The sequence below is a fragment of the Schistocerca piceifrons genome, chromosome X (assembly GCF_021461385.2).
Source record: "Schistocerca piceifrons isolate TAMUIC-IGC-003096 chromosome X, iqSchPice1.1, whole genome shotgun sequence".
Classification (NCBI taxonomy): domain Eukaryota; kingdom Metazoa; phylum Arthropoda; class Insecta; order Orthoptera; family Acrididae; genus Schistocerca; species Schistocerca piceifrons.
The window spans coordinates 325,102,066-325,246,244 of record NC_060149.1 but is presented as its reverse complement, the minus strand read 5'-3'; the positions used below and the strand labels follow the sequence as shown (position 1 = coordinate 325,246,244).

At 42.9% G+C, this 144,179-nt stretch overlaps 1 protein-coding gene and 1 pseudogene across 1 annotated transcript; one reads left to right on the top strand and one right to left on the bottom strand.

Moving 5' to 3' along the window:
- Positions 1 to 28,406: 28,406 nt before the first annotated feature.
- Positions 28,407 to 135,208, bottom strand: LOC124722339 (cadherin-like and PC-esterase domain-containing protein 1). Its single transcript, XM_047247513.1, has 6 exons — positions 135,059 to 135,208; positions 83,080 to 83,291; positions 75,583 to 75,684; positions 60,564 to 60,651; positions 38,923 to 39,069; positions 28,407 to 28,565 (listed from the first exon to the last, which is right to left on the bottom strand). Exons 1-6 carry the CDS (start codon positions 135,206 to 135,208, stop codon positions 28,467 to 28,469), a joined length of 798 nt encoding a protein of 265 aa, XP_047103469.1. The 3' UTR covers positions 28,407 to 28,466.
- On the top strand, positions 36,847 to 36,964 carry LOC124723983 (annotated as a pseudogene).
- Positions 135,209 to 144,179: the final 8,971 nt, after the last annotated feature.

Genomic DNA, 144,179 nt, shown 5'->3' with positions numbered 1-144,179 from the left:
CGACACTGGTGACGGCATGTGCGTCACATAATTGTCTGAAAATAAAAAATTAAAATTTTCAATCGGGGGAAGATTTGAACCAAGGACTTTTCTTTCCGCAGCTGCTCACGCTAACCACGAGACCACGGCGCTCCTGAACTGACGCTGTCCTCGATGTTGCCTATTTTGCACTTGGACTACTCAGTTTGTATATTTTGCTTATTTTTTTCATAGTTTCACACAACTTCTTCCTGTTTTCTCAATTGATCTGTGTTCAGTTTTCCAAGGCCTATCCACTGTGCAAACTTATAACTAAATCTGAGGGGGGTGCGATGGGGAGGTTCCCTTGTAAGTACAACTTTCTGCATTCTTTTGGTTAGATAGGACATGGTCCAGTGGTTGGCTATACCATGAATCCCATAAAACTTCAATTTATCTAGGAGTATACTATGATCCACACAATTCAATGCCTTGGATAGGTAACAGAAAATACCTACCGGTGCTATTTTGTTATTCAATGCTCGTAATATCCTGTGCTTGAACATATAAATGGCATTCTCAGTAGAACAACCCCTCTGAAACCATACTGTGATTTATGTAGAGTTTATTGTTTCAGATTTTAGAAAGTTTCAGCTTAAGTTACTTCCCTTAACACCAAATATGTCGCATTTTGCAGTTACTAGTCCCTTTTAGTGGATCTCATTTATTATTTATTTACTTCAGGCCTTATTTCTTTATCAGTGGTGCTCAGTGTTTACCGCCTGTTATTTTCACATCTAGAATTACTGCTGCAAATTACTTCTCATATTTTCTTGTGAGACGTCATTCAGGTATAGCCATTTTAGGGAATCATTCTTACTCACTAGGAAAACGTTACAAACTGATAGCTTATGCACAACATGAAGACATATATTCCTTGCTTACTATGGTAGGACAGAAGAAAGAATGAAGCTTGAAAGGGAAATAAATGATGACGTGGTGATAGTAACAGTGTGAGGTAAATCCCGGCACACTCGTTCCCCTTTGTATCTCTAAAATGATGCTGCGTTTGTTTCGCCACAATGTGTTAAAGACGGTAGTATTTGGATCTGTTCCAGTACCGGTTTGTTAAAGGGAGTGACTTGCGCTGCCTCCCAATCATGGGGCACATATCTCTTCTCATGGAATCTGTGGTAGATCATAATCAATAGCGCAGCTACCTGACTCGAAAATTATGCACAGAACTTTACAGGACCTCCGTAGGACTCTGGGGGTCTTACTAGGTTTCAGTAAATCTTACCAACCAAACTGGAAGCAAACCATGAATGGTAATAATGAGGTGTACGACTGTGTGACGTACACTCTTTGAAATAAAACGTGGTCGACCACCGGGCGCCGCAGATTCAAAGTACACACTAATTGAGACATAGGACAAATAAAATGACCGTAGTGAATCCGGCTATCTGCACCAATCTGCACAATCTGGCAGCAGTGTAGGCTGCGAAAGTTTCTGGAAGAAGTTTTACTATCTGTTCGAGGAGTTACACCACGTTTACGCCCGTTGTCACGCGGTAAACAGTACATCGTCTGAATGCACGTTTTGCGTTCGAAACCGCTCGTTTCCTAAATTTTTACAGCGCCGAGCTGAGGAGGAAGCGAGCAGAAAGGAAGTAGCCACTCTTGTACTGGCACTTCGCTAGTAAAGAACTGCAGGCCTGTACCTAAATGGTGAGACGTGGGTCCTTTGCTAGTGTGCCACTTAGAGACTGTGCCAGCCATCTTCTGAACCATCATGCTCACAACGAGTGAAGTGTGGGTGTACTTATTTGTCTTGAGTCGGCTGTCTAATCATTTGAAATATTCCGTCACACACAGTCGTGGCACGGAGTCAAATTGGTTTGGTAGAACAGCAGACAGGTCCATCGGCACAATGGAAACCACTGGGGTTTCAGAAGCTCATAGGAAAGCACCTGCCTTCCAAATTAATCGAACATGAGACGTGTACTTACATTTTTCGGGAACGCGCCATTAATAACAGATTGCCGCCGTCCACGACTTCAATCACTGAACACATTGTGATGTGCCACCTTGACCAGCAGGAGGGCAAAGTCACTGCTGCGGTGTAGGGCTCTAATATATGTTTCTCAGCACCCTGTTCTTTTGAACCGTATTTTTCTTTTTGAATAGTAGAGTATAGATGCTTGGTGGTAGCGTAGTTTTGTGCCATAACCCGGATTCACGTGTATGAAGTCAGATAAAGCGATTAGTGTCCTGGTTAGTGTCGTGTGTCGATCCCCAGGTGATCACTTTGTACACCATAGACCCCGTGTTAGTGAAAGCGTTTGTTAAATAAAAAAATGTTTCTGTAATGTTTCTTTCGTCCCTTTTGTTGTCTTGTAATGTTAAGAATGAATAAATCTAGTGTCATTTAGATCACAGCGTCTCCCTGAGTTCTGATTAACAGATCCTTCCCATTTTATTATTACAGTCTAGATTAGAAACAAAAGTAGGAACTTTTCATTTAACGTCTCCTGCCAGGGTCTCTTACTTTATTAACGATAGTCTTTCAAAGTTTGTTGTAAATAATCCACTACAGTTCAAAAGGAACAGTGAGGTACATGATTACAACACTAGAAGAAAAAATTACATTCAGTACTCAACATTAAGGTTGTATTTAGTGCAGAAACGGGTGCACAATGCTGCAACAAATTTTTTTTATCACTGACCCAGTGATACAAAATGTCTAATAGAAAGGTAAAATTTGAAAATAAATTGAAAAAGTTTCTCCCTGACAACTTCTTCTGTCCCATAGAAGAATTTCTCTGTCTGTCATGTGTAAAAGGTGGTGGGTAGGAATTTCTAACTCAATCCGTGTATCGTGTTTTCATTTCAGGAACAAAAATAATTATATGGTGATGTTTAGTGAGCAAATAGATGTACAAATTAATTTGCAATATGAATGTAAAATGACTCATTCCACATCATGACGATTTAATGGGCAAAATGATCCATGGAACATGAAAGTAACTAACTGACTAAGAATTTTGAGTAGGAAGTAAGGTTGTCCGAAGGTAAGGGAGAGTAATAAAATGGTGCCACTAGAGGCAAGTCAAAGCGTTTCGATATTAATTAAAGCAGATGTGTGGAAGTGGTGTGAGGATCACACCAAAAGTATATACAGGGTGAGTCACCTAACATTACCGCTGGATATATTTCGTAAACCACATCAAATACTGACGAACCGATTCCACAGACCGAACGTGAGGATAGGGGCTAGTGTAATTGTTTAATACAAACCATACAAAAATGCACGGAAGTATGTTTTTTAACACAAACCTGCGTTTTTTTAAATGGAACCACGTTAGTTTTGTTAGCACATCTGAACATATAAAATAATACGTAATCAGTGCCATTTGTTGCATTGTAAAATGTTAATTACATCCGGAGATATTGTAACCTAAAGTTGACGCTTGACACCTCCGACGTTCAGTTGCGTGTTGTAACAAACACGGGCCACGGTCGGCGAGCAGCATCTGCAGGGACATGTTTACGATGACGACCGTGTTTACGAGTGTGGCTGTAGTGCACTGTTGTGGTTTGGTCTAGATGTCGCAGTGTCCGCATGTAGCGCTTGCTGCTATTATTATTCTGCATTCGTCTCCGCACGCAGACCAACTGTAGTACACCGTGTTACCAGACGTCTGTGATAGTGTAGTGTTGTAGGAACTGTGACCATGGTGTATTCGAACTCTGAAAAGGCGGAGATGATACTCATCTATGGCAGCTGAAGCCTGCAGGGTGTATGCAGAACGGTACCCGGACCAGAGCATCCAACATGCCGCACATTGCAAAACATCTACCGCCAACTGTATGCAACAGGTATGGTCGTAGCACGCAAACGGGTCCGTAACAGGCCCGTCACAGGAGAAGCGGGTGCAGTTCGTGTGTTAGCTGCTGTTGCCACGAACCCACACGTGAGTACACGGGACATTGCGAGAGCCGGTGGACTGAGTCAAAGTAGTGTCATGCGCATACTGCATCGTCACCGCTTTCACCCGTTTCATGTGTCGCTACATCAACAATTATATGGTGATGACTTTAATCATTGAGTGCAATTCTGTCAATGGGCATTAACAGAGAATGCGTTGCAGTTCTACATAGTTACCGATGAGGCGGGTTTCACAAACCACGGGGCAGTGAATCTACGGAACATGCATTACTGGTCCGTGGGCAATCCTCGCAGGCACAGACAGGTAGAGCGACAGCGACCGTGGACTGTAAATGTATGGTGCGGAATCATTGGCGACCACCTCATTGGTCCTCACTTCATTGCAGGGGCCCAAACAGCTGCAACATACATCGCGTTTCTACAGAATGATCTGCCAACGTTGCTCGAAAATGTCCCACTGGAAACGCGTCGACGTATGTGGTATCAGCATGATGGTGCACCTGCACATTCCGCAATTAACATTAGGCTGACCCTTGACAGGATGTTCGACGGGCGTTTCATAGGACGTGGAGGACGCATAAATTGGCCAGCCCGTTCTCCTGATCTTACACCTCTGGACTTCTTTCTGTGGGGTACGTTAAAGGAGAATGTGTATCGTGATGTGCTTACAACCCCAGAGGATATGAAACAACGTATTGTGGCAGCTTGCGGCGACGTTACACCAGATGTACTGCGGCGTGTACGACATTCATTACGCCAGAGATTGCAATTGTGTACAGCAAATGATGGCCACCACATTGAACATCTTTTGGCCTGACATGTCGGGACACACTCTATTCCACTCCGTAATTGAAAACGGAAACCACGTGTGTACGTGTACCTCGCACCTCATGGTAATGTACATGTGCGTCAGTGAAAAAGACCAATAAAAAGGTGTTAGCATGTGGACGAAATGTGCCGTTCCAGTCTCTTCTGTACCTAAGGTCCATCACCGTTCCCTTTGGATGCCTACGTAATTCGGTGCTCTCCGATACACACGATCGAACAGCGGAGGAGTGGTACACAAGCGTCAACTTCAGGTTACAATATCTCCGGATGTAATTAACATTTTACAATGCCACAAACGGCACTGATTACGTATTTGTTTATATGTTCAGATGTACTAACAAAACCAACGGGGTTCCATTTAAAAAAAACGTAGGTTTGTGTTAAAAAACGTACTTCCGTGCATTTTTTAATGATTTGTATTAACCAATTACACTAGCCCCTCTGCCGGCCGCTGGTGGCCGAGCGGTTCTGGCGCTACAGTTTGGAACCACGCGACCGCTACGGTTAGGTGACTCACCCTGTATAAATAATGAGGTCAGTAGGCTGATGCAGATGAAAAGGAGACAGAAGCGTCGAAATAAAGGGGTGGATGTAAATAGAGATAAATAGGTGTAATGAAGTCAGTAGGCTGACATATATGGTACAACAGTGAACAATTGATGAGTAATTGTCATGTTTTAGATACGTGTAATCTTACTGAAGGCAGATAGTCAATTAACGGCTAAATACAGACAACAACACAGATAAACGAATTTAATAAGAAATGCAGATTGTAGAGTGCTGGTATGTTATAATAAAAACAACTTTTTAATTATGTGTGTGACAAATCAAAATATCTACTGTCGAATAAATGACAAGCATATCAATCCATACGATTAGTGAGACACATGAAGATAGAGCTTACAAATGTTAGTCAATTTTCTAAGTAAAGCAACATTTGAAGTAATAAAGTAGATCGCAAACTAGTCAAAAATGTGACTAAAGAAAAACCTATGTTGACTTTAATAGCGTAAACAAAATGTGTTGCAAAACGCCATAAAATACTTCCCCCCCTTGACCTCAAATGTTTTAGTGAAAGTGCTTCTTATGGACGCTCACAGAGGTGTCTATGATTGTAATTGAGTAAGTGAATACTGAGAAGTGAATCGTTTTGTGAGCTTCTCTTTCAGGTAAAGACTGATGAATCAAAATCACAAAAAGTATATCATGTTTCTATGTAATTTATGTACATGACTTGTAAAAATCCATTATATATATATATATATATATATATATATATATATATATATATATATATATACGTTAATTTTGTGGGTGTAGTGTTAGGGAAAAAAATTCTAAAATAAATTTCATTTAAGAGAGGTCATCTGTAATAACATCACTTGTTTCTAATATTTAATTTTATTAAAAAATCAATGTTTTTACGAAAATAAGTAGGGGGTGATGTGGCGAAGCAAATGCTGTTTCATTTGAGAGATACAGAGGCGAGCAAATGTGTTGGGAGTCATCACAGTTCACTGCTACCAGGGCCACGTCATCATAACTCGCCTGCACGAAGTATATAAAGTATTGTGCAATAATCTAAGGATGAAATTAAAAACTGTAGCAGCTTTTCCATAGTTTGACAATATATGAATCAGAATATTAATGTTAAAATTGTTAGATCTCAGAATGATCAGAAGAATATGTTTCACAAAATACATTCTTTTTGAAAAAAGCAAGTGGCGCTAAATTATAAAGCTAGAAAGCGAAAAATTGTTCAGAATGTGCAAATGTGCAAATGTATGTCACAATCAAGTGCTACATGTCTCATCTCAATGGGAGCAACATTTTAGACAAAATCAGCGTTTTTACGAAAAATTGAAGGCGCTAACTGTTAGATTCAGAAATATGAAAATTCGTATGAAGCTTCCGTTTGACAGAAAACCGTTACCTATACGACCCCATTAAGCTACCCCTAGAAGTTTCCGAGTAATTTACTAAAAACTAAATATGAAACAAAAGGGTCCTTATTTGTAGTACACGGAAGAGCCAAAGAAATGGTACACATGCCTAATATCGCGTAGGGGTCCCGCGAGCACGCGGAAGTGCCGCAACACGACGAGGCGTGCACTCGACTAATATCTAAGGTGGTGCTAGACTGGATTGAAACCATTGATACTGCATGGCTGTCCATAAATCTGTAAGAGTAAGAGTGGGTGGAGGTCTCTTCTGAACACCACGTTACAAAGAATCCCAGTTATGCTCAATAATGTTTATGCCTGGGGAGTTAGGTGACCAGCGGAAGTGTTTAAACTCAGAAGTGTGTTCCGGGAGCCACTCTGTAGCTGATCTGGATGTGTGGGGTGCCGCATTGTCCTTCTGGAATTGCCAAAGTCCGTCGGAATATGCAATGGACGTCAATGGATGACTTGATCAGACAGAATGCTTACGTACGTATCACATTTTAGGGTCGTATCTAGACGTATCAGGAGTCCCATGTCACTCCCACTGAACACGCCCCACACCGTCACAGAGCCTCCACCACCTCTGCTGACACGCAGAGTCCATGGATTCGTGAGGTAGTCTCCAAACCCGTACACATCCATTCGCTCGATACAAACTGAAACGAGACACTTCCGGCCAGGCAACGTGATTCCAGTCATCCCAGTTATGCTCAATAATGTTTATGCCTTGGGAGTTAGGTGACCAGCGGAAGTGTTTAAACTCAGAAGGCCCAGGCGAAGCGTAAAGCTTAGTGTGGTGCAGTCATCTAGAGTACACGAGTGGGCCTTCGGATCCGGAAGCCCATTCCGTTGATGTTTCGTTAAATGGTTGGCGCTGACACTTGTTGATGGGCCAGCACTGAAATCTGCAGCAATTTTGCGGAAGAGTTGGACTTCTGTCACGTTAAACGATTCTTTTCAGTTGTCGGTGGTCCCGTTCTTGTAGGATCTTTTTGCTGCCGGATTCGTGATATTCACGGTACATTCGTGAAATGGTCGTACTTCCACTTCATCGCTAACTCGGAAAGGTGTGTCCCATCGCTTGTGCACCGACTTTAACACCACGTTGAAACTTACTTACATATTGATAATCTGCCTTTGTAACAGCAGTAACCGAGCTAAGAACTGCGCCAGACATCTGTTTTCTTATACAACGTTGCCGATCGGCGGCCAGTATTCTGTCTGTTTACAGATCTCTACAGGGTGTTTCAAAAAGGTACGGCCAAACTTTCAGGAAACATTCCTCACACACAAAGAAAGAAAATATGTTAAGTGGACATGTTTCCGGAAACGCTTACTTTCCATGTTAGAGCTCATTTTATTACTTCTCTTCAAACCACATTAATCAAGGAATGGAAACACACAGCAACAGAACGTACCAGCGTGACTTCAAACACTTTGTTACAGGAAATATTCAAAATGTCCTCCGTTAGCGAGGATTCATGCATCCACCCTCCGTCGCATGGAATCCCTGATGCGCTGATGCACCCCTGGAGTATGGCGTATTGTATCACAGCCGTCCACAGTACGAGCACGAAGAGTCTCTACATTTGGTGCCGGGGTTGCGTAGACAAGAGCTCTCAAATGCCCCCATAAATGAAAGTCAAGAGGGTTGAGGTCAGGAGAGCGTGGAGCCATGGAATTGGTCCGCCTCTACCAATCCATCGGTCACTGAATCTGTTGTTGAGAAGCGTACGAATACTTCGACTGAAATGTGCAGGAGCTCCATCGTGCATGAACCACATGTTGTGTCGTACTTGTAAAGGCACGTGTTTAAACAGCACTGGAAGAGTATCCCGTATGAAATCATGATAACGTGCTCCATTGAGCGTAAGTGGAAGAACATGGGGCCCAATCAAGATATCATCAACAATGCCTGCCCTAACGTTCACAGAAAATCTGTGTTGATGACGTGATTGCACAATTGCGTGCGGATTATCGACAGGCCACACATGTTGATTGTGAAAATTTACAATTTGATCACGTTGGAATGAAACTTCATCCGCAAAGAGAACATTAGCACTGAAACGAGGATTGACACATTCTTGGATAAGTCCGTGTACCCGTGGAGGCCAATCAGCTGCTGATAGTGCCTCCAGACGCTGTACATGGTACGGAAACAACTGGTTCTCCTGTAGCACTCTCCATACAGTGACGTGGTCAACGTTACCTTGTACAGCAGCAACTTCTCTGACGCTGACATTAGGGTTATCGTCAACTGCACGACGAATTGCCTCTTCCATTGCAGGTGTGCTCGTCGTTCTAGGTCTTCCCCAGTCGCGAGTCATGGGCTAGAATGTTCCGTGCTCCCTAAGACGCCGATCAATTGCTTCGAACGTCTTCCTGTCGGGACACCTTCGTTCTGGAAATCTGTCTCGATACAAACGTACCGCGCCACGGCTATTGCCCCGTGCTAATCCATACATCAAATGGGCATCTGCCAACTCCGTATTTGTAAACAATGCACTGACTGCAAAACCACGTTCGTGATGAACACTAACCTGTTGATGCTACGTACTGATGTGCTTGATGCTAGTACTGTAGATCAATGAGTCGCATGTCAACACAAGCACCGAAGTCAACATTACCTTCCGTCAATTGGGCCAACTGGCGGTGAATCGAGGAAGTACAGTAGATACTGACGAAACTAAATTGAGCTCTAACATGGAAATTAAGCATTTCTGGACACATGTCCACATAACATCTTTTCTTTATTTGTGTGTGAGGAATGTTTCCTGAAAGTTTGACCGTACCTACTTGTAACATCCTGTATATTTGAATACGCATACCTATGCCAGTTTCTTTGGCACCTCAGTGTACATTAAGTACCATTTATATTAACGATAGAAAATTATGATTATAGCCCTTGATTACACAATAAAGCTATAGCATGTTTCAGGAGTAAAGAAAAATCAATACAAGGTCTCTTAAAGATGTAGTTCAGAGGTCATGTTTTACTGTCAGTTCCGTAACAAAAATTCTAGCTTTCAGAATTGTGATGGAGTCGAGCTGAAACTCTTTCAGTAACTAAAGGTAACTTAACCTTAATAATATAAAAACTACGAAGATTGTAAATTGATTCACAATAATAGTTATTTAGTAATACGTGTCTAAGAAAGTGGCCATGTAGATTCTGCCACCTGAATATCAAGCGGTTAACAGCAGACGTTCCGTTTGGCCGTCCGCTGCGCCCATATACAGACATCACAAAAAGTTTTGGATCACCCCAGTTCCCAGAACTCCTGAAGATAGACGTTGTATGTGGATGTTGTATCACAGACACAGTCCCTTTGACTGTTCAGAGATGTCACTAAACCCGCCCAAAGATGTAAACAACCATGCATGAGCAGCGCTTATTAGACGGAGGGGGTCCGACAGCTGATCACCAGGAAGGAGCTACATGGCTCGTAATGTCTGTAGCTCAACCACGCGTAGACGGTCAATACCGCGGTTCGATCGCGCCAACATTGTTACTTTGTGCCAGGAAGGACTCTCAACAAGAGAAGTGTCCAGGCATCTCGGAGTGAACCAAAACGATGTTGTTAGGATGGACGAGATACAGAGAGACAAGAACAGCCGATGACATGTCTATTTCAGGCCACCGAAGGGCTAGTACTGCATTGGATGACCACTACCTACAGATTATGGCTCGGAGGAACCCTGAAAGCAACGACAACATGTTGAATAATCCTTTTCGTACAGCCACAGGTCGTCGTATTCCGACTCAAACTGTGCGCAATAGACACCATGATGAGAAAATTCATTCCCGACGTCCATGGCGAGGTCCATCTTTGCAACAGCGACACCAGGCAGCGCGGTACAGATGGGCTGAACGACATGCCGAATAGACCGCTCAGGATTGGCATCACGTTCTCTTCACTGATGAGCCTTCAAGCAGACAATCGTCAGAGACGTGTCTGGAGGCAACCCGGTCAGGCTGAACTCCTTGGACACACTGTCCAGCGAGTGCAGAAAGGTGGAGATTCCCTGCTTTTTTTGGGCATTATGTGGGGCCGACGTACGCCGCTGGTGGTCATGGAAGTCGCCGTAACGGCTGTACGATACAAGAATGTCATTCTCCGACCGATCGTGCAACCATATCGGTAGCATATTGACGAGGCATTCGTCTTCATAGACGACAATTCGCGCTCACATCTTGCACATTTTGTGACTGACTTCCTTCGGGATAACGACATCGCTCAGCTAGAGTGGCCAGCATGTTCTCCAGACATGAACCCTATCGCTCATGCCTGGGATAGATTGAAAAGGGCTCTTTATGGACGACGTGACCCACCAACCACTCTGAGGGATCTACCCCGAATCGCCGTTAAGGATTGGGGCAATCTGGACCAACAGTACCTTGATGAATTTGTGGATAATATGCCACGACGAATAAAGGCATGCATCAATGCAAGAGGAAGTACTACTGGGTATTAGGGGTACCGGTGTGTATAGCAATCTGGACCACCACCTCTAAAGATCTCGCTCTATGGTGGTACAGCATGCAGTGTGTTGTTTTCAGGAGCAGTATAAAGGGCGGAAATGTTGTTAATGTTGCTCTCTATTCCAATTTTCTGGTCAGGTTCCGGAACTCTCGGAACCGAGATGATGCAAAACTTTTTTCGATGTGTGTATAAATACGGTAGGAGAGTCTGTATGACACATTTTGCACCGAGCTAACTCTGTACGCATCATCAAAAGCCACTTTATGTGCTGCCTCAGATGACGTCACAACTGGGCTGCTACTAAAAGCATGTTTTCGGTTCGGAGAGGAAGTGTACTGCCGAGGACTGTACACCAACCTGGAAGGCTTGGATTTTACTTGAGTAACTATTTGTGTGCCGCCTATAGTGTTGACAAAACCGTGTGGCAAGTGGTGAGATTATTTTCCACTTTTCTTGTATGCAGTTAACTTTGATGATTAGAAATCAGGGCTAAAAGACCGCTTAACTGGAACTTATCGCCGAGGTCGCCTCTGAAATGCTCATACTGCTGTTTATTTCAGATACATTATTGTTTTCAGGAAGATTACTACGTTTGTGTTTGTGAACTTTTACTGAATATATTAATCAGTTAGAACTCAAAATTTTTATTTATAATCGTAGTTCCTGATCCTGCTGAGTAAGTAGCTAGTAGGAACATTTTCTTTCAGTGAACCCAAGAATAATGTGGACTTGCAGACTGGGAATTATAGTCAGTATGTTCTCCATCGCTTTCTTGCTCACTGCAAATATAGTTTTCGGGCTCTTGTAAAAGACGGCGATGAATTTATATTCTATAATTATCATCCACCCACCGCCCCAAATTACACTCCTGGAAATGGAAAAAAGAACACATTGACACCGGTGTGTCAGACCCACCACACTTGCTCCGGACACTGCGAGAGGGCTGTACAAGCAATGATCACACGCACGGCACAGCGGACACACCAGGAACCGCGGTGTTGGCCGTCGAATGGCGCTAGCTGCGCAGCATTTGTGCACCGCCGCCGTCAATGTCAGCCAGTTTGCCGTGGCATACGGAGCTCCGTCGCAGTCTTTAACACTGGTAGCATGCCGCGACAGCGTGGACGTGAACCGTATGTGCAGTTGACGGACTTTGAGCGAGGGCGTACAGTGGGCATGCGGGAGGCCGGGTGGACGTACCGCCGAATTGCTCAACACGTGGGGCGTGAGGTCTCCACAGTACATCGATGTTGTCGCCAGTGGTCGGCGGAAGGTGCACGTGCCCGTCGACCTGGGACCGGACCGCAGCGACGCACGGATGCACGCCAAGACCGTAGGATCCTACGCAGTGCCGTAGGGGACCGCACCGCCACTTCCCAGCAAATTAGGGACACTGTTGCTCCTGGGGTATCGGCGAGGACCATTCGCAACCGTCTCCATGAAGCTGGGCTACGGTCCCACACACCGTTAGGCCGTCTTCCCCTCACGCCCCAACATCGTGCAGCCCGCCTCCAGTGGTGTCGCGACAGGCGTGAATGGAGGGACGAATGGAGACGTGTCGTCTTCAGCGATGAGAGTCGCTTCTGCCTTGGTGCCAATGATGGTCGTATGCGTGTTTGGCGCCGTGCAGGTGAGCGCCACAATCAGGACTGCATACGACCGAGGCACACAGGGCCAACACCCGGCATCATGGTGTGGGGAGCGATCTCCTACACTGGCCGTACACCACTGGTGATCGTCGAGGGGACACTGAATAGTGCACGGTACATCCAAACCGTCATCGAACCCATCGTTCTACCATTCCTAGACCGGCAAGGGAACTTGCTGTTCCAACAGGACAATGCACGTCCGCATGTATCCTGTGCCACCCAACGTGCTCTAGAAGGTGTAAGTCAACTACCCTGGCCAGCAAGATCTCCGGATCTGTCCCCCATTGAGCATGTTTGGGACTGGATGAAGCGTCGTCTCACGCGGTCTGCACGTCCAGCACGAACGCTGGTCCAACTGAGGCGCCAGGTGGAAATGGCATGGCAAGCCGTTCCACAGGACTACATCCAGCATCTCTACGATCGTCTCCATGGGAGAATAGCAGCCCGCATTGCTGCGAAAGGTGGATATACACTGTACTAGTGCCGACATTGTGCATGCTCTGTTGCCTGTGTCTATGTGCCTGTGGTTCCGTCAGTGTGATCATGTGATGTATCTGACCCCAGGAATGTGTCAATAAAGTTTCCCCTTCCTGGGACAATGAATTCACGGTGTTCTTATTTCAATTTCCAGGAGTGTATATGTAGGTAAAACAATACTGGCACATGTTCGGAGTTCAGTCATTGTAACCCACCTTGAACCAATGTGTCCACCCAAGTTAGTTTGTGTTATGAAAACAGCAATCTCAAAGCACACTCTTCACACGTGAGAGCCTCATTGCCTTGGACAGAGCCCATCAGATTGATTCGGTTTTGAAATGTACTTGTTTCTAGGGTTTTGTTTCAGTACCACACCGATATCGATACCACGTCTATGGGACGTATAACAAGTTTAGCGACTGGCTCGAAAATTTTCATGCAAGCAAGACGCAGCGCATTATCCTGGATGGTAAGTCATTTATAGACAGCTGAAGTGACACCAGTTGTGCCCTAGGATAGTGAAATTCTACAGTTACTGTTTATGTAATACATTAATGATTTAGCGAATAGTATGAGTGGCAAATTCAAGCTTTTTGCAGGGGCTGTACTTACCAGCGAGATAATTCCTTGCAGCAAAAATCCAGTTAGAGCTCGACAAAATATCAGCTTGTTGTGAAGCTTGAAACTTTCTCTTAATGCACACAGAACACTTTTACGGTCTATACCTGAACACATCTCATATGTAAGGGAACCATACCAGAACATAGATCCTATACGAAGGGGAGGAATTGCGGATGTCCCCAGACTTGCCTGACTGTCAAGAGAGTGCACGGAAATGTTTAAGAATCTTACCTGGCAGGCACATACAGAATAATATACGGTGGATCGATTGATGCTATTAAGAAAATTTCACTACTTGTCTGCCACAGCAGGAACTGCGAATGTTGTTCAGCCTCCTACGTATGTAGCCCGTGGAGGTTATGCCGATAAAATTAGGTAAATTCTTCCATTCTTTTCATGATCAAACGGGAAGAGACCCTAATACATCGCAGAATACGAAGTAAATCCTCTGGCACTCTTTCCACAGTGATTCGCTGAGTGTAGAGAGTGTAGTATTGAGAGTGTTGCAAACATTCAGAATATTTCCAGAGCGATACTAATCCCTTTGTTTATGTAAACCTCTAATTAATTTTAGCTAGCTATGGACTCAAAACATTTTGAAGGTAAGCAGTGATAGTCTGTGAGTAACTATTGACAGCTGAACAGTTTTTTAATACTATTTGGTGACGAATTCACTTTGCCCGGTGATAACATGAACAACCTTCGTATATCTCATCTGTGACCTATAGAGAATTCGCACGCTATTGACTTTCATTATCTCCCCACCGTATGTATGTGATACAGTGTGACTGATATTTAATAAGTTAGTGAGATCAGTTATCTTCCCGTATTGTTATGAATGAAATTGAGCTTTAACTATTTCTGAAGCAATTCCACTGCCTACACGTCAGAGCATATTGGTTTTCACCTCCAATGAAATGCACATTCTAGTAGCGAAGCCCCACGTTAACTAAACTGAGGATTCTTTAACGGTGGTCGAATCAACTTCTATCTTTCCTCAGAGGTGCAGTTTCTCCTGAAACAGTCTGTATATGTGCAAGTTTTATATAAGATGTGCAGTATAGCTTGACTGTTGTTTAATCACAATGCGAAGCCTTAAAAGCTCAAGAAAAAGGTGTCTTCTTCCGCGGCTTGGTGGAAGTACACATCAACCATAACGCAGAAAATCTTCGGAGGTGGATTCTGCAAATTTATTGTTTTGGCACAGGTAATGGAAAGACTAGTACCCAGATTAATTGTTTTTTTCTTTCTGTTTCATTTAATGCAAAGTAATTAAGGAACTTCTTATGAATAAATAATACTGCTCAGGTATACTTTTCAAAACGGTTTTTCTCAGTTTTCCGACTCTGAATTTCCCGAAGGTTATTCAGTCTTCCTAGGAGTAAAGAACTTCTCATCAATCAGTTTCTTCAGCCTGCATGACATTCTACTTGAGTCAGTAGTTTTGGTTGTCGCATCGACTAATTGATTCTGATGTAGCATTTCTTCTCACTCATATTTTATCAGCGGGGAAATAGTCTGAAAGCGCAAAGCAGCGTGATGGGGACTTGAAATCAGATATTGTAATGTTGCTCAGGAATTTTACACAACACTGCTGAAGTTTGAAATGTTCATTCTGAGGTACGTTAGTAGTATACTAAAAATTGATTTAATTACATTCAGGATTTACGCGTGTTTAAGGCATTCTGTACACTGGTTTCTGACTCAGATACTTCATAATTCATGCGGATATTCTAGTAGCTTGCAAACAGTTACAGATTCTTCCATAAGGTTTTTATGTGGAGTCTAGCACTTACTTATAACTGTTTCTGCACATGATAAGCACACGTGTGACACAGTATTAGCAGGCGGTTTTCCATGCAGAAGTTACTTGCAACAGCGAAGTATAGTAGGACAATAATGCAATTATCCGTCGGTGATTCCTCGGTTGCATTTGATCTTACATAACATATTTCGTATACTGACATTTACTTGCAGCTGTGACATCTGTAATTCTGTTCTATTTGTACATGTAGGGATATCATAAAATTATATAATGGAGTGGCTAACATATTCTCCTTCTAATGTAACTCATTTCTTTGGGCCCATAAATACAACAGGGTTTTTAACGATTCAAGGAAATTCGCAGTTTTCTCACAAATCCTTGGTGTTCACACTTTGTTACTAGGAATGGTCACAGTTATCAAATGATACCCTAAAGAACTATCCTTTTCCTATTAAGCAACTATTATAGTGATTTATGAAATGTCTATTACATATTGATATCGTCTATAGCAGATATCTTTTCGATAACGTGTTGTTGCTGGTCAAAACGAAAACAATTTGGTTTCATATGAAGGGTATGAAATAAAATATATGGTTATGTTTTGAGCAAATCTACTTCGAACATTCTGTACCTGATGTCCCAAACAGGCATGACGGAGGAAAATACTTTCCCTTTTTCCCTTTACGTGCAGTCGCTGATAAATAAGACACAGCCGAGGGACAACAGAGGTAAATGTATCTTTCGCTACATTTAACACAGTTATTAGCGTTTTAAATTTCAGGCGTAGACAGACAGAGTGAAAAATATGATAGCGGACACAAGGGAATTAGTAAAGAAAATATACAGTCGATTACAGATTAACATTTAAATGATAATTTCATCATTCTATGTCCTAGGAACGGTTTGAACGTTAAGTCTTTATGAATTTCATTGGAGCATTTATTCTTTAATAAAGCCAAGAGTCATTGTAGAAATTTACTTTGTTAACTTATAATCACTTTCGTCCATTACGAATCATCATCGAGCTATTATGTTTGAAAATTTCTTTATGAGTAACATTTTTCCACATCCAACACAGAAATTTATCAGCGTAATCAACATTATTGGAAAATAATTTAGTAGTGAATTTAAAATACACAAATCAAAAATAGTTACGCATCTTCGGTTCCGAGAGTTCCGGAACCTGTACAGAAAATTGGAATAGAGATCAACATAAACATCATTTCCGCCCATTATATTGCTCATTGAAACAACACATTGCGTGTTGTGCTATCATAGAGCGAGATCTTCAGAGGTTTTGGTCCAGATTGCTGTACACACCGGTACCTCTAATCTCCAGTAGCACGTCCTCTTGTATTGATGCATGCCTGTATTCATCGTGGCATACTATCCACAAGTTCATTAAGGCACTGTTGGTTCAGATTGTTCCATTGCTCAAGGGCGATTCGGCTTAGATCCCTCAGAGTGGTTGGTGGCTCACGTCGTCCGTAAACAGCCCTTTTCAATCTATCCCAGGCATGTTAAATAGACTTCATGTATGGAGAACATGCTGGCCACTCTAGTTGAGCGATGTCGTTATCCCGAAGGAAGCCATTCGCAAGACGTGAGCTATGGGGGCGCGGATTGTCGTTCACAAAGACGAATACATCGCCAATATGCTGCCGATATGGTTGCACTATCGGTCGGAAGATGGCATTCACGTATTATACAAACGTTACGGCGACTTCCACGGCCACCAGTGACGTACGTCGGCCTCACTTAATGCCACCCTGAAACAGTAGGGAACCTCCACCTTTCTGCAGTCGCTGGACATTGTGTCTAAGGTGTTCAGATTGACCAGGCTGCCTCCAAACTCGTCTCTGACGATTGTCTGATTGAAGGCATATGCGACACTCATTGGTGAAGACAACATGATGTCTATCCTGAGCGGTCCATTCGACATGTTGTTGGGCCTGTGTGTACCGCGCTGCCTGGTGTAGAGGTTGCAAAGATGGAGCTCGCCATGGACGTTGGGAGTGAATTTGCTCATCATGCAGCCTATTACTCACAGTCTGAGTCGGAGTACAACGTCCTGTGGCTGCACGAAAAGGATTATTCAACATGTTGGCGTTGTTGTCATGGTACCTCCGAGCCATAATTTGTAGGTAGTGGTCATGCACTGCAGTAGTAGCCCTTGGGTGGCCTGACCGATGTCATTCACTGTTCCTGTCTCTCTGTATCTCCTCCATGTCCCAATAACATATCTATGGTACACTCCGAGACGCCTGGACACTTACCTTGTTGAGAGACCTTCCTGGCACAAAGTAACAATGCGGATGCGATCGAACCGCGGTATTGACCGTCTAGGCATGGTTGAGCTACAAACAACACGAGCCGTATACCTCCTGCCTGGAGGAAAGACTGAAACTGATCGGTTGTTGAACCCCTCAATCTAATAGGCGCTGCTGATGCATGGTTGTTTACATCTTTGGGCGGGTTTAGTGACATCTCTGAACAGTCAAAGGGACTGTGTCTGTGATACAACATACATATACAACGTCTATCTTCAGGAGTTCTGGGAACTGGGGTGATGCAAATCTTTTTTTGATGTGTGTAATTTAATTTTTCAAATTGAAAACTTTGAAACCCATGACCTGCTTATCATATTCAGTCATGAATTTCTCATGTAGTCCTATATATATAAATTTTAATCTATTACAAGTTAAATGAGCAAATAGGTAATTAAATTCAACAACGAAAAACAGTGTGTGTGGATTTTCATGTTTTGTCACCATTGGATAAGCCAATGAAAACTGTTAGGAACTAGTCCTGATAGTGTACAATATTGCTTTACAAACATATGTGAGTGGAGAATCTAGGTTTTCAGTGAAACACCTGAATTCCCGGTTTACCTATCTCACATCCATATTCAGCTGTTTACACCAGCGCATAGCATCATTTTCTCCTTAAGACGATGAGGACGTCATTATGATTTTCCACTGTGAGCCTGGTATGTATTGGCAAGAGATTCTTCTTGAGAGATTTCAGTAAAAAGTATAATAAGGAAATGGAAATAACGAACACATTTATTGTGTATCTCCGAAATATACAACACATCACACACAAATATGCAATTTTCTTTTAATACATAACGTTTTACACAGGAAACATTTGAGCTAGTTGAAATGAAGTATAAGATTTATTGTCAGAGTTTCAAGTGCAAGCTGCCAGGAACATAACAGCTGCGAGCTTGTTAAGTACACTTAGTCTGAAACATGCACTGGAATAATATACGGTGGTAAACATCATTACTATTTTACAAATCTCACACCAATACTCAACTCTGCCTCCCTCTTTTTTCTAGATATTACAGTTTTACATTACAAACAATCATTCCTGCAGAAAGTAGTCTTATAATACACATCAAGACAATTATATACATAAATAATTTTTCATTGTTACATTTATATCGCAAATAATCTTTACAAATATAGCTTGCTCCATTATAAAAGATAAAATTCAGAATTTGAAGCTCTGTTTGAAAACTTCCTCTGATATAGTGTGCTAAATATTTCTTTGGGATATGCATTTTCTTGGATCATGTATCTGCCTTTGTGACAGATTACAGTACAGTGTTCTAACCCATTAAAAAGTTTAACAGAAGAAAGTGTCTATTAACTACTAATTACGCTAAAGTGAGACAACACGGAAGTAGCTGTACACTAAGCTAAATTTATAGGAATTAATCTATTCATCAGCAAAAGATTTCAGTATTATAACTTGCGCTAGTTTCGATGATACGCCTTCACTTTCTAAATTTGGAACTCAATATCTTGTAACTGAGAGTATCGTGTCATCAGTATAACTACAACATGCCGTAGTTAAACAGTGAATAAAAAATCTAACTACATATGTTTGAATTTGTGCTGGGTATAATTCTCTCAGTCTTTCGTATATTCCACATATGCTTATGATGATCTATATCGTGATGTTGTACAGCAAGCAATATGTGTGTGAAATCGGAGCATTCCATTGGGTGACTCACAAATGGACTTCCAAGTAAAAAGAATTGAATGTTACAAATCCACGAAAAATTACTTATTCTTGTGCGAGTTTTATGATAATGACACACCGGTCGATAATATAATATTCGTTGGTTGGTATGTAACAACAAACTTGGCACACTAACAAATATCTGAATTGTCATTCAGATATCACAGCGGTCTCAGATGAAGAGGTCCATTCATGAATAAGCAACTTTACTCCTATACAAAGCTAATACCAAAACAAAGTGATGAGATGAACGTTGTGACACTAGTAAATCATGACGACGCAAGTAAGTATCTTTCAGAGAGTGGACACTGCTGACTCTACAAATAAAACTTCGAAGAATGTGAAATACATTCATGTCATCTAGTCTCACCAGCGTATAGATATTAAAGATATGCAGTCCTTCCTGAGACTATAAAATTATTCTAACATCCTCTAGACCCTTCTAACACTGACCCTAGACAAAGGACGGGCAAATATTCTTTGGAATCAACAGCAACGTGGATCTGCAGGCGAAGTTGAACCCGTGCAGTTTCATTATTAGATGAACTTCCATTATGGCGTAGCTGTACGAGACGTTTCAGTAGCTTTTAGTTAATTTTACTACTTCATAGCCCTATTAAAGGTAATAAGTAGAGCGGAGAAATGTGTAGATCCCATAGATATATTTAGGCAAAACGCTGTAAAGCAGGAAATCACGTTAGAGAGCACACAAGGGGACCGCGCCTCCTTGTCGTCACCGATTTCGTCCAAATTTATGGTATATGCTAGGCTGGGCCAGAAATGAAAGTGACAGATCTGATAACTCCAAATGCCCAAGCGTTGGGAAAAAATAGCATTTTTGGTGCTTGTCTGACGAGGTAGGCGATATTTATGTTGGTGCAGTTACCCGGCACAGGTTGGCGCTACAGAAAGAGTACAGAACGGTAATTCATGGATCGTGGGTTTGATTTCCTGTGCAGGAACTTTTTTTTATTTTTTGTTTACAATTTTTACGTTACTTACACTGCACATAAACCAAAATAAAGGCCAATATACTGTCTTTATTAGTGTTTTCGTAAAAGACATGAAAATCAAAGGCAAAGAAAATTTGGGATTGAGAATAAATTTCCAGGAAGGGATTGTAAGGCTTACACGAGGATTTCGGATATAAAGTTAGATACTTTCATTATTTTCAGTTGATGGTTTATACGTGCTAAGGTGATACTCATCACAAAATCATTGGAAGCAGCACTTGACTCGGAATTTTGCACAAGATGTAAACACCGCATTTTTAAAATTAGGTGGTTGTTTCAAAGTGACCAGGGGAATACAAACTTATTTTACATTCATAAAAGTTTCTCTCCCTCGCCACACAGTTTGGCAGTAAATCACGTGTTACCCATCACTTCGTCAATTATTTGCGAGGGTAGCTAGTGATCTACAATTCTATGAGATTTAATACTGTCTTCTCGGGATGAAATTTCTTTTCCCCCTCAAAGAGCTGATTTTACTTACACCGGGAGCCAACTGTTCAAGAGCAGCTGCCTAGGACTGCTCAAAGGTCGAAATGAAACTAACGGAATACGAAGTCCTGTACGCTTTAATTACAGTCCTTTCTTGGAAAGTTATTGGGCAGAGTCGTCGTAGACGCTTTAAGTACAATGCTGTCTTCGAAATGTATTAACCTTCCTATATTTTCCTTTACCTTTTCTTTTCATGCCTTTTTGTAAAAATATTAACAGATATACTGTCCATTATTGCGGTTCTTTTGCGGTGTAAGCAGTGTAAAAACTGGAAATAAAAGATGTTCCGCAGAACGACTAGACTCGACTATCCACGGATTACCGTTCCCTGCTCTTTCCGCTGCGTCAGAAACTGCCTGGCAACTAGGCCAACATCAATGGCTCGTGACTCGTCCGACCGACGTCAAAAATTATGATTTTTCTAAACTCTTCGCCATCCGTAGCGCCCTCCTCTGTCACTTTCATTTCTGGTTAAGCACTGCATGCACTATAAATTTGAATAAAATCGGTGGTGACGAGTAGGCGGGGCCCTCATGTCAATACGGAGCCTGGGTGTCTCCGTTCTTCGACGAAGTACAATAAATGCAATGTTTCTTTACAGCAAATTCATGTTAATGTGGTCTTCTCAGTACACATTAAGAATTATTAATGTTGTATACGTAATGGTCAGAGGTAGGTTGTGTTTCAGACTTCCGTTGCAAAAATAATAAATGTCATAGATATGTTTGAGCTGTTGCTGAAGTAAAGACAGACTTACAGTATTTCTAAAGCGACTTTGAAGAAGAAACTACTTAAACCAAAAGGAATATTTCTCATTACAGAATGAACTTCTGCTGTGAAACATGATTACAGGAAACAGTCATGAGGCAAGCTAAGCTACTTATAAGGTATAGGTAACCGAAAGCATTATCTAAGAGGTCGGTAAGTCTTCTAAATGGAATAGAGCCACATGCTATTATTGACATAGCGTGGGAATGTTTTATACACCGACGTGTTCAAGTAGAAGGTCGTAATTTTGCAAAAAATAAAAAAATTAACATTGTCTACGTTAACAGGAGGACACTAATTTTGCCCTCCCGAAGTCAATTCCGTTTTGTCATTAATATCACAACGTCAGAAGCGAAACATGTTTGACTCAAGAATTCCAAAATTTGTTTTTACATTAAGGCGCATAAATGTTACGTACTTACTCAAGTATTTCTTAGAGTGCGTGTCCCTATAACCAGGCGAGACGACCTTTTAACCTGAACTACTCTCAAATATTCAGTAGAGTGGAATCGTCCAGCTGTCAGATTTCGTTAAACTGAATGGTTACCATCCTGAGGCAGTGATTATGACCTCCAGTAAAGCCTAAGGTCAGAGTCGATAAACAAACGGTGCATCAGAGAGCTCAAAAACATATGAACCCCCAAAAACTCTTCCTGTATGAGAGAATATTAAGATAGCAATAGTCAGCTGGAGAAGGATTTTAAAAAAAATGTCTGTTTCGCGCCATATCCATTACGGAGAGTTGGAGAAAAAGAGAATTTCGTAGCTGTGATATCTTGGGGACAGACGTAACTGTTTACTGAAAACACTTGTTCCAAAGCATGGAAGAGCGTATATTCGTAGTAGTGGATAAACTGTAGATAATGACATTTTATTAATGGACGTAGATACTGGATCTACATAAGAAATTGTTTGAACAATAATAGGTATTAATAATACGTTTTATATCTTGTGCTAGGAATATTTTCTCGGCCTCCGAACACATCTACAGAAGTAACTGAAGACTCAGAGACAATCTCATTCCACTAGAACATGTGTTCTCGAAGCAGTCGTTAATAGATGATCGATATGTTAACCAAAACACAACAGTTTTGGAAAAATCAAAAATTGTTAAATGGTGGACAAAAACATACTTCCTACGAAACTGTTACAAAACCTATATCCGAAAAAACATAGAACACTGAGTTTTTATATCAAACAATCGTGGAAATACGTTACACTAACTAGCAACATGCAGATCCAGTCTCTTTGAATGACAGTTTCCCGAAATTTCTTCACCAAAGAAGACGAAGCAAACATTCCGGAATTCTAATTAAGTACAGCCGCCATTATAAGTAACTCAGAAGCAGATATTCTTGGTGTAGTGTAGCAGCTTAGATGACTTAATAAAGGCAAGGCCTCCAGTCCAGATTGTATACCAGTCAGGTTTCTTTCAGAGTAGCTCCATATTTAGCAGTTATATACATCTGCTCACGTGACTAAAGATACATACCTAAAGACTGAAAAGTAGTGAAAGTCACACCAGTATCAAAGAAACAAAATAGGAGTGATCCGCTGAATTACAAACTCAAAGTGATAACGCCGATTTGCAGTAAGATTTTATAAAATATAATGTGTTAGAACATTACGAACCATCTCGAAGAAATTCGGTTTATTGACAAATAGCGAACACGAATTCAGAAAATATCATTCTTGTGAGGCAGAACTAGCTCTTTAATCTCACTAAGTAATAACTGCTGTCGACAGGAGATGTAAAACTGATTCCATATTTTTAGGTTTCCATAAGGATTTGGACACCGTTTCTCATAATCGACTTGTAAACAATTTGCGTGCCTATTGGAGTATCGACTCAGTTGTGCGACAGGATTCGTGATTTTCTGTCAGAAAAGTAACAGCTCGTAGTAGCTGACGGAAAGTCATCGAATAAAACAGAAGTAATACTTGTCTTTCCCCAAGGAAGTGTTATAGACCCTCTATTGTTCCTGATTTACGTAAACGATGTAGGAGACAATATGAGCAGTCCTCTTAGATTGCTTGCAGATGATGCTGTCACTTACGGTCATGTAATGTCATCAGATGATCACAACGTATTGCGAAATTATTTACACATGATATCTATGTTGTGCAAGAAGTGGGAATTGACTCTGAATCTTGAAAAGTGAGAAATCATCCACATGAGCACTAAAACAGTCAGCTAAATTTCTGTCACAAGGTAAATCTCACAGATCTGAAGGCTATAAACTCAATTAAATACTTAGGGATTACAATTATGAATAACTTAAATTGCTACGATCATATAGATAACGTTGTGGGGAAAGCAAACCAAAGACTGCGATTTATTGGCAATACACTTAGAATATGTAACAGATTTAATAAAGAGACTTCTTACACTACCCTTGTCCGCCCTTTCCTAAAGTACTGCTGTGTTGTGTGCGATAAGTATCAGATGGGATTGACGGAGGACATTGAAAGGTTCAAACAACGTCAGCTCATTTTGTATAATCACGAAATATGGGAGAGAGCGCCGTGGGTATGATACGCAAATGGGGATGGCAATCATTAAAACAAAGATGTTTATCGTTGCGACAGAATCTTCTCTCGAAATTTCATACACTAACCTTCTCTTCAGAGAGTGAAAATATTTTGTTGGCGCCTACCTAAATAGGGAGAAATGATCACTACGATAAAATAAGACATATCAGGGCTCACGCGGAAAGATTTAAGTGTTCGTTTTACTCGTGGTTGGATAAACGCTCTTCCGGCCACTTAACTGTGAAGTGGAGAATAATCACGTAGATCTATATGCAGATGAAGCTGTCGATGAGTATAAACAAGCGGGGTGGAGCACTGGTAAGGCACTGGATTCGTATTCGAGAGGGTGGCAGTCCAGCACGGCCATCCAGACTTAGGTTTTCCGTGGTAAGTCGCTTAAGGCGAGTGCTGGGATGGTTCCATTTAAACGGCAAGACCGATTTCCCTCCCCATCAGTCCTGAGTCAGAACTTGTGTCATCCCTCTTAATCCGCTTCAATTTTAAGTATGTTCACGAGGACACCGAAATCAGTGACAATGAATTTCTGATTAGAAAATTGGTCACAAAAGTGAAAAAATGGTTAAACAGAATAGTATAGTTACTCTTTAAGATTAATACGGAATAGATCATAAGTGTACCAGAGAGCAACAAGAATCATTTCATTCAGATACAGAACACATAAAGCACTGTGGTTCAAGTTCCAATGGAAAGTCTATCAAACTCAGTAAATGTGTGTACGTAACAGAATAATTAGTGACGATGGTGACCCCATTCCCTGGGACACAGATAATGTCAGGAAACTTTTCAAGAAAGAGCGGGTGTTGCACAATAGCTGCCAGCCAAAGCATGAACCCGAAGATACTAAGAAAAACGCTCTTGGATACTGGGACCCTATGTAAACTTGTAACATACACTGCTGTAATATATTATCGTAGGTTCCCTCCGCAAGCATAAAAAATCTGATCATATTATAAAAATATCAGAAGGAGAAAAATTACTGACGACGTAGAAAAAGAAAATAAGAAAACGAAGGCCGAAATAGTTTTCTCTTTCCAAAAATTCCTTCGTGTATCAAATTCAACGAATGTTTCCATCCGTCAATAGCAGTACAGCTGTAAGAATAAATGGCGCATTTGTTCGTATTTGTGGTACTTAAAAAAAAAGCAGCGGTTGATGAAATGAAAGAAACTCAAAGTCTCCGGTGCTTTTCCTAGGATGTCCATTATGAATTTCTCAAGACGATTTGCTCTGCTGTTGATCATAATGCCCCTAAGACATCTCGAGAGGAGATCCATTCCTAGCGGCTGACGATGGTGTAAGTCGTATCCATCTACAAATAAGGCAGCATAGCTTATCCACACAGCTACCATCCTACATTATTCATTTCTTTTTCTGAAGAGTTAGAAGACATATTCAGAACTGCAACATAATGTCTCATGAATAAAATTACTTTTTCGACGGAAATCGGAATGGATTTCGAAGAGATGGTCGTATAAAACTCAACCTGCGCTATTAACACTACATACCAAAGTTCTGTGACAACCGGTTGGGTTTAGAATTCACAAAATTTTGTTAATCTGTTGATATAAAAGTGATATCTTCTGAGTCCAAGGAGAACGCAATAGGCAATTGTCGATGTTATAGGCTAAAGACTTTGTAGATATTATTAGCTATGATCTCAGACTTTTATGAAATGCTGCAGTTACTTATGCAGAAGTTTTATGCGGTTAAGCATTGTATCTGTATCCAGTTATATCTCAAAAAGTAGTATCCTAGTGGGTAGGCTCGTAACTAACTAGTTCCCAATGTAGAAAATTAAAACAGACGGTCCGCACGGGAAGTAGAAATCTGATATTCTTACTAGGTTACAACTTCAGTCAATCGCATCAAGAAAATACTCGCATGATACAATATGTTGACATATAAATTGGAGCGATGACCTGAACCGCAGTGTCGGTAAAGGAAGTTAAATTTTAGGCTTCGGTTTATTAGCAAGATACTAGGAAATTGTAGTTTATCTACAAAAGGGATCACTTACAGAACTCTACTGCGCCAACTGTTGGAATATTTCTTAATTATGTACGAACATGGCAGACTAAAAAATAAAATATTTCGTACTTAATAAAGAGCGGCTGTATAGGTCATAGACTTTTCTCACTGGCATAAAAATGTAAGAGATATACAAAAATAATCTTAACTGGCGAGTAGTCGAGGGAAAACTCTGTGGATCTTTCGGAAAACACTCTGAGAATTTTCCAAGTACTCGCTTTCTGGACGGAAATTACGAGGATTCTTCAGCAGTGTACGTATAGATTCTTTTGAGACCGTGAAGTTAAGACTTAACTCCTGACATCTCACCCAGAAGTGTAGAAGGAATGATTCGTCCTTTGCTTCTTTGTGAATGAAACGGAACGATACCTTAAGATATATACAACAGAAGGCAACCATCGATACACACTGTAGTAGTAATTAGTAATCTCAAGATGTAGACGGGCGCTTAATGCTCGAGTAGGTGAATTAGTAACACGCTATTCCAAATGAGATTTCTCATCCGTGGCTATAGACTTAAATGGAATTAACATACAAACATGCCTCAAATTGACTGAAACAGTTTCATTTCTTGTTGTAGTTTAGGATTTCGTTTCAGTCTCATTAATATTTATTTCCGCTCAACACTCGCTTATTTGTCGATAAGATGTTTTATTTCGACAAGATGGCACAATGTCATTTGACTGGGAAAGCTGCCGTAATTGTTAACACACTGGTTCACAATCGGGGGGAGCGTGACTAAATCTCTGGTCGACTACCTGGGATTAGAGTTTTCCACGGTTCATGTACATCGATTAAGGTGAATAATGGAATGGTTGCTTTCACGGGGACACAACAGATTTTCTTCCACACTCTTCTCCAATCCAAGGGTATGGCCCGTTTGTAATGACCTCATCGGAGACTGACTCTTAAAACCTAATCTTCCACCCGTTTTTTTTTTTTAATCTGGTTATACTTAAGTCATAAATATCAATATAGGGATAACTGGTACTAAGAATGTGAAGCTCACAAAGAAAATCTCCTGATGTTACTGACTTACTGATGTACCTGCTCCAGTTTCTGCCGATGTGAATAGCACGGTTTTGGAATACAATGCGGCAGCACGGAAGTGGCTGCAATGAGTCGTGCTTCTTTTTGCGCAGTTACACTGCAATTGGCTCACAGATTTCCATGGAACTGTCTCTAAGAATTTTTTCAGTCTCTGGAATAGAATATATGGACAGACTTTCAAAAATACTGACGTCTTAAAATTCTAGCAAGTGTTATTTGCTGACGGTGTTAGCTATGAATCTAAACCATTCCTGCAATTACGTATTATTTATCATTATAAAGTTTTTCAAGTTTCTGTGTTACGTTTTTCACTGTACCAGTTATTTGGACCCTCCACAGTTTGATGAATACGTACTTTGCCCTAGAGAAGTTGGAAAAGACTGAAATCAGGACACCAGGAAAAGTGCTTAAAATTATTCGGCTAATAAGCAGGAGATATTTTGTATCGTGTGAGAGTAACCGCAAAATTTGACAGTTTCCTGTAAGATATTATTTGGCATAGGCTTAGATTGTGATAGATGGATTCTCATTTGAGTTCGGAATTTGACTTTGAGCTTTACTGGAAACTTTCGATAAGTATCTTAATATCCGTGTAATGGTAGCTACAGGAATTGACTGAGCAAGAGTCATTTTAGCTCGCGCGTACTTTTCAGCGTTACACGAGAAAGCAATTTATAATGGATACTTTCTTCACCTGTACAAACGAAAACTCGTACAGACGAATCGAAGTCGTAGAGTTTCTTGGGTGTAGACAAAGGTCAATGTGCATGTACGTAGCGACGTCTGAAGCGTTGGGAAGATGTGAAAGCAGTGCGACAGCGGTGTAGTGAAGTATCGCGGACAGCGGGGTGTAGTGTCAGGGGGCATGGCGGCAGATGCGACTCAGGAGGATCTCGGAGTAGAGTGCGTTGATGTGCCCCGTCACGTGGTATCCGCCACCACCTGCCGGCTCCACCTGAAACGCAGTTGGGCGAGGTTTAGCAGTAACTATGCAAACACGACAGTCAAAGATTTCACAGTTTCCTAACATGTGTCTTTTAGGAGAGATACATGGGCTGAATACTACAGTAGTGTCGTAAGCTGAGGGCCTCTCTTAGTTAAGATTGCTTTCTTTCAGGTAAATATAGGGTGCAACGAGTCTAAGTTGAGATATTTCTATTCGCGACTGATGACGGTGTCCCAAACCACAGTACATCAGTATATACTTCATTTGTAGCCTAATAATTAGAGCTATTATAAATCGTATGTTTCTAAGTTGAATAGTGCCTCAAGTACATGTGGCAAGAGCAAGCCATTAATGCTTATTTTCCCCTGGACAATACGTCGGATTTTAAAGTGTGGACTAGTGGATGCAAAATGCTTAGTCTATCCTGAGAGGCACAGTCCACTTAGTGGTGCAGAAAACATCAGGTCGTAAAGTTTGTGACATGTTACTGAGAAGACTGTTCGACGCAGTGGAAAAATAACTCACACACTGATGTATAAATATATTAAAATACCATATATAAAAAAATCTGCAATTATATTCGTTAGACCCTGTATATTATTATTGTTGTTACAGAATGTATTTTAACTCTACAGCAGAATGTGTGCACATTTGAAACTGGGTGCAGGTTAAAACTGTGTGTCGGGCCGGGACTAGAACCTGCGACATTTCACGGGCAAGTCATCCACCTACAGAGCTAGGCAAGCACGTTTCACGACACATTCGTACAGCTTACCAGTACCACTTCCTCTACCTTCCACATCCTAGATTTGAGTCCCGATCTGACACACTGTTTCATCTACTGCGAAGTTTCATTAATATTAGGCTATTATTATTAACGTTTATTGAGGCAGTAAATTTATTTGACATGCTCTCTGATTGCCTATAACGATTCGTCTAAACAAATCTTACGTAACATGACAAGGCTAGTTTATAGAAATATAAGATCTTTTTTTAGCTTGATGCAATAATATAATTAAAAAGCTGTCATCAGACCGAAGGTTGGCTTGAATTTCATAATGATTTACTAGGCAGGGTACCATTTGAGCTAGTGTGTTGTTGCCCTCCTCCATCCTTTGAAATGATTTACCCATTCAGATGCAGGGCGACCTACAGTATAACTTCGCTTGTGAACCACACTGCTACTCAGCATTTTACATATTAGCAAATATTGTCAGACGTAAAAGAAGTGAAAGGCGAGAGATATAAACAGAAGTAGAAACGATAAGAATAATGATAGTGTAAAAAACGAAAAAAAGAAAAAATATAAAAATGTGAAAGTAATGTTTAAAAATAAACAGCGTTCTCTAGTTCTCAAATAAATTCTAAGCTTACACACCTCTACGCAAGGTTCTGCGTCAGACATGGTACAACTAGAGGCTTTTGGGAATCGTCAGCACTCGAGCGTCCCTTCCCATGAGATTGACACTTGGTAAGTTTTATGATCTCGCACTACGAAAGAAAACTATGTAACGAACGTTAATTACTGCTTACCTTCTGAGTCTGCCTGTTCTAACAGTGAATATCATATCAGTTCAAATTACAAACAGTAGTACCAAATATAAATGGGCACTAGAAACAACAGTAAAATGTATGTGATGAGTACATTGGGTACCAACAACTGTTTTTAATGATGTTCAAAAATGTAAATGAGGTCACCTGAGAAGTGCTTAAAGCTTCAGAAAGTTGTATCTGTTTGTGCTTTGACACTTAGCAATTCATGTGGGTTATCCAATTTGCAATATTATTTGTAGTTTCCAAGGCATCAGGGTTTCTTAATTCATAGCTATGTTTATCATCTACATCTTTGTTGTCCCTAGCATTGTAGTTTAGAGGTCACTGTATTAAGACATGATCAGATGCACTTTACGCTTGACATTCACATCTGTCAGTGTTTTACGTATTTTATGTAGATAGTTTCCACGTTCTGTTACGAAACTGATCGTGTCTCTACTTGGGTAGTTTCCTTCTTTCGCGAATGTCTGGAAACAGTATGCAATCACGGCGATGGTTGTCCTTATTATTAGATCGCCTTTTCTACGCACTAGCTCTCCAGGAATTTAATCGCACTATGTTCGTAATTTTGTCGGCAGTGATGTGCCTCACGATCTGAATGTTCCCTTCCGCAGGTAACAGCATGCAGATCTGTACCTCACAATTACAGTGGCAGGATAAAACCCCAAAATTAATAAAAATACTTCTACTGATTTTGTATCAAATGCTCCATTATATCTTAGAAAGACATCTCGCTCCATACACCTAAGATGTGTTTTGGCACGTTACTTGCACAACTGCGAATCCAACAATGATAATAAAGATGTCACTATGGTACCACCTCCTTGCTGCCAAAGGAAATTTATAAGCCACAACCCAAGCTAGCTTTTGTATGGTTGTCCAGGATTTACAGTGACCTTACTGACATATATCGTAACTTTTTTTGTGTGTAAATAAAACTCTGCATACATGCGTATCTGACTATTGCGAGTAGAAATTCCTGCTAATTCGAGTGCAGGATTTTTTGTGTAATGGACAGTTATGGTGTTGTTGTTTACACATCTTTGCTTCACCAGCGATAGAACACTTGTTTTTCTTGTTACCAAATTTCAACTACAGTTCCTTGTCCACGCGACAACTATAAAGGCATTTCGTAGTTTGGAAACACCGAAGTTCGTGAAATACACTTGTGATGACCACTGTTATAGTAACTTCATATTTCCTAGAGGATCCGTTTATCACTTGCATAGCCCTATTAATAGTGTCAGCAATATTTACACTTTCTAAATCCATAATGAATCTGTTTCAGTACGTGGAGCTCACTGTGGGACAGCAAATGTTCACATAGGAGCTTCTCGACAGTATTCGCAGCATTCGTGATGTGTGCGGTCCGTAAAACTTCGGTTCTGACTCGTAAATGCTGCTCTCTCTGGTTTCCAGGTATTCCGTATACGACGTAGTTTGAGTAATTCAGTAATGATTGATGACAGGATAGCCACTGTCGGTGGAATTGCATGTCACAAGATCTCTGAATAAATGTTGTCAGGAACTGGAACAGGACTGAAGTTACCTCTTACTCTATAAAAGAAACTTCAGCATTGCTGTTAAGATAGTTAGTATGCAATTGATTTCGAAGGCGAGTATGATTATCACTTTCTTAAGCAACGACGACACCTGGAACAAGAGACAGTAGAAGTTTTCCTGCTGTCTTTCTATTGGTGCACTTTTAGTCTCTTCGTTGGGTTTAAATGACCAGGGTGATTTGACTTTTTCAGACGGCGGTTTGTGTGGCTTTGCCCAGGTGATGAACTGTATGGCTCTGAGCACTATGGGACTCAACTGCTGTGGTCATAAGTCCCCTAGAAGCTAGAACTACTTAAACCTAACTAACCTAAGGACATCACACACATCCATGCCCGAAGCAGGATTCGAACCAGCGACCGTAGCGGTCGTGCGGTGCCAGACTGTAGCGCCTTTAACCGCTCGGCCACTCCGGCCGGCGATGAACTGTAATATACCTGATGTTTTCAGTATTCTTGGTTAAAGATTCATAATTCTTTCTTTGCACTCTGTGGTAATTTTATAAACTTTACTGACGTCCTCGTCTCCGTAGTCATCATTGGTAAATTCGCCACGTACTACGTACCGTTCTTCTTAAAGTGGACAGCTCTTCATTCCATGGCGTTTCTTACTTATTTGATGACCACTTACGAGGTGCTGCTTTAATTTGTGTGTATTGTAACACTGCTGTGAAGGTAAGTGCTGTGTAATCGACACTGCTTTCAACGTAGCCAAGATATCCTAATCAGCAAGTGCAAAGTCTAAATAAGTTACTGCGGAAGTTTGTTCAGTTCAGACAGCATGCAGAATTTCTAATTACAATGTGATGACGTTGTGGTAACTCATTGTGACATTCTGGTTTACTTCCAAAAATGAATTATCTTGATGGTCGATCTGATCGATGGCATTAAGTCAAGTTTGGTATCTGCTTCTACTTTGTTCTAATGAGCATGTCGTTGATATATATCTACGAACGACAAATACGTTTAGTTCTTCTATGACGTCTTGTAACAGCATACCGCGTCCATCGTCGTTTCGCACTAGCATCAGCACCAATTACATGGGAAGTACAAGGGTTCAATAAACGCATGAAAACACCACGAAAGATGAATGCTTGAACATAACTGCAGATGCTAGCCAAGCTTGGGGGTTGCGCCGGTTTATTTGAAGACAGACATCACCTACGCAATGTACTCAGTTCGTTGAAAATGTCAGTCGTGGTCAGAACAGTTTTCTGTGCAGCTGTGAGTGCATTTCGTCGGATGTAAGTGAGTTCGAACTTGGGCAAATATTGATGGTCCTCGCATGTTGGATGCATCGATAACTAAGGTAGCCGAAGTGTTTGGCGTTTCAAGATTCACCGCATCGAAGATTTATACATCTACAGGAAAAGTGGGAAAACATCACCTGCTAAGTCACAAGCCTGTCAGCACGAAAACAAGATGAAGGGAGCTATATAAGCTGGGAACTGGAGCGTGTTGCCTGAAGTATGGCAGAAATTTTCGTAATGAGAGCACAGTGTGGTTGATGTAATATCACTTAAATGTGGTCGGTAACAAATGAGTACGTCCAGCTATAAATTAAGTCAGATCACGATTTTAAAATATCAGCATGAGTAATAATTTATGATTAGGCTCTATATTGAAAACTTTGTTAACACACATTACGGTTGGCTAGTACCACATAATTGTTATAATTATGCAAATCAATAGGTATATGTATTCCCGTGTTTTGTCCTTTGCAATAAGCCATAATTTGTTCTCACGAAATGGATGCACAACTAAAATGATTATAAGGCATGGCAATCCTAATTTTGTCACACATGGAAAAATATGTTTAATAATTCAATGCTGTAAGATGTTGTCTGTGTTACTACTGTCTTACTGTCGCTTGTCTTAAGTTAATGACAAGAAGAACAGTATTTATTGTTTTTCGGATGATTCAAAATATGAAAATGTGCAAATGGTAGCCAACAGTACACGCGACATAATTCTTTTTACTTGAGTGACAATTGTATATTTTGCAACTATTATTTATTATATTGACTGGAATGATTAATAAAGGCGTCTTCATGTTTTAATATTTAAAATGCGACGAGCCCACTGGCTGCGGACACGCGCTTGAATGCTAGGCGTAACACTAGCGTAATCCAACATTTCCTGAAACTTCTGTTGCCTATGTCTGCCTTCAATTTCATTTTGACTTTATAGTGAGGATATAAATATTGTGACATTTATCTACTATGAAAGGCACGTATTGCTAGTTTTAGACGGTTGTCATTAAAAGCAGGCACTTTCAGTGCCAGGTATGTCTTCATCAAAGCGTTCACTACCGTACATCTATTTTTGTATTGTTGTCTCAGTAGGTCAGTCTTGAGAATGAACCAGTCGGTTTGAAACTGGTCCCCAAAATGTATGCACGGGAACTGTGACTCATTTGTTATGCACTAATCATGAAATAAAATGGATGTCGGTCCTATATCAACAGATTTTTGAAATTGGATAAAACTCATAGCATTATCATCTTCAAAAATTAAATTTCTGTGGTGTTGCCATGGATTCAAGCTAATTCTTCATAATCATTTAATTTTTATTGATGATCCTGAATTAGTGTTTTTTCTTATTCTATTCACACTGAAGAGCCACAGAAACTCGTTCACCTGCCGAATGTTGTGTAGGGCCCCCGCGAACACGCAGAAGTGCAGCAACACAACGTCGTATGAACTCGACTAAGTCTTAAGCAGTGCTGGAGGGACTGGAATCATATGTCTGGAGTGTTTGGTGGCCAGCGGAATTGTTCAAACTGAGAAGAGTGCTCCTGGAGCCACTCTGCAGCAATTCTGGACGTATGGTGTCTTGCATTGTCCTGCTGGAATTACCAAGTTCGTCGGCATACACAATTGACGTGAATGGATGTAGGTGATCAGACAGGATGCTTACGTATATGTCAGCTGTCAGAGTCGTATCTAGACCTATCACGGGTCCTATATCACCCCAGCTGCACACGCCCCACACCATTAGAGAGCCTCCACCAGCTTGAACAGTCCCATGCTGACATGCAAGTTCCATGCAAGCATGAGGTTGTCTCCATATCAGTACACGTCCATCCGCTAGACGCAATTTGAAACGAGACTCTTCTGACCAAGCAACATGTTTCCAGTCATCAACAGACGAATGTCGGTGTTGACGGACGTAGGCGAGGCGAAAAGCTTTGTGTCGTGCAGACATCAAGGGTACACGAGTGGCTCTTCGGCTCCGAAAGCCCGTATCGATGATGTTTCGTTGAATAGATCGCACGCTGACACTTGTTGATGGCCCAGCATTAAAATCTGCAGCAATTAGCGGAAGGGTTGCACTTCTGTCACGTTGAATGATTCTCTTCAGGCGTCGGTGGTCCCGTTGTTGCAGGATATTTTTCCAGCAGCAGCGATGGAAGTGATTTGATATTTTACTGGATGCCTGATATACACGGTACACTCGTCAAGTGGTCGTACGGGAAAATCCCCACTTCATCGCTACCTCGGAGATGCTGTGTCCCATCGCTCGTTCGCCGACTACAACACTACGTAAAAACTCACTTAAATTTTGATAACCTACCATTGTAGCAGCGGTAACCGATCTAACAACTGCGCTAGACACTTGTTGTCTTATATAGGCGTTGCCAACCGCAGCGCCGTATTCTGCCTGTTTACATAGCTCTGTATTTGAATACGCATGCCTATAGTAGTTTCTTTGGCACTTCATTTTATCTACACTGACGGAAAATAGTCGTAACATCAGAAAATAATTAATCTGTAGTATTGAAATTTCGGTAATACATTTGCGTAGGTAACATATTTATGTGATTAACACTGCGTGATTACTGGTTAATATAAGTGTGGGACAAGCCGTTCCAAATGTGAAATACTTTTACATTAATAACGGGATTAACGGCCATAATGTTGAATGCAAGTAAACTAACTTGCATGCATTGTGTTGTACATGTGCCGGATGTCAGTTTGTCTGATTGGTTCCATGTATGTTATACTTGTTGGGTCAATACAGGAACGGTTAATGCTGTTTGTGGATGAAGCTGGAGTTATCACCCGATGATGTCCCGTATGCGGTCGACTGGAGGCAGATCTCGTGATCGAGCAGGCCAAGACGACATGACAACACTCCACAAAGCAAGCTGGTTTACGACGGTGGTATGTGGACGAGCGTTATCCTGTTTGAGAACACCCCCTAGAATGCTGTTCATGAATGGCAGCACAATAAGTCGAATCACCATATTGAGTACAAATTTACACTCAAGATGCGTGGGATAACTACGATAGTTCTGTTGTCATACGAAATCGCACTCCAGACCATAACTCCAGGCGATGATTAACGTGTCTAGCATGCAGACAGGTTGGCTGCAGGCCCTCAGCTGGCCTCCTCCCAGCCAACACACGGCCATCACTGGCACCGAGGCAGAATTAGGTTTCATCAGGAAACAAAACAGACCTCCATCCCGTCCTACAATGAGCTCTCACCTTACACCACTGAAGTCACAAACGGCTGTGGTTTCCGATCAGTGGAATACACGTTGTTGGATGTAATCGATTTGTAACAGTTTGTTGTATCACTGTGATGTCAACTGCTGCTTAAATTGGTGTTACAAATACAATACTATGTGCCAGAGCCATACACCGAACAGGATGGTCTTCCCTATCGGTAGAACCAAGTGGCGGTCCAGAGCCTGGCCTTCTTGCGACCGAACATTCTGGTGACTATCGCTGCCAGCAATGTACAGTGGTTACATTCTTCCCAAGTCCTTCTGCAGTATCGCAGAAGGAACATCCAGCTTCTCGTAGCATTACAGGACCTCTTTCAGATTGAGGTGTTGATAAAGGCGTCTTTGTGACATTAAAGGCATTCTTGACTAATATCATCTCATCAAGTTCTATCTCACGCCCATTGCATCGTGTATTTAAAGCTAACCTGATTTGCATCCTCATAATGACGTTCCTAGAGCCACTCTCACGCGTCTGCGAAATTTGAATAGACATCATCTTTCAGGTGTAGAAACACTCCTATCAGCTTTCGTTTATGTCGCACAACTCGTTTTTGGTGTTGTGATTTTTTATTGCATTAGTGTATATGTGATTTAAATATTATTTTTACATCAATACATTTATTTTGCGAGCAGATTTTAACTTGTTTTACTTATTACTGTTGGCAACGGCCTTGTCGCAGTGGATACAGCGGTTCCCGTCAGATCACCGAAGTTAAGCGCTGCCGGGCGTGGTCGGCACTTGGATGGGTGACCATCCAGGCCGCCATGCGCTGTTGCCATTTTTCGAGGTGCAATCAGCCTCGTGATGCCAATTGAGGAGCTACTCGACCGAATAGTAGCGGCTTCGGTCTAGAACACCATCATAGCGACCGGGAGAGCGGTGTGCTGACCGCACGCCCCTCCTATCAGCATCCTCCACTAAGGATGACACGGTGGTCAGATGGTCTCGGTAGGCCACTCGTGGCCGGAAGACGGAGTGCTTTTTTTCTTTTACTTATTACCGTTAATGCATTTTATCAACCTTTTTAGTAATTTATTCAATTATTACAGATTCTGTTTCGAATACTGTAAGCTTCAAAAGGAAACAAAGTCCAAAAGAGCCTTCTCAACTATTGGGCCTTTCTCAAGGCCGCAAGGAAGTTCTTTTTCTAGCTGTTACTATGATTGTTTAATCAATTCAGAGCTGGAAGTAAACAGTAACTCGTCGTATTCAGAGATACTTGTCTGAATTTGCTGCCAGTTTGATCTGCATTTAGAAGTGGCCAATCAAGACGTTGCTAATATTGGTCCAAAAGGATTTTAACGCATCTAGAGAATAAAATGTGAGCGAAAGTTCTTCAACAAGCATTAAAATGTTAGGAGAATGAAAGAAACCATTAATATATTTATAGCGATACTTTTTTAACCTATCACTGTCACAATTTAATCGCATTTCATCAAATGATTCATAAAAATGATATAAGTTGTAGGTGTACCTATAGCAATACAAAACTTGTGCACATCTACCGCTTTCTATTCAGGTCTTTTGTGGTTATAAGGTGTGTTATTAGTGCAACGTATCTAACGTATCTTACTGGTATCAAATCAGTCTAGTATACACAAAGCTATTATAAGATATTTGAAAGCACCTGACACTGGTAAAAGATGAGTGACCCTTTGTCAGATTAAAACTAATTGTAGATATTTAAATTCCAAATTAGTCTGGAACGATAGGATGATTTCCAGTGGTGATAACAGAACATGAAAGCCCATTAAATATTAGTTACTCTAAACCATTGGATCATCTTAAAGATATCAAAATGAGGAAAAAATAAGTAAATATCATGTAGGTAATTAAGCGCTTAAAATTTCATGGGGGTGGGGTTAAAATTTATTGACATTCAAACCGAGTTTGTATTATAACAAGAACGTTTGTTCTTATTTAAATTTAACTGTCACTTCTTTATTTGCTTTGCGTTGTTTTATTAAATGTTATTTTACATTTTGTGAAAGTGTTTTGTGGAGTAAATAATGAATTTTACATATGGTTATTCTCTTTTTAGTTTAATGAATACTTTCATATGAACTTCGTGTTTTATTCTATCAAATCCTAACTCAAGTAGTGTAAAACTTTTGTTCTGTGCAGGAGTTTATTTGTGAGTTGTTCTGTGCAAAAAATTTTACATCAAAGGAAATTTTAAAGTTTTAATTGTTTTGCTGAAGCAAAAATGCCACACACACAAGATTTCTGCAAATAATTTCCGGTTTTCAGCTTGATGACCAAAGCTGCAGGTAAGTGCTCAGGGTCCGAGTGGCGTTTTGGTAACTCGGATAGGGGAAGTAAGAGTAAAGAGACTCACTAGAAGGAAGGCCTATATCAGTTTACCGTACTACTGACGATCATCTCCGCTTGCCCGCGATCGTAGTTACTGCTCTGACGCCTCCTACATGCACCAAGGAATTTATAACGTTACTCTACGAAGAATGCAATAAAATCCAACTCACCATCATTCAGGATTTGAATATGTATATTGCTAGAAGAACTTAATTTCACCAACCATTCTACGTGCATTATGGAATGTGGTAGAAAGATCTGTCTCCAATACCTTTCTCACATTGTCCCGAATCACAGGTTATTTTTGCTCTATTTCGTTATTCCCTACCTCTCTCCATAGTGCAGGTGTTTATCAAATAAACATTAAATGAACAATATGTAGCTCGTGGAGCGTTGTGTGTGAAGTGGGTATGCATGAGGTACCTTATGGAAGTGGCAGGCGCATTTGCCCTGTAGGAAATCGTTGTAGCGCGCCGCCGTCATGTTGAACGTGTCGACCACCTCCATTTGGTGGTGGCTCGCGAATGCCGCCAGTCCCTGTGAGTGCTTCAGCAGCTTCTGCTGCTGTTCCTGCAAGAATAAACGACAGTGAACAACACATTAAAGTAAGCAGCGAAAACTCAGGTCCTAGACATGAAAAACTAGTCTGGCAGTTAGAAATCAGATCAACTGGCTATAGCGTATATACAGACTACTTTCATGACTGCACAGTAGAATCCACTACCTCATACACGATATCTTCACATACACATGGAGTATGAAGAGAGCTACTCAAATGCCTTTCACCTGTGAAATAATTTTTGTTTGCTCTTATCAAAATGATCTGCAACGAAGCTTCCAGTGAATGTCGGACGACTCATTACTACAGTATAAAGCAAGAGCGATGTAGACGCTTGTATACAAATGTTAAGTATCCAGACTCATTTCGCATATCAGGGATGACCACACCAAACTAGCCATGCTCCTGTGTGATATTGTTTCGTGGGCAGGCGACTCTAGGCTTCGGCGTTTCCGTGAGGTTTTTCGTGGCAGCGCCAGCGACGGTGCCCCTCTAAACGAGGCTCGGGTTTGAGCGGTGCTGCCACAGAATCCCCCCTAAAAAGTTCCTTTCTTCCTTTGTATTCAGCATTGTTTTTTCCAACCGCTTACTCGCTCTGTAGCTAGCAGCTTCTCGTGGAGCTGTCGGCCTGTTCCGCAATGTTGATGCAGACTTTTGCGTGAAATATTGTAACCCAGATAGACACGCCTTAGGCCACTTCTTTAATTTTCCTTGACGAGAAGAAATGATTACATATAACTCAATTCCAGATACGTACTAGAACAATTGAAAACTGAAATGATCCAATATCCTTATTTCAAAATTCTCTTTGCCAAGATGTTGCTATTTCGTCTGTATCTTCATGGTAAGTATGCTGTGGACTCTCCTGTCTTCCAAGATGACGACTGCTATGTTCACTGGACGTAATACACTGAGGTGACAAAAGTCATATGATATCGATAGGCACATATACAAATGATGGTAGCATCGCGTACACAAGGTATAAAAGGGCAGTGCACTGGCGGAGCTGTCATTTGTACTCAGGTCACTCAGGTGAAATGGTTTCTGGCATGATCACGGACCCACCGCGGGAAATAACAGACTTTGAAAGTGGAATGGCAGTTGGCGCTAGCGCACGGGGCATTCGTTTTCGGGAATCATTAGGAAATTCATTATTTCGAGATCCACAGTGTCAAAAGTGTACCGAGAATACCAAATTTCAGGCATTACCTCTCACCACGGACAACGCAGTGGCCGACGGCCTTCACGTAACTACCGGGAGCAGCAGCGTTTGCGTAGGATTCTCAGTGCTAACAGACGAGCAATACCGTGTGAAATAACCGCAAATAATCAGTATGGGACGTACATCGAACGTATCCGTTAGGGCAGTGCGGTGAAACTTTGCGTTAATGGGCTATGGCGGAAGACGTCCGACGCGAGTGCCTTTGCCAACAGCACGACGTCGCCTGCAGCGCCTCTCCTTGGCTCGCGACCATATCGGCTGGCCCCTAGATGGCTGGAAAACTGTGGCCTGGTCAGACGAGTTCCAATTTCAGTTTGTATCTCACAGGAGCTTGGCTAGTTTGGGGTGGTCATCCCTGACATGCGAAATAAATCTGGATACTTAACATTTGTATACAAGCGTCTACATCGCTCCATAATGGTGAGGGCTGTATTTACATGCAATGGACTGAATCCCCTTGTCCAGTTCAACCAGCCACTGACTGTAAATGGCTATTTTTGGCAACTTGGAGTCCTTATGGAGTCATTCATGGGCTCCATGTTTTCAAACAACGACGTCCTGTAACCGGGCACAGTTGTTCGCGTTTGGTTTGTTGAACATTCTGGACAATTGGATTGTTTTTTGGTCACCCTTATCGCCGGATCTGAATCCCATCGAAAATTTATGGGACATGATTGAGAGGTACGTTCGTGAACAACATCATGTACCGGCAGTACTTTCGGAATTATAGATATCTATAGAGGCGGTATAGCTCTATATTTGTGCAGGGCACTTCCGACGACTTGTTGAATATGTCTCACGTCGAGTTGTTGCACTACTCCTGGAAAAACGAGGTCCGACACGATGTTAGGTGATATCCCATAACTTCTGGCACTTGAGTGTACTAGTCGCCCCTTTAAAAGAGCACTCTGGTCGCTCTGGAACTCTGTAGATGTTGTATAACTGGAACCAGGTGGAAATTTAATCCTTCACTGTATACGTATGTCGAGGTAGGGAATTGCTGTTCACGAGTTTGTCGGTTATATGGAATGAGCCCAGTAAGATGGGTCAATGTGTAGATGTATCAAAATGGAAGGAAGGAACAACCTTACTCGACAGTTTTCAAGAGCAAACCTTTGATGAAGTTGGCTGATTTATTGGTGTGTCATCGTGGACCCTTCAGCATGTTTACATGGGAGGCTGTGCCACCCGTTGTCGCGTAACATAACGTATAAACGGTGGTCGCAAAAACACCGTAACCAACAGGTACTGGAGACGAGTGCCACGCTTTGCCAGTAACAAAAGTTTGAAACCCGTCAGAAATTTCTACTCTCAGTGAATGTGGATCCATCTCAAAGAGGTTCCGAGCAAACATTTCGTAGAGAACTGCATGTAATAACGTTGAGCGATCAGTGTACCGAGATCAACACTCACATGCAAAATTGTAACTCCCTACGTAACACCTAGACCACAGAATCTATCAACTTCGACAATGTTCTTTGTTTCAATACGTGTTACCACCTCTCACCATATGAGGGTACGTTAGCATTGTCTAGTATGACCGTTTTGGTGGTCCGTGTGTTATGGTGTCTAGAGGCAGTCTCAAGGCTATTATGACACTTTACTCTTTCCACATGTGCGTCTCTTCAGGGTTGCATTGGGACCTGACTAACGTCTTACGGATGACAATGCGTGACCACGACGAACAGCGCACGTGGAGGAGCTCTTACAAGGAGAGAATAATCGGCGAAAGGACTGGCCTGCCTGTTCCCCAGACTTAAATCCCACCGAACGCGTGTGGGATGCATTGGGTAGACGTATTGTAGCACATCCACGTGTACCAAAGACCACCCAGCAGTTGTCAGCGGCATTGGTGGAGGAATGGAACGCCCTACCTTAAAATACCTCAACAGTCTCGTAACCAGCACCGGACCACGTTGCACAGCATGCATTGCGTCCATGGTGATCACATCTCCCCATTAAGAGCCATTTCCGCCTTCCGAAATGTCTAGGAGATGATCATTAATCGCGCTGACTTCAATGTATTTATTATCTTTGAATAAAAGTGTAATTTCTGTTCGTACTGTTTCCACTTATTTTCTGTGCTATACTGCAGCAATTTTTTCTTTATATGGTCCAAGTTTGATCGATCTATGTTACCTCACAGTGACGAATCATGCGAAAGCTACTTCCATTCTTAAGTTTTTCACAGCAGTGTAGTTGCCCGTCTTCAATGGCCCAGACAACACGAAAACTTGATTTCGGTTGACAAGGAAATGGTGAATTCCAGCATGTCGAAACATGCCCTGAAAAAAAGACGCTGTCTAAATTTTAGATGCTAAGACGCATTGCAAGTATTTTTAAAAAATATTGAAAATTACCAAATTCGTAGTTCACTATGCGGCTGGAGAACTGGACACTCCTACCGGAGCTATAGCGGGTCGCACATGTGCACATGGCAGGTGCGGATCCTTGGTTAACAGCACATCGGTGAACAGATAACAAGACTCGGCGCGACCGCCATTTGTAAAGTGATTTTCAGTTTTCATTGATAGTTTCCCCAAAAACAACTGTCCACAGTTGCTGTTCCCTCAAATTCGTAACTCCGTAAATATCCATAATAATTAACAGTTGCTTTTGCGGTAGTGTGTTAACAATGGAAATAAAACTGAATTGTGGTGAGTGCTAATGTTACGCAGTGTGTGAACTCGCTTTTTCTTCGTAAAATCTGATCGTGAACTGTGTGAATGAAAGAAAGACTTACATGATGTAATAAATATGCATCAAAATGAAACTCGCCAAACTGCGGTTCAAATGGCTCTGAGCACTATGGGACTAAACTTCTGAGGTCTTCAGTCCCCTAGAACTTAGAACTACTTAAACCTAACTAACCTAAGGACATCAAACACATCCATGCCCGAGGCAGGATTCGAATCTGCGACCGTAGCGGTCGCGCGGTTCCAGACTGTAGCGCCTAGAACTGCTCGGCCACCTCGGCCGGCGCCAAACTGTGAATAGAAAAACTATCCGAAAGATATACTGTACAGGATGGCCACAACGTCCCATTAGCCCCATTAATAATCATCATAAACATCTAAATTTAAACAAGTAACTTGAACAAGAGTTCATTAGAGGAGCTTTTTTGGTATGAACCACATAGGGCTGCTTGTGATGTTCAGTGCACCATTACGGATAGAGATCTATTACACTGGGCTTTCAGAATTGCAACTGAGACGAACATTCGATCGGTTTAATCAGATTCAAGAAATCATACAGTATGAGTAGTCGAGAAACGACGAAGTTTACTTCAAGTGAAAGTGTAGAGGAGAAGCCATTAATTCATAGTTGACTTGAAGACGAAACTGGCCGTTATCCCCACATCTGCTGTGTCTAACGCCGATCACTCAGGTTTCATGAAAGAACTGCGAGCAAAGCTGCACTTCGTCATTTCGAGGCGTAAAAAGACAGAATCTTCTCTGCAGTTGATTAATGCTATGAAATATTCGTATACAACAATGACAGTGATAGGTATGAGTGTATTACTGTTTTTGCAACTTTATGTCTGTTTTCAGGGACCTGAAAGCAAATTAGGACAAAAAATAACAAAAATACTGTTTACTGGGAAAAATCTTATAGCCGACTTATCTAAATTTGGAGCAATAGGAAAGAACAATTCTCAGCATTTCATTTGACACTGCTTCCAATTAGTTGCAGAAATTTATTCATCGCATTTGTTGGACTCTTGTCCTGTACATAACGATCCCTCTGGCTTTCAAGAGGACGACGAAAAAACTTGTTGATATAACTCAGATTCCTCACGAAATAACCGATTTTGGTCTTAATAAAGAATTTTTCCGACTATGGAAAAAATTGTTAAGGAAATTGTCCGACAATACAAATTCCGAAAGCTCCGCACCGTTTGAGATTTATCAGGAGTACAGTATTTTTAAATTTTAGTCATTTGTGCTTAACAGGATATTTCGGTAAGTTTTACGACTTGCTTTAAGTATGCCCGGTATGCAGCACAAGAAGCAGAGCAACGGATAGGACCATTTCCTGCTCCACCGCACTTCTGTTCAAATAAAACTGTTAATTATTGTGAAGTGCTGATAAAATCTTCTCGGGTTGATAGCCGAGTCAATGTGTTGTTTTCCAGCAACGTTCCAGCAAGTTTCTTACTGGCCATCTTCAGGCCATCTTCGCCTGAAGATGGCAAGTAAGAAACTTGCTGAAACGTTGCTGGAAAACAACACATTGACTCGGCTGTCAACCAGAGAAGATTTTATCATCGAGATTCGCCGAGAAAGCCTGCATTCTCATATTGTGATGTACTATTTTTCTTTAGTCATGCGTTCTTTTCGTCATTCAAATGACACTTCTCTTTATTGCGGCGACTATGTGGAATAAACAAGGAACTCATTATTACTAAAATATACGTTATTCAAAAATTGTCATAAGAACTGTGTTACGGGAGTGTTATAAAATGATGTATGTGTAAGAAATATTTCATTTCGATAAGTTAAAGTTACGACTGATGGAAGTCAGCTGTAATGTAACATCAATCATTGATCGATTTATTTCCTTTGCCAGTCTCCTTTGTAAAATTACATGCGCAGCATTATATGAACTGTCTATTATTCAAAGCATTAATAACACGAGACGTGTTTTGTATGGTTCAGATGCTTCAACTTCGCCTGTGGTACTGGCACTACGCAGCCCTACACTCTTGTCACGGCGGATCGCACGCTAGGCCGGAAGGGCTATACGAACGGCTGTCATGAGCGGTTCCTCGTGCGACAAAGACGACTAACTTCAACCATTTTTTAAAAATACTTGCAGTGCGTTTTAGAATTTTGACAACGTATTGTAGTTTTCCTGCACAAAAAATGTCACATTGGTCCATTCCCTTGCATGTTTACCCGTGTATTGTTGTCCGATGAGTTACGGTTTTGTCTCTTTCCAAATGATACAAAGCATTCAGTGTTTCGATGATGCACTGATCCGTGGATTGCGCATTTTGTTAAGGCCAGAGGTGGTTATGTGTTATTTAGAGGGTGACTTCCTACCGCGAGTCTCGTTCACTCAGTCTCGTTTGCGTGAACATGAGCCAGAATATTTCTTTCAACATTTTCTGTGCTCAGATGTTGTCCTTTCCCGTGTACCTACGTGATGAATATCCTGTGTACTCTCCCATCTTCCAAGATAATAACTACCGTGTTCGTAGTGCAGCGCCCATTGTTTCCAATATTAATGTACAGTTAGGCATATTATCGCAGCCGGCCGCGGTGGTCTAGCGGTTCTAGGCGCTCAGTCCGGAACCGCGCGACTGCTACGGTCGCAGGTTCGAATGCTGCCTCGGGCATGGATGTGTGTGATGTCCTTAGGTTAGTTAGGTTTAAGTAGTTCTAAGTTCTAGGGGACTGATGACCACAGATGTTAAGTCCCATAGTGCTCAAAGCCATATTATCGCAACTGGTCTCGCCTGCTAAACCAGTCGATCTTAATCTCATAGAAAATGACTTTGGCCATTTCAAACATCGGCTGAAACTTTGCGGTTACCATCCTGGCAATATGGTAGCTCGACAGGATGCAATCATAAATGAATGGCTTCAGCTGAGTATGGCATACCTAAAGAGACCTGTGGGCGCTCTTCCTCGCCGAAGTGATACCGTTATGAAGACGAAGGCACTGTTACACGACATTAGCGTGATGTCCCTCGATGGAGAGTAATTTTTTGTCTTATTTACACGTTTGTGCTTATTTGTACGTTTTGGGTTATATACTGTCGTTTCTTTTCATGCGCAAAATGTAACAAATACCAGGCATTTATAACATATCATCCCATTATAACGCGATACTACGAAATCGCTACGACACTTTGTAAACTTTGTTGCTTTGTTTCTTTTTGTCCTTGCAGGTCGGGCTAGTCGCGTGTCACAGAAAACCCCTTTAAGCGTCAGATGCAATCTACGTGCACATTAGGTGCTCCAGTGGGGATTTATCATTGGACGTTGACCGTAGACGTCTTCTGAGTGATCTAGGGTGGTCCATTGTACTTCGTGACTGTTTTATTCTTTTGGGTTTGTGTATGGCTTTTGGGGAAAAACTAATTAGCGGATATAAATTATTGGTACTGTTGTTTTCTTATTCAGTGGAGTTTTCTGACGTCCTATGGCTCTGATATTACCTTTCCTATGCAACATCTTGATTCGCTGTAACATCGACGTGAAAGTACGAGCATGGAAACATAAGAACATGGAGGGAGTTTCTCTACTTTTAACGTGGGCAGCATCTTCTGTCTATACGTGGTAACAAACCGAAAGAGTCGTTTGCTCCCAAGAATATTCTAATTTTATAAGGCTAGCACATATATGTTTATCCTGAAAATTACCCTGGTAATTTACATAGTGACTTAGAATTTTTTTTGTAGTCCCGTACACGCGATCCCTACGTACATACACCGCTGGTTGCAGAGCACTACTCCGCAACTTCTGTAAGTTAATGACACGACTGGGACACTAATTCCGACATAACATTGGTGCCCTGGTGAATAATGAATGCTTTTGACGTTCCGTAATTAAGTACCCATTCCGTCTCCATCTCGTGTACCACAAGCTGAGCTGGGATAGTTATCATCGTTAAACGGCGGCAGAAATGATCTATAATAATCAGAACGTGACAGTTACACACTAGTGTTTGGCAAATGGACCATAATCATCCTACTCTGTCATCTGGAATGACCGACTGGCTTCCGGCAGGCTAAGCATCATTGCTTGTAGACGACTAAGTTCCGCTCGTTTTGCCATGTTGCACAGTTTCTGACATATTGCGCTGCATCTGGTTTACAGTGCTTCCTACGCAGTCAGCAGCTGCTCTATGGTGTGCGCCTCATCAAGCGACGTAATCAGATAGTGACGACCGACAGGCTTTTCTCTGCACCTCCATAGGGAAGCCTTATGTTGCCTGCTTCCACTCGTTTTCCTGCACAGGAATCCTGTTCACTTTCACTTTTCCGTATTTTTTTTTTCATTGAAATGCCGTCACACTCTAACGCGTCTGTTTTACGGCTGTGTATTGCCTCATAATCCATTTGATGCACCTTTCAAGACAAATAGCCATTTGGATGTAGCATGTTGGTAATCACTCTAAAACCCACCTGAAAAGTTATTTAGAAGTAATTGTCCTATAGCTGTTTTCCATGTCTTCCTGTTGATATTGAGAATCGACCAATACTTTTTTTGGTCTATTTTATAAGTCTCCGTCATAAAAATCTCTGTTTACCGAATCACTTTTTCTCTTTCACCGAAGTGAGAATTACATTAATAAAGTGGTTTGCTTCGTGTTAGTCTAAATTAATAAAACAAACAAAGTAAGTATGTTTCTTTGGAAAAAGATACAGATTTTTGTTTATTGTATATCGTTTTAATGTAACACTTGAAATAATATTTCTGATTTACAACACATGGAAATATTGACACAACAGTATATATTGTTATTCTTGAAGAACGACGCGATCAAATATGTTCAGAGCCACCGTGGCGTGGATGTTATAGGCTGACGGAGGAACAAGGGGTATCTTCTCGGTTCTGAAACCAATGGGCACTCTGATCATATTCTACAACTCATGAACTTAGACCCACTTCACATTTCCAAACAACAAGCGAATACGTGTTGCGTCCTACTATGTCAAAATATTTGCAGACATGACAGAGTGTCTACTTGAATATCCGTCCCAACAAAAAAATAAATCTTTACGGAGACACTAACATAACTTACAAAATATGGAAAACCAAGAGGATAACTATTCTGATCTCTGAAGTCATTCCTACCCAAAGTGAGCCAGAGATAAGTTTAGCTGAAATTTTTACAAAGGAGCTAATGGTGTTCAGAAAGGATACAGTAAATAAAGTTCGCGGTAGAATGTTTATTGGTGTCAGAAGTAACTAGGTAGTTCCTCTGAGTTAGTACGGGTAGAGATTAAACTCGACAACCGGAATAAATTAATAACTGGTTCCTTTTTCCGACATCCCGACTCAGATGATACAGTTCCAAACAGTTCAAAGAAAACTTGAGACTTATTTCAAATAGGTATCCTACTTATACAGATATTATAGTTCATGGCGACTTCAATCTACCCTTGACATTTTGGCAAAATACATGTTTAAGGTCAATGATAGGCACAAGACGTCGTCCGAATTCGTACTGAACGCTATCTCTAAAAATTATTTTGAACAATTTGTTCAGGAGCCCAGTCAAAGCGTAAATGGTTGCGAAAATATACTTAAACTCTTAGCAACAAATAGACCTGAGCAAACAGGAAGCATCACGACGGGTACAGGAATTAGTTACCACAAGCTCGTTGAATAAAGACGGAATACGGTAATGTCCAAACCAACCAAAAGACGCAAGTTATATCTATTTAAGAAATCCGATAAAAATTCACTTGACATCTTCCTAAGGAAATGACTCAAACTATGTAAACGTAGAACATACGTGCCGTAAATTAAAACGAATAGTGTCGACAGCACTGATAGATGTATACGAGATAAATTAATGAGAGACAGAATGATTCCCCATGGTATACAAAACAGCTCAGAAAATTGTTACAGAAGCAACGAAAAAAGCCTGCCAAATTGAAAGGAGCGAAAAATCCTCAAGATTGTCGATGTTTTACTGAAGGTCGAAACTTAGCGCACACTTCAACGCGAGATGCTTCTAATGGTTTCCACAACGAATTTCAGTATCGAAATCTGGCAGCAAGTCCTAAGAGATTCTACCCGTATACATACTACATCAGCAGCAAAACACAACCAACACCTTCAAGGAGCAATAGCAATGGTAAAGTTACTGTTGATAGTGCCGCTGAAGCAGCATTACTAAACACGATTTTCCGAAATTCTTTCATCATAGACGACGAAGTAAATATTCTGGAATTCGAATGAAGAACAACTGCCAATATCTGTAACTTAGAAGAAGTGGATCTCCTAGTTGTATCGAAGCAGTTCAATGACGCAGTAATATCAAGGCGTCTAGTCCAGAGTGCATATTAGCTAGGTTCCTTTCAGAGTATGCCGGTACGATAGCTCCCTACTAAGCAACTATATGCAAATACTCGCTCGACGGGAGACAGGTTCCTAAAGACTTGAAAGTACCGTAAGTCACACCAGTATCCGAACAGGATATGTGAGTGATCCTCTGAATTACAGACCCATATCACTAACGTCGATCTGCAGTAGGATTTCTGAACCAATAATGTGTTCGACAAATACGAATTACTTCGAAGAAAACGATTTATTGACAAATAGGCAACCCGGATTCAGAAAATATCGTTCTTGTGAAACAAAACTAGTTCTTTAATCACACGAAGTAATGAGTGCTACCGACAGGGGATACCAAACTGATCCCATACTTTTGATTTCCAGAAGACTTTTGACATCGTCTCTCACAAGCGACTTAAAATCAAATTGCGTGCCTACGGAGTATCGTGTCATTTGAGCGGCTGGATGTGGGGTTTCCAGTCAGAAAGGTCACAGGTCGTAGTAACCGACGGCTAGCGATCCAGTAAAACAAAAGTGATATCCGGCGCTCCCCAAGGAAGTATTACAGGTCTTGTGCTGTTCCTGATGTACATAAACGATGTAGGAGACAATCTAAGCTGCTCTCATAGATTGTTTTCAGCTGATGCTGCCATTTACCGTCTCGTTAAATCATCAAATTATCAAAAACATTGCAAAATGATTTAGACAAATCTGTGCCGAGCGAAAAGTGGGAGTTGACTCTGAATAATAACAAGTCTGAAGTCATCCACATGAGTACTAAACAGATTCCACTAAATTTCTGTAACACGATAAATCTCACAAATATAAAGTCTGTGAATTCAACTAAATACTTAATGACTTTAATTACGAAGAACTTTAATTGAGACGACCACATACATAATATCGTGGGGAAAGGAAACCAAAGTCTGCATTTTATTGACAGAACACTTAGGTTATGTAACATTTCTACTAAAGAGACTGCCTACGCTACGCTTGTCCGTCGTCTTCTCGATTATTGCTACACGGTGTGGGATCCGCCTCAGACTGAATTGACGGAAGATGTCGAAAAAGTTCAAAGAAGGACAGCTAGTTTTGTGTAACCGTGAAACAGAGGAGAGAATGCCATGGATATGATACGCGCATTGATGTGGCAATCATTAAGACAAAGGCGTCTTTTTTGTGATAGGATTTCTGTCACTAACTTCATCCTACGAATGTGAAAATAATTTTTAAGCGCCACCTACATCGGGAGAAATAAACATTGTTATATAATAAGAGAAATCAGACCTCCCAAGGAAAGATATAAGTGTTCGTTTCTTCCGCGTCCGAGAGTGTAACGGTAGAGAAATAGCTTGAATGAAGGTGGTTCGCTGAACCCTATGCAAGGCACTTAATTGTGAATTGCAAAGTAGTGGTGCGGATGCAGATGCGTACTGCAGAATGTTGTGTAGAAAAACCACGCCACGCATAAGTTGGTATATTTCTTGTTTTTCATATATGGAGTAATTGCCATCATTTTATATGAGAGTTATTCATAATTATGTTGTAGCTCCTTACTTCATTTATCGAAACGGCAATAACACAGAGAGTAGTCTGTTACTTTGTACTTCGACCCTACCACAGCTCGACTGTCAGCAGTGACGTGTATCTGAAGATGTGACTACGTGGGTTGCTCAACTGCACGAGAAATTCAGACCGAGGCGAACATTGTCAGCAGGAACAGTCTTCCTACTGTTAGAGTTGTTCATATATTGTAACATTGTTAAAAAACTTGTAAATCCTGTGAACTCCCACTTACTCTTGATATTGTCGCGTTATTTTTATCGGATATTCTAAATAGTACAAGTGACCTTTTCTTTGAATTTCTAGGAATGTCATTACCTTTCACGGTCTGTATCATTTGCCAGGTGGCTGTCCCTCACTAGTTGTGTGGCACAGAACTCGTCGTAGGAAGGGAATATCGTTTTGTAGGTGTTGTTCTAAAATATCGAAATTCTGCGAGAAATGGGTCCTTGAAGACAAAGGCTGATGCTAGCCGAAATCAGGTGATCGCACTGTTGTAATTGACCACGAACGGTACCAGTGCAATATCCTCAATAATTTGCAAGTGGCAGTCGTCGGCAGAACAGGGTTCTGTGTAATTGTAAGAGCATTATGTCGGAACCAAATGAATTCGAACGTGGGTAAATTGTTGGTGTTCCTATGGTGCATAGATCCCTAACCAAGGTAGGCGAAGTGTTATGGTGTTTGCAGAGGCACCGTAAAGAAGGCACATGCGAGGAAAGAGGTAAAACATCGCACTGTGTAAGATAGTCTGCGTTGAGTGATCGTGATAGACCGTCAATGAAGAGGATTGTGATGAAAAATAAGAGGACGACGGCTGTAAGAGTCACTGCAGAAGTGAACGTCGCACTCGCGAATACTGTCAGCACTAAAACTACACGAAGGCTGCACCATAAGCAGTGAGCTGTAGGGCGAGCTGGAATCCGAAAGCCGACCGGAATGGCCGAGCGGTTAAAGGCGCTACAGTCTGGAACCGCACGACCGCTACGGTCGCAGGTTCGAATCCTGCCTCGGGCATGGATGTGTGTGATGTCCTTAGTTAGGTTTAAGCAGTTCTAAGTTCTAGGGGACTTATGACCACAGCAGTTGAGTCCCATAGTGCTCAGAGCCACTTGAACCATTTTTTTTTTGGAATCCGAAAAACACTTATCACAGATGCAAATGACCTAACAGGGTAACAGGGATCGAAAAGTCATAAAACTTGGACTGTTGAGCAACGGAAGAATTTTATTTGGTCGGATGAGTCTCGTTTCACACTGTTTGAAACTTCTGGTCGCGTTAATGACCCAAGAATGGAACATGGTAATGTTTCGGTGCTGATTTGGGGAACCATATCGTGGCATTTCATGGGCTCCATTGTTACTCTGCAAGATCACATTATTACCAATGTTTATGTGTCCATTTTGGCTCATCAGGTCGATCCCACGGTACAATGTTTGTTCTCCAGCGCTGATGCTATGTTCCAAGACGACAGGGCCGCTGTTCATACAGCTTGCATCATTTTGGTTTTGTGAGCACGAGGGTGAATTTTCGCATCTGCTCTGGCATCACAGTCACCAGATTCAATGTAACTGAGCCTTTGTTGTCTGCATTGGACATAAGGGTGCTTGATCGCTATCTACTTCCATCATCTTTATCTGAACTTGCCACTATTTTGCAGGAAGAATGGTATAAGATTCCCTTGAAAAACAAACAAGACTTGTATGTATCCATTCCGAGACGATTGGAAGCCATTTTGAATACCAACGGTTTCTCTACACCGCATTAGGCATAGTAATGTGTTGTGTTTTTGGCCTTTGCATATTTTTGTCCACCTCCTGTAGCTCCTTGTTCTGACATCACTAGAAAAAATAGTATAATTTCACAATCTGCGACATGGTTGCGAATAGAAACTGACCCAGAAAGTGTAGACTATTTCTTTTTATTTCCGTCTATGATCTTAAACTCGTTACGTCCTCAGACTGCCGGTCTCGGTCAGCAATGACCATCGTCAGATCTGCAGCAAAACATGGGAAAAACACAAATACAACTTGTGGATTGTCTACAACTTAAAACATAAAGTAGGCCACAATGGAAAGTACTACTGACATACATGCGAAAATCATGCACTTCAAATATGACGAGGCATACCTATTTTAAAAGCATGTCCTAAAATAATGGAGCCATAGTGGTATCGTCAGAAGATAAACATAAAATCAGTTCAGCATCGTTGTACATATATAAAATATGGTATATACTAGGTCACAATGTCGCCGGACTCATCTTGTTGACAGCGCTACCGTTCACAACAAACTGCTGTATAGTGGCCACAAAATGTTTTTGACGTAAGTTCGATAGATGTCGCTACTGTAGGGGTATATATGTTCTCCATTTATGTAGTTGTACGATATGGAATAAAAATGTATGTCATATTTTTATCTAAAATTTTCCACAAGAGCGTATCAGAATTATTGCCACTTAACTATTTCCTTTTTAACAATCTAACTTTGATCATGGTTTTAATTTATTTCTTTTTAATGCTGTAACGACTTATACAACTGATAAACCAGCTAGTGACTTTACCGATTGTATTCTTCTTTTTATTCCACATTGTACAATTATATAATTGAAATTTTTTCTAAAACAGTATAAGTTATTGTATCATTTTTCGGAGCACATGTAAACAACCTGAAGAATCTTCAGTAGGGAAATCACAAGAAACCTCTGCGTTAATACTGCGGCAGATTTGGAGACTGAATAATCAACTTTTGATCGTCAACACTGTGCTGGGCTGTGATGAAATTCATTCATTTCTAGGTTATTTCTACCATTATAATTTACAACAGAAGTCCCAAATGGATGGCTAATAGTAGAAATTGCTGCCATGCTGCGAGTGAATTACTAGATTACCTACAATTCTTCAGCCGGATGTGACACTCCTTGATAGTCAACGTACCCTCGCATCTAGTTTTGAAAATTAGCAGCACATTAACGTGTATGATGGATGTTTGTCAGGAACTATTGTAGAGGGCATAATAGGTAATGACTTTTAGAGCTATAAGAATGTGTCAGTAATGGAAAAAATAAAAAGAAAGAAAAAGAGAAAAGACCAACAAATCTGACATTTTCTAAATAAAAAGTATGGAATTTCAATTGTAGCGAACATTTACCTGTTAAGTTGATGCCGGTCGGTGTGGCCGAGCGGTTCTAAGCGCTACCGTCTGGAACAGCGTGACCGCTACGGTCGGAGGTTCGAATCCTGCCTCGGGCATGGATGTGTGTGATGTCCTTAGGTTAGTTAGGTTTAAGTAGTTCTAAGTTCTAGGGGACTGATGACCTAAGATGTTGAGTCATATAGTGCTCAGAGCCATTTGAACCATTTGTTCCTGTGGTCAACAACCTAAGTAGGGAGCAGCACAGACTGTCCCTTCGGCGTTTTGGCTCGAGGGGCAGAGAAGCCTCCCTCGTGCTTAGGCTGGACATTCTGTGAGTGACCAGGAGAACGACTCCAACCAGATAAACGCTTCCTTTCACTCTGGCGTGTCTCTGGCTGCGATTTGAATGCAACGGCTCCGTCTTTGCTGATTTACACTATCTTCGGGCTTTCTTAAATTAATTGTTCTGTAGATACTAAAACTAATTTGGCACAACATACGACTGTCCTGCATATAGGCAACATATTTATGAGTCCAGAAGGCCAAGGATAATTGATAATATAATATAAGATTGCCTATTAAGTTTTCCGACTCGTTAAATATTGACACAATTGGTCTCTGATTATTGTCATTGTATTTGCAGTTTAGCGTTCAGTATGAATACATGATCGAAAATGTTATTTTTCAGTTAAGTATTCTTTCTTCGTGAGAGAATGGATGAGACAGCAGCTTAGGTGTCTCCACGTTTGGCAGATGCATTGCGGTAAAGTCTCAGGTTTACATGGACAGTGCTCTACAGGACTGCATTTGTGGCCGTGGTTTCTCTCTTCAAACTTTTGTGCTTTTAAGTATATAGTTCAGCATGAGTGTAGTGTTCCTTTCACGGTACTCATGATGAAAGGAGAGAGTGAATCCCAGTGACATCAGATATCGCTCTTCTCTCGAACAGAAAAACTGGCCGCATAAGACGGCGGATCACTTTTGGAAGTCACATGCCTTTATTGTAATAGACGTTGTGAAGAGATCTGCGATTGAATCTGGGATATTGTCGCCTGAGTTTATCGTGTAATGTTACCTTAATGTGTGTTGTCATTCTTGTCTATGGTGGTGGATTATTTGATACTAAGTCAATGCAAATACGATCAGGATTTCTGTAAGAAACGTTATGTTCATTTCTCATATGAGATATACAGGGTGTAAATGTTAAGTTGACAAACCAGAATAGCTCGAAAAATAAGCTTCACACGAAAAAATGTGTAGAATGGTAAGTTGATTATTTTAGAGGGAGACATCTGCTGGTGCTAAAATTAGCCCACCACCCCAGCCGCCTGGGGGTGGGGCGGGAGGCAACTTTAAAATTTCAAATAGGAACCCCCATTTTTCGTTGCAGAATAAGATTCTACTTAAACAACTAAGTACATTTAGTCTTAAACATTTGTTTTGATTCTTGGTAGTTGGGGCTGTAATTCAACAAAATCAATGTTCTCATTTCTCGTGGAAAATGGTTACGGATTAAAAAAAAAATACTTATTTACTTCGTAAATTTTGATTCGCTAAAACTAAAACTCTCCCTCTCTCCCCATATGGTGGGGTTTGAGAGAGAGGAATTAGAGTTTTACAAATGTTGACCCAAATATCACTACTAATATTAACATAATGGCGGGCTAATTTTAGCACCAGCAAATGTCCCCGTCGAAAATAATCAACTTTAGATTCTACACATTTTTTTGTGTGAAGCTTATTCCTCGAGTTACTCTGGTTTGTCAATTTAAAACTTACACCCTGTATATAGAGTATTTCACTTACGGCTCAAGAGTTGTCAGGCATGGCTAGGTAACCAAAACGGAGCAGGCAGGCTCTGATTGCCTGTGACCACCTGGCATATTCGTCGTAGAATGGCAGCTGATGTAACGGTTTTATACCATTGATGTGATATCAGTGACGACGATATCTTCCCACCATTTAGCTCTCCAGGCTGGTGTTTCGGTAGCCTGTGCTCCAAGAGCTTTGCAAGAACTCTCATATATTCAGATACTGTCGCTCGATGTTAGAGTATTTTCTACCAACAAACCCACCGTGATGTAAGCAATGTGAGCGCTTGTCTTGCCCTACATGAAATATCCGTAAGTTTTTTTGTTAAATGTTATTAATCTGATTAAATGTTACTCATCTGGACGATGGTTCCAGGATACTGTTCACACGTATATTGGAAGTTTTGTTTGGTAGAAAAAAATGTATCATGTTGCACTAATAGCGCACTACATTTCCGTATTCAGAACACACAGAGTATCTCGACGTAACTATTGAGGATTTTCATAACTTCAACGTTGATGTTCCTCCGAGGGGCGCGGGGTAGCCGCGTGGTATATGGCGCCTTGCCACGGTTCGCGCGGCTGCCACCGTCGGAGATTCGAGTTCTTCCACAGGCATGGGTGTGTGTGTTGTCCTTATCGTAAGTTAGTTTAACTCAGATTAAGTAATGTGTAAGCCCCTCAGCAGTTTGGTCCCATAGGAATTTACCACCACCAATGTTTCTGCGATCTCACGCACCGTGATAAATACAGACCTGTTTCAACAGAGAAAAAAAGCATTTCAGTATCAACCATTACGCCTAGACGGCAATAGCCACTTTCAGTGCTGACTACGAGCAACAGCATCTTAATTGACCATTCGATGCACTATCGTCATTTTGTATGGTTTTAGTCTGTGTTAGTTCAAATGGTTCAAATGGCTCTGAGCACTATGGGACTTAACTGCTGTGGTCATCAGTCCCCCTAGAACATAGAACTACTGAAACCTAACTAACCTAAGGACATCACACACATCCATGCCCGAGGCAGGAGTCGAACCTACGACCGTTGTGGTCGCGCGGTTCCGTACTGTAGCGCCTAGAACCACATGGCCACTCCGGCCGGCAGTCTGTGTTAGTGCAGAGCTCTATGAGTGTACTGCACTGCCATACCAATCTCAAGTGGTAAGTGGTGCAGCTATTTTCTTAGGTTTCCTTCCAACACAGCATCTAACTTATCCATTCGGTTAAACGCGAAACGCCCCTGCAGTGATGTACACGTAAGAACGATGAAGCAATGTATAACGTAACAGGGGCAGTGCATCACGTGATGCTATAGCCAATAGCGTCATTCGGCCGCGTCTGTCAGTAGCGTACCTTTCGAGATGCATGTATAATTTTTACCGTTGATTTTCATCTTAGTTTAGATATGGCGAGAGTACTTTCTAATTGCAGTGTTCTGTAAGAGTGGCATAAAGCATGCACAATAAGTATTACATTAAGAAAGGACAGCGAGAGTTTCCCGAGCAAGCAAATTTTTGTAGGGAGAGTCAGAAGCTGAAAAGAAGGCCCGATGTGGTGCTCACTCCAATATTGACAGTTACCAGACTAGATAATGGTTGGTGCGTAAGGCGTAGGTTGGAGACAGAGAGCTCACCGGTTACGCCACAAAGAAGACTTCCTGACATAAAAAATGTTACGCGCGCAGAAGAGGAGGAGAAAGTGAAATGAAATCTTATGGTGAATGCAGAATGAAGTCAAATTTACAAAGAAGTTGGCCGTATGAGCGTACTAAGGAGTACGACGTTACACATCCTCTGATCTTGATGAATGCACTGATTCCCGTGGGAAGGGTGTCATAAAGTTGTTGTATCCTCTTCTGAGACATGGTGGCCTACACTTGTTGTAACTGGTCCTTGATATCCTGGAAATTGGCAATGGGATGGAGTTGATGTCTGAGATGGTCCCGCAATTGTTTCATCAAGGACAGGTCTGAAGATCTTGTTGGGCAAGAGAATATATCAAAATCACTCATATAGTTCCTGCAGACACATGAAATGTGTGTATGAGCATTGTCCTGTTGAAAAATGGCACCATGGTACTTTTGCATTGGAGGTAACAGTCGAGGACGCAGAATGCCCGTGGTGTACCGTCGTACCATCAGAGTTCCCTCACTACCAGTTGTGATCTCAAGTCATATCTGATGGCTTCCCATACCACGACGTAACACCGCTGTTCATCTCCCAGAAAAATGGAACCTCTCCCCAGATCGCCGCTATATTAGCCGACGACGGTCATCCGGAGTACTGCAGAAGAGCGATTCATCACGGAACACAGTGCGACAAGATTCATCAACAGTACAGGTTTCCCGGTCACGGCACAACTATAGAGGTAGCTGTTTGTGTTGTGGTGTTAGTGGCTGCATGCGCGGTGGGCGGTAATTCCCTAGTCCGCCTGCTGCTAGTTTCCAACGGATGGTGCGGAATGCCACAGAATGTTGCAAGGAGTCCATTACATATTCTCGGGTGACAGATGCAGATATTAAGGAGTCGTGATGTGCTTGGTGCACGATAGGACCATCCTCGCTTGTGATGGCAGCCGTGGTCGACCGGAATCTTGATCGTCGACTTGAACCTTGAGGAAAGCAGTGATATCCTCATATTCCCAGTTGGGCCAGTGTCATATCCGAATGCCACAAAAAGCTGGATATTGTACGATTCTACCAGTCGACCAAATGGAGATCCACAGTTCTGCCAGCCGCTGATTACTTTGTCTCATATTAGCACGCGGTATCTCCTTGTCTTCCACAGTGATCACCCACATTTGACGCTGTTCATGCCTCATGTATACCATAATATGCCTGGTAACAACACTAAATCCGAACACCACTAACGTATTCTGGTGGTCGCTCTACTTATCAACGAGAATTGTAGCTCTAATTACTTTCATATTTGCTTAAAATGCGTACGTGTACGAAGCTACACTGACACTCTACCCTGACCTCTAGGTGTCTCACTTTTGTTTGTCAGGTAGTGCATATTTCAGCCCTTTCCTGTACAGAAGGCATCCCGCACTCGCTTTCTTAATCGTACACGACTAGAGGCTCTGAGGAACGGGCCAGCGTGTGATGGACGATTGGATCGTCCCTCCGCTTTCTTCGCTCCCGCGCAACCCTCGGCGCAGCACTTGCGTCGTTTCTGAAACACCCTGTGTATGCCGGAAAAAGATATAGATTGTAGACGACGTGTACCCTTCCAACGAGTTTATATATTTTCTGCACTGTAGAACTGGTCTCATGAATTAACGGGAATAATCGTTTACCTCTGTACAACACAAAATGCAAGCTAGAGTATTTCAGCATGTTTCAAAAAGATTCAGCCGATTTCGCAAGAGTATATCTTCCAACTACACCCACACTAAAATTTGGGGTGAATTCTAACTTACGCGTCGAATCTAGAAGTTTGACTTGGCGCCAGTTGTAGGTTGCGCTTCATATGGATGTCGGTAAGCGTCTACCTGAGGCAGATATTTCGCTCGCTCTTATACTCAGATGTACATTCTGTATTAACGATATAATTTCACACCTGTATCAATTATCATGCATTTTTTTGTATTTTATCTGACAGAACATAAATGAACCTACTGACGATGGTGAAACGTCACGAAAACATGTTTGGGTGATAAACAAGAAGAATTTATGTTTGCAGAAGCCAGAACCATGTTTCCATAATTGGGCATACAGAGTTTTCTGTAAGTGCGAAATTTTGGAAACATGCCGAAAACATTTTTCGACAAGCCGGATCACAACCGCACTAGCACCTGCCATTAACGCCATTTCTTAACAACGTGCTGCCTCAGAGATGGGTTAGACGTAAGGTTCATGCAGATCTCGGATTGGAACATTGGCGTCCAAGATTGCCTTATCTCACAGTTTGCGATTGTTTTGTGAGTGTTTGTGAAAGACTCCGTCTGTAAGACTCTCCTTGAATAAACACTTTCTCCAAGGGTGTTTTATCACACGGAATGTGAATTTTTTTATACTTGGTGAAGACGATGTCTATGAGATTCCCCTCGAAGTAACTTTTGGTGAATTGTGATGCAGCATAGGAAGAGCAGTGAATGCCATAAGTCGAAAAAAAATGGCTCTGAGCACCATGGGACTTAACTTCTGAGGTCATCAGTCCCCTAGAACTTACAACTACTTAAACCTAACTAACCTGAGGGAATCACACACATCCATGCCCGAGGCAGGATTCGAACCTGCGACCGTAGCGGTCGCGCGGTTCCAGACCGTAGCGCCTAGAGTCGCGCGGCCACTTCGGCGCCATAAGTCGAGACATGTTCGTCAAAATATGGGCGCTTTTGACAGTGGCCTGGATGTTTGTTCTGTTTCCGATGGAGGACATTTCGAAAGTCTGTGATAGGTACATGTAAATTTCTTTCCTAAATGTAATAGTGTTGTGCGAGCACGTGCGTGGAAGAGACACCCTTTCAGAACCGGATTTTTTCTATGCCGAAGTTAAAATTAACCCATGCTCTTTTTTTTAATTCAGTAAATGACGCAGTCTTCTCAAATCGACGGAGTCTTTTTGAAACACCGTGTGAATAAAAAAGTGCAATAAAATATTACGTACATTATATTACAAAATAGTAAAAATATTAATTTGGTTAGATCATTTATTTAAGCTCAGTTTTAATGGATGTAACAGATAACTGGTGTTTTTATGCTCTGAGGCTGGCTGTATAAAAAAAGCATCAGTTGATATTTGGGTTCACGCACCTTAGGCAGGTAGTGTACGCCCTCGGACGGGATGTGAAAGCCTGAACCGAGCGTCTTGACGACGATGCGTGCTGACTGCAGTCCCTCCCTGAAAGAAACACAAACAGATAAGCACACTTCATTCCAAATGCATTTCTTGATAATATAACATCAGCCTGTGCTCACGAGTTATGTGAAATGCTAACGGGAACAGTAGTGGCTGTCAGTTACATTGCACTGAGCCGTGATAAGATCATTTCAGTTCCAGGAGGACGACGTCATAAGAGCCTGACCACAAGCTCGGATACGATGAAGATGGGAGAGAAGACCAGCCGTATTCTTTCGAAGGTACCATCCCCTGAATTAACCGCAGTCGATTGAGGTAAACCACAGCGAACCTAAATCTAGATAGCAGGACACGGATTTAAGCCCAGCTCTCTCTGACTATGAGTCTTATGTTTTAAGTACTGTGTCCCTGCGAAAACTGTATTGTTAAATTACACATCGACTTACCTCTGAATGAGGGCTGGTGAAACAGTACAATCTGTGCAATAGACCACGTTTCAGTTCGCGTGTTGCTGCCAGATTATGGATTTAGGCCACACTTCCCCACGGAGATCAACAAAGCTACATTTCGAGCACAAATCGAAGAGGGAAACTTTCACATCTGTATATGACGTTCTGTGTCTGTATCTGAAATAAATTTCATACAAAACTCAGTCACAATTAAATTACTGTATTTTTATTGTAAGATTATCTTAATTATTTGTGGTCATCTTGGTACATCGGTGACTGTATCTAACTGCCTATGCCGGATTGAAGTACACTCCTGGAAATTGAAATAAGAACACCATGAATTCATTGTCCCAGGAAGGGGAAACTTTATTGACACATTCCTGGGGTCAGACACATCACATGATCACACTGACAGAACCACAGGCACATAGACACAGGCAACAGAGCATGCACAATGTGGCACTAGTACAGTGTATATCCACCTTTCGCAGCAATGCAGGCTGCTATTCTCCCATGGAGACGATCGTAGAGATGCTGGATGTAGTCCTGTGGAACGGCTTGCCATGCCATTTCCACCTGGCGCCTCAGTTGGACCAGCGTTCGTGCTGGACGTGCAGACCGCGTGAGACGACGCTTCATCCAGTCCCAAACATGCCAATGGGGGACAGATCCGGAGATCTTGCTGGCCAGGGTAGTTGACTTACACCTTCTAGAGCACGTTGGGTGGCACGGGATACATGCGGACGTGCATTGTCCTGGTGGAACAGCAAGTTCCCTTGCCGGTCTAGGAATGGTAGAACGATGGGTTCGATGACGGTTTGGATGTACCGTGCACTATTCAGTGTCCCCTCGACGATCACCAGTGGTGTACGGCCAGTGTAGGAGATCGCTCCCCACACCATGATGCCGGGTGTTGGCCCTGTGTGCCTCGGTCGTATGCAGTCCTGATTGTGGCGCTCACCTGCACGGCGCCAAACACACATACGACCATCATTGGCACCAAGGCAGAAGCGACTCTCATCGCTGAAGACGACACGTCTCCATTCGTCCCTCCATTCACGCCTGTCGCGACACCACTGGAGGCGGGCTGCACGATGTTGGGGCGTGAGCGGAAGACGGCCTAACGGTGTGCGGGACCGTAGCCCAGCTTCATGGAGACGGTTGCGAATGGTCCTCGCCGATACCCCAGGAGCAACAGTGTCCCTAATTTGCTGGGAAGTGGCGGTGCGGTCCCCTACGGCACTGCGTAGGATCCTACGGTCTTGGCGTGCATCCGTGCGTCGCTGCGGTCCGGTCCCAGGTCGACGGGCACGTGCACCTTCCGCCGACCACTGGCGACAACATCGATGTACTGTGGAGACCTCACGCCCCACGTGTTGAGCAATTCGGCGGTACGTCCACCCGGCCTCCCGCATGCCCACTGTACGCCCTCGCTCAAAGTCCGTCAACTGCACATACTGTTCACGTCCACGCTGTCGCGGCATGCTACCAGTGTTAAAGACTGCGATGGAGCTCCGTATGCCACGGCAAACTGGCTGACACTGACGGCGGCGGTGCACAAATGCTGCGCAGCTAGCGCCATTCGACGGCCAACACCGCGGTTCCTGGTGTGTCCGCTGTGCCGTGCGTGTGATCATTGCTTGTACAGCCCTCTCGCAGTGTCCGGAGCAAGTATGGTGGGTCTGACACACCGGTGTCAATGTGTTCTTCTTTCCATCTCCAGGAGTGTATTATCCTCGGTAGAACCAGAGCTTTTTCGCGACTGGAGACCTCTACAAGCTCCATTTAGCCTCTTGAGTGTAACTACGAACTTACGTAATATGGGTTCCAGGTTGGAAAGCTAACATTAACGATTGGGAGAGCGGTGTGCAAACCACATAAATCGCAATTATTGCAGCACAATGAAGCTTTAAGCAGAGAACGGACTAACAGACGTTCGGCAGCTGAAGGTTACACCAGAACAGCTATAGCGCACGGATGAGTTTCGTTAATAGTGCCTCACACAACACCGTAATACAAAGGTAGACAGTAACGGAAAAACGAAGGTGTAACTAGTTCAGGTCGTGTTTCCGTGCGTCTCATATTTCTTCATTTATTTCAAAAAGGATCGATCTCTTCTTCATTGCCTTCGGCTTTTTTATTCATCCTGAACGTTTGGTTTTTCTGGAGGTACTACTTTTGTTTCTGTACCGCAAGATTTCCTGTAGCTGCACTGTTATTTCCATATATGTCTAGGAGCGAAAAATCAGGAGTGGAGAAGCGGAACCAGTTGCGTATTTTTCTAAACGTACTTGGGAAATCATTTACCATTAATGCATCAGTCATAAGGCCACTAGAATGTACTAGTTATATAATTGTACATATTAAATATCGTATTACATTTTAAAACTAACACACTGCAGTAAATAGTGAAAAATATTTTTTGAAACGTGATTGATAGAAAGCTGGAATGGGCTTCATGCGACCGTTCGTGAAACACGTCGTGCTTACTTCATACCGTTTCATCTGCGCGGAATGATATATTTCTCTGTTCCGCTTAGAAATATCAGTACGTCGATTCTAAGCGGTCCTACAGCTTCCCCCGAATGTAGTCTTCCGTTAGCATGCGGTTTTATTAATATTCACCTATCATAATAAACTCAGACAATAAAACAATTTTCTCTCGTTAATTTAGATGGAACACCAACTGATTTCCATTATTTCGCAGGAAGTTCATTTCACGATCGTCTGGCAATATTTGTCTAGGTTTCCTTATGAAATTCTTACAGTATGAGTGGTTGGAATTTTCGAAGAATTAGAGCACTACCTGTTATAACCAGTGACATTATACTGAGTGCACTATCCGAAAATTACCTCGAGCAATTAAACAGAGAACCGACTCGTGGAGATAACATCTTGGACCTACTGATAACAAACAGACCCGAACTTTTCGACTCTGTATGTACAGAACAGGGAATCAGTGATCATAAGGCCGTTGCAGCATCCCTGAATATGGAAGTAAATAGGAATATAAAAAAAGGGAGGAAGGTTTATCTGTTTAGAAAGAGTAATAGAAGGCAGATTTCAGACTACCTAACAGATCAAAACGAAAATTTCTGTTCCGACACTGACAATGTTGAGTGTTTATGGAAAAAGTTCAAGGCAATCGTAAAATGCGTTTTAGACAGGTACGTGCCGAGTAAAACTGTGAGGGACAGGAAAAACCCACCGTGGTACAACAACAAAGTTAGGAAACTACTGCGAAAGCAAAGAGAGCTCCACTCCAAGTTTAAACGCAGCCAAAACCTCTCAGACAAACAGAAGCTAAACGATGTCAAAGTTAGCGTTAGGAGGGCTATGCGTGAAGCGTTCATTGAATTCGAAAGTAAAATTCTATGTACCGACTTGACAGAAAATCCTAGGAAGTTCTGGTCTTACGTTAAATCAGTAAGTGGCTCGAAACAGCATATCCAGACACTACGGGATGATGATGGCATTGAAACAGAGGATGACACGCGTAAAGCTGAAATACTAAACACCTTTTTCCAAAGCTGTTTCACAGAGGAAGACCGCACTGCAGTTCCTTCTCTAAATCCTCGCACAAACGAAAAAATGGCTGACATCGAAATAAGTGTCCAAGGAATAGAAAAGCAACTGGAATCACTCAATAGAGGAAAGTCCACTGGACCTGATGGGATACCAATTCGATTCTACACAGAGTACGCGAAAGAACTTGCCCCCCTTCTAACAGCCGTGTACTGCAAGTCTCTAGAGGAACGGAGGGTTCCAAATGATTGGAAAAGAGCACAGGTAGTCCCAGTCTTCAAGAAGGGTCGTCGAGCAGATGCGCAAAACTATAGACCTATATCTCTGATGTCGATCTCTTGTAGAATTTTAGAACATGTTTTTTGCTCGCGTATCATGTCATTTCTGGAAACCCAGAATGTACTATGTAGGAATCAACATGGATTCCGGAAACAACGATCGTGTGAGACTCAACTCGCTTTATTTGTTCATGAGACCCAGAAAATATTAGATACAGGCTCCCAGGTAGATGCTATTTTTCTTGACTTCCGGAAGGCGTTCGATACAGTTCCGCACTGTCGCCTGATAAACAAAGTAAGAGGCTACGGAATATCAGACCAGCTGTGTGGCTGGATTGAAGAGTTTTTAACAAACAGAACACATAATGTTGTTATCAATGGAGAGACGTCTACAGACGTTAAAGTAACCTCTGGCGTGCCACAGGGGAGTGTTATGGGACTATTGCTTTTCACAATATATATAAATGGCCTAGTAGATAGTGTCGGAAGTTCCATGCGGCTTTTCGCGGATGATGCTGTAGTATACAGAGAAGTTGCAGCATTAGAAAATTGTAGCGAAATGCAAGAAGATCTGCAGCGGATAGGCACTTGGTGCAGGGAGTGGCAACTGACACTTAACATAGACAAATGTAATGTATTGCGAATACATAGAAAGAAGGATCCTTTATTGTATGATTATATGATAGCGGAACAAACACTGGTAGCAGTTACTTCTGTAAAATATCTGGGAGTATGCGTGCGGAACGATTTGAAGTGGAATGATCATATAAAATTAATTGTTGGTAAGGCGGGTACCAGGTTGAGATTCATTGGGAGAGTGCTTAGAAAATGTAGTCCATCAACAAAGGAGGTGGCTTACAAAACACTCGTTCGACCTATACTTGAGTATTGCTCATCAGTGTGGGATCCGTACCAGATCGGTCTGACGGAGGAGATAGAGAAGATCCAAAGAAGAGCGGCGCGTTTCGTCACAGGGTTATTTGGTAACCGTGATAGCGTTACGGAGATGTTTAATAAACTCAAGTGGCAGACTCTGCAAGAGAGGCGCTCTGCATCGCGGTGTAGCTTGCTCGCCAGGTTTCGAGAGGGTGCGTTTCTGGATGAGGTATCGAATATATTGCTTCCCCCTACTTATACCGCCCGAGGAGATCACGAATGTAAAATTAGAGAGATTAGAGCGCGCACGGAGGCTTTCAGACAGTCGTTCATCCCGCGAACCATACGCGACTGGAACAGGAAAGGGAGGTAATGACAGTGGCACGTAAAGTGCCCTCCGCCACACACCGTTGGGGTGCGGAGTATCATTGTAGATGTAGATGTAGATGTCTTACGTAAGTGAAAGCGTGTGTTAAAGCCTCAGTGGCTGCACACAGTGCATTAAATAAGCACAATTCTAACATACCCTTGTGTCCCCCGATCTTCAGCAACTTAAATAAGTTATTGTATTTTTCCTTGCAAAGAGTAGGTAAATTGAGACTTAGGCTAACCTTGCATTCTTCCAGATTCAGCTAACTTGAAATATGTGGCTAGATATTAGTTAATCTTCGTATGGTCATGTTGGACCACGCATTGCTTTTAGATTCGTTTTCCTGGTCTTCTATTCGGCTCTCGTTTTCTCTCCAGGGGCTTTCTTTTCCTTCTGTCCACTTGTTTCTTTTTCTTTCTTTTAATTTCATTCTCTGGCTGTACAACACAACAACACAACACAACAATTTCTCTTTTTAATGAAAAGTTTCCTATCTGCTGCTTCCATTATTTCTAAATGTGCTCTCTCGATGTTCTTTTTAATTTATTGGATCCATGGCGCATTCTTTAATTTTCCTATATATGTCACAGTTTTGTTTATAACCCTCATTGTTGGGATACTTTCAACATGACCATACAATCTCAGCCTTCGTTTTCTAATGTCTGCTCCCAGGATTGATAATTTCTCCGTTAAATTATGGGATTTCTGTCTTTATCAGTCCCCCATTCTTAGAATTTTGCTCATTACCCATTGTTTCTCCTTTAGGATGTTTTCCAGATCTCCTTTTCTGTTTAGAGTTTAACTTCCCCCTGTATACAGAACTTCAGATTAGATCACGGTGTTACAGTGTCTAACAGCGATTTGTAAATCAGCTTTTTCAGCGCGTTCTTAGGGTGACTTCTGTCGGGTTGCCGTGGTTTCAGTGTCTGCTAGATCTGCTTAATCGCCTGCGAAAGCTAAGAAAGCTGTCTCAATGACTTCTTTAGTCCCTCCAAGGTTAGTAGGCTTCCTGAGATTTAGGTTTTTGGTTCTTTTTTCCAATTCCTTAATGACTTTATTCAGAATGAGATTGAAGAGGCATGGTGACGGACCATCACCTTAGCGAACACTGGCTTTAATTGCAAAACGCACTCATATTTCTCCCACAATTTTACGTTGAACTTTTTGTCCATGAGAGTTTGCTTCATGAGATCTACTGTCTTTGTAATTACTCCCTATCCTTCTGTAATATTAAAAAGATACTTTAGATCAACCGAATCATATGCCTTCAAAGTCAACTAAAGTGCCGATGATTGGGATGTTTTCGATGGCCTTATATTTCACTACTATCCTTAAGGTGAAAATTTGTTCTGCACACTAGCGTCCTGCTAGAAAGCCGTCTTGGTATTCACTCATCTTATGTTCAAGATACGCTTGTGTTGTTAGAAACAAATACGTCGTGGATATGTGGCACTTGAGCTGAAGGAGACAGATCCATTCGTAGTTATTTATGTCTGCTAAGACATCTTTCTGGAGTGGTTGTTTGAGTGTGCACTTCTAATCGTCTGGCAGTTGTGCTTCAATAATTCCACGCCATGATGTCATCTTCCCAAAAATTTCTGTTGTTTTTAGACCTAAGGATACGTTTGTAAATATCATCTTTGGTGAGTGATTGAGACTCTGGGTATACTTGTATATGGTCTCCCTTGGAAGTCGCAGAGGTAGTTCTGGACAGTTGAATAGCTGAGAGAAGTATCGTGCTGGCTCCCTAAAGTTGTCTTCATTTGTCGGAGAGATTTTATCGTCCTGCTTTTTGAAGTATTGGTTCAAGTGGCTCTGAGCACTATGGGACTTAACATCTGAGGTCATTAGTCCCCTAGAACTTAGAACTACTTAAACCTAACTAATCTAAGGACATCACACACATCCATACCCGAGGCAGGATTCGAACCTGCGACCGTAGCGGTCGCGCGGTTCCAGACTGAAGCGCCTAGAACCACTCGGCCACAGCGGCCGGCTTGAAGCATTGGTTCTGTGGTGTGTATCCACGGTTGTTTCTACTGGATGTCATGTAAAAGCCACGTGTGTTGTGTTCTCTCATAATCTTCTCAACAAATCCGGTGGTTCTATCATGTGCCCCCTCTTTCTCTGATTAACATTTCCACCTGCTATCTGATCTGTAAGAAGTGTTGTTTAGTCGCAGGAGATTTTTACTGTCATATTTCTGGAATGCTTGCTTTCGTTCTTCCAAAGCTTCCTCACATGTTGAATCCCACCAAGGATGGAATGTGTTCATTTTGCTTGAGATTAGAGTTTTGGCATTCTGTATGACCTTGGTTAGAAATAACTGCCTTATGTTTGTCATATTCCTCTTTTGTATCGTATTTTTTTGGATTCTTTTTCTGTCAACTCTGAAGGTTTGTTTTCTTAAGGTGTACTCTTCTAGCAGTAAATTTAACTTTGGTCCTCAAGATAGCGAATTGTGTTGGTGTTTGCACCTCTGTAAAGTTAAACATGGTGAACGTCTTTCTGCGAATTGTACGTAGGTGATCTATTTCATATTCACCAAGCTACTGTCTGGGTGACCAAGTCTTTCGCTTTCGAGGATGTTTCCTGAGAGAGGTCGACATGCGTTTCAGATTATTTTGTTGACACAATGCAATGAGTCTGGTCCTGTTCTTGTTGGTGAATTTATGTACTTGATAACACTTGCTTTAAGTGTTCTTTTCCTCTGACAATTTTTACGTTGAAATCGCGTAGTTGAATTCTTATATCTTCACCAGGAATTTTTGAAATTTCCGGTTCAAGTTTATTCCAAAGTTATTCAACCTTTCAGGATCTTTCTTGTTATTGATGTTTGTGGAAGCATGATCTATTGTGGAGTGGCATCTACTCCCGCTCTCTTGTCCATTTTGCTGTTACAGATACGGGAGTTGCCGTAATCTGTGGTGGTCGCGTATGTGAAGCGTGTTTTCTGAATAACAAGTAGCTATTAGCTTTTTTATATAGATTTCAAAAGTGGTAGTGTATTTTGACTAGTTGAATTAGGGTGTTTATACTGAGGGTTCAAATGTAAGTTATGATTCTTTCCTGGTACTTTTCCAGAGAACTCCGATTTCCTCTGTGATCGTGGCACCCACGTACCCCAGAATACGAACGCCTGGTTGCCGTTCATTGTTGGGCAGACTGGTTATCACGGTGGATAAAGTTGTTTTTGTTCTCACGAATCATGATTGCTTGTAATGAAGATTTTCTCCAACTTTCGATTGGGGTTTCATTTTATTTAAAGTTTATTAACTAGTACTTGGTGGTAGCCATTTAGTCAGGGAAATGGGACATGACATAACTGTTATTCAATATCATGTAAAAAACATGGACATTTTGAACTAAGCTGATACAATTTAAACTTCGAGATGCACTTTGTACAACTACATCTACATCTACATCCATACTCTGCAAGCCACCTGACGGTGTGTCGTTGAGGGTCCCTTGAGTACCTCTATCGGTTCTCCCTTCTACTCTAGTCTCGTACTGCTCGTGGCAAGAAAGATTGTCGGTATGCCTCTGTGTGGGCTCTAATCTCTCTGATTTTATCCTCATGGTCTCTTCGCGAGATATACATAGGAGGGAACAATATACTGCTAGACTCCTTGGTGAAGGTATGTTCTCGAAACTTCGGCAAAAGCCCGTACCGAGCTACGGAGCGTCTCTCTTGCAGAGTCTTCCACAAGAGTTTCTCTATCATCTCCGTAATGCTTTCGCGATTAGTAAATGATCTTGTAACGGAGCGCGCTGCTCTCCGTTGAATCTTCTCTATCTCTTCTATCAACCCCATCTGGTACGGGTCCCACACCGGTGAGGAGTATTCAAGCAGTGGGCGAACAATTGTACTATAACTTACTTACTTTGTTTTCGCACTGCATTTCCTTAGGATCCTTCCAATGAATCTCAGTCTGGCATCAGCTTTACCGACGATTAATTTTAAATGGTCATTCCATTTTAAATCACTCCTAATGCTTACGCCCAGATAATTTGTGGAATTAACTGCTTCCAGTTGCTGCTTCTAGTGACTGAAATGGAACAGAATATTACAGTGACATTGAGGAATAAATAGTTTAGACAAGAAGAGAACTGAAGCTTTCGAAATGTGCTGCTACAGAAGAATGCTGAAGATTAGATGGCTAGATCACATAACTAATGAGGAGGTATTGAATAGAATTGGGGAGAAGAGGGGCTTGTGGCACAACTTGACTGGAAGAAGGGATCGGTTGGTAGGACATGTTCTGAGGCATCAAGGGATCACCAATTTAGTATTGGAGGGCAGCGTGGAGGGTAAAAATCGTAGAGGGAGACCAAGAGATGAATACACCTAGCAGATTCAGACGGATATAGGTGGCAGTTGGCACTGAGAGATGAAGCTGCTCGCACAGGATAGAGTGGCATGGAGAGCTGCATCAAACCAGTCTCTGGACTGAAGACCACAACAATAACAACTATGAGGAATAAATCACTGGGGTTTTAGGACCAGGGATTATAAGTTCCTGAGACATGAAATATGCAATCGTTTCTTCTCGGTCAACAGATGCCGACCATGCTGCCGCTTGCTCCAAGTCAAACGCAAAGTAGGTTTTGCTGAGGATGCTGACTCTGACACTGAGTTCACAGTACCTAGATCCACTCGGTAAGATGTAGTGGCAGCTGTGAACAAGAAGTAGACATGAAAAACAGGTGAGACAGAAGGAAACCAGGGTATAAATAAAAGGATTGGCAGGATGGAACGATTTTTTCTGAAAGGGAAGGACAAAGAGTTAAGGAAGAGGAAAGTTAGAAAAAATTGATATGAGAAGATTTAAGGATTTTTTCCTCTATTTCCTTGCTACCAATGCTACTCATGCCATTTTATGATAAACTGTATTAATGACAGCTGAAAAGCATTCAGCTTCTTCTTAAATGCAAAATGGCACTGGAAAAAAGTTTGAAAGCCAGATATCGACATTAAAGAACCAATTTCAGAAAATTTTTGTAATCTGGTAAAGTATCAGATAGATCTAATATTCTATTGCAGTCCTACATCTACAGCTATACACCGCAAGCCACCTTATGGTGTGTGGCGGAGGGTGCTTCAGGTACCACTATCTTTTACACTCCCTTGCCTGTTTGTTTCGCGAATAGCAGGTGGGAAGATTGACTATCGGTAAACCTCTGTATTGCTTCGACATTCTAGAATTTTCTCGTTGTGGTTATTTTGCGAGACGAATGTACGGTAAAAAATAAGTCGCCCACCTCCTTACGGAAAGCTCTCTCTCGGATTTTTTCGACAACACCTCTCTTGCAGCGTCGTCCAGTGAAGTTAGCTTAGCATCTCTTTCTCGTCTATCTTTTCTATTAATGTGACCTGGTAAGGGTCAGAACCTGTTCAGAAATATCAAGGATCACAATCGGTCGACCAAGTGTTTTGTGAACAGTCTGGTATCTGCGTTTCCTAATATTTGTTTTGTGCGGACGTTTAATTGAAGGTGGCTCCGGATGATTACTCCAACGAGGAGTAGTCAGATGTGTGGAGGGTGTGTAAGGACTTCCCACCGAAACATCTGCTGGGTAGTTGAAACAGTCTTGGCAACATCTGGGCGTGACTCACAAAGTCCTCGATATTGCCCTGATGTTCCAACACCCATTTTGATGACGTTTATCTACCAAACCTTCCGTTTCACAGTCTTTAATAGGTAGATAATAGGAGTACAAATTATCAACGATTTCACGTGCGTCATATCGTTGGTGGCGCGATATTACAATGAGAGATCGATGACGTGGAAATACCCCGTGGTAGTGCAGAAGTATGTGTGACTAATGAGTTATTGACGCTGTGTACAGCACAAAAATTCGACTGGTTGTTCTGGAAGTACGGTGGATCTGAGGATGTTCAGTACAAAAGAAAACCAGTATTTATGATAAAAATAAATGGTACATTAGACTACACTGAAATACATTGCCGGAAAGAAAATGCAACAGACTCCATGACAGGGTCACTTCCTTGGCAAGTGATGTGACAGGTAGATCATCATTGTAGAAGTATATAATGACAAATAAAGCCTACATATTGTAGTATTGGGTGACCAAACAGTCACATCAATGCAAAATGCACCAGCATCTGTCGGTAACTCAGGTGAGTATCCTCACGTGCAAACTATCATTAAAGGGGGCGAATTGCATCCTGTAAGAGATTGTTCCAAGTACCTTGCACCGTTTATAGCAATTCAGAAATGATTCTTACAGGCCCTGGAGGAAGAGTGAATTTCCACTTCACCATGTCCCATACGTGTTAAGCTGGCGAGAGACTTGGTGATCTCGATGATCAGGGCAATTGTTATAAAGCACGAAGAGCACATTGCGTCGCAGCAGCTGTATGTTGCTGTCCATTCTCCTTTTGAAAAAGCACACCATCTTCCTGTCGAAGAAATAGCAGTAGCCGGAGGTAACGGGCTCTAGAATGTAGTAAGCAATGGTTACATTACACTGCAGAAACACCAGATCTTCTCTCTTCACGTAAGACAACAGAGCGCTGTTCCACTCTCCGCTCAACTCTTTCACGATTTTTCGCAACACCAGTGTTTGGCAGCGTGGCCAGAGGCACACTTGATCTTAATCCTGCCGCTATCAGACGGTTCCCATTGGTCCCTGATGACACAGTAGGTGCAGCATCTGCCCAGATTTCGTTCCTGGATGATGTTCGGTCTTCCGCCGCTACTACCACAATACGTCGACCTTAACGTGCATCTGTGCTACATAGACGTCCAGAACCTGGTCTGCAGGTGTGGGAATATTCCACAGACCAGTGTTGAAATTAGCGACGCACCAACGAGACACTATTGCCAACATGTGCAGCAATCCCCCGCACACTTTCACCCAACTTTCTGCAGGCAATGTGTGTTATCCCGTACAAACTGCTGAAGTTGTCCGATAGGAGCACGTACTCGTTGGTGATGCATGCTTGTACCCTAGAATGAATGTTGCAAACAATGTTCATCTCGAAGCCAAGCAGAGTTATTGCCAGCAGAGTCAGAACAGGGGTACACAAACAGGCCCCCTATGATCATGACAAATGAATCACTAACTCTGTAACCCCACAGGTTGCACATAATATGCCATGGTGCCACAGAACAGAGTCCCTGAGGGTGTTGCGTTTTTTTTTTTCTGGCAATGTACATTATATGTAGGGACTTCATAAGGTAAGTTACACATGTCGTCCTACGCTAAGACCATAGCGGAACAAGAGTGGCACATTCTTAGAAGAGAGTACATGTCGCAGGTTTTCTGCGGACACAGTTCTACTGCGGTGCGGATAAAAAAAATATATTACAGTGTATGATCCAATGGTCAAGTACGCGGAACATGGGCAAAATGTATAAACCCCAAACACATTCACCAAGAAATTCTGGTTGTATATAGGTCAGATGCAATTTCGTGTCCAGCCCTTGCGAAATGGTGCCAACAATCTTACCAAAGCTGCACAGATGTGGATGACGGTCATCGTAATGTCCAGATCTTGTACACGCGATTTCCATATTTTCGGAACGTTGAAAGAAAATCTGGCTGAAAAGAGATCTTCCACCGCTGAGGACGTTTGCACACCGGTTCTCGAATAGCTCCATTACCAAGGAGGGGGTTTCTATTGTCGTGAAAAAGTGAACGATCGGTAGAACGCTCCGACTGTTATTTGCCGAGACTTGTTGAAAATGTTCAAAAATAGCTTGGGTTTTGTAGGTCTAAGTTACTTGTTCGTGTCAGAGGACTGTAAAGCTTTTCTGTCTGTTGACTTCTATAGTGAAGTGCCAAAGAAACTGGTATAGGCAAGCGTATTCAAATATAGAGATATGTAAACAGGCAGACTACGGGGCTGTGGTCGGCAACGCCTAGATAAGACAACAAATGTCTGGGTCTGGTGCAGTTGTTAGATCGGTTACTGCTGCTATAATGGCTGGTTATCAAGATTTCAGTGTGTTTGAAAGTGGTGCTATAGTGGGCGCGCGAACGATAGCACACAGTATGTCAAAATGTGTGAAATCTTATGGGACTTAACTGCTAAGGTTATCAGTCCCTGAGCTTACACACTACGTAACCTAAATTATCCTAAGGACAAACACACACACCCATACCCAAGGGAGGATTCCAACCTCCGTCGGGACCAGCCGCACACTCCACGACTGCAGCGTCTGAGACCGCTCGGCTAATCCAGCGCGGCACACAGCATGTCCGAGGCAGCGATGAAGTGGGGATTTTCCTGAACGACCATTTCACGAGTGTACCGCGAATATCAGGAATCCGGTAAAAACTCAAATCACCGGCATTGCTGCGGCCGGAAGAAGATCCTGCAAGAACGGGACCAACGACGATTGAGGAGAATCGTTCAACGTGACAGAAATGCCACGGTTCTGCAGATTGCTGGACATTTCAGTGTTGGCCATCAACAAGCGTCGGCGTTCGAACCATTCAACGGAACATCATCGATATCGGCTCTCAGTACCAAAGGCCCACTCGCACGCCCTTGATGACTGCACGACACCTGTTTTTCTCCAGACCCCAATGAGTCGTCTTAAAGAAAATGTCGTTCAGGTATAAATAGGAAACGAAGAAGAAAAGAATCGTACCCATACAGTGCCGTCAATACCAATGCCATTATACACATACAATTAACATAAATGGATTAGGATCTTAGTAGAATTAGGCCGTGGTGATATTAAAAAAACACTGCTTCTACAGAATACAGCTCCAATGAATAAAGCGGTGTATTTCCTTGTTTTGTTCTGCGCAGGGATTGGCCTGCTCCTCAGATCACTTCCCGTAAGACTGAAAGCCTTACAGAAGCCGAAGGGACCGTCTCCTACAAAACGGCGCTACAAAAGTTAAACAAATAAGTGAGCTTCGACTGCAGTTTCGAATAAAGGTTCGGGAAAACTTGGTTTCATAGTATAGATTTAATCACCTCTCATGAATGAGCAGTGTACTGAGACTAAACCTTTCACTGCGTAACAGAATATTCGTTGTTTTAAAACTTGCAGGCATATTAAAACATTGTGCTGTAACGGGAATCGAACCCTGAACCCTCCAATAGTATTACCGACTGAACTATCCAGGCATGAGAAGCTATCCAACCTCACATCTTTAATTATTCCAGTACCTGTGTCCTAGCATACAAACTTTACAGAGGTTTTCCTGTGTACTTTACAAAAACCAACACTCTCGGTACAAGATATATAGCGGAGGGAGACTTTAGCCACAGCCTAGTGTGTTTACAGAATGAATCTAACGCTGCAGTGCAGAGTGTGCTAATTCGAAACATCGTGGTAGATTCAAAATTTGTACCACAACGGTACGAGTTCCCGGATCCGAGGTTCGGTACACAGTTTTTAATCTACTAGGAAGTTTCAGTGTACTTATATTTAGTGTTGTGAACTTAAGGACGTGGACAGCAATATCTGTATTGTGTGGAAGAAAGAACCTGCGTAACACTCGAAGCAGCACGTGCAGATGGTGCGTGGCCAGCCAGTGGACGCCGCCCACAACCAGCACCGTAGAGCTGTCGTTCTCTAGCGGACGAGACCTGCAACACAAACCCAAGCATACTGACTTTCTCGCTTAAAAGAGACTTCTCACAAGCAGTTTTCATATCCATAGTGCTTAATAATCTCCTCTTCTAAGCCATTTGCAATCGAAATATTTCGTCTTTGATATCATATACGCTGGCCTATAAGGTAGCACGTCTGATAAATGTGTTAGAGATATAGTGTGCTATGAAATTTCATGATCTGGCTAAATCATCATAAGTGAAAGGCACAAATTACCTTTAATTTAACCCATTACAGTCACGAAAGGAGATACCCGGTATGTGGTTGAGTCTCTGACGATATCTTCCCTTTTCTAAATTCCCATTACCTGCAATAAAGCTAAGTTTTGCAGACTTTTTACATCAGCAGTTATTTAAAATAAGACTTTTTTTCTGAGTTTTTTCACCAGTGTTCTGAATGGTTCGCTTCACTTAGACGAATGCTACAACACGGCTAAGCAAAGTCTTAGCCTGACAACTGGAGGAATATTATGTGGCAAACATTTTTGGAACATAGTCAGTCGAAGAAACTGCGATCCATAAAACCATAATGAAATTATTTCAACGAAAGCAGTAGCTTATTTATTTCATACGGGGACCGGTTTCGATCTCTTATAGGATCTTCATCATACCATTGTACTCTGTGACAAAGAGTGATACATTTTCTTTGAAGTCAAAGGAATTGACACAATCATAAGGGTAAAATGATACAAAAGCACAGCCATTTTTCCATATTACTTTATTCTGACGCTTTTACTCAAGTTCTTTGACCACTTAGAAAGTGTATTGCCCTTTCTCACAAAATAAAACAGTCTCATAAGAGATCGAAGCTGGTAACGTATGAAACACACTGAGGTGACGAAAGTCATGGGATACCTCCTAACAACGTTTCGGACCTCCTTTTGCCCGGCGTACTGTAGCAACTCGACGTGGCATGGACTCAGAAAGTCGTTGAAAGTCCCCTGCAGAAATATTGTGGCATGCTGAGTCTTTAGCCGTCCATAACTGCGAAAGTGTTGCCGGTGCAGGAATTTATCTCACTATTATATCCCACAGTTCTCTGATGGGATTCATAGGGGTGATTGTCCATAATGTTCTTCAAACCAGTAGCGAACAATTGTGGCGCAGTGACATGGCGCATGATTATCTACAAAAATTCCATCGTTTTTTGTGAACATGAAGTCCGTGAATGCCTGTAAATGGTCTCAAAGTGGCCAAACATAAACATTTTCAGTTAATTATCGCTTCAGTTTGACTAAGGGACCCAGTCCATTCCATGTGAACACAGCCGACACCATTGTGGTGCCTTGTTGACAACTTGGGTTCATGGCTTCATTGGGTCTACACAATGTTCGAACCCTATCTTCAGATCTTACCAATCAACATCGGTACTCATCTGACCAGGCCACTGTTTTCCAACCGTCTAGCGTCCAACCGATATAGTCAAGAGCCCAGTAGAGGCGCTATAGACGACGTCGTGGTGTTGGCAAAGGCACTCGTGTCGGTCGACTGCTGCTATAGGCCATTAACGCTAAATTTCAAATCAATGTCCTAACGAATATGTTAGTTTTTTTCCAACTTTGATTTGTGCGGTTATTTCATGCAGTGTTGCTTTTCTGTCAGCACTGACAACTCTACACAAACGCCGCTACTCTCTGTCGTCAATTGAAAACCTTGGCCGCCGCGTTGTCCGTGATGAGAGGTAATGCCCGAAATTTGGTATTCCCGGCAAACCATAAACAATAGATTTCGAAATATTCAATTCCCCAACGATTTTACCTAGTGAGGTGGCGCAGTGACTAGTACAATGGACTCGCATTCGGGAGGACGACGGTTGAATCCCGCATCCGGCTATCCTGTTTAGGTTTTCCGTCATTTCCCTAAATTGCTCCAGGCAAAAGCCGGGATGGTTCCTTTGACAATTCACGGCCAACTTCCTTCCCCTTCCATCCCTAATCCGATGAGACCGATGAATTCGGTGTCTGGTCTCCTCCCCCAAACAACCCGCAACGATTTCCAAAATGATTTGTCACATGCGTGTAGCTCCAACTACCATTTCACGTTCAAAGTCTGTTATTTCTCATCGTGGGACGACTACCACGTCGGAAAACTTTTCACATGTATCATATGAGTTCAAATGACAGCTGGGCCAATGCACTGCCCTATTATCCCTTGTGTAAGCGACACTACCGGCCATCGTAGTGGCCGAGCGGTTCTAGGCGCTACAGTCTGGAACCGCGGGATCGCTATGTTTGCAGGTTCGAATCCTGCCTCGGGCGTGGATGTGTGAGATATCCTTAGGTTAGTTAGGTTTAAGTAGTTCTAAGTTAAGTCCCATAGTGCTCAGAGCCATTTCAACCATTTTCGACACTACCGCCATCATATACGCTACCGCATCACTTTCATCACCTCAGTGTAAATAGATTCATGCGATCAAGACTGTTTTCATTGAAATAGTTTTAATACACTACAGAGCCAAAGAAACTGGTACACCTGCCTAATATAGTGTAGGGCCCCAGCGAGCACGCAGAAGTGACGCACTACTATTTGGCATGGACTCGACTAATATCTGAAGTAGTGCTGGAGGGAACTGACACCATGAATCTTGCAAAGGTATCTAAAATTCCGTGATCAGACAGGATGCTTACGAACGCGACTCCCTTAGAGTCGTATCTAGACGTATCAGGGGTCCCATATCACTCCAACTGCACACGACCCACACCATTACAAAGTCTCCACCAGACTGAACAGTTCCCTGATGGCATGCAGGGTCCATAGAGTCATGAGGCTGTCTCCATACCCTTACACGTCCATCCGCTCGATACAATTTGAAATGGGACTCGTCCGAGTAGGCAACATTCTTCCAGTCTTCAACAGTCGAATGTCGGTGTTGATGAGCCCAGGCGAGGCGTAAAGCGTTGTGTCGTGCAGGCATCAAGAGTACACGAGTGGGCTTTCGGCTCCGGAAACTCATATCGATGACGTTTCGTTGAACGGTTCGGACGCTGACACTTGTTGTTGATCCAGCATTGAAATGTGCATCTGTTTGCGGAAGGGTTGCACTTCTGTCACTTTGAACGATTTTTTTAGTCGTCGTTGGTCCCGTTCTTGCAGGATCTTCTTCCGACCACAGTGATGTCGGAGACTTGATGTTTTACCGGATTCCTGATGTTCACGGTACACTCGTGAAATTGTTGTACGGGAGAACCCCACTTCATCGCTACCTCGGAGATTCTGTGTCCCATCGCTCGTACGCCGACTATAACACCACGTTCAAACTAACTTAAGCATTGATAACCTGCCATTGTAACAGCAGTAACCGATTTAACAACTGCGCCAGACACTTGTTGTCTTATCAAGACATTGTCGACCGCAGCGCCGTATTCTGCCTGTTTACATATCTCTATATATGAATACGCATGCCTATACCAGTTTCTTTGGACTTCTTCAGTGTATAATGTGGTGTTCTACTTGAAAGAGCACACTGAAAGTGGAACGCCAAGTACGGTTAGAAAGAGTCTTCTCTGTCTAGATGGAATTGTAAAGTTTCATTTACTAAGACTCGAAAGCGTGACGGTGACAGTGAAGAGAATAATTTATTGTCAAGTGTCAAGAAACTAAGAACTGCGGCAAAGAAGTGATACTTTTAGGAAATTTGTCGTCTCATTCAACTGCCGAGACGGAAAGCGTTAAGTTACCAGCTATTTCGACCTCGAAGACATTATCTTTGTTTCACGCGTCAAGCACCATTCAGACCACTGCGCGCTCACTTCTCTGTATGTTCACTGGAAGCAGCTGTACTGGTCATAAAGCTCTTATCTCTGCCTTTTCTTGCAATAGTCATGCAGCTGGCTGGAACAGTTCCAGGAATCGTCACTGTCAATGCTGGCGCAAAATTCCTTTCGTCGGCCTATATTAGTACCTTAATACAGTATAAATGAGTATTAATTTGTAAAATTTGCTACATCAAAAACATATGCTGAGTAACGAAACAATGTTTGAAGTGTAACTGACACGTCTACCTCAACAAATAACTTCGAAGATGATTTTTTCTGTACAGTAGGCGATCAGTGTAATTTTAAGCAAAATCGATCTTAAAAAAGATGGATTAAACATTCAGCTGTTCGCTGATTTTGTACAGCAGCCTAAAAATTCAGGTTGATTACTATTACAACAATACATATGCAGATTAATACAGTTTCTCGATACATTAAAGCCGGAATCGCACCTGCTATTATATTCGCGCCTTCTTTGTATTTAAATTCAAAAATGAAATATAGTTTATAAAATTAATTGAATTTTCGATCGGTGCTTGGCATAATATGATTATAATATTAAAAAAGAGGCAATTCCTAATGTTCTGGAAAATTATACAGGGTGGTCGTAAATTCCCGTTACAGACCTCTAGGACTTTTAGAGGGGAGTGAGTAAATCGTATTTTGAATAGGAAGCCATCGGCGGAAACGTCATGCAACGAGACTACAGAGCATCAAAGTTATAGGAACGGACGTCTGTAAATGTACGTATACACGGGGTTATGTTACAAACTTTCTAGGATGATGGAGAACGATAAATGTATTAATTTGAAGTAAGGATCCCTGTATCGGAAACGAACGAGTGGATAGTTATAAACGAAAACCGTTCTGATACCTCTGACAGTTGATTAGATGTACCGGTTCTCGTTTTGCGAAGAGTGTAGGGCTGTTAACTTTCAGTGGTGATAGTATGGGCAACAACGAGAAAAAATGTCCAGTAAACGTGGGATCTAAGGTGCGTACTTTAACAGCTATGAACACTTGCTCAGTAGAGGAGATGTGTTTCACATTACCGAAGATAAACGAGTGGTCATAGCTCCTCAGGTATGCAATTTAGAGCCCACATTTATTGGACATTTTTTGTCGTTTTTCTCTACACTACCACCACTGAAAGTTACTAAGCCTACACTCTTCGCAACACAAGAACCGGTACATGTATTCAACCGTCAGAGATATCAGAACAGTTTTCGTCTATAATTTTCGACTCGTTCGTTTCCGGTACAGGGGTCCTTACTTCAAATTAATACATTTATCGTTCTCCATCATCCTAGAAAGTCTGTAACATCATCACGGAATCATCCGGTGTATACGTACATTTACAGACGCCCGCGCCTATAACTTTGACGCTCTGTAGTCTCGTTGGATGACGTTTCAGTACATGGGTTCCTATTCAAAATACGAAGTCACTCTCCTCTACAAGTCCTAGAAGTATGTGACGGGAATTTTCGACCACCCTGTACAGTCTCTTATTCACAATCCTAGTGGTTCATTCTTCTCTTCCACCCGGTACAGTCAGATTAATGGTACCACCGTCTATGATCTACGTCAACGTGCAATAACCACTCACAGACGGTAGGTGGCAGCACTAGCAGTGGACAGTGTATGAAACACGTACGGGGACGCCGAAACCAGTGCAGTCGTTGTCGTAATGAGGAAACGGAGCGATTTATCTCACATACAAAAGCTTTCGATCCAAGAGTAGAAGGTGACAGGTGGCCTTTCAGGTGAATCACGTTTTATGCTCGATCGGTGTGGAATGTCTTAAATCATCGCAACAATCGTCGGTAGGGTCCAGGGCGGAAGAGGAAGCGTTGTGTTCTGGGGAATGTCTTCGTGGTATACTCTGAATTACCTCATCATTCTGGAAGACACAATGGATCAACAGAAGATTGCATCTGTTCTTGCGGACCGTGTCCAGCCACACATTCACTCTGTTTTTCCTCGGCACGATAGCATCTACCACCACGACAATGCAACATATAACACAGCTCGGAGTGTACGTCCGTGTTTCCAAGAGACTCTATTTACCACTAAACAGCCAGGATTTAAATCCAATGTAGAGTCTGTGGGGCCACCTCGATTTGATTGTTCGCACCGTAGATCCTCATCCGAGAAACCTAACGCAGCTGAGCACGGAACTGGAGTCGGCATGGGTCCACATCCCTGTCTGTACCTCTCCCTGCACGTCTCTCAGCTGTCTGCGCTGCAAAAGATGATCATTCACGTTTTTGACAGGTGGTCACAGTAATGTGACTGGACAGTGTATTTGATTATATTACGTAAATGAATTAAATAGTATGGGCTAGTAGCATTATACTTATTTACTGGAATTATTTGTCAGGACGTTATACAGGTTTTAATATTTCGCCATACTTGGAAGTAGGTCCCTTGATTTTTTTTTCATTTTTAAGTGTTTCATACACAGAATGTTTGGAAATTGAAAAAAAATTAGGATTCTCTGTTTTTGTGGTTAAGTGAGACTGGTATACTACACCAGGTGTTATGTACGTTCCTAGCTCTAATTCATACAGGGTGTTACAAAAAGGTATCGCCAAACTTTCAGGAAACATTCCTCACACACAAAGAAAGAAAATATGTTATGTGGACATGTGTCCGGAAACGCTTACTCTCCATGTTAGAGCTCATTTTATTACTTCTCTTCAAATCACATTAATCATGGAATGGAAACACACAGCAACAGAATGTACCAGCGTGACTTCAAACACTTTGTCACAGGAAATGTTCAAAATGTCCTCCGTTAGCGAGGATACATGCATCCACCCTCCGTCGCATGGAACCCCTGATGCGCTGATGCAGCCTTGGAGAATGGCGTATTGTATCACAGCCGTCCACAATACGAGCACTAAGAGTCTCTACATTTGGTGCCGGGGTTGCATAGACAAGAGCTTCCAAATGTCACCATAAATGAAAGTCAAGAGTGTTGAGGTCAGGAGAGCACGGAGGCCATGGAATTGGTCCACCTCTACCAATCCATCGGTCACCGAATCTGTTGTTGAGAAGCGTACGAACACTTCGACTGAAATGTGCAGGAGCTCCATCGTGCACGAACCACATGATGTGTTGTACTTGTAAAAGGCACATCTTCCAGCAGCACAGGTGGAGTATCCCGTATGAAATCATGATAACGTGCTCCATTGAGCGTAGGTGGAAGAACATGGGGCCCAATCAAGACATCACCAACAATGCCTGCCCAAACGTTCACAGAAAATCTGTGTTGATGACGTGATTGCACAATTGCGTGTGGATTCTCGTCAGCCCACACATGTTGATTGTGAAAATTTACAATTTGACCACGTTGGAGTACATACTGACGAAACTAAAATGAGCTCTAACATGGAAATTAAGCGTTTCCGGACCCATGTCCACATAACATCTTTTCTTTATTTGTGTGTGAGGTATGTTTTCTGAAAGTTTGGCCGTAGCTTTTTGTAACACCCTGTATAGTCTATCGTTTTGGCCACATATGAGATCACTAAAACATTTTGTGAACGTGCTGAAAAAATTTAAGTAACTGTTTGTGACGTTAGTAGGAGGCGTACACTGGTGGAGAGCGCACCTGTTGATGAGGCTGTACAGCGTCCTGTCGAAGACTGGTCGCTGAGGTGGCGCGAGCCAGAACTGCGGGTAGTAGGCGAAGGCCAGCGTGGTGGCGCCTGCGTGGTAGACGCGCATCTCGTGCGTCTTGTCGCCGTCTAGTAGGCTGGCGTTGAGCCGCTCCAGCACGTAGTGCAGCATCCCGCGGTTCGTCGAGTCTCCCACGAACAGCAACTTCACCACCAGAAACAACACGTATCATGCTATTACGTCTTCGTATACGCAGATTAGAATAAAGCTCGTGTAGATAGGCTTCAGAACTCTCATTATCTAATAAGTTAGGAACTCTTAGGAAGTCGAGAAAGAAAGAAACCAAGGACCATTGTCCACGGAAAAATTTGGAAATATGTGTTAAGAGCCTATGGGATCAAACTGCTGACGTCATCGGTCCCTTAGTTTACACACTACTTAATCTAACTTAAACTAACTTACGCTAAGGACAACAGACACCCTTGCCAGAAGGAGGACTTGAACCTCCGACGGGGCGAGCCGCGCGAACCGTGGCAAGGCGCCACAGATCGCTAATGTTTGAGAGGAGGAAGTATGTTCCAAAACAGTAGCAAAAATACAAGCAATGCTTATAGCTTGGCTTGACAGCAAACATTACTTTGGAATACTACGACGTCAGAAACGGAATAGAATGTTAAAAAGTTGACTGGAACTAGATCAGTAAACAAAAATTAGCAGCCAGAAAGTTACGTACGCTATTATGAGATGTGCGATATTTAAACTGAAACGGTACAGTAGTTTCCGCTCTATAAGCAGCAGGTTTCGCTGCTCGCTCGCACCGGGAAATAGAAACAGAGGCGGCTCCGCAGCTAATTTTATTACACGACGCGGCCGGCCGCGGGTGCAACAGAACCCATATGGACGGGATGAAAGAAATTTGTCAGGCTTCATAATATGTATTTATATGGGTCGTGTATTATGCATTTCTTGTACGTGGATGTGAATCTGCACATGAACTTTCCTAATCCTCCTCACATGTTTCCGTAAAGCGTGGCCAAATCTTTGTTGGGAAGTAGTTCTGTAGTATAGTAGTACCAACCTTACTCCTGGCTAGGGGATCAGAGAGACAGCACAGGCAGGTAAAAGTCAAAGACTTTCCAGTGTCACAAGATTTGGGGTGGAGAGGTTGGTCACGGCCAAGTGGTTCGACCACCCCCTCCACCGGGGCCCAGGAAGACCTCCGGGTGCCCGCCATATTCTAGGGGGTGTTACAGAAGACGGGTAAGTGACCAGACGTGCCCTCAGTGCGTCTGTCTCAATGTTCACGCATAGAAGAGAGGTATTTGAATATTTGTACTAATTCTTTTATTTCCAGCTTCGGATTGTGTAAGGAAATGAATGACCTCGTTAATTTAGGAAATTTGACCCCCTGTGTTAATGTATCTGGTCCCCAGTTTGCCTGTTATCTTTCTCACGTAGTGGATGTCCTACGTAAAATAATTGGGAGGCTTTGGTGGCATACATTTGGCCAATGCAATTCCGTCTTGCCCGTAGAAAAGTGCGTGCAGATTCCTATATAATATACCCGAGCTATAACTTGTAAAATTGTAATATCTGTAAACTGGAACAATTGCGGCAATCGCTGTAAAATCGAGTGATAATATTTAAAATAAATACGTAATCAATTGTCATCAATCTTTAACATACCCTGAAAATCACAAAGAAGTCAAGTTAAAGGAATTCATTTAAAATAAAAGATATAGAATGCAGGGACCCACACATCAGCGTTTGAGCCCCCCAGCCTCTTGCCTAGTATCGTACAGAAAGGGCACACTCTCTAGGTAGTGCTCTCAAGCTCCCCTCCCCAGTTATCCGTTGCGCAATTTTGATTCAGGGCTTGACATCTACTTTCATCTGGCGTCCCTAGGCAAGGAGGTAAGACGGTAAACTTTCAAAACATTTTGCATTGCGTGTACAAGAAGTAAACATACATACGTGGTATAGCGTAAATACACTCCTGGAAACTGAAATAAGAACACCGTGAATTCATTGTCCCAGGAAGGGGAAACTTTATTGACACATTCCTGGGGTCAGATACATCACATGATCACACTGACAGAACAACAGGCACATAGACACAGGCAACAGAGCATGCACAATGTCGGCACTAGTACAGTGTATGTCCACCTTTCGCAGCAATGCAGGCTGCTATTCTCCCATGGAGACGATCGTAGAGATGCTGGATGTAGTCCTGTGGAACGGCTTGCCATGCCATTTCCACCTGGCGCCTCGGTTGGACCAGCGTTCGTGCTGGACGTGCAGACCGCGTGAGACGACGTTTCATCCGGTCCCAAACATGCTCAATGGGGGACAGATCCGGAGATCTTGCTGGCCAGGGTAGTTGACTTACACCTTCTAGAGCACGTTGGGTGGCACGGGATACATGCGGACGGTCATTGTCCTGTTGGAACAGCAAGTTCCCTCGCCAGTCTAGGAATGGTAGAACGATGGGTTCGATGACGGTTTGGATGTACCGTGCACTATTCAGTGTCCCCTCGACGATCACCAGTGGTGTACGGCCAGTGTAGGAGATCGCTCCCCACACCATGATGCCGGGTGTTGGCCCTGTGTGCCTCGGTCGTATGCAGTCCTGATTGTGGCGCTCACCTGCACGGCGCCAAACACGCATACGACCTTCATTGGCACCAAGGCAGAAGCGACTCTCATCGCTGAAGACGACACGTCTCCATTCGTCCCTCCATTCACGCCTGTCGCGACGCCACTGGAGGCGGGCTGCACGATGTTGGGGCGTGAGCGGAAGACGGCCTAACGGTGTGCGGGATCGTAGCCCAGCTTCATGGAGACGGTTGCGAATGGTCCTCGCCGATACCCCAGGAGCAACAGTGTCCCTAATTTGCTGGGAAGTGGCGGTGCGGTCCCCTACGGCACTGCGTAGGATCCTACGGTCTTGGCGTGCATCCGTGCGTCGCTGCGGTCCGGTCCAAGGTCGACGGGCACGTGCACCTTCCGCCGACCACTGGCGACAACATCGATGTACTGTGGAGACCTCACGCCCCACGTGTTGAGCAATTCGGCGGTACGTCCACCCGGCCTCCCGCATGCCCACTATATGCTGTCGCTCAAAGTCCGTCAACTGCACATACGATTCACGTCCACGCTGGCGCGGCGTGCTACCAGTGTTAAAGACTGCGATGGAGCTCCGTATGCCACGGCAAACTGGCTGACACTGACGGCGGCGGTGCACAAATGCTGCGCAGCTAGCGCCATTCGACGGCCAACACCGCGGTTCCTGGTGTGTCCGCTGTGCCGTGCGTGTGATCATTGCTTGTACAGCCCTCTCGCAGTGTCCGGAGCAAGTATGGTGGGTCTGACACACCGGTGTCAATGTGTTCTTTTTTCCATTTCCAGGAGTGTAAATAAAAACATAACGGGACCGCGGATGCAGATTGGAGAATGGTGTTCGACGGAAACGGATCGCTTATTAAAGAATATTTACAACAGCAGCTTACGGTGTTACGTGATGTCATTCCTAAACTTAAAAACGTAGAAAGGTGAAATAATGACGAAATCATTATCTGTTATTCCGACAGCATACAAACACGTTTCCAAAAATTCTACCACCGAGTAGCAAAATCTCTACTCCGTGTATTATTTCAGTCATAATAGTGATGAACACAGCGATTTAAAATTAGTAAAAAGATAAATTAACTGACGTGACACAACTTTGGAGATGAAATGGTTCAATTAGTTAGTTTAGGGTCTAACATAGCCTTCAGAAAATTTTCTCATGGGGAAAGATGAGCAAAACCGGTCGTACGCTTCCCTTGTTAGATGGGTACATGTCTGGCGACCCTGAGACCTTTCAGTTTGCACCTGGTCAGCGCTAGCTGTCCTATATAACCATAATAACCAGGAATGCTGAACAAGTTTCAGTGAACTCGGTACAACGCGGCGGTCCAATTTTGTATGTCACAGACATGATTTATGCCTAACTAGCTCGGTATCTTAAAAAAAAAAAAAACTTACACTACACGCCAGTAGCATGTCGAGCCGACATTTTCTTCAACACTAACTACTGTCAATTGCAAGTTGTATGAAAACAGTAATATACACACATATAAAAAAGTTTTTCATCACCCCGGTTTCCAGAACTATAATAGACATTCTATTTGGATGTTGTATCACAGACACAGTCATTTTGACTGTTCAGAAATGTCACTAAACCCGGCCAAGGATGTAAACAACCATGCAAAAACAGCGCCTATCAGACGGAGAGGGTTCAACAGCCGATCAGTTCCAATCATTCCACCAGGAAGGAGGTACACAGCTCGTGTGTCTATAGTTCAACCATGCCTAGACGGTCAACACCGCGGTTAGACCGCGGTCGCATTGTTACTTAGTGCCAGGAAGGGCTCTCAACAAGGAGATTTCCAGCCGTCTCGGAATGAACAAAATGGCTCAAATGGCTCTAAGCACTATGGGACATAACATCTGGGGTCATCAGTCCCCTAGACTTAGAACTACTTAAACCTAACTAACCTAAGAACGCCGGACGGAGTGGCCGAGCGGTTCTAGGCGCTACAGTCTGGAACCGGGCGACCGCTACGGTCGAAGGTTCGAATCCTGGCTCGGACATGGATCTGTGTGATGTCCTTAGGTTAGTTAGGTTTAAGTAGTTCTAAGTTCTAGGGGACTGATGACCTCAGAAATTAAGTCCCATAGTGCTCAGAGCCATTTGAACCATTTTAACCTAAGAACATCACACACATCCATGCCCGAGGCAGGATTCGAACCTGCGACCGTACCAGCAGCGCGGTTCCGGACTGGAGAGTGAACCAAAGTGATGTTGTTCGGACATGGAGGAGATACAGAGAGACAGGAACTGTCGATGACATACCTTGGTCAGGCCGCCCAAGGGGTACTACTGCAGTGGATGACCGCTGCCTACGGATTATGGTTCGGAGGAACCCTGACAACAACGTCACTGTGTTGAATAATGCTTTTCGTGCAGCCACAGGACGTCGTATTACGACTCAAACTGTGCGCAATAGACTGCACGATACGCAACTTCACTCCCGACGTCCATTGCGACATCCATCTTTGCAACCACGGCACCATGCAGCGCGGTACAGATGGGCCTAACAACATGCCGTATGGACCGCTGAGGATTGGCATCACGTTCTCCTCACCGATGAGTGTCGCATATGCCTTCAATCAGACAATCGTCGGTGACGTGTTCTGAGGTAACTCGGTGAGGCTGAACGCCTTAGACACACTGTTCAGCGAGTTCAGTAAGGTGGAGGTTCCCTGCTGTTTTGGAGTACCACTCTGTGGGACGGACGTACGCCGCTGGTGGTCATGGAAGGCACCGTAACGGCTGTACGATACGTTAATGCCGTCTTCCCACCGATAGTGCAACCGCATCGGCAGCATACTGGCGAGGCTTTCGTCTTCATGGACGAATATTGGCGCCCCCATCGTGCACATCTAGTGAATGACTTCCTTCAGGATAACGACATGGCTCGACTAGAGTGTCCAGCATGTACTCCAGACATGAACCCTATCGAACATGCCTGGGATAATTGAAAACGGCTGTTAATGGACGACGTGACCCACCAACCACTCTGAAGGGTCTACGCCGAATCGCCGTTGAGGAGTGGGACAATCTGGACCAACATTGCCTTGATGAGAATGTGTGTAGTATGCACTACGAATACAGACATGCATCAATGCAAGAGCACGTGCTACTGGGTGCTTGAGGTACCGGTGTGTACAGCAATCTGGACCACCACCTCTGAAGGTCTCGCTGTATGGTGGTTTTCATGAGCAATAAAAAGGGCGGAAATGATGTTTATGTTCATCTCTATTCCCATTTTCTGTACAGGTTCCGAGGCTCTCGGAACAGACGTGATGCAAAACTTTTTTTGATGTGTGTAGAATAAGACATCTGATTAAAAAGATACTCTCAGTCAAGCTTTAATTTGAAAGACAATCCTGCGAAATGGTCTTCATCTCTATCTTTAATTTGCAGGAAAAGTGTAAAAACCAGAATAAAGTGTAATATTGAAATGGTATTAGCTATGAGCATCGTACAAGTGAGGTGATACAATAGAGTGAATGCAGCGGACCGAGCCCCAGAACCACAGCTACCACAGAGGCGTTGATATGCTAGAGATGTGTTTCTGAGTCACATGTAGCTGGTACGATTGCTCGGCGTGGACGCTTTTCTAAATCGGACACCGCTATCGTAAATTTGCAATGTGGAGGAAGCAAATGCCAGATATCCAGAGCACGTGCTAAGGTCAATTTCCTAAGTGGTCGATATCTCGTAGCCCTCTACGATATTGAAGATAATTTATTGTCTTACATTTAGTAACTGTATTACTTTTAATATATATCTATGTGTACTATAATACGAGGGTTGAATGAAAAGTAATGCCTCCACCTTTGTGAATTGGGATTGGATGGGAGTATTTTAATTAATCAAAAGCGGAAATTATCCTTAGAATGTGGTCTTTAATTACCAATGTTCACTTTTTCACATAGTCACCAGCTAATTAGATACATTTCTGCCAATGATGAACAAATTTTCTGAAGGCGTCACCGAAGAAGTCGACACACTGTTTCCGCAACAACAGTCTCACAGTTCTCTTAACGTCTTCATCAGAAGCATAATGATGTCGCTGCAGATAGTCTTTCATTATCGTGAACAGATGGAAGTCAGACGGTACTAAATCTGGACTGTATGGAGGATGCCGTACGGTGGTGAGATTCAGTCTCTAAAGTTCTGCTGTGGTGGCACGTGAAGTGTGTGCTTTGGCATTGTCACACTGCAGGATAACATTTCCCTATTCCTTTCGGACCCTTGCTAGCCGTCATTACAGAGTTCGCAGCGTTGTGATGTAACGCTCTGAATTTATTGTTGTTCCACGATCAAGGAAATCAACATCGATAACACCATCTGCGTCCCAGAACACTGTGGCCATGATTTTTCCAGCTGAGGGCTGCGTCGTGAATTTCTTTTTCTGGGTCGAGTCTTTGTGTCGATATTTCATAGACTGACGTTTCAAATCCGGGTCGTAGTGGTGTACCCATGTTTCGTCTCCTGTCATAATTGAATGGAGGAAGCCGTCACCTTCATTCTCGTACCGAGAGAAGAGTCCCTCGTAAATTTCAAGTCTGTGAGCTTTCATTTCAGGAGTCAGCATCCGGGGTACCCATAGTGCACAGATCTTCCAATAGCCAAGCAAAGCAATAATGTGACCCACACTTTCTTGTGAAATGTTGATTGTGCTTGCAGTTTCTCTCTGAGTGATACGACGATCGTCCTGAATCAATCTGTCAACATTTTTCTTGTGAAACTCGGTGGTTGCGGTCACAAGATGCTCAACACTTTGTTTGTCACACAGGTCAGATGTTCCTGCCTCAACATCTTTAAACTTACTTACATCTACATCTACATCTACATCTACATACATACTCCGTAATCTACCATACGGTGCGTGGCAGAGGGTACCTCGTACCACAACTAGCATCTTCTAACCCTGTTCCACTCCCAAACAGAACGAGGGAAAAATGACTGCCTATATGCCTCTGTACGAGCCCTAATCTCGCTTATCATATCTTTGTGGTCTTCCCTCGAAATGTAAGTTGGCGCCAGTAAAACTGCACTGCAGTCAGCCTCAAATGCTGGTTCTCTAAATTTCCTCAGTAGCGATTCACGAAAAGAACGCCTTCTTTCCTCTAGAGACTCCCATTCGAGTTCCTGAAGCATTTCCGTAACACTCGCGTAATGATCAAACCTACCAGTAACAAATCTATCAACTCGCCTCTGAATTGCTTCTATGTGCTCCTTCAATCCGACCTGATAGGGATCCCAAACGCTCGAGCAGTACTCAAGAATAGGTCGTATTAGTGTTTTATAAGCGGTCTCCTTTACAGATGAACCACATCTTCCGAAAATTCTACCAATGAACCGAAGACGACTATCCGCCATCCCCACAACTGCTATTACATGCTTCTCCCACTTCATATCGTTCTGCAATGTTACGCCCAAGTATTTAATCGACGTGACTGTGTCAAGCGCTACACTACTACTGGAGTATTCAAACATTACAGGATTCTTTTTCCTATTCATCTGCATTAAGTTACATTTGTCTATATTTAGAGTTAGCTACCATTCTTTACACCAATCACAAATCCTGTCCAAGTCATCTTGTATCCTACAGTCACTCAACGACGACACCTTCCCGTACACCACAGCATCATCGGCAAACAGCCGCATATTGCTGTCCACCCTATCCAAAAGATCATTTATGTAGATAGAAAACAACAGCGGACGTACCACACTTCCCTGGGGCACTCCAGATGATGCCCTCACCTCCGATGAACACTCACCATCGAGGACACCGTACTGGGTTCAATTATTTAAGAAGTCTTCGAGCCACTCACATACTTGGGAACCACTGCCATATGCTCGTACATTAGTTAGGAGTCTCCAGTGGGGCACCGAGTCAAATGCTTTCCAGAAGTCAAGGAATATGGCATCCGTCTGATACCCTTCATCCACGGTTCGCAAGATATCATGTGAAAAAAGGGCGACTTGCGTTCCGCAGGAGCGAAGCTTTCTAAAGCCGTGCTGATGCATGGACAGCAACTTCTCTGTCTCAAGGAAATTCATTATATTCGAACTGAGAATATGTTCAAGAATCCTGCAACAAACCGATGTTAAGGATATCAGTCTGTAATTTTGAGGATCCGTCCTTCTACCCTTCTTATATACAGGCGTCACCTGCGCTTTTTTCCAGTCGCTCGGGACTTTACGTTGGGCAAGAGATTCGCGATAAATGCAAGCTAAGTAAGGATCCAATGCAGTAGAGTACTCTCTGTGAAACTGATTGGAACCCCATCAGGACCTGGCGATTTATTTATTTTCAACCCATTCAGCTGCATCACAACCCCAGGGACGTCTATCACTATGTCCTCCATACGGGAATCTGTACGAGACTCAAACGACTGTATGTTTGTACGATCCTCCTGCGTGAAAGATTTCTCAAACGCTAAATTTAAAATTTCAGCTTTCGTTTTGCTGTCTTCCGTTGCCAGGCCAGACTGATCAGTGAGTAACTGGATGGAGGCCTTCGTCCCGCTTACCGATTTTACGTAGGACCAGAATTTCCTTGGGTTTTCAGCAAGATCTTTTGCTAAGGTATGACGGTGGTAGTGGTTGAATGCTTCGCGCATCGCTCTTTTTACAGCAGCACGAATCTCTACTAACTTTTGCCTGCCCTCATTCTCCCGATCTTTCTTGTACCGCGAGTGCAACTGCCTTTGCTTCCTGAGCATTCTCCGAATTGCGCTGTTAAACCACGGTGGGTCTTTTCTGTCCATAACCCACTTTTTCGGCACATACTTGTCCAATGCGAGATTTACAATGTGTTTAAAATTTGCCCATAATTCTTCCACGTCCATCGTACGGGAAGTAAATGAAGTCGACTCATTTACTAAGTGGGATGCTAACAAGTGCTTATCTGCTCTTTCTAGTAAGAATACTCTCCTAGCCTTCTTGACCAACTTTTTAACTTTCGTAACCATAGTCGTAATGACAACATCATGATCACTAATCCCTGTCTCAACACTGACACCGTCGATGAGGTCTGGCCTGTTCGTGGCTACTTGCCCAACGACGCACAGTACTCACATCAACACAATCACCATAAACTGCTTTCATTCTCTGATGACTCTCCTGTGGGATGGCACATTCTGCTGTCAAGAATTCAATGACTGCACTTTGCTTAAATCGCAATGACTGGCCGCCTGCGCAGGGTTCCATACTTTACACTGTAACAACACAACCCTTCAATGCTAAGGCTTCCCGCCAACTGGAGCTGTGGAGAAGAGGCTAGGGAACAAGCCAGTAACTGCCGCATGCCAATGCTTTTCAGTCAAACCTCGTATGATATTGTTTGCTACTACCATAAGACACAAACTAAGGAATTTGCTTGAAAAACATCTATGTTGGCATCAAAATCTTCTCCCCGATCCAACACTACTTTCGGGCAAATAAATCGTTCGTGTTACGAAATTATGAGTGACTGCAACATTCCTTTCTCATAATTTCACGAATCAGTTCTCTTTGACACAATGTTCATAGCTATTTAAGGAAGTTTCAGCAGTACTGCTAGTATGATCTACATGTCGCTGTGCATTAGCTCAGCGTCATTACCTACAGAGATCTGGACTTGTTTCCACCAGAACGTAGTTATCAAAAATTACTCATACTGCTGGCACATTAAATTAGTAAATTCTGTTTACAGAACTGAGATTCTCATCTAGCCAGTAATAGTGGGTGGACAAGTTTTTATTTTCCGGAGATATTGTAATCGCCGCTGAATACACTTAAATAGCTCACCCTCGTCGGCGTCGCACCAGCGCATGTTCTACATTGACCTTATGAGTCAATGACTGGTCAAAGCAAATGTATTTTAGGTGCATATGACTTTTATATGGTTATCAACGGACATACACTTAGATATGTGAAATACCAATTTATATTTATTTCAAATTACCCGTGAAAGTATTAGAATATAATTAAACTACCGCCTAATATGACATAGTCCAGTCAACGAAGGAAAGTTAAGTAAAAAAATTGCGTAGTCGCAAATTTTTGTACATTGTTAGGAGGGCATGTGGTGAACAACATTCTGAAAATCCTGACCGGTGGGGTGTGAGCGTTCGGGTGGGGAACGTGGGGTTGAAGGTCACCTCTTAAAGCATTTCTTGAATGTCTCGAAAACCGCGGCTCCTACCGGAAGAATTTCCCAAGACCAACTTTAACTGCAATAAACTGCCTATAAAAACTCCTATTCATTTTTTTCTCTAGGACTAATAGTTTCCGTGTTGCAAAGCGACGGAAAAATCGCATTTTATTAAAAGTAGTTAGTTAATGGTACAAAACTAACGTTCACTGTTAAATGAAGTGTGTTAAGCAGACATATTAAATGTGTGTACCACTTATAGCCGCAGCACAGCCGAGTTAAGGGATAAATTGTGTTCTGGGGGTGTAGCAGGACGTAGGAGGTGTGACTGGATAGTAGAAGTGGGAGGGAAGGTATGACGCCGGGTTGTGGTCATGCATTTCCCTCCTTCACAGTTATGCAAACTGAAGAGCAAGCAGATGATTTCCCACACTGCATACCCCACAACGTCACATAATGGAGCTACAGGATGTTTTACAACGTTATACTGACCCCCATGGAGCGCGTCTTGTTAACCACAGGAGACGAAGTTTGCAGGCATGACGTGGGAAGTTTATTTTCCGCAAGAAGTGCATTAACATTACGTGGAAGACAGATGCGTTACTGATATTACCAACGCAAGAAATTACTATGGACAGAATCATCGTACATTTCTGCATACTGTTCTACACTACTAGAGAGGAAATAGTAGCTGTATCGTTTTTCCGGATAAAGCAACTTCTTTCATCACGAGCGCTGCTCGATCTTCAGTTCATAAACAGACTAAACGTTCGCAGCATTTCCTGCCTAATTCTCTTACACGTTATGAAAAAAAATAGCTTCTCTGATCTCGTGTTTTTATATGTGAGTTACTTTCAGTTAATTAAATGAGTACTAATTTGATGTCGATAAGTGAGATTTTATGTAGAATATGTTTCTATAAGCAATGGGCGAGAAGCGTGTAATTTGTTTTATGTTGTCAGTGACCTTTGGTGTGTTGGTCAGACAGGAACTGGATAGGTAAGTGTGCTGCTGACTATCGTTGTCAGCATATTGTGAAGCCACGTAATTGTTTTGAAGTAGCTTGATGGTGAATTTGTGATTGATCAGGGAGATACTTCCCTTCACTGAACATTAATTACGTTACTGGAAGAGTACATACATCCCCTACATTCAGAAATAACTGGCACTTGTAGAGTAGACTGCACTCACTGGAGCCACTCACCGCACATACACACTGTATCTTTCAAGGTAGGTGTAAATATATCTGATGCAATGAGACTAATCATGTTCAAGTCTAGAACAGTAATCTGCTGTATTCCGTTGCCTGACTTACGATGGGATATCTGAAGTTTCATAATACATTGGTGACGTTCTTGTGTTGCAGAGGGAGACCATATAAGTCTTTGGGCCTCTTCAGATGTTGGGAGAGCTGAGGCTGGGGTGATATATTTAATACATCTCATGAACTGAAACGCATTCCAACCAATGACAGTGAAGGCAATGAAATTGAGATTTTCTAATACGTTATTGAAAGCGTGTCGCACTTGGGACAGGCTCTTCAGTGTGATAGACAGCTGACAGCTTTAGCTGTTCAATATTTTTACGTAATAGCTGACTTAGCAACAGCAACTTAGCACTCATTTAACAAACTGAAAATAACTCCACTATTTAAATACGAGCTCAGGAAATACACTGTGGTGACTAAAGTCATGGGCTACCGCCTATTTTCATGTCGGAATTCCTTTTGCCCGGCGTAGGGCAACAACGCGACGTTACACGAGCACTACAAGTCGTTGGAAATCCCCTGCAGAAATACTGAGTCATACTGCCTCAATAGCCGTCCGTAATTGCGAAAGTGTTGCTGGTGCAGGGTTTTGGACACGAACTGACTTCTCCATTACGTCCCGTAAATTTTCGATGGGAGTCATATCGGGATACCTGGGTAGCACCATTCGCTCGATTTCTCCAGCATGTTCTCCACACCAATCGTGAACAGTTGACGCCCGCTCACATAGCGCATTGTCATCCACAAAAATTCCGTCGTTGTTTGGAACCGTGTCGTCCATGAATGGCTGCAAATGGTCTCCAACTAATCGAAATCCAGAGGACCCAGTCCATTCCATATAAAATACTACCCACACCATCATGGAGCCACGACCACCTTGCACAGTGCCTTGTTGACATTTTGGGTCCATGGCTTCGTGAGGTCTGAACCACACTCGAACCCTGCCATCAGCTCTTACTAGCTGAAATAGGGGCTCATCGAAGCAGGCCGCGGTTTTCCAGTCGTCTAGGATCCAGGCGATACGATCACGAGCTCAGGAGCGGCGCTCCAGGCGATGTCATGCTGTTATCAAAGGCACTTACATCGGTCGACTGCTGCCATAGCCCATTCACGCAAAATTTGGCCGCACTGCCCTAACGAATACGTATGTCGTACGTCTCACATTGATTTATGTGGCTATTTCACGCAGTGCTGCGTGTTTGTTAGCACTGACAACTCTATGCAAACGCAGGTCCTTTCCGTCTTTAAGCGAAGGCCGTTGGCCACTGTATTGTCCGTGGTGAGAGGTAATGCCTGAAATTTGATATTCTCGGCACACTCTTGACAGTGTGAATGTCGGAATATTGAATTCCGTAACGATTCCCGAAAATGAATGTCCCATGCGTTTAGCTCAAATTACCATTCCGCGTTCAAAGTCTGTTAATTCCCGTCTTGCGACCATAATCACGTCGGAAACCTTTTCACATGAATCACCTGAATACAAATGACTGCTCCACCTACCTAGCGCCCTTTTATACCTTGTGAATACGATGCGATATTTCTTATAGGAAATTTAATGCAGTTTAATTTTGTGCTGAGAAACACTTTCGCTAAGCCGCGGTTTTCAAGATGTTCAAGAAATAAAAACTGAAATTTAAACACACCCCACCCCAACGCTCACATCCCACGGGTCAGCAGTTTTAATATGCTGCCCATGACACTCACTCTTACCACTGCACAAAAGCCTGTGGCAGCAGGATTTTTTCCCCGACTGGACCTCTTTTGGTCTTCGTTGACTGGGTGACAATAGAAAGAAACGCGATAGAGCTAAAGGAAACTCTATGTGAATGTGAGGAAAGCTCTTCTTATGTATCGTAACACATAAGAGTACAGAAGTGGTGGCCTAAAGCATGTACTGACTCAACATGCTCTGCAAACTGCTGCAAAAATGTCTGCGAACGTTGTGCGATGAGAGCAACCTAGACAGATACAAGTAAACAATCGTCAGATAAACAATATCCCTATAATTTCTTTGAGTTTATTTCGACCTGGTAGAGATCTATCCAAATTGAACATATTTATATTACACTGATTGAGGTATTTCAATTCGTCTGTGAAATTTACATAACCTGACAATTTACAGTCCCTTGGGGTACAGCTTTTCCAAGTAATTCATGAGAAGTAGTGCTACGGAAATGAAGATCATAAACTCTAAATAAATTAGTGGAGCCTTTGAATGGAAACACCTCTAATCCTAGTGACGCACCAACGCAAGGAACAGTTTTCCTCCTATGTCTCATGGAACTGTTCCACGGATCCTGTGGGCGTATAAAGGCCGCCTCCAATGTAAAGTATTTGAACAGTAAATTCAGTAATTTTTGTTCCAGCTGCTATGAGACATACTGTTATATTGGAGATCAAAGAAATAAACAGATATTCCATGAAATAAGGAACGTATAAGCCAAAATATTGGGCAACATACAGTTCTAATACATATTGACGGAAAAAAATCGCAATACCAAAGAATAATGAATGAAGAGAACTAAAGTTTTAGGAATGCATTTGTCTAGACAACATATTTAAGAGATCAGTACCTCAAGATCACAGGTTAATATAAGAGTGAGATAAGTCATTGCAAATGTGAAACGATGTTACATTAATAACCGGTGTAACCGCCAGAATGAGATTGAAAGCTTGCAAACGTGCATGCATTGTGTTGTACAGGTGCCGGATGTCAATATGTGGGATGGAGTTCCATGCTTGTTACACTTGGTCAGTCACTACAGTGGATGACGCTGGAATTGTCGTCCAATGATCTCCCGTATGTTCTCCTCTGGGGACAGACCTGGTGATCGAGCAGGCCAAGGAGACATGTCGGCACTCTGTGGAGCATGTTTGGTCACAATGGTGTTATGTGAGCGAGCGTTATCCCGTTAGAAAACACCCCATGGAATGCTGTTCATGAATGGAGCACAACATCTCGGATCACTGATTGACGTACGAATATGCAGTCAGGTTGCGTGGGATAAAAACGAGAGTGCACTTACAGTCATACTAAATCGCACCCGAGACCATAACCCAAGTGTACGACCAGTGTTCCTAGCAGGCAGACAGGCTGGTTGTAGCTCCTCAACTGGTCTCCTTCTAACCACCACACGGCGCTATGGGACTTAACATCTATGGTCATCAGTCCCATAGAACTACTTAAACCTAACTAACCTAAGGACATCACACAACACCCAGCCATCACGAGGCAGAGAAAATCCCTGACCCCGCCGGGAATCGAACCCGGGAACCCGGACGCGGGAAGCGAGAACGCTACCGCACGACCACGAGCTGCGGACCCACAAAAAACAACAGACGTACAACCTGCTTCCAACGAGCTCTCATTTGACCCCACTGAAGTCGTAAATGGCGGTGGTTTGGGGTCAGTGGATGTCACGCTACAGGGCGTCTGTCTCGGAGCTATTCTTGAAGTAACCGATTTGTAACAGTTCGTTGTGCGCTGTCGTGCCAGCTGCTGCTGAAACTGCTGCTGCAGATGCAGTGCGATGCGCCAGAGCCATATATTGTTGTCAGTGGTACAGGTAACCCGCTCTTCAACCAATTTACAAAGTAAATTAGACCAAAAACAAGATACAGATAGTGGCTATATGTATACATTGAATTTAAAACTTTTTAAAGATGAAAAATAAACTTGAAGTTTTGAGATATGCCATAGATGACTTACTGCACTGGTAGTTAAAAACAGTGATAATAAAAGGTAAAATGAAACACAAGAAAGCCGGCCGAGTTGGCCGAGCGCTTCTAGGTTCGAATACTGCCTCGGGCATGTATGTGTGTGATGTCCTTAGCTTAGTTAGGTTTAAGTAGCTTTAAATTCTAGGGGACTGTTGACCCTGAAAGTTAAGTCTCATAATGCTCAAAGCCATTTGAACCATTTGAAACACAAGAAATGCACCCTTGAAATATTTAAAACCTGTTGCCGGAACATTGATATTTGAAAGAAGCACTTGCTTGGCACTACAAACAGGAGGGATCTTCCATGGGATAGGGAATCAGTTCTTGAAGGGGAAAAGATTGACCAGTGAAGAGGGTAGGAATGTGGTGGTACAAGGACAGAGGAGTGGTGCATTGCAGCCGTGGGGTAAGAGTAGCTATTGGAACAGAAGAGGGATAAGAATAGAAGGGAGAATTGGTGACGCTAATGGTTATTGGGAAAAGAGAGTTGTATGGGTAGAAGGACAGAAGGGGAAAAGTGGGGTAGGAAAATGTGAAGAGGGGAGGGTATTGGGTGGGGTGGACCTATAGCTGGCAGGATGAGTAAATGTCGGGGCAGAGTTCAGGATATGGGAGGCAGGGATGATTAAAGTTTCGTTGGCAGAGCATGTAGAGGGTGGGTAAATGAAGGGTTGATGGGAGGTGTTGGTAAAGGTGCGGTAACATATGAGGATTGGAAAGTGGAGGGGAAAGGATAGGATTATGTGAGACCAGTTTGCAGATGGTGTAGATTGCTTGGTGGTGTTTAGTGTGAGTAAGGAGAGACGGGAATGTGGTGAGTTGCTAAAGGATCCTTGTGTGGGTAGGTAAACGGATGTAGAAAGTGAGATGAAGTGCATGAAGTTCGAGGATCTGGAAGGTTTTATAGAACTGGGGAGGGGCAGATATCTATGCAACATCTGCATGGCAAGGGATGGGTTGGATTAGGGATTTGTAAAGGTGGAGGGTAGTGGGGGCTGTAGTCCCCATGTTCGTTCAGTTAGTAGTTTTAGTCTAATGCAGGTTTTCTGTTGGAGTTTAGCAGAGAGTTTTCCACATTAGTTGCCAGTCAGGTTAGTTCAGAGTATATTAGTGTTACTTAGCTGGATGTCATGGAGACGGAAGGTGCGGGTGGTGTGTCCTATAATTATTGCATGAGTTTTGGAGGATTTAATCTTAAGGAGCCATTTTTTACACCAGGAATTAAACAGATTAAGGTGGACTTGGAGGGATCGTTGGGATTTCTGGAGCGTAGAACAGAGGGCGAGGAAAGGAGTGTCATCAGCATACTGAAGGAGGTGGATGGGAGAAAGTGGTTTGGTTATATCGGCAGTGCAAAAGACGTAAAGGATAGGGGAGAGAACGGAACCTTGGGGCACTCCTACAGTGGGACGGAAGGCGCGGGAATTCGTGTTGTTAACAATTACATAGGATGGACGATTGGTGAGAAAGGAAGCAATAAGGCGTACATAATTGATTGGAAGTGTATAAGTTTGCAGTTTGAAAAGGAGACCGGTATCCGGTACGCAGTAGTATTCTTTCTCTAGGTCAAGGGAGACAAAGATGGATTTACGATCGTTGAGCTGTTGGGATAGGAGACGGGTGAGGTTCAGGAGCTGATCATCAGCAACGCTAACGACCGTTACAGCGTGTATTTAAAGCAAACTTCATTCATCATCTTTCAGATGTAGGAACATGCCTACCAACTTCCGTTTATGTCGCATAACTCTTTCTTGGTGTTGCGTTTTTCCCCGTCAGTGTCTTATAATGTCTGCTTTGGAAAACATCAATGTCACCATTGTCATCTACGGCACAAAGTAGCCATGAAACCATTTTCTGTAAAAGTAAAAAAAAAAAAAAAATCATATTCACGCAGTAGGCATTCTTTTTGAAAACTACATTTGGTAACACTTTCGTAACATTGGAAACTGACAACGCAGAGAACTCTCGCCGGTGTTTCACGAATTGTCTGCTGACTTTAATTACCGTTGTTACCTCCACGAACGAGATCTGTATTCAGCTCTCCCTCTAAAAAATTTTAGACATAAAAATATGGTTTCAATTTAATTACATTTCAGCTGCGAAGAGACTTCCTCAATGAATACGGCCCTCGGCTGGTATTAATTAATACTTGACGCGTAATTATTTTTGGCTGTAATGTATCTGCGCGGGGTAGCGACACAGATGTGGCCGAAATACGTCGGCCAACAAACTTTCTCCCTAAAGGAAAAAAAAAGTTTGCTCTGGAACTCTTGCTGCAAGTTTTTGGGAGTTCATTTCCAGATGTCGTATTTCATAAATCACTTCAGTATTTAATAAAGTGGCGGTACTCTCTTTAATAACGTACGACGCTTAATCTAATTGGAATCGCACGTTTTTCCGTCGTTCTAGCTTTACTGGACAGACGGTAGAAACCGAATCGTTGTAAGATTACTTGAAATAAAATCGTACGAAGTAATCGTATTTCAGGATAGCGCCAGTAGAAATTCTTTTGACTGAGAGCGCAAATAGAGTTAAAAATACTTTCTGCTGACTATTATTCAAAGTCTATAGTAGCCATTAAATGAGATTCCATGGAAACAAAAAAAAAAAAAATGTGGCCGTTCTTCATTTACAGTAAGTAAATATTTGACGTGGGTAATTAACAATTTTGGGGAGAGGATTTTCTAAATATTTTAAGTGCGTGTGTATGTGTTGATTTTGTGAAGCTGAAGTTAATGGAGAATGTGCAGTCATATTATTTCATGGTGAAAGCAGCCTGAATATTTAGTACATGCATTTGTAGTATTACTTTCCCCTTTATAATATGAATAATATAGTAACGTTCAGTGAACGAACGGATAGTACTCAGAAACTATAAGTTTTCAGCCTGATTATGAAAGTTCATGACAGTCACGTCTGATTACATGAGTTGTTGTGGAGATAACAAACAGTCTTGTTGTTTAGTTTTATTAAGCGGGAGGAAGAATATCCGCGACTGTTCTTGTTGTGTCTAGACACGACAGCCTAGACACAATGAGACGAAGCCGAAAGGCACGCGCTTAAACTCACGCAGGCTGGCGTGAGGTCTGAAACAGGATACGTAATGAATGCTATAAAGAAAAGTACGTAGCTTCTGGAATACTAAACTTTAATCCTTAATTGTAGAACATCGCTCTTGATGATACAGAAGTATAATAGCAATATAACAAAGGATAGCGGCGCCTTGCTAGGTCGTGGCAAATGACTTAGCTGAAGGCTATGCTAACTTTCGTCTCGGCTAATGAGAGCGTAATTGTCAGTAATCCATCTCTGGCAAAGTCGGCTGTACAACTGGGGCGAGTGCTAGTACGTCTCTCTAGACCTGCCGTGTGGTGGCGCTCGGTCTGCGATCACTGACAGTGGCGACACGCGGGTCCGACGTATACTACAGGACCGCGGCCGATTTAAAAGGCTACCACCTAGCAAGTGTGGTGTCTGGCGGTGACACCACAGTTCTCATATTAGTTTATAATTCGAATGTAGTTGGAATAATTCTCATGTAATTAAGAAAGTAATGCGGTAGCTCATCTGTTGAAGTCGTTTTCGGAAAAAGCAACGGGGTGGTTTTGTAATGGGAGATCGAGCGCATCGCCTTCACCCAACTGTACTTTTTTTTAATGCTGTCGTTATCCTAAATACCTCAGGTAAATGCTTAAGTGGTTTCACCAAAACGGCCAACATCGTTTCACAAATTGCTCCCCCCCATTTCTTCCGTCTTATTCCACTGAGTTAGACTACAGGCAGTTGTGATTTTCAAGACAATACTCAAAACAAGACAGAAAGAAAGCAATCAGTAAAATAGCTCCCAAGAGATTGATGTAGATTTTCAGACGTCTAGACTCTACTTGCTCATAAGTGGTCGTAATGAATTGGAAGAAATGGAATCAGTTAGAGGTATTCTAGTATGAAGCGCCATTGCATCTTCGGAAACTCTGTAGAAATGTACACAACGACCATGACAAGGAAAACATACAAATGTTCATTTAATTCACTAACTAAATTCAGTAATTTAAACAGCCGTGGTTATAGACTTAACTATCAAAATTGAATGTGGTTTCTCTCTGTTGGTGACAATGTCTTCGACATTTTTCATTAATTAATTTCTCGTGGTTGGGAATCACAGTCATATAATATTTCTTAAAAGACATCATAGTCGCCGTTGACTGTTTAAAATATTTGTTGTTACTATTACAATTTCGGCCTTATGGCCATTTTCAAGTAACACTGCAAATTCACATGCAGCGTTTTGACGACGACATGTACTCATGTCAGATAGTTTTATATTCTGACAGAATGTGACTTTGCAGTGTTACTTGAAAATGGCCATAAGGCCGAAATTGCAATAGTAACAATAAATATTTTAAACAGTCAACGGCGACTATGATGTCTTTTAAGGAATTTTTCATTTACGTTTACTCATTTATGCAGCTTCTCAGTTTCTAGAAACAGATAAAAAAGAATGAGATATTGTATTCACACGTCGATTTCACAATTTTTGTACCCTAGATGGTAATAATTAATTTAGTATACTGATCTTAATTCAGAACAACATTAGTTTCGAAAGTTTGCTGTCACAAAACAGTTACTTACATTACCTATATTATAATGTTCCATAGCAGGATTTAAAATTCCTTTTAAATCTACACACCTATTTCGAAAAAACGTGATGGTTAGTTTACTATCATTCAAGATACTATTTGCTTCCAATATGGGTGAAGATATGGCAGCCAAAAGGTCATCTTCGAATATTGCTTTCTGATGTATTCGACGATTCGGAGAAGAAAAGAGGAATCAGTTATATTTTTCAAGTTATTGTAATTGCAGTCAGAGAACAGAATAGAACTGTATCCGATTTATGTTTTTATGTTCAGTATTTTTGCTCTTTAAAATACAAGGGTAGGACAAAAATGTGAGGGTTTTTGGGTTGGGTTGTTTTTGGGGAAGGAGACCAAACAGCGAGGTCATCGGATTAGGGAAGGGCGGGGAAAGAAGTCGACCGTGCCCTTTCAAAGGAATTAGCTCGGAATTAGCCTGGAAGAATTTAGGGAAATCACGGAAAACCTAAATTAGGATGGCCGGACGCGGGATTGAATCGTCGTCGTCCCGAATGCGAGTACAGTGTGCTAACCACAGTGCCACCTCGCTCGGTCAAAAAAGTGAAACACAGTGACAAATGCATGGGTGAACATAAAGACAGATACTAGCCAAGTCAAGCCGGCCGGAGTGGCCGTGCGTTTCTAGGCGCTACAGTCTGGAGCCGAGCGACCGCTACGGTCGCAGGTTCGAATCCTGTCTCGGGCATGGATGTGTGTGATGTCCTTAGGTTAGTTGGGTTTAATTAGTTCTAAGTTCTAGGCGACTGATGACCTCAGAAGTTAAGTCGCATAGTGCTCAGAGCCATTAGCCAAGTCACCAGGTTGTGCTGCTGTACTGTGTATGGTGCGTCAGTCGCGGTGAGCACAGAGTTCTGTGTAGTTATGAACGCATTATGTCGGAGTTAAGTGACTTCCAAAGTGGGAAAATTGTCGGTGCATGTATGGTGACTGTTTCCATAACCAAGGTAGCCGAAGTGTTTGTTTTTCCGAGAGGCACCATACTGACGACGTTCGCTAAGTGGTGGTGGTGGTGGTGGTTAATGTTTAACGTCCCGTCGACAACGAGGTAATTAGAGACGGAGCGCAAGCTCGGGTTAGGGAAGGATTGGGAAGGAAATCGGCCGTGCCCTTTCATAGGAACCATCCTGGCATTTGCCTGAAACGATTTAGGGAAATCACGGAAAACCTAAATCAGGATGGTTGGGGACGTGATTGAACCGTCGTCCTCCCGAATGCGAGTCCACGTTCGCTAAGTCACAAAGCGGACGAAACAGCGTGTTGAGCGATTGTGACGTACGATCATTGAAGAGGATTGTGACGAAAATTAAGAGGACGACAGCTGTATATATGTCTGCAAAACTGAATGTTGCACTCGTGACCTGTCAGCACCAAAACAACACGAAGGGAGCTGCATAAACCGAGAATTTTAGGGCGATCTGGAATTCCAAAGCCACTCACCAGTGATACAAATGCCTTCAACAGGAAGATGTGATCCCGTAGCCATAAAATCTGGTCTGTGGATCAATGGGAGAAAGTCATTCGTTCGGATGAGTCTTATTGCATACAGTTTCCAATTACTGGCCGAGCTTACGTCCCAAGAGAGATTCATGGCGTGGTCGGTAACGACTTGGACACCCTTATTGTGTTATTCCATAGACTCCATGGCTACTCTGCAAGATCGCATTACTGCCATTATTTTTGTGCCCATTTTGGCTGATTAGGATAGCCCCGTGGAACAATGTCTGTTCCCCAGTGATGATTCACTGTTCTAAGGCGACATGCCATCTTTTCAAACAGCTCGCATCGTCCACGGGTTTTTCAGCCTTTGTGGTCTACTTTTGATAGAAAAGCGCGTGATTACTATCCACCTACATCAACATTATCTGAATTTGCTACTATTTTGGAGGAAGAATGAATTAGATGTCAATTGAATACCATACCAGACCTGTATTTATCCATTCCGAGATGAGTGAAAACTGTTTCGAATGCCAATTGTTTCCTACACGTTATTAGGCATTGTAATGTGTCGTGCTTTTGGTGTTTCCACATTTTTTTCACCCTCTGTAGCACATGGACTCTGCTTCCGTGGCACCTCCTAGTAGATCCGAAATCACAGCTAGTGGGGGGTGGTAATGGGTTCGTGTCGCTTGAGGCGGAGAGCCGATGTGGAGACTGGTCGCCTGGTCTCTCCCATTCACTCTTGAGAGTGGACAGGTGGCCGCTACTTCAGCAGGGTCCGAGCAGGCACACAGGGGGATGGGTTCCTAGTTATCGGGAGCTCCAACGATAGACGCGTTATGGAGCCCCTTAGGCAGATAGCGTTCAGAACTGCATTCGGTATGTCTGCCGGGGGCGTCATCCGAGGTGCGGAAGCGGCCTTGCCTTCGGCTACCGAGAGTGCAGGGTGCAGTCGTCTGCAAGTTATGGGTCAGGTCGGCACCAACGATGCCTGTCGCGTGCGTTCTGAGGTCGTCCTCATTTCATAAGGCGGCTGGAAGAGGTCGTGAAGATTAGTGGCCCCGCGCACGGGGTGCAAGCAGAGCTCTCAATTTACAACATTGTTCCCAGAGTTCATCGGTGTCCTTTGGTTTGGAGCCGAGTGGAGGGACTCAGCCACAGGCTTCGTCGATTCTGTGGCAGTCTTGGCTGCAGATTTCTGAATCTGCATTATCGTGTGGAGATTTGTAGGTCTCCCCTTGAAAGGTCAAGCGTGCACTATACAAAGAAAGCAGCTACTCGAGTAACAGAGAACTTGTGGAAGGCACATGAGGGTTTTTTAGGCTAGGTGTTAATTTGAAGTGCTCTGATCAACACTCGTCAGTCGATAAGCAGCAAGGGAAGTCAGACGGCGTTGAGAGTAAAGACACATGGACTGTCAAAATTTTATCTGTAAGCTGCCGAAGTATTGGTAGTAAAGTTCCAAAGTTCCTGTATTTACTGCCCTCCAGGAAAGTTCTCGCGCTCAAATTATTCTTGGGACGGAGAGCTGGCTGAAACCCGAACTGAAGAGCTCTGAGATATTTAGCGAATCATGGAAAGTGTATTGGAAAGACAGATTAGAAGCAGTAGGAGGGGGAGCGTTCATTGCAGTTGACAAAAATATTGTTTCTATTGAGGTCGAAGTTGAGTGTGACGGTGACGTTACCTGGTCGCGTATAACGTGTGTAGGTGAAATCAAGTTAATTGATGGATGTTTTTGACGTCCACAGGAATCCGCTGTGACAGTTCTAGTCGTTCTATGAAAGTCCACGGTTAGCAGCACAGAAACACGCAGATCACTCAATATTAATTGGAGGGGACTTTAACGTTCCGAGTATAGACTGAGATGTCCATGGCTTCATTGCAGTCGGTGCAGACAGACAATCATGCGAAATGCTTTTGAAGACGTTTCCTGAAGACTGTCTGGAGCAGCTAGCTACGCAGCCTACTCGCAATGGAAATATCTTAGATCTTGTAGCTACAAATAGGCCGGACCTTTTTGACAATATCAGTGAAGAAACGGGGATTTGCAACCATGTGGTCATTATAGCAACTATGGTTACGAAAGTTAATAAATAAGACAAGAAGGCTAGGAGAGCGTTTCTGCCAAATAGAGCAGATAAGGAGTTATTAGTATCTCACTTAGACAGTGAATCGGCATAACTTAGTTCCAGTATGATGGCTCTAGATGAATTATGGATAAAGTTTAAGCAGATTATAAACCTTGGTGTGGAGAGTTATGTGTACAGTAAGTGGAGAAGGGATGGAAAAGACTCACCATGGTTTAATAACGAAGTTCGGAAGATGCTGAGAAAGCAGAGGCTTCTTTAGACGGAGAAGCTAATGTCCATGAACCAGCATGATTTTAGAAAGCATCGCTCGTGCGAAACTCAGCTCGTCCTTTTCTCCCATGATACACTGCGAGCTATAGATGAAAGGCATCAGGCAGGTTCCATATTTCTAGATTTCCGGAAAGCATTTGACACGGCTCAAATGGGAACCGGTATGTTGTCCTCGACGCCGAATGTTCATCAGAGACAAGGTTATCGTCAGGAGCGCCCCAGAAAAGTGTGATAGGACTACTGTTATTCTCCACATACGTAAATGATTTGGCGGACAGGGTGAGCAGCAAGCTGCGGCTGTTTGTTGACGACGATTGCGAATCAGGTGCCGAACTTCATGTAAGACTTGATGAAAAAATTATGTCGTTTATTAAGTATGAATAAATTAAGAACCAGTTCACTTCACTTTCAGTCGAATGGAAGCACAGAACGGCTGCATCAGACGATAGGGAGGATGCTGAGTTACTATGTGAACAATGATTAACACATGTATTTTTTGTTTGAAGTGTGGGGCTACAATTCAAAGGTCCACAGCAGCACGGGGTTATCACCGTATGGTGTATGGGAGAAAAATGCCATCACCATTTGACATAATCAAGGCAAAAAGAGGCAAGGATGAGGAGTAATCATTGAGTTCGCGAGAATAGTGAGAGGTATTGAAACGAGTATAGAAGGCGAATATCAAAGCATTGTGAGCCAGGAGGGATCTATCAAAGACATGGGAGCGCTTACCACAGTACAGAGTGGGGCAGTGGGTGACATTATGCAGTCCTTACACACCGAAAGGTAAGGCGCAGAAATCTGTGACGAGGTACCAGGGTCCTTATCAGGATACAGAAACAACATCACTAGTCAACGTCTGGCTACAGGTGCAGAAGGGTTGACAATACGCCGATGGGCGTTCAGAGGCACTCCAGAGTTGATTCTAGTGATAATAAGAGTGGAACCAGAGGAAAAAGAAAAGAGGAGGAACTGGAAAAGTACACAGAGAAGTGTAAATGAACCTGTGTAAGACTTGCCATATACACTGAGCGCACATCATTGATGATGATGAAGTCCCATACTCCTCAGCAGAACGTAGGGGACGATGCGGGAGACCCTCACCGCTGTACTAGGCAAGGTGTTAGCGGAGGTTGTTTGCCATTGCCTTCTTCCGACCGCAACGGGTATGAATGATGATGATGATGAAGACGACACAACAACAGCCAGTCATCTCGAGGCAGCTGTACTAGCCAGGCGAGCAATTCGAGATACTACGTAAGCATAACCTAACCTTCCTGAATCACAGGTGCAGATCAAATCTAATCCATTCCGTGGATCAATTAAAAGCCGTAAAAGAGGGTCAATGTCTGTGGAAGAGTTACTACAGCATCCTAAACAGTATCAGGAAGGGCAACAACGAGTACCCATGACTTTGAGCATCACGATACCTAGCGCCATAGTGATTCTAGCTCTGCATTCCGTAGTCTTCATCTATTTGAAGTGGAGGGCGATCCAGCAGACCAATCCAACAGTACTACAGATCACGGCAGACTGGAATCTTAGGGCATGAAAGTGAATATGGTGCTGCACAAAATTGTATCTGATAGCATTCAAAAGGTTATAAGGCCACGCAGTAAGCAATGAAGGCTTGCAAATTGGTTTTGCACTTACAGTGATGAAAACTCTGGAGGAACTAATGGACTGTTAAGTGGAGCAGATGTAAGCGACTAAACAGCATAAGGAGGCATTTAGCATGTAAGTGTTGAAGTCAGATGCGGACTCTGAGCTTCGAAAATCGTACCGCCATATGTTTTGTAGGGGGGACTTGGGTTGTATATCTGCCAGACTGTGAGGAACCGGTCCTAAGCAGGGTCCATCGGGCTGGATCTTTCCTATAGAAGGGGGAGGGGGGAGTTAACAAAATGACGTTACCAAGTTAAGAGTAAAATTTGTGATAAGGTGCAGCATTAGCTGCCGGTGGCCGGTAGGCACGGCGTGTCGACTTTAGGGTTAAGACAACAAGCGTGGGAATTTCTTGCGAGATGTGTTAGCCTCGTTCATCGTAACTTGCCAGTGGAGCAGTAATGCATGGAGCAGGCAGTGTCTTCATCATTGAGATTTTGGTTGTTTTCTGAATAACGTGACTAGGAGAAGCACATTGCAGCAAGTGTGCTGCTATCTGGTATAAATACCATTCATTTTGTAGCAGATACATTTGCGGTCCAGCAGTAGCAGAGGGACGCAGGGACTATGCAGGAAAGGAGACGACATGGAGCCATCGGCCGCAGCTGCGGGTTCGAGTCCCCGCTGGGGTGCTTGCTTCTAGCGCTAAGTCCGCCCACTGGACTTAGTGCCACAGTACATTGGGCCTCATGGTCCACTTTGGCAGCAGCTGGACTCCTGCGAGGAGGCAGCGGGTTAAACCCCAGGCACACCAGCCGGTTCCGACAGCGCGATGGGCGCGCCTATTGCTGCTCGTCTTGGCCACGTGGGAGCAGACATTCATCGAAGAGGGGCTACCTCTGCAAGATTCCAGTGGGTAACAGTGACTTTGATGCTACCACTTGTGCAACATACCCACGGGCCCGGCGCCGAGAGCAGACGTCAGCAAACCAGGGCACCAGCACCTGGCTGACCGACTACCGGCCCATTCGTGTGGGCCGAGGCAGGGTCAGCTATATACGGAGTGTATGTGATATCATACGAAATTTGTGGCTGGATTGAGGACTTTTCGGTAGGGAGGTTTGTTGCATATTATCTTAGATAGAGAGTCATCGACGGATATCCATGTAACTTTGGGTATGCCCCAAGGAAGTGTTTTGGAATCCTTGCTGTTCATGTTACATGTTAATGACCTTGCAGACAATATGAATAACAACTTTAGACATTTCGCAGATGACGTAATTTTCTATAATGAATTACTGTCTGAAAGAAGCTAGTCAAAAATTCATTCTGACCTTTATAAGACTTGAAATTGTATAAAGACTGGCAATTTTCTTGAAAAATTCAAAAATATAAAACTGTGCGCTTCAAAATCTAAAAAATACAGTATCCTATGACTACAACATCAACGAATCACAGTCAAAATCGGTGTAGTCATACAAATACGTAAGTGTAACACTTTGTAAGGACATGAAATTGAACGATGCCGTAGCCTCCGTGGCAGGAAAACAGATGTCAGACTTCGGTTTACTGGTAGAATAATTGGAAAATGCAATCAGTCACCAAGGACATGTGCTTAAAGATCACTAGTGCGACACACGCTAGAATATTTTTCGAGTGGGACCCATAGAAAATAGGGCAGACAGGGGATTTGGAATGTATACAGAAAGGGCACCCCAAATGGTCACAAGTCGGTTAGATACGTGGGAGACTGTCACAGAGATTCTATAGAGACTGAACTGGTAGACACTTGAATGTAGATACAGACTAACACGAGAAAACCTACTTGCAAAGTTTCAAGAACCGGCTTTAACTGATGAATCTACTAATATACTACAACTCTTAAATGTCGCTCCCGTAGAGATGGTGAAGACAAGATTACATTAATAATAGGATGCACAGAGACATTTAAACAGTTCGTGCTGAAGGAATGGGAAGAAGCCGTAATAACTGGTACAGTGAGAAGTATCCATTGCCATGAACTTCACATTGGTTTGGAGAGTACAGATGTAAACGAAGATGTAGATGTACGTTTGTTTTCATCCATGCAGTAAGCCCTACGTATATAAGTCTAGATGAAGATCATCAGTAATTTCCAACGAGGGCACTTGTGGCAAGTGTATAGAAGGTACAAGCTTGTTAACTGTTTGCAGAGCAAGACGTTTCAAGGCTGTGCCGCAGCAAAGCCAATCATCAGTGGTCCAGATAGTCGAATACCAAACACATTTGACACAAAGTACAGTAGAGACGAAGTTACACGTCTAGAGTCATTAATAATGACCATCATACAACATTTTTCATAATAACACAATGGTCCAAGGACTAATTTGGATCACTGTTTATTAGGGTGTTTTTTTACGAACAAAGTCATTCTGATACTCAAATATTGTTCCAGAAGGAGACAGGCGGCATACAATATCGCACTGTTCATAGTATTAGACATGTTCAGGCGTGGTTAAACTAACATCTAGGTTAAACCACAGATCTATCGTGGTAAGCTAAATAACTTAGCTTGATCGTTGCACAGCATCTGTAGTCTGAATTAGAATAAGATACTCAAGCACAGGAGTCTTCCACGATCATCACTGACAAAAATAATCCCAGTGCTGCCTAGCGAATGGTACAAAAAACGGACATTCTGCGGAAACATTCCTCGAAGACTCTGTAAGTTCATTTTTATACAGGATGGTTGGGGACTTCGGCTGTTCAGTATAAAACTTCAAACCAAAAACGCCTTCAGCCGTCTATATTTCAAACGTTATCTTAACTATGAGACCAGCTTCGAAGTTTCACTATTCCATCTTCATACATAACACTAAGACAAATATCGCACTAGACTAACTTGGGACCACTCTCTCGAACGCCCACGTAAAATTCAGTTTACGGAATCATTGTGTTTGTAACGGAAACAAACCAACGTATTGCCTTGTCTCTTGGCGTAGAATGAGAGACATGTTGAGCAGTATTTGATTGGACTCACTCCAGTTACACATTGCAAAAACTAAACTACAGATATCAGTCGAAACAGCAGAGGAAATGAGGCTGACGACTCTTAGGAAGGACAATCGGTGTATGCACAGCCTGTTTTGGTGGAATTCCATCAGTTTGTTCGCAACAGAAAATATAACGAACAGAAATACCAGAATATCAGTTTCTAATCCAATACATCCACATATGAATAACGTAATTATATATTTTTTCTCTGCAGGGCATAAATTGTGATGTTTACCTTTTTATTTAATAACTGAAAATAAATAAAATTTCCTTTAATTAATATTGAACCAAATGTGTAATTTCTGTATGAAAACTTTGTAGTGAACAGTCAGGTAGGTATTGTCATAGTCTGAAGATGTTGATTCTTCTCTGTTCGACCTTACAACCAAATCAATTTCCCATCATATGATGGCTGTACTGTACAGTGGGCATAATAATGATCGTTATTAATGATAAGAAGATGCCAATGCCGGCATCTTGAACATCACTACGGTAACATGTCGGTGGAGTACTGCAGCCGCAATTAGGGCCTTATGGGATTGAACTACGACCATTCCACGACATAGAATGCTTGTGATTTTAGAAAACTAGTCATTTCGATCAAAACTTACTTTGTAGTTCAGTATAAATTATTTTGCCCCTGCTTCCAAGTGGTCCCTCTATCTTGCATAACAGTAATATGGATGTGCTATTATTGGTAACCTATTGGAAGTGTTCACTTAGTGGGACCAGGACATCCCTACACGTAACATGTTAACATTTCCCATCCATCTCATCCGTATAAAAACAATTCTTTTGGAGCTGCATGGAGGGTATTTTTGGCATCTTTTTTCAAAGGAATTTCAAGGCATTAGTAACCGTGAAATGAGTATGATAAACTGTGTCATTACGAGAGACCAGTCCACTATGAAACTGTAGTTTTTTTAAGCGTTCAGTTGAGCAATATGTGGCTGGCAACTTGCTCCGTGGTCGCCGGACCAGGTAGATGAGCGGGCGCTGGGCAACGCATCCCAGTTATTTAAGTGAGTTGTGTATGTATGGAGGTCGGGGAGCATCCTGCTGGTGACTGAGGCCTAACAACCTGGAGAACCTCAGGATGTGCCGTCGTGAGCTAAAGAAATTGAAACAACATGACCAAAAACCGACAAAGTTAAAACTTAACATACGACATTCACTGAACACACTAAAACTACTTCCAGGCATGCTATGAAAATTCGGAAGACAACTTGAAACTTGCTTTAGTGAGACGATCTCACTGAAATTATTACCGTCTATTTAAAGTCCTTATTACCGAAGTTATTAACACGTATATAAAAATTTGTTTGTAACACCAATAACAAATAATACAATCACTCAATTCAGACCTACGAAATACATTTGGATAGGACCTGATGTCAGTTTGAAAATTATCTTGTTTAAATTATTGTTAAATAAAAGCACTATTCTTTATAAATATTTTATTGAATAATTCATAGAATAATGTCACAACAAAGATTTCTTTATATGTACACTAAGTATTAGTGCCAGTAGGAATGATTTTCCTTCCTTTCCATTGTTCTGATGTTATTTAGTGAGAGGTTTTTGTAACGTAATGTTTGTAAGATTGTAGTTTGATCGAAGTAGGACTGCAGCGCTAAGTTGAATGCAGTCGTTCATATGACGAGGTTATGCAGTTCCTCTTGTGGTGTATAATATTTAAGTCACGCCAGTTATTTTGCTGTGTATAAAATATTATAATGCAATATTAGATTTCAAATAACTAATATACGTCATTAGTCTTGGTTTCTCCGTCTTAAGCTTAATACAATTAATTACACAGGATTTTACACTTGGCCCGTTTAATTTTTATTTACAAAGCATCTTCCGTGGTCATTCAGCAAATTGGATACATATGTTTATATATTTTTGGTTGTTTTAGATTTAAAACATCATCTTGTTTGTTAGGCTGGTGTGCAATTTACTTACGGGGTTTCTGCCTTTTATTTACATATTTTCCAAACCGCGGCTTCTTCCCTCTTTGTTAGCAGAGCATGATGTCGAAAGAAATTTCGTTACACATTTGCACTTGGCAGTTTTTTTTTCATTTTGTACTTTTTACTAAGTGAAAAGACAAAAACTGCCAAGTGTATATGTGTAACTAAGTTTCTTTCGACATCAGCCTCCGCTAACAAACAGGGAAGACGCAGTAGTTTGGAGAATATGTAAACAAGAAGCAGAAACATCGTAAGTAAACTTCACACCAATTTAATAAACAAAATACTGGTCTTAATCTGCAATAAGCAAATTTGTACAAACACATGTGTCCCATTTCCAGAATGATCACAGAAAATGCTTTGTAAATAAAAGCGAAGCGAGTCTGGGGTAAATTTCTCTTTAATTAATTGCACTAACGTTAAGAAGGAGAAACCAATAATAATTGATTTTAACAGCTGCTACGAAAGACGGCCATACAAACAAACATATAACTAAAATATATGCCATATAGATTTGAAACCAATAATGTTGTAACGTTGTAATGTTGTAACATATGTAGTCTTCCGACTAGTGATCAAGTTGTAAGTTGCTGCTCTAAGTAGAGAAGTTGGTCACAAGACCAAATTTTTAAATACTCAGGTGGAGCAAGGTTCGTGGTGTTTCGTCTTCGTCTGTTGGTCGGTAATGTTATCTTGGATAAGATTTGCGAGGCCAACCCTCTCGGGCTCATGTGTTTCTCGGCACTTGGAAATACACTGATCAGCTTAAACATTATAACCACTGCCCACCGCGACACTGGATGGTGCCTGGTGGCGTTGCAAACACGTGACGCGGTAACAGAAGCTGAGCAGACACAGACAGGGATCACCCAAGAGAAGATGTGGGCTGCAAATGGGGAAATCCTTTGACAAACGGCAGATTATTATTACAAAGAATCTGTTAACGGCCATTTCAAAAACGTCGAAGACGGTCGAATGTTCAGGTGCTACTGCCGTGAACATATACGGAAAGAGGTAGGAAAATAGTGAAACTACCACTGCGCGCTAAATGGTTGGACGTTCAAGACTCTACACACAACATTTGACTCGAAGAATATTCTGATCTGTAAAGTAGGGTAGTTGGTGAGTCGTGGCATCTCTGCAGAAAAAGCACAATGCTGGTGCATGCACAAGTGTTTCGGAGCACAGCATTCATCATACGTTGTTGAACATGGAGCACCGCAGCAGACCACCTCTACGTGTTCAAATATCGACCCAACGACATCGTGAATTACGACTACTGTGGATACGGGACCATCGGAATTCGATCGTCGATCAATGGAAACGTGTCAAATCTTCGGGTGAGTCACGTTTTTGCTACACTAGTTCGAGGATCGTCTCCACAAACGCCGTTATCGAGGTGAACGTCGGCTCGGAACGTGCAGAGCGCCGAGTACGCAGGCTAGTGGGGGCAGTATTATGATATAGGAGACATTTTTCTGTGCTTGCATGGGACCGGTGGTAATAATCGAAGACACTCTGACAGCAGAGAACCACCTGCATTCCCTTCTTGCCCGGTGGTGATGTCATCTTTCAGCAGTATGACTGTCCGTATCTCAAAGTGAGAACTGTTCTACAGTGGTCTGCGGAATATTATAGTGAACTCACGTTGATGTCTCAGCCACAAAATTCGACTGATGGAAACTCTATAGAACGCATCTGAGTTACCATAGGGCGTCATCACCGCGTACGCAAATCAGTGGCCCGATATTTACGCGAATTACATGAGCTGTGCATAGACATCCAATGCTACCTACCTCCAAAAACCCACCAACAAACTTTCGTATCCCTGATACGCAGAACCAGTAATGTCCTTGCTCCAAAGACGTAAAAAAACCTAGTAAGCAGGTGGTCATAATTTTTTGCCTCATCTGTTCCGAATGGGACGAAAATCAGTATTTGTGTTGTACATATATAGTTAAACAAAATTTTACGATTTCAGAAAAATTGGATGATTTATTCAAGAGAAATAGCTTCATATATTGAGCAAGTGAAGAACGCGTTGGTTCATTTCTGGTTTTTATACAAGCAGTTATCCAATTTAGCAATGGGCCGCGGTGGTCTGGTTCTAGGCGCTCAGTCCGGAACCGCGCGACTGCTACGGTAGCAGGTTCGAATCCTGCCTCGGGCAGGGATGTGTGTGATGTCCTTAGGTTAGTTAGGTTTAATTAGTTCTAAGTTCTAGGGGACTGATGACCACAGGAATTCCTCAAAGTGATTGAGGGCTGTTGTAAGTAATGTGTTATCTTTTCTTATATTCCCTAGCAATTTTCTAGTGTTTTATTAATTATTTAATTCTTTTGTTCATTAATTTTCTAATTAGCATTCTAAAAACCATGTCCTGTTTCATTTAGTGACCAAATAACTTTGGCTCGCATGGTTCCACGGCAGCCAAGAAATTAATAAACTGAGTTACTCAAGAAATGTCTGGATGCTACTGAACAGAATCATAATAAGAGTAAGAAAATGACACTAGAAGTTGACGTCTCCACATTCACAATTACACTACTGCTGGTATCATTGTCGCTACAACTTACATTCCAGACATGCTCAACAATGTTCATGTCTGGGGAGTTTGATGGCCAGCGGATGTGTTTAAACTCAGAAGAGTGTTCCTGGAGCCACTCTGTAGCAAATCTGGACGTGTGGTGTGACGCATTGTCCTGCTGAAATTGCCCAAGTTCGTTGGAATGGACATTGGATATGAATGGATGCAGATGATCAGACAGCTTACGTACTTGCCACCTGTCAGAGTTCTATCTTGACGTATCAGGTACCCCATATCACTCCAGCTGCACACGCCCCACACCATTACAGAGCCTCCACCAGCTTGAACAGTCCCCTGTTGACATGCAAGGTCCAGAGATTCATGAGGTTGTCTCCACACCCGTACACGCCCATACGCTCGATACAATTTGCAACGAGTTTCGACCGACCAGGCAACATGTTTCCCGTCATCAACAGTTCAATGTCGGTGTTGACCGGCCCAGGCGAGGCATAAATCTTTGTGTCGTGCAGTCATCAAGGGTACACGAGTGGGCCTTCGGCTACGAAAGCCCATATCGTTGATGTTTCGATGAATGGTTCGCATGCTGACACTTGTGGATGGCCCAGCATTGAAATCTACAGCAATTTGTGGAAAGGTAGTACTTCCGTCTCGTTGAATGATTATCTTCAGTCGTTGTTGGTCCCGTTTCTGCAAGCTATTATTTCGGCCGCAGCAATGTCGAAGATTTGATGTTTTACCGAATCCATGATATTCACCGTACACTCCTGAAGTGGTCGTACGGAAAAATCCCCACTTCATCGCTACCTCGGAGATGCTCTGTCTCATCGCTCTTGCGCCGACTATAACACCACGTTCAAACTCACATTAGTCTTGATAAGCTGCCGTTGCTGCAGCAGTAACCGATCTAACAACTGCGCTTGTTGTTTTATGCAGGCGTTGAAGACCGTCACTCCGTATTCTGCCTCTTTACATGTATCTGTATTTGAAGTTTCTTTGGCTCTTCAGTGTATGAGCCATGCGCGTATAGATTCCCAATCCCATACAGAGAGTCCTGATTGTAAATCTTAATAGCTATGACAATACTTTTAAGACCTACAACGGAAAACATAGGGTGTATGCAATAGATAATAGATAGGAGGAGAACTACTAGCAGATCAATTATGTACTGCGGGCCCCCGAAGGTTTTCGTTATAAACCTTACTGTTACTTTCTTAGCTATAAAAATTCGCAAGCACAATTTTTCAGGACTATTTACAAGGGGTGCTCTTTGGCGAGGCACATTTGCGAAAATTTAGAGAACTGAGATTTGAGGCCAACTTCAGAGCGATTCTATTTCCGCCAGCGTACATTCCGCATACGGACCACGAAGATAAGATGCGAGAATCAGGGCTCGTACAGAGGCTTTTAGATTGTCGTTTTTCCCTCTCTCTCTTTGCGGGTGTACCAGGTAAGGAAAAGACTAAAAGTGGTACGTAATACCCTCCGCCATGTACCTTACGGTCGTTTGCGAAGTATGAGGAAGCAGAAAATTGTATGTTGCTAGAAGAAATTATTTTATGCTTTTCAGACCGGTTTGAAAACTTGTTACATTAAAAATTTATTATTATTCAAATACACTCCTGGAAATTGAAATAAGAACACCGTGAATTCATTGTCCCAGGAAGGGGAAACTTTATTGACACATTCCTGGGGTCAGATACATCACATGATCACACTGACAGAACCACAGGCACATAGACACAGGCAACAGAGCATGCACAATGTCGGCACTAGTACAGTGTATATCCACCTTTCGCAGCAATGCAGGCTGCTATTCTCCCATGGAGACGATCGTAGAGATGCTGGATGTAGTCCTGTGGAACGGCTTGCCATGCCATTTCCACCTGGCGCCTCAGTTGGACCAGCGTTCGTGCTGGACGTGCAGACCGCGTGAGACGACGCTTCATCCAGTCCCAAACATGCTCAATGGGGGACAGATCCGGAGATCTTGCTGGCCAGGGTAGTTGACTTACACCTTCTAGAGCACGTTGGGTGGCACGGGATACATGCGGACGTGCATTGTCCTGGTGGAACAGCAAGTTCCCTTGCCGGTCTAGGAATGGTAGAACGATGGGTTCGATGACGGTTTGGATGTACCGTGCACTATTCAGTGTCCCCTCGACGATCACCAGTGGTGTACGGCCAGTGTAGGAGATCGCTGCCCACACCATGATGCCGGGTGTTGGCCCTGTGTGCCTCGGTCGTATGCAGTCCTGATTGTGGCGCTCACCTGCACGGCGCCAAACACGCATACGACCATCATTGGCACCAAGGCAGAAGCGACTCTCATCGCTGAAGACGACACGTCTCCATTCGTCCCTCCATTCACGCCTGTCGCGACACCACTGGAGGCGGGCTGCACGATGTTGGGGCGTGAGCGGAAGATGGCCTAACGGTGTGCGGGACCGTAGCCCAGGTTCATGGTGACGGTTGCGAATGGTCCTCGCCGATATCCCAGGAGCAACAGTGTCCCTAATTTGCTGGGAAGTGGCGGTGCGGTCCCCTACGGCACTGCGTAGGATCCTACGGTCTTGGCGTGCATCCGTGCGTCGCTGCGGTCCGGTCCCAGGTCGACGGGCACGTGCACCTTCCGCTGACCACTGGCGACAACATCGATGTACTGTGGAGACCTCACGCCCCACGTGTTGAGCAATTCGGCGGTACGTCCACCCGGCCTCCGGCATGCCCACTATACGCCCTCGCTCAAAGTCCGTCAACTGCACATACGGTTCACGTCCACGCTGTCGCGGCATGCTACCAGTGTTAAAGACTGCGATGGAGCTCCGTATGCCACGGCAAACTGGCTGACACTGACGGCGGCGGTGCACAAATGCTGCGCAGCTAGCGCCATTCGACGGCCAACACCGCGGTTCCTGGTGTGTCCGCTGTGCCGTGCGTGTGATCATTGCTTGTACAGCCCTCTCGCAGTGTCCGGAGCAAGTATGGTGGGTCTGACACACCGGTGTCAATGTGTTCTTTTTTCCATTTCCAGGAGTGTATTATTTAATTTTTAGGGTCCACATCACCTCAAACGGGTTGTAGTTAGTCTTGCCAGCATGCTTACTGCCTACAAGTTGAAATGCATTGTAGTCATAACCATAATGCCTTGCACATAGTACAGCATATTTGAAATCACAAATTTGCTGGACTACCTGCTTTTAGCTGCTTGGTATTCTTTATTCTAAGTAATATTACACGTGCAGGGTGTGTCACAATTTATGTTATACACCTCTAGAGGTTGTAGGGTTCACTTAGTAGATCACGTTTTACACAGGAACTCATGTCCATTGGCGTCATCCAATGGTGCTATAGAGCGTCAAAGTTATACGCGGTGTCGACTGTAAATGTATATATTCAGGGAGATTCCGTGATGATGCTGCAAACTTTCAAGGATTATGGAGAAGGATAAATGTATCAATATGAGGTAAGGGTCCTTCGTTCGGAAACGAACGAGTCGAAACTTACAAGCGAAAATCATTCTGATACCTCTGACAGTGGAATACATGTACTGGTGCTGTTTTTGCTAAGAATGGAAGGTATGAAATTTTCTGAGGTTGTAGTATGGACCAAGGCAACAAAAGAATCTAGTAGACGTGGGCCCTAAAACGCATACCTGAGGAGCTGTGAGCACATTTTCATTTCCTCTGTTGAACAAGTCCTCATAGCTATTAAGGTATGCATATTGGTGCCCATGTTTGCAATACATTTTTTCTTGTTTTGGTCCATTTAACCACCTCTGAAGGTTGCATACCCCACAGTCTTATCAACAACCGTACCGGTATATGTATCCCATTGTCAGAGGTATCAAAACTGTTTTCGCTTTTAACTTCAGACTCTTTCGTTACCGGTACAGAGACCCTTACCTCAAATTGATGTATTTATCCTTCTCCATCATCCTTGAAAGTTTGAAACTTCACCACGGAATCACCCTGTATATACATACATTTACAGGCACCGGCGGCTACAATTTTGATGCTCTGTAGCGTCGTTTGATGACGTTTCTGTACATGGATTTCCATGTAAAACTTGATTTAAGTCCCCTCTGCAACCTCTTGATGTGTGTAACATGAATTGTGAAACACCCTGTATATCTGTTTGTGTGATTACGAAGCACAGATGAAGTGTGCTTGTGCTGCCACGAATGTGTGAATGAGTGTGTTTCTTTCTCTAATCTTGACTGCCGTGTTTCTTAGGACGAAATCTAACTGCGTTATATGAAATGGAGTATCATAAATCGGCAATGAAAGTGCTTGTGCTCAGTGATGAATGTACTGCCTAACAAAAGAAATGAAGCACCCAGAAAATATCGTCAGATATCAATGTAGCTTCGTACACGTACACATCGCCGGCGGATATGTAAATGGTAAAAGTTACAATTCTCTGTGACAGGTAGAATAGCCACCATAATTGATTAAAGTTGTTTGTGTTTAGTGTTGTTGCTAGGCCTGCTAGGGTACATACCGGGCGTGAACAGCGCATGATGTTGAGTGATCACTGTGAAGAACACGGATATGCCGCGTTCTTGTGTGAGACAGTTTTGAAGGAGTCTTATTGTAGGTCTCCATCTGGCCGGCTGGTCGAATCACGCAATATCCAGCTTTGTTGGTCATTACGAAATGAAAGTGACCCAATGTGGGACTGCATTGGAACGTGAGGTCAGGCGTACCGGTCGACAAAGTTCCGCTCGAATATGTGTGATCACCAACCACAAGGGACAATGCCGTATTGTGCACCAAGCCCATGGTAATCCCTTCACATATGCGCCTTCCATCCAAGAACAAGTAATGGACACCCTGAATTATTCTGTGTCATCCTGCATCATGACTGGAGACTAGCAGGGGCCGAACTAGGAAATTACCGTCCCATGCATAGGCTGCTATTAATACCACAACGAAAACGTCTGTGTTTGGCGTAGTGCTGTGACCGAGAAGCGCGGAATGCTGATGAATGGCGTCGAACTGTGTTCAGAGATGTATGTGTTGAGGTTCTGGACTACTCCGAATGACCATCGTCGGCGAGTATGGTGGCCGCCTGGCGCTGTGGTCTAGCGGTTCTAGGCGCTCAGTCCGGAACCGCGCGACTGCTACGGTCGCAGGTTCGAATCCTGCCGCGGGCATGGATGTGTGTGATGTCCTTAGGTTAGTTAGGTTTAAGTAGTTCTAAGTTCTAGGGGACTGATGACCACAGATGTTAAGTCCCATAGTGCTCAGAGCCATTTGAACCATTTTTTTGGCCGCCTGGGGAAAGTCAGAGTCTTCCAATATTTTGGATAGTCACAGCAGTGTTACACCAGGCATCATAGTGTGGGTCCCATCGGGTATGACTGGAGGCCACGGCTGGTAGTGAATGAGCGAAATCTGCCAGTATGCCAAGGACATCCTGTTGCCTCTCATGCGACAGTATCGTGATGCCATTTTTGAACTGAACATTGCTAGTCCACACACGGGACGTGATTCTATGAACTGTCAACGTGATGTGGTACTCCGGTGGACAGAAGAGTCTCAGTACTCTCCCCAACAGAACATGGTTGGGAACTACATGGAGATCAGTTCCATCCAAATGTCAGTATCCAAGATATCAAGGACCAGTCACAACAGCAGTTTATCAGGCATGACGTCATACTGATAAGTGGGCTCATATTGAAATACCGAGAGAGTTTGCACAATGATTAGACAATGAATTCCCATCCCGGAAAACGGCGTTAAAATCCCTAACGCACACAGTTTTATGTTTTCCGTGATTTCCTTAAATCACTTACGGCTAATGACTAGATTGTTTCTTTCGAAAGGGAATGGCCGATTTCATTTTCCGTATTTTTCCACTCCCAATGTACTGTCAGTCTCTGATGATCTTGTAGTCTTCCTGCCCTGTTTCGACTCGACAGTTTACATGTCAGATAAACCTCATACAAGCAATCGACATCAAAGTTTTCTGGGTTTGGTACCGCGTCATAAAGTAAAAACTACTGCTGCTATAGAAAAGCCAACGTTTCGGCCACGATTGCAGTGGCCTTCTTCTGGGTCTAATGGTGCGTTCTAGCTATGGAGTGTACTTTATATTTTTAGTTGTTAGTATTCACTGCGCATGCCATTACGTCATTATTTTAAAAAGGTAGTTAGTTTCATTGGTCACTTAAGGAAGGAGAGGGAACTTTATTTTAATAGGTTATTGCGGTGGACGGAGAACGTGACCTCTGTTGTCCATTGGCTCTTGTGTTATGTACCATGACTGGTGGCCACCGTCGAATAAGAAGTTTGCTGCTGTTTACCAATTGCTGGACGTCGGCCGTGCGGCGGCAGTTACTCGCCGGTAGTGCTCGTGCCTCGTGTCGACAGTGCGGCCTGTTGAGCTCTGATTGCTGGCAGCCAAGATGGGGCAAGCCTGAGTCCATCCTCCCTGTTCATGTTGTTAGGGTGTTTAAGTATTTCGATGGCCTCTCTGGATTTTGCGTTTCGTCATAATTGGCTGCTTGGCCAACACACAGACTTCGCTGAATTTTATTTCTTTTCCGCTGTTATGGTGATGTTCTGGCACTGCGGGTTTGTCGTGTTGCCCTAGACGAATATAACGCTCGTGCTCCCGAATGCGCGTTGCTATTGGCCTACCAGTTTCGCCGATGTATGCCTCTCCACATTCGCATTCCACCTTGTAAACGCCTGCAGTGTGTAATGCATCCACCTTGTCCTTGGTGGACCCTAGCACGTCCTGGATCCTACGACCACTATAGAAGACAGGCTGCACCCCAACGCGGCGAAGGTGTTTGCCTATTCGGCCAGTAACGTAGCCATTGGCTAGAAACGTTGTGCGTAGCCTTTTAAGCTCAGGTGTGATGTTTTGAGCATCACTTAGGCGCAGCACACGGATTGCCAAAGAGCGGATGACAGAGTTCTTCTGCGCTGGGTGGTGGTAGGATTGGGCGTGCAGACTACTTAAACCTAACTAACCTAAGGACATCACACACATCCATGCCCGAGGCAGGATTCGAAATTGCGACCGTAGCGGTCGTGCGGTTCCAGGCTGTAGCGCCTAGAACCGCTCGGCCACTACGGCCGGCTCATGGCGTGCAGATACCTGTCAATATGTGTAAGCTTACGATATACTCTGTGCCCCAGTGTGCCCTACGTTCTCCTGTACACGTCGACGTCTAGAAATGGGATAGCACCATTCGTTTCTACTTCCAGCGTGAACTGTATCTTCCCGTGCATATTGTTCAGATATTTGTGGAACTTGTGTAGCTCCGTCTCACCCATGAGGCCATATAGCGAACGTGTCGTCCACGTATCTAAACCAGCAACGTGGTCGTAAAGGAGCTGAACCGAGGGCCGTTGCTTCAAAGGCTTCCATGAATATGTTGGCTGCCAGCGGAGATAGGGGAGACCCAATTGCTGCGCCGTCTGTCTGCTCGTAGTATTTTCCTTGCCATTTGAAGTACGTTGAAGTCAGGCACAACTCAACCAGGTCACATGTGTCTAGCGGGACATGCTCCTGAAGGATGTGGATAGTTTCATCTAAAAATGGTTCAAATGGCTCTGAACATTATGGGACGTAACATCTATGGTCATCAGTCCCCTAGAACTTAGAACTAGTTAAACCTAACAAACTTAAGGACATCACACAACACCCAGTCATCACGACGCAGACAAAATCCCTGACCCCGCCGGGAATCGAACCCGGGAAGCCGGGCTCCTGAAGCGAGAACGCTACCGCGCGACCACGAGCTGCGAACGGTATTTTTATCTACTGGCACGTTCGTAAACAGTGATTTCACGTCAAAGCTGACCATGATGTCCGTAGGTAAAATTGTTTCTCCCTTTAGGCGTTCTATAAAGAGTGTCGAGTTCTTCACATGAGAGTTGCTCACTGCGAAGCTGCTGCCCTGAGTACACGCTTGCACATGACAGGAAGGTAGAACTAGCAACAGAAGAGTTATTATCCTGATTAAATGAAAAAATAAATGTATTCTCGTACTTTCGTCAGAATGTTAATTTCGTCTCTAATCCACGTCAGGAAACGTAGTGACCATATTAATGTCACGTTGAAGTGCCCCAAGATATAAATGTCTAGAATGGTCACCACCTAAGGAACAGTATCATAAGATAGTGCAGAGGAGAGACATACATTTAATCCTAATTTCGTATAAGAGCTTGCCTATTGTTCATAATTAAATATAATTTAGACTGACTGTCCTCTGAATTAAATCCGATCATTGCGAATCATATAAGGAGTCGCAGTAATCTCTCTCTCTCTCTCTCTCTCTCTCTCTCTCTCTCTCGCTCACACACACACACACACACACACACACACACACACACACACACACACACAATATCTCCTCCAAATTAAGACACAGTTTATTTGTATACTGACAATCTCTGTGGTGTTTATGTTCAGAACATGAGAATAAATACACTGCCTGACACAAAAAGTGAAGCACCCAGAAAGTGTGGAGGAAACGAAATAAAACTTCATGGGCTGAGAGGGTATGTGATGTTATTTAATTGACTGAAAAATCGAGTCAAATTAACTAAGAACTTGGTAAGATGAACCCACTTATCGGTGTGAACATAGCCTGCTAACAAAATGGTTCAAATGGCTCTGAGCACTATGGGGCTTAACTGCTGAGGTCATCAGTCCCCTAGAACTTAGAACTACTTAAACGTAACTAACCTAAGGACATTACACATATCCATGCCCGAGGCAGGACTCGAACCCGCGACCGTAGCGGTCGCGCGGTTCCAGACTGAAGGGCCTAGAGCCGCTCGGCCACACCGGCCGGCTTTAAATGTTCTAAGATCAGTATACACCAATATGTTGCGCCTTCAAAGTAGCTTATCAATTATCGTTAACTACTACTCATGTGATCACAGAAAAAAAGCTCTCAAAGAAAGCAAACAATTAATCAATACTTAAAGGGATATATATTTGCCCTTCTTGTGGCTTGAATAGTAAGCCTTCTGACGCAATGTTAGTACTTTCTGTGACTTTGTTATGATGTTTATAGATTTGGATCTGCATTTGTAATCATCTGGAAGGTAGCTTATCAAAGATATATAGCCACTTCTCATTTCTTAATAAAAACCAGTTTTCAAAGAAGATAATGAACATCTGAAGGAAGATGTGTCGTGATTATGGTCTGAATAATAAATTTACCGCTACAATGTAAATATTAGCTTACTTCTCATATTCATACGTTTGGATTCGGAAAAAAATTATCAGTACACATTCAACAAGTACATTTTAACGTTTTTCCATTTCTTGTGTAAATTACATCTTCTGCCTCCAACAAGAGATTCTAAGTGAAGATATTATTTAATTTATTTCGATATCAAGTACGATTCACTGTTTTCCGTTTGTTACACATATCTCCTTAATTTCCAGAAGCTCATAATAGAACTGAAAATCATCGAAAGTTTATTAATTCTCCTCTCTATTATTCTTACTTGACATTGTGCATTGAATAATCTCTACGGGTTTTTTTATAGTTTCACTATCAAAAGTACTTTCCTCAAGAAAGGGAATCTGTAACGTATATTGTACGAAAAGAAGCTAAGTCTTTTGTTACATTTACGCCAGTGACGGTAACGTAACTGAAGCCTGAAAGTAAATTACTAGATATCAAACGGCTCCCCTTACTCATCTTTAAGAAGTTAGTCCCGCAAAGTAAAATTTAACGTTTGGATATTGACAATTTATTAATGTGACTACCTTTTTGCCCTGTCGTATGTCGATATTATGACTCTGATTTGTCCGTATTCAATTTTTGGTACTAGTGATGTTGTTAAAAAGCGTAGACAAACAGAAAATGTTCTCGAGAAGTCTGACAAGCTGATTTTTGTCTAATTTGTTGACTAATATCACTCGTACTAATCCTCCTCAGAATTTCCGCAAGTGTCTTTCTGTGTACTTCTCTACATCTGAGCATGAAGTACCTGCGTCTGATATCACTCTATTTTATCTTTGAATTGTATGTTTATTGTAATTTCATGGAAGTTTAGATGTTCAATTGTGTCTAGGAAAACTGCGAAATTGTTTTCAAATATAGCTGAAGAAGTGATGTGTGGCTGAGAACTGTTTGTCCCTTACGTTTTGCCAATTTCTCATTGTATGTGTAGCTTACTATAATGATAGAGGTCGATTTTGTGAAAAATTATTAAAAAAGTTTTTTTTTTATATTTTTGGGACTCAAACGGTTAATGTTGCGTCCTCAGTCCTCAGAATATACAGTACATAGCTATACGCAAATAGTGCATCCCACTGCAAGGCCACCCTCCAGCGAGGCGCAACGTAGTTATGGTCTGACGCCATAGAGGGCGTACGCCAGACGAACTACCTCATGCTTCCACCTAACGTCACGCAAATAGTTACCAAGTCAACATCCATCCGCCAAACAGGACTGTTAGCGGACTCACGTCTCCACTCAGTGTATTAACAGTTACTTGACTGTATCGACACAGAACCTAATGACAGCATCCGGACTTACCTACAGTCCAGGTGCAAAAGAGCACTACTGGTTTTTCTGCTAGTTACATTAGTCATCATTCATTGGATTCAGGACTAGACCAGTATTGTATGTATTGTATTGTATGTTAACCGGGAGCCTAGAAACGACGGAGAGGCTCCGTCCCCGCCGCAGCCGCAGTGGTCCACAACCCCACGACGACTGCCGCAGTCCACTTCACCCCTCCACCGCCCCACACCGAACCCAGGGTTATTGTGCGGTTCGGCCCCCAGTGGACCTCCCAAGGAACGTCTCACACCAGACGAGTGTAACCCCTATGTTTGCGTGGTAGAGTAATGGTGGTGTACGCGTACGTGGAGAACTTGTTTGCGCAGCAATCGCCGACATAGTGTAACTGAGGCGGAATAAGGGGAACCAGCCCGCATTCGACGAGGCAGATGGAAAACCGCCCAAAAACCATCCACAGACTGGCCGGTTCACCGGACCACGACACAAATCCGCCGGGCGGATTCGTGCCGGGAACCAGGCGCTCCTTCCCGCCCGGAAAGCCGTGCGTTAGACCGCTCGGCCAACCAGGCGGGCTGGACTAGACCAGTACTCAAAGTTATACCAGCGCAAATGAACATTTAACGACTTTACCCCGCATCACCTTCACACTCAAGACACGTAACATGTACATTTTCTTAATAAATTGTTGTAAATTGTAGTTAATTTGTGTTCTCTTCAGTTTTACCGTAGTTCGCCTAAACCTATTTGGCCCTGTGACGAGGCTGTACATTTTCTGGGTGCAAAAAAGCCATCATAATAACAGCAACTACTTTCGGTAGTAGGAGTTTCTCTTTTTGCCACATTTATGTTCGATACCATCCATGTTTTGTGTATAAAACACATAAAAAATAAACTTATTCTTTCAAACTAAAAGTTTGATCGCTCTTCACAGCTAGATATGTTAATTTTTGGAAATAAAATTATTGCTATTTAAAAAACTAAAAACTGTCCCATTCTCCGGTATGAAAACGTTCTTCCTGGTCCTACTGAGTGCATTAGGAAACCAGGCACGTGGTTGATAATCATCGAATTTATCGATGAATTTCCAGATAATACAATCGAAGAGAGACGGTTAAGAACTTTTTGAACATTTCGAATGTCGAATACTTACGGGGTCGTTGTGATTATGGTATCGTGGGTGAAATGAGCCACGCGCCATGAACACGACCATTGTTCTGCTCTCTGCTGGAGAGTGACAATCATGCCTATGGTGGGGAGACTTATTCTGGTAATGAAGACTAATTTCTTTCTCATTCTCGATCAAATAAAATTTTGGTCATAGCAAATGAATCTGTGTGCTGTGGTATCCTGTAACTGGTACTTTCTGCAGGGATGTCGACGGGATTGTTTGGGCGTAAGATATCGAGGTCTTATGCATGCTCCTGTTTTAAAATGTAATGTGACATGCACATACACACACACACACACACACACACACACACACACACACACACACAAATTAAAAATAATTCCTATTTCAGTTGATAAAAGATTACCTTAAAATAGAAACAAACCCAACGAAGAATCGACTGAACGTTTGCGCCAGATAATTGTGATTGTCTGGTAAGTAGGTAAAAATGGATGAGCCAGCAATTAAAGCCTTTGTAACAGGGGGCAGGACTCCACCTGCAATAGCTGATGCCTTCTGATCCACGTATAAAATGCACTGTATTACTGTAAAACGTGTTTTATGGCCAGACGTATGTCATAAGCATTACAGACTGGGAGATCTTCCAAGCGGAGTCGGATGCCATGCATTAATTGGCAATGCCCTATTTACAAGTGGATCAGAGTGACATCTACTCATAGGAATGACTGACATGAGATACTCCACGGCTAGATATTTTATTCACCTACAGCAGCTTACTTTCCCTGAGATCTTTCCACTGCTCCATGTACCGCTGCATGGCAAGATGTTAGCCTGCAGGGTTCAAATGGCTCTGAGCACTATGCGACTTAACTTCTGAGGTCATCAGTCGCTTAGAACTTAGAACTAATTAAACCTAACTAACCTAAGGACATCACGCACAACCATGCCCGAGGCAGGATTCGAACGTGCGACCGTAGCGGTTAGCTTGCGGGGGAATAGTACAATGGTACATCGATTCACTTTCAGTCTCCTTGGCTGGTTTATATCCGGGCAAGGAAGTTCTGTTGTTAGAGTACTGTTACGTAACTTCTTTCTTGTTGAGAGGATGTGAGGAATGAAATGCTCTATGCATTAATGGTGTGCCTGAAGGTGTTCAGCCGAGTTGTTCCCATTGTATGAGCACTGTTTCGACTATCTCGCGTATGCTGCGAGTTGTTCTGTTATTGCTGATTTACTTGGTTGATTTAGTCGGGTGTGTCGCCTTGTTCCCTGCATATCTCCTCGACTGACATGCAAGGAACACCAATGACGCACCCGACTAAAACAACTAAGCCAGGGCTCTCCACGGCGTGCCAAACTTCACGCGTGCAGCAAGTACCGGCCGCAGGAGCGCCAAGCCCGGCCTATTATTCTCCTTTGCTCGGTCTCTCTCGGGAGTACCCGGAACAACCAGACATTTCATTTAGCATTACGGTACAGCATTTTTCTGTCGGCACAAACTCCCTGAGTTCGGCAGAATCGTGGTGTCAGCGCTATTTGTTCGTGCTGTAAAGGATGTTCACATGTCCAGTGGCTGTTTGCACCAAAAGAGGAAGTCTACCGATCTGTCGTCACTGTCTTTTAAAATGAATGGAAATAGCAGAAGATAGGGATGAGAAATCTCATTCCGCATAAGTGACGGATACTGTTTATCTGCTAGGAAACAACATTATGCTACCACACAGAAAGAGTTTAAGCCTTTAGATGACAATGAAAGAGTAAAAAATTACAGTGACTGACAGACGAGATTCTTTGTTCTGTACAACAAGAAATTTGCAGGTATGTATCATTTGAAAAAAATGATGGTACAAATAGTAAAATTCCTGAAGTTGCATTAATTACTCCACTGCCAGTTACAACAGTTTTCAACGGAAATCAACGAATAATATAGAGACTTCACTTATTACTGCAAAGTGCGATGGTTAAGTCAAGGAGCATGCCTGGAACGATTTTTAGATTTAAATCTCGCTATTGTTGAATTTATGAAGGTAAAATGCGTGCAGGAACGAAAATTAGAGCATCCGGATTGGATTGCAGACTTCGCAGTTTTAGTAGACTTGACTGCACTCTACCCTAAGTAAGACTTTGCAAGTTAACTTCTTTCTGATTGGATAGGGATGGTTTTAAAAAGAAAATCGCGTTGTGGAACTGACACATTCTGAAAAAAAATAGCTCTGAGCACTAAGGGACTTAACATCTGTGGTCATCAGTCCCCTAGAACTTAGAACTACTTAAACCTAACTAACCTAAGGACATCACACACATCCATGCCCGAGGCAGGATTCGAACCTGCGACCGTAGCAGTCGCGCGGTTCCGGACTGCGCGCCTTTTTTTTTGCGCTGATATGAAATTTCCTGGCAGATTAAAACTGTGTGCCCGACCGAGACTCGAACTCGGGGCCTTTGCCTTTCTTTCTTTTTTTTTTTTGTAGGAGAAACAGAAACCTTTATTATTCACAAAATAAACATTGTACGTCTTGTCACATGATAACTGTCCTGGAAGGAACTTTGCTGCCGTCCTACCATGCAGCATGAAATAACAACAAAATCAGTGGGGCCACCTCCGGCACCCTGAAGAAAAGTATTTATAGATATGAAAACAAAATTTGAAGTACATCCATTTGCTAACTGTTCAAGCCTGTGTTTTTCTTAGGTCTCATACTCGCATAGTGTTCTTAGTCGTTCACATAACTTGGTCAGTTTCACAACGAAAGCACTGCCGCTCGTCTTTGCGCACCCGGCACACCCCAAGTATATGGCGGGTCCGCAAAAACCATTACTAGGAAATTGGCATACCAAACCTTGTATTTTTGTAGCCGTAATCGTTTTGTGTGTCCATCTTGCTAGTACTGCCAGTAATCCAGGACGTTCAGTAACTTCATAGGTGTGTCTCTATAGATGTAATGGACCGTCATACCTGTGATCCACGCCACTGCGTTCGTCTTATGACGCGGAAAATACGTTTCCTCTGGAAAAAATACTATGTCAGAACAGACTGCTGTATAGATAGTGCGCCGCATGAACGCTATTATCTTTCTTGCGAGAGTCCAGACAGCCAATGCCTCGCCGCAGACCAGCCGATGGTCGTCCGTATCCAGCACGCCGCATTGCTGACACAGGGGCGAATATGCCAAATGTATTGCGTACTTTTTATCATTTGTAGGGTATTTTCGGTTCACGACAATGTACCATGTTGATCTGACTGATGTAGGCAGGTGGGGGTTGTGGACCGTGCGCCACACCACGTGCCAATTAACAGCTGGATGTTTGCGTTCCACCCTATTCCGGGCGATCTGTCGAAGAAGCAGATGGTACACGTCCTTCGATGTCGACTGTCGGGTCGTCGGTAAACGCTCTCTAACGTAACTGTGTTCCAAGATGAACGTGCGCACATTAAAGGGGGCGATATATGGCCGACACTGACTGGAGGAAGATGCGATGTTGGTACGAGTTCTTCGACGATCGTCCCCGTAAGCGAGTGATTCCTGTTGCGCCACCGTTTGAGCATAGTATTAATATACATGGCACGCGCCTTCTCGTGCACGTTCACTAAACCAACGCCCTGGGAGGGTAAGCGTGTTGTACTGTACCTTAAAGAGTTGTCCCAGGCACACATAGTACCCAAAAGCCGCTTGAAGCCTCATAGCCATCGTGAGCGTCAAGGGGAGAAGGAGTGTCAGGTGGCACATCATGGGCGCGAGATAAAGGTTGACGAGTAACACTCGCTGCAGCATATCCATCGACCGTAGGGCGTTTAGTCGTACTGCTGTGCGGACTCTGAGTAACAGTCTTCGGTAGTTGTCCGCAGCCGTTCTCGCTGTCTCCTTATGAAAGGTGATACCCAAACAGCGGAGGGTTTCCACCGCAGGTAAGGGTCCTTCCGTTCCTGGTTCTAGTCCACGCCCCACATACATGAACTGTGATTTTCGGTAGTTGACCACACTTCCAGCTGCCATCCCATACGTCTGTAGCCAATCCAGTGCTGTTTGAGTCTCCCTCTCATTCCGTACGAGGAACACAATATCATCCGCGTATGCTCTGCATTTGAATGGCAAATGCCGTAGGGAGATCCCGGTAAGACGGCGGCGTAGGCCTGCGAGGCACGGATCTAAGGCGATCGCATAAAGGAGGATCGACGAGGGACAACCCTGTGTCACTGATCTTAAGATCTTAAAATACTCAGTTCTCCCTCCGTTGACCACCATCGCTGATCTGGCGCCGTGCAACAGCCGCATCACAACATTGGTCAATAATGGCGAGACACCCATCCTGTTCATCATCGCCGCGAGGTACACATGATCCACGCGATCAAAAGCATGATCGAAATCTACTGCAACCATCGCCCCCCGGAGGCGGCATGCAGCCGCGAGGGCGACGACGTCACGATACTCTCCCAAGGCTGTGTGGATATTACTGATGCCGCCAAGGCAAGTCTGATCGGTATATATTCGATTCTCCAGCGACTTTTTGATACGACTTCCCAGGATGCGCATGAAGTTCTTGTAGTCACTATTAAGGAGGGTCAAGGGGCGATAATCACAAGGCCGTTTGCCGTTGAGGACGCTTTCAATCTAACTCCTGTGTTTGAGCTGTTTTCGAGACAGTTTGCCGTTTCAATTGAAAGCGCCCCTGTGCTTGTGCAGACATAACTGGCTAGCCTCATAGGTAATTCCAGTTTTAATTAAAAATATTTCTACATTAAAACTGTCCATGACATCTACAATGCTTTTCAGAGGTAGATTTTCCAAATCTCCATAATGAGGTTGCAGTACTGCTACAATATTTCGATCGATATATTTGTGTGAAGGACCTTTTTTGATTGTGAAACTAAATAAGTCACGATTACGTGGCCACTTGAGTGCGAAACTGTGTAGAATTGTCTGCATCTGTCTGTATTCCGACAGTTTGTACCAGATAACAATTATATTACGTCTTCAGCGCGCCAAAATTGATTAATACTGAAAACTTGTTCTGTTTGTGATCTATGTTGTTTGAGAAATGTGAAATATAAAACCAAGTCATATGAGGTACGACTGTACTGACATTTAAACGCGACGACTTTTTTGTTTCCCAGTCATCCCCCTCCTCTTACTCAGACAGCGCGGCATGACGGTGAGGGAAACGTGAAACAAGGCTGGGCGCTTTGGCACTCGGGCATGGGTATGGTCCGAAAGCCGAAATCCTGGCCACCCCTGGACAAAGCCAATCAGCTGTCGTCGAGCACTGTCTCGAATATAATTACGATACGAAATTCGGTGAGACCAGTATTGTGGTACTAACGCCAAGTTACTTTTAAAGCATATTTAAGAGGCCTGTCGAAGTAAAGATGTTGGAAAAGGTAATAAACAAAGGCAGAGGTTTCAATCTGAACGAAACTTGGAGTGCTGCACCCAGTTCATTAACATCTCGCCCTCCATCATCCAGCAGAGCTGGAAAATGTGGGGCCATGTGTGTTTCAATAAACAGCAGCGACAGTACCGTAAAACAAAAGAACATCAAAGGTCGTGAAATGATAATTAAGTGAAGACCTTAAGCTGTCGACAGGCGTTGATATACATTAACGGTGACAGCTGAAAATGTGTGTCCCGACCAGGACTCGAACCCGGGGTCTTTTGCTTACATGACAGACGCTTTATCCGTCTGAGCCACCTAGGGCACAGTTGAAAATGTGGCTGCAGGGATTTATCTCTTGCACGCTCCTCGTGAGACCGATATTCCGAACTTAATGTTCACACACTACATTCGTAGTGCCCCTGCCCATTACACTCATTACTCGCTGCAGACAATCTTACCGAGTCCCGTAAGAGTTCGGGCAATGCGTGTGCATCCAGCACAGAAGAAGAAGATCAATGGCCGGTTAGCCTTAACTATATGAAGATGGTATCTATTCTTTCGGACATGTCTCTTACGGGACTCGGTAAGATTGTTCAAATGGTTCAAATGGCTCTAAGCAATATGGAACTTAACATCTGAGGTCATCAGTCCCATAGACTTAGAACTACTTAAACCTAGCTAACCTAAGGACATCACACACATCCATGCCTCAGGCAGGATTCGAACCTGCGACCGTAACAGCAGCGCGGTTCCGGCTGAAGCGCCTAGAACCGCTCGGCCTCAAAGGCCGGCGTCTCGGTAAGATTGTCTGCCGGGAGTAATGAGTGTAATGGGCAGGGGCATTACGAATGAAGGGTATGGACATTAAGTTGGGAATGTGGGTCTCACGGGTAGCGTGCAAAGGATATATCCCTGCAGTCGCACTATTCTCTGTGTCCTCGGTGGCTCAGATGGATCGAGTGTCTGTCATGTAAGCAGGAGATCCCGGGTTCTAGTCCCGCTCGGGGCACACATTTTCAACTGTCCCCGTTGATGTATATCAACGCCTGTCGACAGCTTAGGGTCTTCATTTAATTATTATTTCATTCTAAGAGAGCTGCATGGTCACCAATGGTATCTGTTCTTACCATCTTCACATCAAAGGGCGTAGTGGGCGTCGTGAGAAGGTCTCAACAATAAATAGCGGCGCGAGAGCAACAGTAGTTCAAAGTCTGGCTGGGTTCCAGGCAGGGAGTACACGTAACAACACAATTCAAATGTTCAAATGTGTTTGAAATCTTATGGGACATAACTGCTAGCGTCATCAGTCCCTAAGTTTACACACTACTTAAATTATCCTAAGGACAAACACACACACCCATGACCGGGGAAGGACTCGAACCTCCGCCGGGAGCAGCCGGACGGTCCATGACTGCAGCGCCTAAGACCGCTCGGCTAATCCCGCGCGGCAGCAACACAACTCGTAGCAACTGAAGAAGACGACTGCGTCACTCTCAGAAATATTGTGCGTGAAATTGGAACATCGACAAAGCTGAAGACCCGGAATCACACGACCCCTGGATCATGCTGAGAAAAGCAATGCAGTTTGACAGAGGTCTGCGCACCTTCTTGTTGTGGAGGCAGCGCCGGAGCTGCGGCAGCGTGAGTCGGCGGTGCACGCAGCCGTAGGGCAGCCAGCGCGCCTCGCTCCATACGCAGGAGGCGCGCGACTCGCAAGCGTCGCACGGCACCACCCAGCGCCCTGTCAAACACATAGCTGTTATATACACAACACCTGAAATACTAACATTCGATAGTGCATCCTACTATTAAGTAACTAACATCCCGAAAGTGATTTTGGTTTTAAGGGCATTAACTTGTGGTCTTAGGAATGTTTATGAACGTAACGTTTCGTCTACAAACGATGAAGTCATTACCAGGAGCTATAAAGACTCAGATAGTAGTCTCAGCCTTAAACAAGATCAGCGAACCAACTGTTTATACTTAGTCGTGCAACGGTCAGGACGTGATGTTAGCAGAGTATACGAACGCGACATCTCGCCGACGTGTGCCATCGAACTTGTAGCGGGGAGCTGGTTCAGTGTCAGTCCCCTTTCTTTTCTGTGAATGTTGTTTTTGTATTTCTGAATTTCTGTTGTCTCTCTGTATTGCCTAGCACAATAATGAGCATACTTGGTAAAACCAATTTGTCAGAAAATTCGAATTTAGTACTTTTCTCTTCCTGTTCATGATTCTTTCGTTTGCTTAATTAGTTAGTTAGATATTTCGCAGATAATCTGAACCATTCTTCTATCGAAACGATGTGGTGCGAGACAGTTTACGGCACATGTACACTGAGGTGGCAAGAGTCATGGGATAACTCTTAATATCGTGTCCGACGACCTTTTGCCCAGGTAGTGCTGCAACTCTATGTGGTATGGGCTCAACAATTCCTTGGAAGTCCCCTGCGGAAATATTGAACCATGCTGCCTCTATAGCCTTCCATAGTTGCTAAAGCAGGATTTTCGCACGAAGTGACCTCTCAATCATGTCCTATAAATGTACGATTGGATGCATGTCGGGCGATGTGTGTGGCCAAATTATTCGCTCGAACTGTCCACAATGTTCTTCAAACCAGCCACGAACAATTGACGCCCAGTGACATGTGTGGGAACATGAAGTCCATGAATAGCAGACATCAGGTGGTATTGTTGAGCGCAGAATATGAATACGAGGTACAAATTCTCACGAGAGAGATTCAACTTACCAAGTACACTCTTTGACATAAAACTCGACCGGCGACCGGCCGCTTCAGAGGCTAAGTTCGCGCCGATCGCGACATGGGACAATAAAACTAGCCAACTCGCTAATTCTCTAAGTCCGGTTATCTGCACAATCTGGCAACACTGCAGACTGCGGCACTTCCTGGAGGAAAACTTGTCCCATGATAGAGAAACACTAGGCTGATTACGCCTGTGGTCTAGCGGTAGCGTGCGTTGTTTCTGTTCGTAATGTCAGTGGATCGAGAGCAGCTGGCATAAATTATTTTTATAGCCTCTTCTGTCTGAATGCTGAAGACGTGAATGTAATGGTAGCGCAGATTCAATCTATTTCGCTTTCTGACACACCGATACCAAAATTTTATCCAGTAACGATTTTGCGGCAGATTTCCTGCAGACTGTCCTCCTCTGGACGCCGTATGCGGCAAAGCTGCTGGATCCATTTACTGGCTACCGGCAGCGGCCGTGGCGACAGCAGCGGCGTTGCACTCCCCCGTTCTTTATCGAAAGCGCCTGCTCCCGCTCATCGCTTTTGATGATTTAAAACGCTTTATTATTAAATGTTGCTCCCCAGAAAATTTCTACGATTTCCATTCACGCTCAAAAGCAACGGAGACAGACGCCCTGATTAGTAGGCGGGTATTATATTACATTAATCGGCAAGAGCTGAGTATGGCCCGAAATTAATTTTATAGACTGGGACAAAATTAAACCACCTCGCTACATTCGATGAATTTATAAATGCTTCATACCTCGTTTCTTTTCCTTTCAAACTCAATTATTTGTGCAACTTTTGGTCAACGTTCGGATGTTTTCGTCAAGCCGGGGTGAGCGTCTGTGGTGTAAAGTGTATTACAGTTCTTGTTTCATTCCTTAATGTCACTCTATGCGATAAACTGTGTGAATATCTTGCAATGCATGCTCTGTAGCAGTGCAGGAACACTGCACATTTGGAGTTCCATGTATGGGTTCATGAAGTATTTAATGTTGATCGGAAGTGATACTTAAGGTCATCAGATTTAGACCAGAAAAATTTGTCGTTTTGGAGGTTTCAGAGAACGGAAAGGAATTGCTAACGCCGGTGTTAGAAAAAGTCTACAGTTAAATGCTATTGCAAAAATTTTGAAGAGGGGAACTATATTAATCAACATGTGCACTTCATAAACAACCTTCTGACATGTTAGACCTATATGACGAACAAAACTCAAATTTATATCGTTGACAGTCGCTTTGAATCTTTTCAGGATCTATTTTACAGTGAAGCACCTTGGCATTTGCAAAGTAGACATCCATGATATTAACTTAATTTACTAAGTCGAATCGGACGAAGATTGGTGTTTAAAGGCATTCTTCAGATTTCGTATAAAGAATTTTTACTAGCCGTTTGCAACTCCATTAATTAAAATGGAAAATAAAAGGTTGTAGTCAGCGGCTTCCACCGAGATTGGAACTGCTATGTCATACAGTACGACCACCGCAACGCACAAGGGAACCTCTTTTTTTTAATTTTGCTTTTTTTCTTTTACTTTTTTTGACGATTAACCCTTTTCTTCTCTCTTATTTTAAAGCCCCTTAGGAAAATGGCAATAAAAAAAGAAACTAAGTGCCACCGCCACTTTTCATCCTATAACAAAAAAAAAAAAAAAATCTGGTCCACTTCAGGCGTTGGCTCCTGACTAAACCTACCCCAAGAGCTGCCTATATACCAGGGGAAATATGGGAATTCAAGGTTAGGGCTATAATTACAAACAAAACGAAATCTTCATTTTTCTGAATTTTATTTTGATTTTGATTTTTGTTTTGTTTATTTTTGTTGTGTAATTGATCAGACGCCTTCTGCGTCCCGCTGGTAATATGTTGAGTCACGTCTTCTCGAAATTGGTGTGTTCCATTCAGTAGTTCAGAAATGTTCATTGGTTCAAACTGGAAACCTTCTTCACTCTTGGCTTAACACATTCCAGCTGCGAGGCGGGTCGTGGAAAGCACTCCCAAGGAAGTTCGAGAAAAATTGTCTGTATTTTGGGTGGCGGACAACGACATAATGACGGTCGTTGAGGTATGTCCAAAAATCGAGTACAGAGTCTACAGTTTGTCCAACTAGGTAGTGAATGGCATGTCCGCGAATCCAATTCACAGCATTGGTCTTTGTCCGAGGAAAATAGTCACGTCCCGGAACTAATAATGAAAGGGCAGTATTCCGATTCAGAATGTCCCGCGTTAGAAAAGCCACAATATGACGAATAACCTCTGAGCTAACGACACACTGGCGACCACAGACGGACTATAGTCACTGCGATGCTGCCTGAGCCTCAAAACGCAACCTTAAAACACACAAACAGGTGTTACTTATGTGAAGAACGCCGTTCTTGGAGTCCAGAAATTAATTATACTTTCTAAGTGTCTCATCTTACAGTGGATTCTATCGTACGAGTCTTCGATGTGGAGAACGAATGTCAAGTGAATCTAGCGAGGTAACGCCGGCCTACACCCGGAAGTAAATGCACTATCAGAGTGTTGACAAATACTTGCTACGACGCTGCCATTTCTCGGTTCTCTTACGAGGCAGCTCTTCAGCGAAATGCTTGCCGTGATTCTCCGATACGGTCCTTCGGAGTGGAGACGCGCGCGCACGTTTGGTTTTTATGCGGCGTTCTCCCCTGATGGTTTCTGACGTCGCCTTGTGGGCTATGTCTACATTTGAGACATTCAATTATCATTAATCCAGAATGATACAAGTTTCAGCTTCCGGCGTGGAAGAAGGCTGTTGACACCGACATTGTATCATTTCAACGTAGGGAAAGCAAAACGGGTCATTCAATGTTTCTCATTCAACATAAAGCATGTGAGATAATTTTCCGTAACGTTCATAATCATCTAAAAATGCAAACGAAGTAAAAATACATCTGAAGCTTATTCGAATTGAATATAATGTAAGATACCAAACGCTTTGCACCTCGATGTCGAATTTGTCCACGTGCAATCTTTTGCAGCATACAAAAAGAATGTCATGATTACCACGAGAATGAAGAAATACGTTGGTACGGATGGAAGCAAGAAGAGACGCAGTCATCAAATATTCGATTCCTCATGGCATTCATTTCATTTGAGACGTAAGAAGAGTTAAATCGGGATGTTACTTTCGTTAACACGAAAGATATGCCGCACATATTTATAACGAGGAAGTCTGCGACTTCATACGTTTCCTCCTTGAAATCTGTATGCTCTCTTATATACTAAGTAGCCTGATCATTGTTTCGGTAATGTTACCCACTTGTTTGACCCCGTAACGATGAACAGATTCCAAATGCATGTATCTGCATGAAAGTAGCTGTTCGAATCCTTCCTGCGTTGCTTTTTGTGTTTTATTGCTTGGAATTCCTGAAGCAGACCACTGTGCCCTCTCCCCTTGTGGGATAGGTCTCAAAACTAAACCGCTTTTTATCCAATGGCATAATTTATTCAGACAGCATCAGCACAAGACTGTCAAACAAAGCCTTCCATTTACAGTTGCAACACTCTAACCAGCACTGACCGAAATGTAATCCACGGTCATGGTCCGAAATTAGCAGCTGTCTGCTACTGTGGCAAAGTCCGTACTACACTTTCGATTCCGCATCACTATTTTATCTGGTAACACTGTGTAGTTGCAGAGTTGTGCCAGCATGTCTGTCCTCACACTGTCATCTTTATGTATCTCACTTCTCCTGTAGCGTTGATCACGAGGAGCAGAAGTAAATGAGTGTATTCTGCATGACGTAACATTCAGCATTCCCTTCTTTCATAGCCACTCTTCATGTGCATCGATACCAAATAGGAATGTGAAAACTCTTGCGAGTGAGAGAATGACAATAACAATCGTAACAAGAACAATCAAATAATGAATGATGTTTATTCCAACGCAGAACGAGAATGGCTTTAAATATAAAAATCTATATCTATATCCATATCTATTGATCTTTGAGTTGGCACAATGCAAATATATTCTTAGCATTTAGTTACTGAATTTAGTTCGGGATGTTTGCAGAGAAAAGGAAAGGTCGGTACTTCTCGCTAGTGTAATATAATGTGAACCAGCAACTAGTTACCCTTTCCTTAGAACACGACTCAAGCAGGTCCCCAAGTAGGTACCAAGGCACTGCTGCATTCTGTTCCCTGACATTGCTCTGATGACGGTTAATGCAGATAGTTCCGATTATGAAATACAAAACGTATTGCAGGTTAGTTCCTAGGATAGCAACATTAAATTTGCGTTGTAGACGGCACATGAACGTGATGACTATCCATATTACTCATCAATATAAAAAGACAATATTATGGGAATTTAGCAGGATTACTCAACATGAATTCTGAAATTGGTTGACTGACCGCACAGGTGCTAAACGTCGTCAAGAGTATACGATGTCCTATGTCCTAATCGCATTAGGAATATGAAGATCGTCTTCGACAGCTCGCAAGTTTCACATTGCTATCTCCACCCTACTCCAGACAGCCCTCGGTGGAGTTGCACTAAGTTGCCGATGCAATGTAAGGCCTTCAAACCGACAACAGACCACATATTGAAAAATACAAGCGAGTTCTCTTGCAGCGTAAGCTTATTGTAACTAATCTAAAAATTATTGGACAGGAACATTGTCCTATTCAAAAAAAGCTGTCCAGCAGGTCCTCTAATCGCTCCTTGGTACAGTCGTTTGACTATTGAAAATGGTTCCAACAAGTCACCACTAGAAAACACTGCTCTGTACCGCAATAACTCAAGACGTAAAGCAATACCACGATACTACAAATATCAGGGAACACCTTATCACAGATAAGACTGTCCTTAAGGCTTGTAAGCTCACATTTATTGCAATAAATGACATACCTGAAATGTTACCACTCTCATTATTACGTCAGATTGGTAATGCACGTAGTAAGTTCGTCGTATTCATCATTTCCTCTTCAAAGTAACATACCGTACTTATTATTTAACACAAAATGACATTAAAAATTTAAGTTATTCACGAGCAGCCAGTTGAGAATATGTATGAACTTCAAATGACACGACGAACCGTCTTGTTCCGCATATGGATTCAAACCCAGCTCCTGCAGACTAAGCAAAGATTTCGTTACTGACGGAAACTAACAGTCATTCCTGATTAAGCATACAGAGAGTGATATACCTCGATTTTAGACAGTATCAGTTAGCAAATATCAACTTCAAACTGCATAACGCAAACATGTTTAACAGACGCGAATTCCTACCCATCATCTATTGTCCCTGTTAACGAACTACGAGAGATGTTAAATATTGCTTCTTCACAAGTAACTTACTTGAAATGCCGTGAGGTAAAGCTTTGTGTTGGACACGGATTCGAACCCAGAACCTAATCGGATTGCTATCGAAGCACAGTCAAATGTGACATATCGGATTTTCGCGGCAGTAGCTAGATGTTTTAACTGAAATGACGAGACGAAACATTAATTTTTTCCTCCCCAGGACTCCTACCCGGCACCTATCGCTGTTATATTCTAGAGAAAACGAAGGTTAAATATGGGTTTGTTGCGCCAGCAGTGATATGTGAGCATGTTTGAACTAGAAATAATATGACGAAGAGTTCAGCGCTCACTGGGAATAGAGCCCCACATATATCGTTGTTGACTAAACACAAAGAGACGTCAACTACCGAATTTTTCTCCACCAGCTGTTCAGAATGACATCTTGAACTTACAGTCATCTCGCAAATAGTTCTGTGTCTCACTGGGAGTTAAAAACGTCAGATATCGTTAGTGTTGACAACGAATGAAAATACATTAAAAATCAAAATTCTTATCCACCAGCAGATAGGTGTTCTCATGCTAGAGCTTGATAATACATAATTAAATCTTTAGTGCCGGGCCAGCATTCGATCCCATTCACGCGTAATATGTGGAGATGTTAAGGTATCTGCAGTTTTGAACAAACAACAAATTGTAGCCGAGCTGTATTGTCACGAAGGGATCAAACTCCGCGTTAAGGGCGGTCTGAGTTGCATTTCCAGTTCAGAACCAATTTTATCGACATACAGAAGCTCAGATAAAAGATGGAATAAGTGTCCTGTGACCATACATAGCGTTTGTTTCGTCACTTGAAATAAATAACTAGTATAAGAAAGGTTACTGGTGATAGAGCTTCTACATGTCGCCACTCCAGACTTTATTGTGGTTCAACCTACCGTCTACTTGGTAGAAAAGGAAAATCATCTTTAATGTGAATTTTCAGACCACACTGCCATTACATCTTCTTCACTTGGTGCAGCCAGGAGAGAATGGACTCTGTCTCTCCCTATCTAAAATCATTGACAGAAGTGGGAATCCAACCCAGACCATAGGTATAACAACCTACCATCCGTCCAACAGACCACGAAATCCTCTTCTCTCATTTTTCTATCGTAACGCCGTTGCGCCACACTGGATGAGAATTCTGACACACAGGCGTCCTGTAGTAATTTGCACCATGTTCAGTAAATTCATTTACTTGGTTGACTGAATCACCATGAACTAGCTGCCTCGGCTACCCAGTGCATACATTCCACTCTATATTTTGTAATCACCGAAATAAAATCACGTAACTGCCACCTACACACAACTGCCAACAGTGTAGGATGCAGAAGTTTAAATAGGAAGTGTTCCTTGTTCCTTTCCACTTGAGCTATTCTATTGCGCTATCTGTTTGTAGAAAACGTCGTTCAGTAAAGAAAAAAAAAAAAAAAAAAAAAAGAGAAGCTGTCTCTCAGAAGTCAAGACCTGGCCATATGCATAATCTCACAGTGCTGTGGAATCCAAAAGTTCTGGAGGAATAGTTGTCGAGCTCTGGAGCTGTTGTAGCTACGTGTCAGCTAGTAGCGTAGATAAGATGTCGCGAGTTCGAATACATTCAGTGCTACATTTTTTAAAACGCAATTCTGCTGTCTGCTGAAGTTGTCAATCTAATGGAACTTTGAACATACTTCCCTTCACTTCTCAACCCAAAGTAGTCACATGTGGAAAAAGGGCTAACTACTGTGACATTTTGTTCTGTTCAGGTTTAATAGACAGCAGGCAGCAGATGCATCTCGAAGATGTGTAGGGAGAGCGCATCGTGCCATAATATGTCAGAAAAGTATTTTCTACATTAGCTGTCGTGTGGTAGTGAGATTTTATTCTTCTTCAAACTTTGTTTGACAGCTTTAACTCAGAACAAGTTTTCTACATGCATGTAATCAATAAACTGCACGTCCATTGTCATACTGTCATAGATAACATCAGAGAATTCGCATATATCGTTGATGATTAATTTCTCTCTCATGTTTACTATTGTTTTAACAACACTAAAGGAAACCTTACGAAAATTGTGCACTGCATTATAAGAAATGAAATAAAACTAACCACGATAACCTTACGACGAAAGTATGTTTTAATAAAACCGAGTATCTGTACACAAATGTGCCTCTATCGACACGAATTAGTAAAATACTACTCACTTAGATTTTGATTGGGTCTGTGTTTCATTGGTATGCTGTTTCGTACTCAAGAGGTATGCAAATGTGGCATTTCATAAATATAGTTACGTATTCCGAGAAACCCTAAATTCGCTTGTCAGCAGCGGAAAGAGGCGTTACCTGTTGTGCAGCATTGTAAGTTTTTCAACATTGCACTATGAGCCGAAAGTATTTTCTTGCGATTTCCTTATTGATGTTTGATCCGACTCCTTGTAGCTCTTTCACAGAAGGGATAAAAACGTTGCAGTCAGTGAGACTGGAACTGCAAACCATGACAGACGCTTTTCCACAGGTCAGCACGTTACCACAAAGCTGGCGAAGAGGTATGCTTCTGAGCGTCCTCTTACGACGGCAATAGTGCCTAGAACTCGTAAACCGCTATTTAAAGGTCGAGATTAGTTGCGATTTCCACCTGCAACGACTTTCCTGGGCTGAAAACCGGAAATTTACAATCTTTTGTTACCCTTCAA

What these genes read in the sequence shown, in the direction of transcription:
- LOC124722339 (XM_047247513.1), bottom strand. Translation starts at nt 135,208, where the DNA reads ATGTGTTTGACAGGGCGCTGGGTGGTGCCGTGCGACGCTTGCGAGTCG. An exon ending in CTGTACAGCCTCATCAACAG is followed by an intron (nt 75,685 to 83,079) that starts GTGCGCTCTCCA and finishes TTTGTGTTGCAG; the next exon opens with GTCTCGTCCGCTAGAGAACG. An exon ending in GCGCCTGCCACTTCCATAAG is followed by an intron (nt 28,566 to 38,922) that starts GTACCTCATGCA and finishes ACTGCGTTTCAG; the next exon opens with GTGGAGCCGGCAGGTGGTGG.